Raw genomic sequence first — 123,590 nt, forward strand, 5'->3', positions numbered from 1 at the left:
CCTTCTCTGCTCTGGGAGCGGCTGCCAATATTTTTGTCCCGCCCCCTGAGAGGCACAGACACAGCCCAGGAATGGCGCTCGCTTTTCCAGTCCCCAGGAAAGTGCCAAAGAGGGGGGGTCCATCAAAGGGCTGAATGCATTAACTGCCCACGGTCACCAACCAGGAAAACACTAAGGAGCTGGGTCATGGCTGGGAAGGCCACAGACATCACGGAGGGCTCCTAGCGAGCCAGGCTTGGCAGGCAACAAGATAGGAATAAGACGGGCAGATGCTGAAGCTTCCCCAGTGAGGCTGGGCCTAAAGACTGGCGAGTGTGGCCAGAAAAGCCAGCCCCGGGCACGCAATGGCAGGAAACCAGGCCCGTCGTGAGAGGCGTTCGATCAACCCTCAGAGGGAACCCTTCGGAGCCCACTCCTCCCCTCACCCACAGAGGTCGTGGTCCTCGAGGAGTGAAGAGATGACCCTCAGAACTCGTGCAAGAGTCATTGGAGACAGAGAAACAATTCCAGGCCTAGGGGATAACAGGAACCGTGCCCGGAGTCAGCAGATGGAGCGTTTGGTATCCCACGATGAGGAGTGAGTAGGAGTGGGGAAAGGAGTCTGAGGCACAAAACCTGAAAGGCCGAGGGGCCTTGAATGTCAGACAGAAGGTTTTGTTTGGGGTCTTAGTGACGATTGGGAGCTTCCAGCTCTCGAGTAGAGAGACGGTTGATGTTGTCAGGGCTGGATTAATCTTGGGGCTTTGGCAGCTGAGCATCAGATGGACCGCAGTGTCAGGGAGACCAGTCACCAGGTTATCGCGATGCTCCAGGTGCGTGAGATGATGAGGTCCTATAACAGGATGTTGCAGAGTCAGAGACCACCTGGATATGGGCCCAGTGAGGGGAGCCCGTGATTGGTTAGGAGCCTGGGTGAGTGGAGGAGGGTGGTACCCTGGACAGCGACAGGAAAGTTTGTGATGGGGAGGAACTGGAAAGAGTGGGTTTCATCTGGGCATTGGTGAGTTTCCGATGTCTACAGGACATCAAGTTCAAGATTTCTGATGGATTTGAGGTTGAAGGTCAGCAGAAGTGAGCACTGGAGAAGGAGATCTGAGAATCCTGGGCAGAGGGACGATCGTTGAATCCATGAGAACTGATGAGATCACCCAGTGAAATAACAGGAAAGAAGAAATCCTGAGACAAAGCCTTGTGGGGATGTCCCTACATAAAAAATCAGCAAAGGAGACTAAGAAAGAATGGTCAGTCAGGTGGAAGGAGAACCAGGAGAGGGCAAGGTCATGAACAACCAGAAACAAGAGAGTATTGGGGAGAAGACGTGACCAAATGTGTCTGCAGAGAAATCAAAGACGAGGAGAGAAGACTCTCCCTTAGATTTTGTCATTGAGGGAGTCGCCAGCGAGAGCAGGGGTAGGATGACAAGATCTGGAACCAGATTGGGGAGTTCAGAAGAGGGTGGGAGAAGGAAGTGGGGACCTTTGCAAGATGGCCACAAAGATGAGGAGAGACATGGAGGGTGGCCAGTGGGAGCACATGGATCAGGTAAGGTTTTCTTGTTGATGGGGGGATGTGGCCATGTTTGCAACCATAGGGAAGCACCCAGGAGACTAGAGGAGACTAGAAGGAGAGTGGGGAGGGGCAATCTTCTGGAGAAAAGAAGATGGAATGGGATCACTGTGCCTGAGAAAAGTTTGTCCTCAGAAACTCTTCATGGGACACAGGAGAGAAGATGGAGAAAGTGATGAAACTTATCTGGGAGATGTGAGAGAAGGGAGAAGGAGAGCATGCAATGAATGGCCACATTTTTCAGTGAGAGCGAGTAAGGTTCTCAGGTGAAGGAGAAGTGGTGACCCTCAGTATCCACAAGAATGGAATCCCTCTACTCCTTGGACCGACTTCCCAGGCTAGTGCAGGAGCAGGAGCACATCCCTAGGTGTCAGGGAGAGACTCGGGCAAGTCACCCACAACAGCCCTGTGGATGAGATGATCAAGCTCCTGCTGGAACTACAGTGAGCTGACTGACTCAGATCTGATCCAAGGGCAGAACCATCAGTGTTCCGAGTAAAGGGTGGTTGTCCACCTCATTCCTCCTGGCCAGGTATCCTTCCAGGGAAGATGATTCCCTATGTTCAGTGCCCGGGGTTCAGAGAGAAAACTGCCCTGGCTTCTGGGATGTGTGTTCTGTGGCCTCTGGGGAATGTCCTGGAGCTTTGCCGTGGGACTGGTTCTGATGACCAAGATGGAGGAAGTCATCTTCATGGTAATGAAGGTGGGAGGAACAGCTGAGCAGTGGGCTTAGGCTTGTTCTGCTTGGACAGAAGGAGGAGCCTTGTTTGGGCAACTTTCTGCTCAATATGAGAGTAAACTTCCTAACTATTAGAGCTTGGCCAACTTGAAAAGCAATGTGCTCCCCGTCTCTGGGGGTCTTAGAGCCAAGACTAGATGGCAACTTGTAAGTTATTGTTGTTGTATGTTGGGGTGCGGGCCCCGGACATGGTAAGGGTTGAACCGATCAATCGCTGGGATTGCTTCTTCCCCTTTGGGCTTTCTAGGATTCCAGGAGTTTGCCAGCAAATCAGGAGCATTTCCGGGTGGTACAGATACATGAGTCCCATCTCTGAAGCAGTCTATTCCTCCTTATACTCTGCCTCCAGTAGGCTGCCTTCCCTTTTGGTGTCCTAAACTTTAGATTATAAGCTTTAGAACTTTGTTTAATTTTTTTTCTGTGCCCGGGGCTCTGCTTGAGTGAACCTGCTAATTTCCAGGAAAAAGCCAGAAAAGAGCAGGATTTGTTCCATTTGTCGCTTCCTCTCATAGCAAGGACAGGCTTTGGGAGCAGAGAATGTCAAGATGGCCACTGTCCAAATGCCTCGGCAGCCCTGAAGCCAAACAAAAGAGCTCAGATTCTGCACTATGGGTTTTGAGGGGTTGTGCAGACTTTCACTGGTCCAAGCCTCTCCCTTCACTGAAGGGACTCACAGCTTTCATGATGCTCATTCCATTGATTTTTGTCATTTCTGCTTTACTTCTCTCCTTCCCAATGAGCTCCAAGCTCCATGTGAAAAGTTAATAGTAAGTTGAGATTAAAGCAATTTCCATCAATAATTATACATTTTTGGGAACACAATTTTTTTGGTGATAAGGAGGAAAAGCCGCCAGCCTACATTGCTTGATGGTCTAATAATTACCTTCTTGGGGAGGTGTCTAAGCAATCCCATGAAATGGCAGTTGTCAGTCAGACAAGCAGAAAATAACTCATTGTGACACCCACTTGTACCTTAAAGCTGTCAGAAGTCGAGTTAAAAAAAATTAGGAGCTGAGACGAGTTGTCAGGGATTGATAGTGGCTTATCCCCTCCTACATGTGGCCCATGAGGTCTCTCCCTCCCCACCTGCTGTGGTTAAGGAGAGGCCTGGCCCCCTGGCATGAGATGACAGAGCCCAAAGGGGGCCCCTGCCACACGTGCGCGTGCTGGAGCTCCCTCCTGGCCTGCCACGGAGTCTCGGGACGGGCTTGGCGACGCCGTAGAGCAGGTCACCAGCCACCCCTTCTCCAGGGTAGACGAGAAGGTGTCACGCGAGCCTCCAAGCTCGTCCGTCAGCGGGTACATCCCATCAGCTTCTCCGTTCTGTTGGTGGCCATAACACAGCAGCAGCGGGAAGCTCGCCCTTGGAGCCTCTGCCCGCTCTGGGGATCATCCTCTGCTCCAGCCGGCCCCATCAAGGGCTCAGGGCAAGTCCCTGGAGATTGGACTTTCTCAGGCTTTCTTCTCACACCTCTGGGCCCTGTGAGCCCAATTCACGGCTGAGAGGTCGGTGTGGGCTGAGAAGTCGGTATGGGCTGAGAGGTCAGTGTGGGTGAGAGGTCAGTATGGACTGAGAGGTCAGTGTGGGTGAGAGGTCAGTATGAGCTCAGAGGTTGGTGTGGGGTGAGAGGTCAGTGTGGGTAAGAGGTTGGTATGGGCTCAGAGGTCGGTGTGGGCTGAGAGGTCAGTGTGGACTGACGGACAGCCTCTTTTACCATCCACGGAAAGCAGCTGAACCCCAGCTGTGACTGCACCTTTCCCACTCTATGCGCTGTGGCAGTGACCAAGCAGGACAGGCCAAAGGGTCCCCTAGGTGATGGGAAGCTGGGCAGAGGTCCCTGAGGCACTGCAGTGACCACCACGAACTTTCACGGCCAGTGACCACCCAGGCTTTCTGCAGCAGCAGCCCCAGTCCCGGATGGGGCCCCACGGAGGCACCGGTGTCTGTGCTGCACACAGGCTTCCGATACTGTGAGGGAGAAGCAGAGGGCTCCCTTCTCCCCTCTCCCGGAGCACCAGGGACGCCCGGGGCCTGTCTCCCCACGGTGGCCCCAGGAGCCAGGCTCAAGAAGTCTCGGGGCCGAGGGCCCCGGAGGAAGCCACTGGCTCAGCTCTAGAAGGGGGATTGTTGCCAGAGTAGCTGCCGTAGGGAATCCCAGCCCAGCAGGAAGCTTGCTGACATTTACCAAGTGCTTGAACTTGGAGGTTACTGGAGACTTAATTACAGGCTGGGTCTTCCTTATCTTTCATTAACAAAGCCATTATCCCAAAGAAATTATCAGTCAGCCATCTGGACTGCACACCTAGCCGCTTCTCTGCACAGGGCCGGGGAAAGCCGTCCGATTAAGGCCATTCCCACTCTCTATGGACCGGAGAGAGCATCTCCGGGTCAGGGTCGTGGAGGCAGGGATAGGAGGAGTAGCAGCCAAGAGAGAGTGCTCCCCTTGTGTGATCAGAGCCAGACCCGGGCGGGCTGGGGCAGAGTGTGGGACAGAGGAGCGGCGTCTGCCCGCCTGCCCCAGGCCAGCCCCGGCGCCAGCAGGACGCAGACAAGAGGTGCCACGGGTGAGAAGGAAGGGAGGCGTGACCTGTGCCCCTGGAGGGAGGACCCGCAATGATGTGATCCCAGACTCATAGAGGAAACAAGTTAAGCGAGTGTAGACCCATTTCCGTGGCAGTGGGCTTGTGACCGTGGCGGTAAAATGTAGGAGAAAGAGCCCTGCCTCAAGAAAAAAGCCCTCCCAGCGGCCTAACAGCCAGAGGCCATTTGCCGTCCCCCAGGGACAATCCGCTCCTGCCGCACTCGATTTGAGCTTTCCATTGGGGACAATGACATTTAAGGGAGTGGAAAGAGGCCTGTTATGGTGGAGAGCTGCTGCTCCTTGGTGGAGGACTCGGGGGTGCCATTCACGAAGAGACTTACTGCAAGAAGAGGAGGAAGGGGAGAAGGGCCAGAGGGGGTCCTCATTGGGCTGCTGGCCAGGGTGCTGAAGTCCAGCCACCCCCTGCTGCCCGAGCCCACAGTGAGAGCGGGATGCTTCTGGGTAAGGGTCCGGGCCCTGGAAGGAGGCTTTCAGTGCATCGAGGGGCAGATGGGACCCAGGATTCTTCAAGGAGTTCCCCGAGCATTCCTGACCTCTGAAGCCCAGGTGGGACGTTCTCCCTGGGGTCTTCCTGTCCCCCTAGTGGAATTTGATCTGCAAACAGCATCCACAGAGCTCAGCCATCTGAGTATAATAAACTCAGATATAATATAAATATAATATAAAAATAACTACTCAGATAATACAAAAATAGTCAGATAAAATATAAATATAATATAAAAATAAATACTCAGTTATATAAACACTCAGATATAATATAAATATAAAAATAAATACTCAGATAATATAAAAATACTCAGATAAAATATAAATATAACATAAAAATAAATACTCAGATAATATAAATAACCAGAAAATCCCTGAAGAAGGGATCGGGTGCAAGGAGCCATGTCACTCATTTTGTTTCGGCTTAGAAAACTGATGCAGATAAAAGGGCTAAAGGGGTGGCAGTGAGGAAGTCTATCTACAAGGAGGCAGGGACAGGGCTCAGCTCAGGACGCCGCCTGGCACAGGGCAGCATTTAAAGAACCCCAGGATGATGGAGAAGGTGGCAAGGGGGTCCACGTGGAAGAATCCCAGGGCCCGGAGTCCAGACCTGGACCCCTGCTCTGCTGCTAATTACCCATGTGGCCTGGGCAAGCCACTTCCTCTCACTGGGCTGGAACAAGGCAGCTGGGCAGGCTTAGTTCAGCTCTGACATTTCCCCCAAGGGTTAATGCAGGATCCGGCTTGCACAAGTGAAGGGTCTGACTCAACCTATCCTCTGGGTAAGCAGGAAAAGAAGCTCCTCTACAAGGGCTTCTCAGCACCTGTGCTCCCCCTGCGCTGGCAGCTCAATGTCTTAAATAATGAAAAAATGGAAATAAAATCGCTCTGCTCCCCCATCATCCTCCCCCTTGTCTGAAATCCTTTGAGCCTGTGGATTCTGGGCAGAGACAGAAGCAGATTCTGCCTCGAGGCTTCAATGAAGGTGTTTGACAAAAGGGGGATCACAAGGTAATCGAACCCCAGGGAGGGACTGAGTCAGCCCTTGTGGCCACAGCGACGTTGCCAGAATGAATGCTGGGCTGGGAATAAGGGAGACTGCCATCAGAGAGCCTTGCCAACCAGCCCAGCCTCTGACTAGAGACTTATCCCTTGGGCCCTGGCATTTAAATATGTGCATTAAGAAGAGATTTAATTAAAATTCACTGATTTTCCATAATATTTACTCTAGGCTACTGAAAATGGCTTCCCCATACATATTCATATGTTTGTGTTCATATTCCATCATGTATTATGAGACACGTGAATTTACTCCTCAGGGTGTAAGGGTGCCATCTGTGTGAACACCGCCTCCCGCCGTCTGGGAACCTAGCCCCCCCCCCCCAGACTCCCTGGAGCTCTTGGAGCCGTTCTCAGTCCTCCTCAAGGCCTCTGAGGCACCTGGGACTTCATCAGTACAGGAATCCACCCCACTAGCCCAAATCGCCACCTGCTCATCCTGTCACAGCTCTCATCCACACCCTTCTGGAGGGTCACTCTCGGAGGTCCCAGGCCAGAGACCTCTGGCCCTCCCCAGCCCTTGCCACATTGACCACTCAGCTCTTCTCCCCATCGGACAGTCCCTCCCCCCACTGCTCTTACTCCCCTCTTCTTAAAGTTCCTCCTTAGTTAAATGGTGCAATCCACTCCCCAACCGCATCCTCTCCTGTGACGACCGCACTAGCTCCCAGGATACCCCAGAATCAGCCGGAGTCAGGATAAGCAAAAGTCCTCAGTCTATTCTTGGTCTTAGACTCAGGATTGAACAGGATGGAAGCAGAATCTCAGCTACCACCTTCTTCCTTGTCTACCACCAGGAGTGTGACTCTGGCTTGTTTTACTCCGCCCCCCAGTCCCTCCTATAATCCTCTATACACCAATCATTGAGCCAGCACGGAAAGGACCATTTTCCAAGCATATGCCCATAGAGAATCGTCCAATTGGTAATTAGCCTCAAGTGCCCGGCAGTCCCGACCTCAGTGCATCAACCCAATGGTTTCAGCCCTCTACAAATGCTCAATTTTAGTTCATACAAGATAAATGTGCTTCCCATCCCATTGCCGTAGGACATGGGATAAAACGCCCACGCTGAAAGCGAGCTTTCATGGGAAACCTGGGGTCAGTAATCCAGCCCACTCTCCGCAACTCTGTGCCCAGCTCTGCCCAGCTGCCCGCCTGCCCCAGACACCCACGCTGTTGGGGGGACTCTAGGAGTGCGCAGCCAAATGCATCTTGAAATTCTTCATCCACTTGGTCTCTCCTGTGTGGATGGCCATGTGATTAACGATCTCTTCCAGGAATCTATGCAGCGTCTTAGGGCTTGATGCCATCAGGTGAGCCTGGGCTCCTTTCTGAGGCTCCTCCATCTCCCAGTTTTACACCTCCCCTGGTACTGCTCCTCAGAGAGTTCTCTCTGTTGTTGAGTCCACTGGGGATCCTATACTGCCCACCTCTCTGGGTGAGTTGTGGACGATAAAGATGGAGTCTGTGGTTAAATGTTTGTCTCTCACTAACCATCCCACGGACTCTTGATTCAGGGACCGATGGCCCCCATCCTGCTTTTCTAGGAGTGAAGAGCAAGTGGCGGGCGGATTTTCTGCCAATCTCTCTTCAGAATCGGTGAGGACATTTGGTGTTTTTCCTTCTCCAGACGCCTCAATTGCCTTGCCACAATTGCATCACCTCCAGGAAAATGACAAATTTTCACCATTCCTCCACAGAAAGTATCCTGACCCTTCACAGGTCGATAACCCCATTTGTTTACCTCTGAGAGGTTTCTTGGTCCTAAAAGAGATGACTGAAGGTTTTCCAGGCCTCAAACAAGTGGAGAACTCTCTTCCCAGTGTCCGAGGGACAAACATGGCTAAGATTTGTAGTTATCCTGTCTGAACCTGGACTTGGTGACCAGACACCTGGACACACAGGGCCACGAGAAGCCTGCATCTGGGCAAATTTTTGTGAGGCCTGAGGAAGCACAACCCAGGACAAAGGAGGAGAAGCTCCTGAGAGGAAGTCCTCAGTCAGCTGCTGTGCCACTGAATGGTGGGTGACTCAGGGCAGTGTGTCCTTCCCACCCCCTGAAATGCCCTCCCAGGGTAGCCAGCTGCCCTGCTCTTCACCTGTGCCCTCGGGGAATGAGACTCCCCACTATCTCTGGCTTCCCCTCCCCTTCACTGTGCAGCTTTCCCTGCATTTTTCCTCCAACAAAAGATACTGATTCACTTTGAGGGGATCAAGGGATTGAGGCCACAGAAAATAAATTTAGTTCTTTTCCTTCCCTTCTCCTGCTTCCTTAAATTCCTTTTAACTCTCTAGCCTCTCAGGGCATTTTTGTCCCATTTGCTCTGGCTTTGTTTTAAATATATTTTTCTATTTTTAAAAACAATAACCCAAATATGTAAGAGAATGGATTTCATCACTTAGCCTTTTCTTGCTAATTATATTTCTTTAGCTTTTTGTGTTCCTCATTTGGAGTGTTTACAAGGGAAAAAACCTGCTCCCTGCTGAGCCACACAGTGTCTCATGGGAAGAGGCTGCCCTTCTTGACAAGGCCAAACTCTTGACACCCACAAGTAGTCCCATCCTATTCCATCTTTTCCACCAAGTCGTTCCCTCTCCCATCCCCCCTCACTAATCTCCAACCTCTCCCTGTCTGCTGCCTGCAATCGTGTCTCTCCATCCTCAAACAATGCTCATGACACGCTTCCCTCCGAAATTAATTTAATTTCTCCTCCCTCCTCCTTTTAATGGTTAAATGCACCAACAAAGCCATGTCTTCCCACAGTTTCCATTTCCTTCCTCCCTCTCTTCTTCTGCTCTCATTGCAATGATCTCTTGATCAGTAGGTCTTCCTCCTTCTTGGCCTCTGTCTGCAGCCTTTGACAGTGCCAGTTGCTTCTTGGCCCCCGTACTCTCACCTTTCTAGGTTTCCACGACAATCCCCCCTCCTGGATTTTTACCTTCCTTCTTTCTCAGTCTCCTTAGCAGCATTTCATCAGGGTTACACTCCCTAAAACTAGTGGTCCTCTAACACTCCCTCTTGAGTCTTCTCTTTTTCTAGATTATTTTTCTTGGTGATCTCATCAACTGCATCCAATTATCATCTCTCTGCTGATGATTCTCGACTCCTTTTAGACAACCAGAATCTCTTTCACCTCCAGACTTCCCCTGCCATTTGACCTCTTGAATTGGAAGTCCCATAGACATCTTCAACATAGCATGTTCCAAACGCAATTAATTATCTTTCCTTCCAAACCTTTCCTCCTTCCCCCCCCCCCTTCCTATTACCCAGAGCTCTCTCTTCTTCCCAGACATTGGAGTTCACAGCTTTGCTGTTAGCCAACTCCTCAGCCTCTCGCAGACACTCCCACCCAAGTCCTATCAATTCTAGATTTCCTTCCCTTGTCAAGATTACTACCCCCAGGATGCCCTCGTCGCCTCACACCAGGACTAAGCTTCAGGGAAAGAGAGGGTCCCTGACTCAGCCTCCCCCCCTCAGGCCAGCCTCCACCCAGGTGCCAAAGGGGTCTTCCTGAATCACAGGTCTCCCCTTACTGAGGTCCAGTAACTCCTTATTACCTCCAGGATCAGGTAGAGCTCCCTTTGTTTGGTTTTAAAACCCTCTCTAACCTGCCTCTTTCTACCTTTCCAGTGTCAATTCCTTTCGGTGGCACTGGATTAATGAATCAAGAGTATAAAGTCTTAGCTTTGGGGGGTGAGGAGCTAGGGTCAAGGGTCACAGCCTTCAGCTGCAGAAATTCATCTCTAAGCTAGACAAGCTAAAGCAGGAAGATAAATGTATGGGAAAGTGGGGGGGGGGTCACGCCGTCTTCTAAAAGGATTCTCTCTTAATTGGCTGCATTTTCCTTCTGGGAATGTCACTTCCTGCCAAGGCTCTGCAGACCCAAAGAGAGCTTCAGGTTGGGCCCAACCAGCCCTTCCTCAGTCAGCAGACCCTCTATCCTCCCGCCAAAAGGCACCAGGTGGTCCGGCCACATGGAGTCTCCAGGTTCCACGGCCCTTAGCTGAGTGTCACTTCTGGTCTGGACTACTACCGGCCAAGAAGAGAACTGTCTTCCCAGCTTGGCCTTCTGACTCACGTGGGCACCTCGCCTCTTGCCCCTGTGCACACAGACCCAGCACAGCTTCCGCTCCTTCCTCATACCTCGCAGACCCCTTCCCTTTGGGCTCAGCTCACATGGCCTTTCCCTGATGGGCAAGGCCTATTCCCTCCCCCCTTACTTACTATTTGTGTTTATTTATTTAGCGGTGTTTGGGGTGAACCCTCCATTAGGGCAGAAGTTTGCTACCTCCCTTCCCCAGCCTTGCACCCAGTAGGTATTTAATTAATGTTTCCTGAATGGATAACAATTTAGTACAAATCCAGGGTGGCCGGGGAGGGGGGAAATAATGGGGGGCAGGGAGGGGGTGGAGTGGAAAGAAGATGACAAATTCTGACATCAGGGAGGGAGGAAAGGATTCAAAAAGTCCGTGTTCTTCTTCCCAGCCCTATGGATCATATAATGGGAAGAGAAGGCACAGTCCCACGTTCTGTGCCAGATTTCCTGCAGCCATATCAGTGACTGGTGTTTCTTAATCCTTCCAGGAGTCCCCCCAATCCAACTGACTATTCCCTTAGAGCCCCTGACTGTGAGCACTCCCCCCAGTTCCTGGCTGCAGGTGCCCTGGGGTGGGGGATAAGTCTCTGGGAACTGGACCTCCTGAGGCGATGCTGGCCCCCTGAGGACGCCAGCACAGACAAGTAGGGGCGTGGCTGTCCCAGGAAAAGCCCTTTCCATACCCAGAGCCTGTGGGTCGTCTCTCTGGATGCCTGGGTAGCATCCTATTGCCAGCAGAGCCTCCACTGGATGCTGTTGCCATGGCGACTGGCTAAGCATTGATGGCGGCTGCAAGTAGGATGGGGAGGAGGCACATGCTCAGGCTCCCCAGAAGAAGAAGGGGGGTTGGTTGGAGGAGGAAGCAAGTGCTAAAGCCCCACAGGCCGGTGTGGCTTGGGTTTCAGCCTGGGAACATGGAGAAGCAGCCAGGTTCTGGACCTGTGGCCACAAGGCAGGGCCAGGGCCGCAGGAACCACCCGCCTTCTGCCCCCAGCCCCCACACTCTCCTCATCACACAGCCTGGCAACAAATTGCTAGGTCCAGTCACCGTAATGAATTCAACAGGGGAAAAGGAAGTTAAGGAGTAAGTGGGCACTGCCTTTGAGCAGCATTCTTTGTCCCCCTTCCCAGTTCTCTGGAGCCTTCTTTCCGGGGCCCCGAGGGTCACTTGCTGCCCCATTCAATCAACTGACAATGATGCCGAAGCCCCAGACCGAGCCTGATCATGGCTGCGGGGGCTTGCAAGGAGCCCCGGGCTCCTTGGGGACTGAGAGAGCTTGAGAAGGGTGACGATCTCGCTGGGCTTGTGGGATCACTTGCCTGCAGAAGGACTGGCCCACGCCGGGAGAGCACTTGGACGACTTCGTCTGTAAAAACTCCTCCTAAAATGGCTCCCCCAGAAAGGAGGTGACTGCTCAGTCACCTGAGGATCGGACTCCAGCCCCGGCACTGATTTATCAGCTATTCCCACCTGGATGCCCCACAAGTATCCCTGACTGTCCAGCCCAGACTTGTCGACTTCTCCCTGACTCACCCTTTTGTTGTGATCCCCCCCGGGGATTTTCTGTGCAGACACTGGAGGGGCCTGCCATGTCCTCCCCCAGATCTTTATATAGATGAGAAACTGAGGCGAACAGGACTTGCCCAGGATCACAGAGCTGGGAAGTGTCTGAGGCCAAATGTGATGAGTCTCCCCACTCCAGGTCCGGGCTCTAACCACTAGCCTCCCTGGCTGCTCTATTACCCACATGGACAGAGGGAGAGTCTCCCACCTTGGCTCCCCTGTCCCTCAGCCCTTTCCTCTCCCCGGGGGATAATGGGCAGCCTCTCCTTGGCCTGGCAGGTGCTTCCTGAGAGAGGTCCCTTGGACGGACCAGGACGGAGCAGAGGCTCCGTAGCCACGTGGCCACCAGGGAACGTCGGGAGCCCTTCCGACCACGGCCAGCCCTGGACAGGTCACTTGGCCGGTCACCTTTCCCGTCCAGTTTTGGGCTGAAGGACAGACAGACGATCAGAGGTCCCAGGGGATCCGGGAGAACTTGCAGGGGCTGACCTGAGCCAGGGGAAGGAGCAGAGGCAGAAGCGCCATGGGGAAGGTTGAGGGGAAATGCAGAAGAAGGCGCTCATGACCGGTGACTCCCATTTTCCAGGGAGCTCTGGGGCCAGATCCTCTGCTGAAAGGAAGGAGGGGTGTGGGTTGGAGGTTGTAGGGGATGGGGGCCACGGTGGGGAGGGTGGAAAGTCCCCAGGGAAGGACTGGAAGCAGCAGAGGGGCCCGTTGGGAAGAGGATTCCCAGCTGTCACTCCCAGATCTGCTCAGCGGGAGGTGTCGGGGCCAGAGGCCGGCGGCTGGAGCCCTCTGAGGCTGGCTCCTGGCAGTCCTGAGCAATGGCAGGGCAAGGGGGAGGACAGCGTGGCTGGCAGCTTCATCTCTGGGGCCCCTGCAAACCGCTGGGCCTCCAGGCCACATACAGTCCCAGCCCAGCTGACCCGGGGCTGCAGAGCTCCTTTCCTGAGCAAGCCCTGGTGCCCCTTGGCGAGAGCTCAGAGTGACGTCCCAATCTCACTGCACAACTCCACGGTCCCCAAAAGTGCAGCATGGGGCAGGGGCCAGGAAGCGTTTTTGTACCCCTGTCTCGCCCTGTCTGGCCCTCACAGGGCGGCCCGCGTGCCCCGATTCTGAGGCTGATCGCTCACCCATCCCAACACTGTTTGGGAGCTCTCGAGGGTTTAGTGGAATTGGGCCGCCCAGGAAAGCGTTCTGGGCCGTGGCTGGGACACCAAGAGGCAGCGGGCGCTGTCAGACCCTGTTCCTGTAAATCCTAACGAGAATCTGGCCTTTTCCTGGAAGTTTTCCCCATGTCTGGATGGCAGTGCCCGCCTCCGCTCATTATTTCCTATTTATCCACTAGTATCCCATTTGTCCATAGTGTTTGCTTGGTCTCTTTCCCATGAGATCATAAGGTGCTTAATAAATGTGGATTAATTGGTGAGTTGCTGGAAATCAATTAAACAAGTAGAGACAAAGCGGGAGGCAGGGGGAGGAGAGACAGGCAGGCAGCCGCTCAGACCAAGGGTGTGGAGAGAGGAAGCGTTGTGTACGGCGGGCCAGCTTAGCCAGAACAGGGAGCCACAGAGGCGGTGGAGAGTGACTTTTACCCTGAAGATTTGCCCTAAAGATTTCTGAGCAGGGAGCACAGGTCTCACCTGTGATTTAGCAATATATATATATATATATATATATTTTTTTTTTAATTAGAGCTGTTTATTTTTGAAACACATGGGTAGATAATTTTCAGCGTCCACCTTTGCAAAACCTTGTGCTCCAAACTTTTTTCCTTCCCTCTCCTACCCCTCCCCTAGATGGCAAATAATCCAATGTTAAATATGTGCAATTCCTTTCTATATGTCCACAATTATCGTGGAGCACAAGAAAAAGCAGATCAAAAAGGGAAAAAAATGAGAGAAAACAAAATGCAAGTGAACAGCAGCAAAAAGTGTGAAAGCGCTATGTTGGGATCCACGCTCAGGTGCCAGAGGACTCTGGTGCACACGGCTCTCTCCATCACCAGTCTACTGGGAATGTCCTGAATCATCTCAGTGTTGGAAAGAGCCCCGTCCTTCAGAACTGATCTTCATATAGTCTTGTTGCTGCCGTGTACAATGATCCTGCTCATTTCCCTCAGTACCAGTTCCCATAAGTCTCTCCAGGCCTCTCTGAAATCCTCCTGCTGGTCGTGTCTTACCAAACAATAATATTCTACAACATTCATGAACCACAATTTACTTAGCCGTTCTACCACTGATGCACAGCCACCCAGTTTCCAATTTCTGGCCACTACACAAAGGGCTGCCACAGACATCTGTGCACACCTGGGTCCCTTTCCCTTCTTTATCCCTCTCTGGAATATGGAACCAGTAGAGCGGCCGGACCAAAGGGGATGCAGAGTTTGCTGGCTCTGTGGGCAGAGCTCCCAGTAATCTCCCCAGCGGGTGGATCCGTTGTGACTTAGAGCACTCGGGCCAGGGAGGATCACGGGGAGTCTCCGTCCCAGAGGAGCGGGAAGAGTCGGCTCCCATGCGATGTGGGAGGCCTTCTTCTTCCCAGGTACGTTTCCCAAGGACAGCTCACCCAAAGAGCACCCGCAATGAAGCTGTTCCTGTAAAGCCTCTGATTGCACTGGATTACCTGGAGAATATCCAGAGAATGGCCCCCAGAAGGAGGGGGAGCTCCCCGGATGGACATTGGTGAGGGAAGCTAGAGATGGAGGAGGGTTCGGGGGCTCTCTCCAAGCACCTAAGGGCTGTTTGGGGGGGGGGAGGGAGCAGGCTGGCAGACCCAGAGGCCAGAACCAAGAGCTGTGGGGCAGATGTGGCCAGTGACAGGAGCGCCTCTGCCCTGGGAGACAGGGCTCCCTCCCCTTGGCGGCCTCCAAGCAGACGGGCCCCCAGTGGAGGGGTGGAGGAAAGGGTTTTGTGTAGCTCCGAGCTGGACCCTGCGAGCCCGAGCTGTCCTTTGCACGAGACTCAGAAGAGCAGCAGGGGCTGCAATCCCTCTGGCAGGTCCCTGAAGCCCAGAGAGAGCCAGTGACAACAGCTCCAACGGCTCAGAAAGGACCCTTTGCCCTCCGTCCCTGCCCCCCTCAGCAGAGCATCCAAACACTGGATGTTGGAGGCCGAGACCCGCCACCCTGTGGGAGCCCCGCCCCCTGACTCCACAGGCTAAACACGGAGAAGCACATCTGAGCAGGAGCCCGAGGCCACAGCTCTGGGAGGGGGGGCAGCTGCCTGACCGCGGCTGCTCCAAGGCTGTAGAGGGCCCGGCCCCCTCTGCCCGGGGTGGGACAGAGCAATCACAGGGCCAGCCCCCAGACGCGCAGGACCCAAGGTGTGCGGCTCCAGGTGTGCTACCCACCTGTGAGGGCCTCGTCCCACAGAACAGTCCACCCCTGGGTGACACGACCAGGGCCCAAGCCCTGCCTGGCTTTGTGACTGGCCCATGACTCCCTTGGCGGCGCCTCAGAGTCGGGTGGTCCCCAGGCCTCGTTCTCCATGGCAGTCCCAGCTTTTTTCCTGGTTCCCTCAGGAGAGAGCTCTGCAGAGCTCCATGTCAGAAATATTCCCAGGTCCTTGGGCCAGATCATTCGGGCTGTCCTTCCGGTGCACTTAAGCTTGCCATTGTCCTTGAGCCTCATCCCTGATTCCTGGGCACAGTGCTCCCTCGAGGTGTGGTCTGACCCGGCAGAAGATGGAGGGCATCGTGAGCCCTTCAGGCAGGGACTGCTGGGGCTCTGATCAGGCTCACCCTTGAGGAGACAGCACAGCGCAGAGGGCACCGGGCTTGGAGCGAGGGAAACCCGGATTCAAGTCTTGCCACAGACAGTTAGCATCTGGCTGGCCCTTCCACGCACGGTGCCCCAATTCCTTCTTCTATAAAAGGGAGCTGATTCAGTGACCAGCACCCCTCACACCCCAAGATCCACCTGTGATCCTAGGACCCGCCTCCTTGTCTCGATGTCCACCACTCATCTCTTAAATGACCCATTTTGGAATCTTGGTCGGAATCTGCTCCCCTTTGGTCCAACCCAACAGAGCCTGGTTGTGCCCGTCCTGTGTGTTCTGCATGGGGCTAATTAGGTATTGGAGTTTTTAAAGGAAAAGAAACCTTGACCTCAAGGAGCTTGCAGTGCAGTGGGGGAATATGCAGAGTGAGCCAATGGTATATCCTGGGGGTGATGGAGATGCTGAACGGTGCAGTCTGCCTGGGACAGGAGACTTGTACACAGTCTCTCCCTACATTTGGGGATTCACCTCCTTGTTATCTATCCCACTTTCTAGGCCAAACAGCATTCCCCCTGGCATTAAGAACAGAATTAAAAATAGGAGCTGAGCACCTCTGACTCCTCTCTGCCATCTGTTATTATCCCATCAGCCATGAGCAATTCATCCTGCCCTTGTTCAATATTCTTTTCCATGGTAAAGCTTTCCTTTCTTAAGCAGCCCTTTTGTGGTCCTGGTTTCCTCGTCCCTGACTCAATCCCCTTGAGATTTCAGTCCTCCTGACGCTCCTCCTCCGAGATTGTGAGGTTTTAGAATTCATCCATTCTTTAGATGTGCTTTGGTTAAGCCTGAGTAGTTGGTGAGTTCCCCATCTATGGATCCACTCACACTGACAGCTTTCATCAAAGTCGTTTACACCTTCAGAAAATCATTGCTGGGATTTTCCCTTCCCTTTGGGCCAACTTCGATAGAATTGTAGCCTGTGAAATTCCCCCTGACTCCCTGGGAAACCAACAGAATTGCTCCCCAAAGCTTAGGGCATTTCTTCCACCATGCCTAGACTTCTTCAGCTCGGCTATTAGTGCTGAGATTGCATTAGGGTCACTTTCCCGAAATATGCCTATAATTTCTACTTCAGCAGCCAGCTGCCCTTTGCTGGTCAGAATTAAATTCAATCTAGAAATTCCTCCCACTGTTTCCTCCATCGTTTAAAGAACAGGTTCCTCTCCCAGGGTCGTGAACTTGGTTTTGTAATATTTTCTTGACTGTATTACAATATAATAGGTTTCCTTTCTAATCCTACATATTTTAAGGACTTAAAAACATGATTCAGAGAAGTGATTATAGACTTCGCCACATTATTAAGAGTGAATGTTCATCAATACTATACGATGACCAATTCTAATGGACCTGGCCATCCTCAGCAAGGAGATCAACCAAATCATTTCCAATGGAGCAGGAATAAACTGAACCAGCTACGCCCAGAGAAAGAACTCTGGGAGATGACTAAAAACCATTACATTGAACTCCCAGTCCCTATATTTATGCCCACCTGCATTTTTGTACAGGCTAATTGTACAATATTTCAGAGTCTGATTCTTTTTGTGCAGCGAAATAACGGTTTGATCATGTAAACTTATTGTGTATCTAATTTATATTTTAATATATTTAACATCTACTGGTCATCCTGCCATCTGGGGGGAGGGGGTGGAGGGTAAGAGGTGAAAAATTGGAACAAGAGGTTTGGCAATTGTCAAGGCTGTAAAGTTACCCATACATATAACCTGTAAATAAAAGGCTATTAAATAAAATTTTTAAAAAAGAGTGAATGTTCATGACAGAAAAAAAAGATTAAGGACCACATTTTAAAGGATGAAATTTAAGGAAAATCACAGATGTCATACTTGTTCGGCTTTTAACAGAAAACTCTGGTAGATAGTTGAAAAACTAAAGTTTCTGATAACTACTATACCATGCCTCTGTATTGTGTCTGTCAAGTTTTCTAAAGACCTAACTATTCTTCCTTCTGCCCAAGTGGTCTACAGCGAACTCTCATGACAATGGTGTTTCTGTTTGCCCCTTGATCGTTATCCAAATACACTTTTATTTCTCCTCATGAACAATGCTACTTACTCTAACCCACTTCAGAATTACTGCTTTTATTCTTTAAAAAAAAGTTTTATAATTGCATTTGTCCATTACCATAATTTCTCTCAGTGTCCTTCTCCCTCCCAGAGAGCCATCCTATAGAATAACAGTATTATGAAAGATCAAAAAGGAAAAAAGAGGAAAGATCACTATAACTGATCAATATATTGAAAAAGTCTGAAAATATGTGTGTGAACTTGTGGACTTTCCAACCCTGCAAAGGGGTGGTTCTCATATCCCTTTTTTCAATCCATGCTCACTCTGTAGTTTTACAACATTAATTTATTATTATTTTGGTAGTTCTGATTTACATTGTAGCACTCATTGTGCACATTGTAGCACATTGTGCACATAACATTGGCTGTTATGGGCCAGAGCTCTGAACTTGAAACGAAGGATTCTTACAAGGTGCTAAATCAGTAGAATTGATAGAGACAATAGCTATTTTGTTTAGCCTGGTTCACTAGGACTGATCTGATACTACAAGGAGACATTATGGGCCAGAACTTGAAACAAGGTACTAAGCGGAATTGAGGAGACAATGGTTAAATCTAGTTTAGCATTGATTTAATCCTACAACAAATAATGGTTTCCTGGTGATATAATGATTGCTGAATACTCAGTGTGGGGCATATAAGCAAGAAGCCTCAGCCAGGGAGATTCAGAGACAAGCAAAGAGAAGGCTGGAGGCTGGAGGCTGAAAGCTGGAGCACAAGCCCCTGGACTCAGACAAATTCATGCCATCTCACATCACCTTGGTGGCAGCTCTCCTCCTTCACTTTCAGGCCTCCAGAAAACTAGCCGAGCCCCAAGTAAAGGAGACAAGACTTTGAAAGAGACAATAAAGGATTTGGACTTTAACCCCGGCTGCATTTGTGATGATTCCTGAACCAAAACAAAGGCTGCCTCCAGAGTCCCCAAGAAAACCCCACAAGAGAACATGACATTTTAGAGAGAACATGACACTTAGCTTTGATTACTCTGCTTTGCTTCACATAATGCAGAGCTTCCAGACTTTTCTGCATTCATCACAATCCACTTTTCTTACAGCACAGATTCCATATACTTGGGGAGCACCATTGTGTGGCCAGTCCCTAGTGAATGGGCCTCGTTGCCATTTTTTTTGACTATCACAAAAAGTGCTATGAATATTTTTATATATTTAGGCACTTTCTTCTTATCAGTTGCCTCTTTGGTATATAAGCCCAGTAACAGAATCTATGAATTTAACGGCATGGATTTTTAGTTACTTTATTTGCATAATTCTAAATTCCCTTTCAAAACAATCATGTGAATTCACAGCTCCACCAACAATGCAGTAGTGTATCTATCTTCCCACCACTTCTCCAACATTAACTATTTCAATCTTTGTCACCTTTACCAATTTTGCAGGATGGAAGCTAAGATTTTGAGGGTTTATTTCACAGCCTGCAATTTTGTTGAAGCTATTAACTGTTTTCTTCAGCTAGGTAGAACGTCAGACCTGAGGTCAGGAAGACTCATCATCATGAGTTCAAATCCAGTCTCAGACACTAGCTATTTGACTCTGGACAAGTCATTTAATTCGGTTTGCCTCCATTTCCTCATCTGTAAAATAAGTTGGAGAAGGAAATGGCAAACCACTCCAGTATCTTTCCCAAGAAAATCCTAAATAAGGTCATGTAGAGTCGGACACAAATGAAATGATACGACCACATTGTTTCAGTATTTTTGCTAATTCTTCACAATTTTCTAAGGCAACTTTCATTGCCAGCAAATAGGAATAGTTTTCTGTTCTCATGACCTATCTTTGCACTTTTAATTTCTTTCTTTTGTCTCATTATATTGCTAGGGTCTCCAGAACCATATGAAATAATAATGGAGAAAGTAAGCATCTTTGCTTTTCTTCTGAATTTATTAGAAAAAATTCTAATGTATCTCTATCACAGATGACACTTGATTTTAATTATATATATATATATATAAATATATATAATATGCATATGTTTTAAGGGTCTCTTTGAAATCCCTCTATATCTACACTTGTAGGGATGTTAGTATAAATGACCATTGTACTTTGTCAAAGGTTTTTCCCACATATTGAGATAATCATGGGATTTTTTTGTTTTTGCTTTTGATATAATTATGCTGATTGTTTTCCAACGCTTGTGTCCTTGGTATACATCTGACTTAGTCATGATGAATGATTTCTTGGAGGAATCATTAGTCTGTGTGATAGAGTTTTATTTAAAATTTTTGAATCTATATTCATTGATAATATTGGTCTATATATTGGTCCATTTTTTCTTTTCATGCTTTAGATCTATATTTGTCCCATAAAAGAAATCTGGTAGGATTCTTTCTTTCTCACTTTTTGAGAATAATTTGTATAATGCAGGTACTAAATGTTCTTTGAAAGTTTGAAACTATTCTATGCTTCTGTCAGGACCAGGAATTTTAATTGGTGACAGGAATGGTAGTGGTGATAATTCCTTTACAGTTAGTTAAATTTCCTTTTATTGGACTGGATCGCTTATTATCTCTTTGTCTTCTATTGGGTTGAGAATTGTATATTTTCGAAGGTGTTTTATTTCTTTTGTGTTCTGTTTTGTTAGCATATCACTGTGCATAATAGATTTTTTTTCTCTGTGGGAGCCTATGTCTCAAATAATTATAATCGTTAATTAATTGATTGATTAATAATTAAAAATAATTATATTTCATTTTTCTCCAATTAAAAGTTTTAGCATTAATTTTTTAAGTTTACGTAGTAGACTCTAATTCTTTTTCATTGCTTTTGGTTTTGTTGTATTTCACTCTTTAAATCTGTCATAATGTTGACTTTATTTTTCTAGTCTTTTTAAAATCAGACTGGCTAAAGACTTATAGATTGCTGTTGTTGTTGTGTGTTCTCAAAAAGAACCGTGACATCAGGGAGGTGATACCATGGCATTCAAATGAATTGGTTTTGGGGGGGAGGGGGAAGAACTGTGCGAGATCACCAGCCTCACTTTCTCCTCCAGAACCATCTGGGTCTAGTAATTATATTTGTCTTTTTAAAGAATAGGCCTTTAGATTAACTTATTTTGCCACAACTTTTCAATTCCAATTTATCTTTTTCTCTTTTAATCTTTAATACCTTCTTTTTTTGAGTTCACTTTAGTTTGCGTATTTGTTGGCTTTAAAAGTTGCTAATGTATCAGTTCATTATTCCTCTCTTTCTATTTCATTAATGCATGTTCATAAGGATATGATTTTTTCCCTCTGACAACAACTTTAGCTACACCACAGAAATTTTACTTTGTGTTTCTTCATGATCATTTTCTTTCATGTCATTCTTCATTATATCTCTAGTTGTTCTTTGACCACTGTATCCATTTGGGTCTGTACTCCCTTAAACAGATTATTGTATCTGTAGTATTATGACCAATAAATGATGTGTTTGTTATTTCTGCCTTTTTATAATTGTTTTTTATTATCTTTATGCCCTAATTCATAGACTATCTTTGTAAAAATTTCACGTGCTAAATGACTAATATGGAAACGTTTGACATAATTGCACATGGATGACCTACATCCGATTACTTAGCATCTGGGGTGAGAAAAGAGAGAATTTGGAACCCAAAACTTTAAATTTAAAATTTGGAAAAAAATAAAGTTTTGGTTTCCAAATTCTCTTTCTCCTTCTCCTCCCCCTGCAAGATGGTAAGCAATCAGATACAGGTTACGCACAATCATGTCAAACATTTTCACATTCATCACTTTGTACAAGATGACTTGAATAAAAGAAAAAAGTGAGGAAAAGTGAAAAGCGCGTGCGTCAGTTATATTCAGCCAACACTAGTTCTTTCTCTGGGGGCAGATGGTACTCTTCATCACGAGTCCTTTGGGATCGTCTCGGATCATTATATTGCAAAGAAGAGCTACGTCATTCCCAGTTCTTCACTGTACAAAATGCTGTCACTATGTATGCCGTTCTCCTGGTTCTGTTCCTTCACTAGGGACTGGGACTCAAAACTTGAAATAAAAGCTCCATGCACTGCTGAGAATCCTCCCCCTCCCCCCATGAGTGCTCTCTAGTCTCAATGTGAGTTCACAGGCCTCCCAGAGAAGCTGAGGCGACCTTGGGCCCTGGGAGGGGACAGAATGCAGATGCAGACTGCACCCAGCCCCAGTCAGTCTGAAGCGATCGGGGTTAAGTGACTTGGCCAGGGTCACAGAGCCAGGACGGTCAAGTAATAAAATGGATTTTTAAAAACAAAAGAAAACAGAGCGGGGGGTCCCCCCAAACACGACCGGGAGCCCGGAATCGCACACAGAAAGATGGCCACCTACACTCAAAGCAAACCAGCCACTGCTTTTATGAGTCAATGTCTCATTATTTCGGAAGGAACTAAGCTGTGACTTACCGGAGTGATGTAACATGGGAAACGTCATCCCATGTCAGGAGCCTTCACAGAGAGTGTTGGGAGTAGGGGCCGTCCCTCCGCGGCACCTTCTGCTCCATCCAGGGGGCTGCCCAGGGCTCCTGCCCCCATGAATCGCCGGCCCTCTTCCCTGGCTTAAGGGGAATGCCGCAGTCTCCGTGCCCACCATGTGCAATCTGCTTCTCATCTAGACGGGATTGGACCGTTGAGCAATAAATAAGTCACCTAAAAAAAAAAATGCATCATTGACTCAGGCTTGGCCCCTTCCTCACTGGCAGCCCCTCAAGCTTGGTCCTTTCCTTGGCCCCCTTTCCTCGCCAGCCGCCCCTCAAGCTTGGTCCTTTCCCCGGGCCAGCCTTGGGGCTCTCGATACTTCAATCCCTTGGTGCCTGGTGGTTGTCACAGTGAAGGGAAGGAAGCTTTGACCAGCCGGGAGCCAGACTGTGACAGGGTCTGGGGGGGGGGCTGTGTCTGAGGACTGTCTGGGCGACAGGGAGGACTGTGTCCCCTCCGGTAGGAAGAAGGGCAGCTTTGAGGGACGTCCCCTTAGGAACGGGCAGCATCCAAATGGTGGTGAGTCTGGGGAAGGCCTACGGCTGGGAATGGGGAGTGGGGGTCTTTGGAGGAGCTGATAGTTAAACCAATGGGGGTGATGAGGGTACCAAGTGGGGTACAGAGAGAGAAGCAAGAAGAGAATCCTGGACACAATTATGGGGGCCCCGACCCTGTGAGCCCCTGCCCCAGGGCCATCGGGGTTGCCCCCTTGGGTCATTTGTCACAGACACCTCCCAGCCGCCTCCCCGACTCCCATCTCTGTCAGGGCCGTCGCCGGGTCCTGCTGCAAGTTCGAAAGGCAGAATTTGGCTCTAGCCAGTTCTCAGAAAGGCGGAGCGGGAGCAGTTGAGGACACTGGCAGAGGAAGGCCGGGAGGCTGGGAACGTCTGACTCCGGCTAATTCTGAATAATGAGGGGGAAATTGCTAGTGTCAGTAAATACAAGGAGCCTGGAAACGCTTGGTGGCCGGGAGGTCACTGGCGGGAGCCCTGGGAAGCAGGGGTCGGGGCCGGACGGGCATTGGCAGGGGCTCGGGGGACTCAAATCTGCCTGTTCTGTTAAAGCGAGGCTTTCCCAGGAGGCCGGGGAAGTATTTCCTGCCCTGGAGCCGGCTGGCGCTTCCTGGGAAAGCCCGGCTGTCTTGTCCGAGTCCTGGCTGTGGGGAGGCTCCGGCCGTCAGCGCGCTCAGAGGGCCTGAAACAATGGCTCCTCCTCTGCCTGCAAGGGGACGCGTGGCCATGGCCGCCCCTGTGGGGGCGCCAGGGGCACGGCGGGGTAGGGGGCTGGCCAAAGTCGGCCCTCGTAGTTTGGGGGGCACAGGCCATGGGCCACGCTCTAAGGGATAAGCTTTCTCTGGAGAGTTGGGGCGCGCCTGCCCTGGATCCCAGAGCAGGAATTGGCGTTTGTGTGCCGGGCGCTGGGCCAGGCCCGCTGCTGATCCCTTGCTGTGCAGCCCAGTCCCCAGAAGGGCCCCCAGCCTCCCTGGGGCCCCGGGGCTCCCCTCTGTTCCCCAGAGCCCACCTGGGAGCAGCCTCGGGGCCCCTGCCTTCCTTCCCCGGGGGCCCTGGTAACAAACGACCAGAAGGGATGGGTGCGAACCTCGGCCGAGAGCCGGCGCCCTGGGGTGAGAGACAGAAACGGGAAAACCTGGCTCGCTGTGCCCCCCTCCCAGATGCTGCAGGCCCCCCCCCCGGAGCAATGAGCCCTCAGCGGTTCTGCTGGACCAGGGCCCCCAAATCTCTGCCGCCGCCGGGCCAGGGTCCCAGTGAGGGGCCTCTCCCTAAGGGAGCCCCAGGGGCAGAAACGTCCCCAGTCAGCACAACGGGCTCCCCCTGGGTCCCTCCCGGCCTCGGATTGGAGGAGATTCTGAAGCTGGGGACGTCTGTAGGGCAGGGCCCGGAGGCAAGCAGGCCATCTCCCTGCGCTGGCCAAGGCCCGGCCTTCCAGGAAAGGAGAGTGTGGGGCCAGTGGCCCCTGGCACGAAGCTAGGCCTGGAGCCAAGGAGCTCTGCCCTGGGGCTAGGAAGGGGGCAGCATCCTCCTGGGCACTGGACCCAAGGCTGGGCTCCAAGCGGCCGCTCCATCCCTCGGACACTCCACGTTGTCCACGGCAACCTCTGCCACAGCAGGAGGGTGGGAGGCAGCCTGTCCCCCAGACAAGGAGCAGAAATCCCGCTGGGGAGGGGAGAGGCGGAGGCTGGAGACCCGGGCCGGGCCATCCATGGCCCAGGGGCCCGCGAGCCCCCCACCCGACAACCTTTAGTCTGTCTCTGACTCCTGGCATGGAGCATGGTATGGCCCGAGGGCCCCAGCTCCAGCTCACTCTCTGCCTCAGCTGCCCCAAGCTCCTCCCCTCCTGCCTTAACTCTAGGTGACGGCCCCAGGGCCTTCCTCTCCCTGGGGGCACCAGGTGGCCATTCTCGGGGCCAACAGGGTAAGTGGGATCAGAGAACCTCACGCCCCACTCCCAGACACCCCGCTCCCTGGCTCCCAGATGCCCCACTCCCGGCGCCCGGCTCCCTGCTCCCCGGCACCCACTCCCCACTCTGTCCCCGGCGCAGATGGGAACCCCGGGAAGCCCACCTCAGGTGGCGGAGGAGCGCTGAGCGCCGGGTCAGGGCATCTCCAAGCCAGGGGGACCCAGGAGAGCTCGGTGACGGTAGCCGGGGGCTGGGCGGGCTGGAGCCTTGCGGTCGGTACCCCAAGGGCGCCATCAGAACCAGGCTCAACTCCGTCCTGTCCCGCAGCATCTATTAAGTACCAAGTGTATGCTGGGAGACACGGAAAGATGGTGCTGCCCAGAGCAGTAACGGCACAAGGGGGGGGGCACTGCTGCCTTGGAGGTCCCAGACCGGAGCAGGCACCCCCCTCCCTCCCCACCGCGGCCCAGATCTGGCCTGCGGTCCCGCGGGGGCAGCGTGTCAGGCGGAGCTCGAAGCACCTGCGCTAGAGCACCTGCTCTCCAGAGGGAGGGGGCGGCAGGGAGGGGCGAAAGCTGGGCCGCAAGTGACCCTGGGAAGCCAGCTTTGCTCGGGCTTGGAAAATGAGAAGGCTGGAAGGACAAAGGAACATCTGGGGGGGGGGCTCTGCCCCCTTTAATTTAAGCACCTACTGTGCACGTGGGACCGAGGTGGGGGGCAGGGCTCACAAACCCAGGAGATTCGGTCTCTCCTCCCCCCCCCCCCATTTGAGAACTGAGAAGACCAAGTGTATTATAGCGTGCTCTCATCATGGGGGGGGGGATACGGGGGGGTCATCCGGGAGGGCTTCCTGCAGGAGGTGGCCTCCAGGGATGGGAAATCAAGAGAGAGGGCAGGGAGGGAGGCCCGGGCCAAAGAGATGGGGGTGGGCTTGAAGGGGAGAGTGAGGGAGGAGACCCCAAGGGGTCAGAGGAGCAGGTGGCCCTGAATGACACACCAAGGAAGCTGTGTTTTAACCTAGAACACAGGCTGACCCTCAAGGCCCTCCCCACGCTGACCCCAGCCCACCTTTCTTGTCTTATTGTTCTGACTCCCCCTCACACCTTCCAGGCTTCAGCAAGCCGAACTGCAGGTTGCACCCTCCCCATAGGGCACCCCCTCTCCCCCCAGAGTCTCTCCTTTCTCCATGGGTCTCTCTCTGTCTCTGTCTCTCTCTCTGTCTCTCTGTCTCTCTGTCTCTCTCTGTCTCTCTGTCTCTCTCTCTCTCTGTCTCTCTCTGTCTCTCTGTCTCTCTCTCTCTCTCTCTCTCTCTCTCTCTCTCTCTCACACACACACACACACACACACACACACACACACACACACACGTCTCCCCCCCCACCCCGTGGTCACTGACAAGGAGGGGCCCCAAGGGGTCGCTGCCCGCAGCTTGGTCTCCCTTTCTGAGGAGGGCGGGAAGGAGGAAGCTGACTGATGGGGGGCCGGCTGCTGCTAACTGGGGGGAACAAGTACTTCCTGCTGCCAGAGCTGGGTGTCCCAGCCAAGGAGGATTTTCCTTTTCCTTGTGAATACCAAGAAAGGCTGGCTGGAGCTGAGGGGCGTTCACCAGCGGGGCCTGCCCACCCCCTCCCCCCCCCCGGGGTGCGCTGCCCTGGCCCCTGCGGCCCCCGGGCCCAGCTCCCTCCCCCCTCCCTTCTGCTCCTGCGGGCCCCAGAAGCCCTTGGAGGGCCACACTCACTTCCCTTTTCCCGATCCCGAGCCTCAGGGACAGAACATTTGGTCTATTTTTGTCTCCAGGCCTGGGAGGAAAGAGTGAATGCTCAGGGACCCAGAGAGGAAAGGGGAAGCGCTCACAGAAACCCCAAACGGGGGGGGGGGGCTGCCTCCCCAATCAGGCCTCGGAATCAGCGCCCCCGGAGGTGGGGGCCCATTCTCCCGGAAGCCTCCCAGCCCCACAGATCCCCCTCTCCTGGCCGGGCGGGGTCCTCCGCACCCGGGCCTGAGAGCTGCACGGGACAGAGGCCGCCTCCTATCTCCATGTTGGCTCCGTGCACAGGGACCCCGAACACGAGCCCCAGGGGCATCCTGGGATCCCCAGATCTCTGCTCCCCCCGGCTGAGGGCCCCAAGGCTGTGGCATCCGCCCTGCAGGGTACCTGAATCTGCCCCTTCTCTGCATTTGCCCCCCGGACTCCTGGCTCCGCCTCACGGGCCTGATTCCCCCCCATCCCTAAGTCTCACACGCATCCCCCTCTGGCTCCAGGTGCTCTTCCTATCACTGCATCCCCCAGTGTGACTCCAACACACGAACAAGACTCCTGGTGCTGGACAGGGGCCACCCGGTGCCTTCTTCCCGGAAACCGGCCCCAGACCAAAGCAGCCCAAGGCCCACACCACAGAGCTTCAGCAGAGCTTGCCCTCCCAAGACCCCCTGATCTTCCTCACATAGCCATTGAGGGGATACACTCGCCCAGGAACACGCAAAGACCTTCCTGTGATTGTAAGAACCTTGTGACTCGACAGCTTTCAGGGAGATGAGGGGGGACGGTCGCCGAGGTTCTTCCCTAAGGTCACCACCTGCTGCAGGAGGGACAGGCTTTCGCCTGTGCGTTCTCCTAGTCTGCAAACTTCAAAGTCCAAGAGAACCCTCGTGTCTGAGCCCCAGAAGCGGCCCCTGTGGGGGCCAAAATCTGGGTCCCAGACAAAGGGGACTTCATCAAGCTTGGGCTGGGAGCCCTCCCTGGGACGGACTCAAAGCCCCCAAGTCTCTGGAGGCCTCTTGGACTGAAGCTGGCTCCTCAAGGTGCACTCAAATGGCTGAAAAGTGATTAAAATGCCCCAGTTAAGACTGGATGCAGAGCAGTGCTGGGGTGTGGGGGTGCTTTAAAAACTACTTGGGGGGCTCAGCAGCCCGGAAAACAAGGGCGCACCTAATTGGGGGCTTAGTTTCAAGAGCAAACGAATGGCGATCTTGTCCTGAGACAGTTGCCACGGGGATGTCACAACCTGGCAAAGTCATTGTCCCGGCGTTCGGATCTGGACCAGGGCTGATCTTGGGGCCCACGTGGACTCCTCGGAACCGGCCTTGCCCCCTGGAAGGCTCCACTCTAGGCTGCAGGTCCCCTGAGCCCTGGCTTGCTAATACATATGACCAGGGGTCAGCCACTGACGTTCTGCTCCCGTGGAGATCCGTGTATCCCCTCCTGTAGACAAGTGCTTGTTTAACTTCCAAAAGAGAGGAGGAAATGGTGTGAATCAAGGAGCGGGAGGGACAAAACAGTCAGAGGTCTACTCTGACCCCAGGCTGGTCGACAGGCTAAAAGCTAGAGATTCCCGGCCAATGCACATGTTCTTCCGTGCTGGCCGTTTCCCTTTCCTCGGTATTCCTGAGTGTTGAGCTAACATGCCGGGAATCTGGTCCTTCTCTGGGAGTGGGATCTACCAGCAGGAGTGGGGAAGCATGGAAGCATTTCAAGCATGGGGAGGCAAACTATGTGAAGGGATAGAGATGGCAAATGGAGTTCTGAAGAGAAGCAATAATCCTAAAAACACAAGGGGAGAAGGGATCAATAATCCTAAAAATACGCAGGGAGAAGGGGGGAGGGATTTCCGTGCTCCTGAAGCATGTTAGGTGCCTCCTGAGTGGGCACCAAGCCAGGCAGAAGAAGCCCAGGTGTTATGCCAAAACCCCTCGGGAACCACCGAAGATCTGGGGCCCAGGGAGTGCCAGCTTCAGAGCGGGACATTCCCGTGGTTTCCAGGAATGCTCTGGATCAAAAGAGAAGATCACCAATACTTGTCACAAAATTAATCTCAAAACAGAAGCACATTGATGTTTTCTTTGGGCAAAGCCGATGAAGAAGGAAATTAAAATCCCTTTTTTTCTGAATGTGTTTCCTCTCCACTAAAGCCCTGTCCCACTGTCTCATCAAGGGCGCAGGAGACCCAAGGTCTCGAAGACTGACCGATCCCGTAAGCTGGCCAGGGACCGGGTCCAAAGCCCACGAGCAGCACTGGGACTGAGGACCGAGAAGCAGCCTAGCTGGGGATTGCAAGCAGGGGATATCTTAGCCCCGGCACAAAAAGAGAAGGTCCTCGGGAGGCACAGAGGGAGCCCTGCGAGCAGAGGTCAGGACCCGCACCCGGGTTGGACCTGGACATTTTGGCTGTGCCCCCCGGGCCCAGATATGCAACTGCAAACTCTGGGAGGAAAGAAGGCAGGTCTTGGAGCAGAGGCAGGAACAGCTGCTGAGAGGTCGGGAGGAACCAAGCTGGCAGTGAGAGCCGAGGTGTGCACACTGCAGGCTTGTGGGAGAGTCTGCAAAAGCTGGAAGTGAGAGAGATGTTCAAGTTCAGAAAGCGATACTGGAGAGGCGGGCCGGAACATGGTGTGGAGGAGCTAAGTCCGGAATCAGAGCAAAGTTGTAAGGAAGCTTAAAGCCCGAGGCAAGCCGTCTGGACTCAGCCTCGAGTTTCCTGAGTGGGAGAGCGACCTGTAGATGAAGATGATCCCTTTGGATGCAGAGCAAAAGCAGATGGAGGTGGGCCTGGATGTGAGAGCAGCAGAATATCGAAGACCCAAGAAAAATAACAGTTGAACAAATGGAGAAGACACTGCAGCTCTTGCTGAGTGAGAGCCAAGGATAACCCGGAGCCTCGATGGCTGAGGCATAATGGTGCCCCCTGACAGAGGCTGGTAAGGAGGGGGAGATGGGGAGTTCCTGAGGGTTGGACCCTACCAGCCCCAACTGTTCCCCGGGGGCCAGCTGTCATCTCAGTGGCCTTCATCCCGGGTCTCAGCAGCCAGGTGCCTCAGAGAGAGGGCTGGGTCTAAAGTCAAGGAGTCCTGACTTCCAATCTAGCCTCAAACACTTATTGGCTGAGTGACCCTGGGCAAGCTACTTCTTTGTCTTCCTCGGTTTCCTTAAATGTAAAATGGAAGTGAGGAGATAGCATCTGTGAAGCCCTTGGCCCAGTGCCTGGTGCAAATCGGCATTACTCAAGTCCAGTCCCCACACTTCCCTTGGGCCTCGTGGCCTGATCTTATGTCCATTGTTCACACTCTGCTTTGCTCGGCCCATCATTTCCTCCCACTGGAGAGCATTTCTACTGTATACAGTACTTAGTACACAGTAGGTGCTGGTTAAATGCTCGTTCTCTTCCTTTCCTCTCTTCTCCATCCTCATCAAAGACCTGACCTGCTAACCCGCATCCCCCTCACTGTCCCAGGAGACCTTGAACACTAAAGGAAGAGAGTCGCCGGGACGAGGTCCTCCAGCACGGAGCCTGACAGAATGAGGAAGGACATTAGCATCAGTCAAACCCTCCTTCAGAGGGGACGTGTCCAGACCCGGAGACTTGCCATCTGTCACTCAGCTGGCCGACAGACCTGAGACCCCGGGGTCTGCCTCCCACCCCCGGCCCGCCTGCCCTTCACACACCCCTTCAGGGGGAGGAACATGCTCCTCCAGAAAGAACTGCTCAGAGGGTCAGAACCCAGGCTCGAGTCTCCGGCTGGACCCCCTCCATCCTCCTGTGTCCTCCGCCTGAGGAAGGAAATGAGCAGAACAAGGTGGGCGGGGACACGAGCAGGTCGTCTCCTTCCAAGCACCTCCCTAGGTGGGACAAGGGGGCGGCCCTGCAGCCCCGCCTATTCTGAACCTCTTGGCCCGGCCCAAGTCATCCCCTAGCAGCATGAGGGAACACCAGGATGTGCACCCAAGTGCTCCTTCAGCCCCAACTTAATAACTCAGGCCGCTGCTCGGAGGCCCTCAGGCTAGGAAAAATATGAGGATTACCATGAAAAAGTCCCTCCTTACATCCCTCTCAGATCTCAGGTCCTCTCCCTCCCCATCAGTCAGGGTCAGAAGTGAGTGCCTTCCTGTCACACCTGCGTCATCACATGTCCTTAAGGAAGGTTATGGCCCCGGGATATGTCCAGGGATGTGGAGACCCATCAGCCCCCGCCTCCCACAGACCGAGATCATCCTGAGTGGGCTAAAGCCAGACTGTGCTTGCTGGAGAGGCTCCCTACTCGCTCATTCAATCTTTCATCCCAGAGAACCCCAATGAAGGGCCGAGTGGGGATGCAGGCTGATGCATGAGGGTTCTGGGCTGCAAGAGCTGGGGCTTTCGTCCCAGAGAACCCCAATAAAGGGCCAAGTTGGGATGCAGGCTGATGCTCAAGAACAGACTCCCAGGGAGCCGCCAGATCGCTGCTCCCATTTGAGGAGCCCGGGCTGGCAAGAGCCGCGAACAGACAAGGAGATGTTGAGAACTGGTCAGTCTGGTACCATTATCCCAGATTTCTGTTCCCCCTCACTACCTTCATCTCTCCATTTGCCTGTCTTGATGGGCACCCACTTCAGGACAAGGACCTCCAGGAGGAAACAGGAAGGTAAAATATGCCTACTTCCTCTCAGTCCTCCACTGACATCACTCTCTTACAGAGCCCTAATCCGACAGCATGAGGAATTCCCCCAGCTCTGCCCCTCAATGGCAGCACAGCTCAGTAGAGGCAGTGTGGTTTAGTGGCAAGGGCACTGGACACGGAGCCAGGACACTTGAGTTCCAGTCCCACCTCAGACAGTCTTGTCACCTTGAGCAAGTCCCTTGGTACCTCAGTTTCCTGATCTGCAAAATGGAGGCAAGAGAAACCCAACAGCCTCTAAGATCCCTTCCATCCCATTGGGGCAGCCCACCTTGTGGAAGAATGTCTACAAGTGCCCTGTGGAAGACTTTGTCTGAGGCCGTTCTAGTGCCCGCTGTTAACAGCTAGAGGAGAAAAACATGCTCCGAGTCGCCAGTTGTGAGGGATTAGTCTTATGGCAACTGTAAAGTTCCACGGGCACTCACACAATTGGCAAAGATGACAGAAAAAAGAAATTGTGAAGAGAGGCTGTAGGAGGTCAGACGGAGGACGCAATGTGATTCGGTGGTTTGAACGATGGCCCTAAATCACCCAACTGCAGCTGCCTTTGATTCAGCAATTTTACTATGGGGCCAGAGGGCAATCAAGGACGGGAAAGGAACCATGTAGACAAACATTCAGAGCAGCCCCCATTGTCATGGCCAAGAACTGGTCTGCTAATCGGTCTCCAGATCTGTACCCCAAAAGATCATTAAAATCACGGACCAAAAGGTTCATAGCAGCGCTTTCTGGGGTGGCAAAGAACTGGAAATTGAGGGGATAGCCGTTGGTCAGGGAATGGCTGAACAAGTTGTGAGACATGGTTGTGACGGAGCACTTCCGTGCTATAAGAAATGGTGAGTGGGCAGACAGCAGAAGATCCCAGGAAGCCTCGGGGGAGCTGCTGCTGAGAGAAGTGAGCAGAACCAGGAGAAGGCTGCACACGGTAACAGCGCATGGCACAGTGATCAGCTGTGATCAACTTTGCTCTTCTCAGAAATACAATGATCCAAGATGGTCCCAGATGGAAAATGCAATCCACCTCCCCAGAAAGAGCTATGAATGCAGACCAGAACATACCAGTTTTACTTGGGGATGGGGATTATTCTTGTTTTCTTATGTTGTTTCCTTTTTTGTTCTGATTTTTCTTTCACAACTTGACTAATGTAGAAATCTGTTTAACGTGATTGCACGTGGATAGTCCACATCAGACTGATGGCCATCTTGGAGAAGGGGGAAGGAAGAGGGAGAAAATTGAAACTCAACATATCATAAAAATGAATGTTAAAACCATCTTTACATGTAATTGTAATAGTTAAAATAGTACAAAATAAGATAATAAATAGCAAGCAAAAGCAAATAATAAATAGCAAAAAAATTAGAACTAAGCTAGGTTGCCATCAACTGGGAATAGGCTGAACAAGTACCTAACTGGGATGGAATTTATTGCACAATAATAAATGAGGAACATCGTGCACTTGGGGAAACAAAGCAAGACCCACACGGATTTGTGCAGAGCGATGTCTCGGGACCAAGAGAAGCAGCTGTAGGATTCTGATAATCAAAAGGGGGAGAAGAGAGCCCCCCAAAGCCTTGGGACGCAACCAAGCACAGGCAGTGATGTCCAAAACCTGGGGAGGGGAGACTGACCTGCCTGGCAGGCAGGAGACAGTTCTCAGACAGGACCAAGGGCCTTTGCTGTGACTGGGGCTGTCTGTCATGGTGGAGGATTTCTCCTAGGATTCAAGGGGACAGCCTGTGGCTGTTCTCGAACTGGGGGAGGGAGTGTTATGGCATTTCACCCATTGACTAACTCTGAACAGTCACCAGGCCGGGGTGGTCGCATTGATGCCCATTTGTAAGAACAAAGACGGCAGGACTCTCTGCTTGGCCCAAGTCTGCTGTGGCCCAGGGGCCGTTCTGGACCAGGCCAGAGAATATAACCAGGCCAGCAAGGGGAGTGGGGGGAGGCCAGACTGCTTCTTTCCTTGGGTCACACAGAAGCAGCAGTGCTGCAACTAGGCCCCCCTCCACACGTGCACACATGCCCTGACACACAGAAGCACCAGCCCCCCCTGTACACATGCATACAGCACCAGCCCCCCCCTGCACACATGCATACAGCACCAGCCCCCCTACACACATGCATGCAGCACTGGCCCCCCCCCACACATGCATACAGCACCACCACCCCCTGCACACATGCATACAGCACCAGCCCCCCCTGCACACATGCATACAGCACCAGCCCCCCTACACACATGCATGCAGCACTGGCCCCCCACACACATGCATACAGCACCACCCCCCCCTGCACACATGCATACAGCACCAGCCCCCCCCTGTACACATGCATACAGCACCAGCCCCCCCTGCACACATGCATGCAGCACCAGCCCCCACACACATATGCATACAGCACTGGCCCCCCTTGCACACATGTATACAGCACTCCCTGCACACATACATATAGCATTGCCCCCCCTGCACACATGTATACATCACCGGCCCCCCCTGCACACGTGCATACAGCACCAGCCCCCCTACATACATACATATAGCATTGCCCCCCCGCACACATGTATACAGCACCGGCCCCCCCCTGCACACATACATATAGCATTGCCCCCCTGCACACATGCATACAGCACCGCCCCCCCATACACATGCATACAGCACCAGCCCCCCACTACACATGCATACAGCACTGCCCCCCCACACATACATGAATACAGCACCGGCCCCCCCCTGCACATATGCAAACAGCACTCTCCCCCTCCTCCTCCCCCCTCCCCTGAACACTCTCCACTCTGTCTCCTCCTCCTTTACTTGGACAGGAGACAGGATGGGAAGTCCCACAAGGGCTGCACCGTGTCACCCATGACAGTGGGCACTGTCCCCAAGGGAGACCCCCCGGGCCCCCAGGCGCTCCCAGACCCTCCCCCTCCCCATCTGAGGGACAGAGGGGGGCCAGCCCGCCCAGAGGGTGAGATGCAGGCCCTCTGGACTATTTCGGCCAAAGGGCTCCGAGCAGAAAGGTCCCCACGCCATTTGGCTCCTGGGCCACATAAATAACCAGGCGAATGCGGGGTCAAGCAGGAAGGGTGGCTGAGCTTGTCCAGCTGCCCGAGCCCAATGTGATTAGCCAGAGATGCGACCCGTGTGTCCGCTTCCCGCTCCTCGACGAACCGGCCCTCAATTAGGGCTCTGATTCCCCTGATGGATCTCACTGACCGGGCCGGAATGAAGCCCTTGCTGGGTGCTCCCGGCAGTTTGCAGCCCCCCAAGGGAGGCTGAATTCCCCATCTTTGTTCCCCCAGGAGCCCCCGTGTTTGGCTGCTCACGTCTCACTGGGCGAGGGGCCAGCTGGGCCGGGGGGTCAGGGTGTCGCGGTGGGAATGCTGCTGGCTTGGGGAAGGGGATGGCCAGTGTAGGCGGCCGGCTCCTCGGGCAGACGGGTCAGCAGCAAGGAGAGGCAGGCCGGGCTAGAGGGTCAGAGGAGGCCAAAGAGAAGCGCGTTCAATTAGGTCCAGGACAAGACCGAGGGGGACAAGAGGGCTGGGGTAATGAGGGCTTCCATCAGACCGGGAGATCTCTCAGGGTGGGACCCAGGCCCCCCAAAAACGCCTTGGCCAAAGGGCACCATGCTCACGACCCCCTGGACAGGCGGGAGCTGGAGGCCAGCCCAGGTGTGGATTTGTGCAAATGCGGATGAAGACGTAATGGCCCCCAGCCCCCTGGGCCCCGCGCTGGCCGCTGGAGCTGGCCAAAATCCTCACAGGGATGTCTGTAATGGGCGGCGGGGGGGGGGTGCAGCTTCCCAAGGGCAGCTGCAGACCCTTCTGTGGAGCTGGGCCTCCCAGGGGCTGCCTTCTGCAGGCACTGTGAGGTCCTCCTCCCTGCCAAGGGAGATGCGAGGGCTTGACCCAGCCCCTGGGCTGCCCCTCAGAGAGGGGCCGGGGCAGACGTCCCTCCGGACGGTGGCCAGCCATGCCCCCTGGACCAGGTGGGCACAGGTCGGGCCTTGTGGTCACCGTGGGCCTCCATCGGACTTGTGGAAGCCTTTCCCTGGGGCCTGGCCCTCCCCTTGAACCTTATTCTTTCTCAGGTATTCAGGGGTTCACTTAGGCTGTAGAGACTGGAGCTAGCCAGGAAGGGCCCCTCCACAGAGGGGGGTGTGGGGCTCTGAGGGGGTGCAGGGGCTCTGGGGGGTGCAGGGGCTCTGGGGGGGTTCAGGGGCTCTGAGGGGGTGCAGGGGTTGGAGGGTGCAAGGTGGGGGGGTATGGGGGCTCTGGGCGGGGACACCGCCTTCAGTTCCATCACTGGCTCACTGCCTTCAGAAGCCATGCTTGTTACCCAGAGTCCCCGATGAGGGTGAGTGGCCAGGATGGACGGGGGCAGTGGGCAAGAGCCGTTCCCAGCTGGGCGCAAGACAGAGCGCTGCCCTCTAGGGCGGTCTAGTGCGTTTCGGTGGCATGGAGGGCCGGGCTCAATGGGAAGCGCAAAAGCCTCTCCTAGCCGCTGGGCTCGGGTGCCTTCCTGGGGGGGGGGGGCAGAAACCACCAGAGGGATATCCATCCCAGTGTCCAGAGGGGAGGGGCAGCTGGCCAGGGGCCAAGCCCTTGAGTCAGTCACAAAGGGCGGGGGGTGGTTCCCACCTTCCCTCTTCTCGGTCTCATCAGTGGCCCTGGCCCCCAGGCCCAGCCAGACCTGGGCAAACAGACAGAGGCTTCAGGCTGTAACATCCTTCCATAGGGGCTGGCCCAGGAGGGAGGGGCCCTCCTCCCTTCCCCACCCGATACCCAGCACCCACGGGCATGACACGGCTAGAGGTGGGCATGCCCAGCCTAGCACAGGAGTGGGCCGGTGTCCTCGCCAACGTGCCCCCTGCCCTGGGCGTTCTCATCTGCTGGGGGAAAGGGAGGCACCCTTGGAGGAGCCCCACCGGCTCAGGATCACTCTGGCATCTCCCCGTGGCACTGCCAAGACCCCCAAGGCTTGCCTCCCAGGCCCCGACTCCCATAAAGCAAACGAGACAGGCGGGCGGACGTGGGGAGAGCAGGGTTTCCCTCGGCTTCCCAGGGAGCCGGGCTCCCAGCGTCAAACCCGGCCCCAGCCCAGCCCCGACAAGCTGGGCACTGCCTGGGAGCTCTCTGGGAAGGCCCGGGGCTGGGAACCCATCTGTGCCATGGCACCTCCCTGTTCTGCCTTAATTGCTGGCACTCACAACCGCCAGCTTCTCTCCGTCCCAAATGTGATTAAGAGCGCGCATCCTCCTCCCAGCATCCTCCGAGGGTTCGGGCCGCGGGTCCGGGAAGCCGGAGACCGTCCGGCCGTCGATCCAGTCGTCTGTACCCAGGCCCCGTGGTCGTACTTCTGGGAGGGGGCCCTGCTCTCGTTGGGGGGAGGCAGAGGGGGCTCGGGGGCCGGTCACTGGGACGAGCTCTTTTGGATCAGGAACCCAGAGGGGAGATGCTGCTGCCCACTCCCTCGCCCATTCGCCTCGCTGCCATGGCTCCGGGGGAGTCCCTCTCACGTGTGGAGGGCAGCTGAGTCCACCCGTCCCTTTGTGATCCACCTGGTGCTGCCCGTGGGCCAGAGGTAGGCAAGGGGGAGCAGCGGCCGGGGGGGAGTAGTGGGGGAGGGTAGCAGCGGCCTGTGGAGGAGCAGCCCGTAGGGAGGAGTGGTCTGTGGGGGAACCGTGGCCTGAGGAAGCCAGGCCGGCCTTCATGGGCAGCTCCTGCAGTCCAGCTGGGTCCGGTCTCCTCTAGGAAGGTGGGAGGGGAGTAATGGGCCCAGTCCTGGGGATGGGGCCTCCTGGTCTGCAGAGAGATGAGGAAGGGGGGGAGAAAGGAAGCTGGCAAGGACCTGAGGGGCTTCTGGCCACAGCCCTCATTACCCCAAAGGCAGATGGCCCTGGAGAGGGAGAGCCCCGGGCAGAAAGGCAGCAGGAGCAGGGCTGTGGCCTCTGGCCGACTGACTGTGGGCCGACCTCGGATGTTCCCGGGGCAAAATTGTCCACCTCTATAGGGATATATGGTCCCAGCAGGCGTGAACCTGGAAAACCTTAGTGCCTCTGGGGGCTGCCGCCAAGGGAGTCCGGGCCACGGGTCAGGGGCAGCCGCCGAGGGGGTCTGGCCTGCATGTTGGGGGCAGCTCAGACCCCGGCTGATCCTGGGGAGCAGACGCTGGCCAGGGCTGGGGGGCCAGACCCTTTGGAGGAGCCAGGGGCGGGAGCGAAGCTTTCTTGGCCTGGGCTGCGCAGGCTCCCACGCCCAACCCTGCGGGCATGAGGGGACCCGCCCCTGGGCCCTGGGACATTTCAGGGTTTCCAACATGCGTCACATGGGGGGAATTTTAGGCCCCCTGACCCCGGGGCTTCCTGGGGAGCGTTTGTCTGAAGAAGCTGAACGTGTCTTCTCCTGCCCTGGAAGGGACTTGGGCTTGGGGGGCACTCAGTGACCTGGTGGAGTGCACCCTGACCCCACCCCCGCCAGGCTCCCTGTGACCCGCCCAGGCTGAAACCGGGTTCAAGTTCTGTCCCTGGCCCCTGCCCCACCCCATGGACCCGCGGCCATTGAGATCAGGGGTCACAACGAAAACCACAGAGTTGTGGCCCAAGTGTGGGAATGACCAGGATTGCTGGGAGTCTGGGGGAGGGGGCAGCAGGGGGCTGGGAGCCCCCAGGGCCCACCACAACTTGTCCCTGCAGCCAGACGACCCGCCTGCTGCCCAGGGAGCTTTGCAGTGAGGGGAACGGGAGCTGTCCCGGGCATCCATTTGTCCCGGTGTCTGTCTGTCCCAATGTCCGTCTGTCCTGGTGTCTGTCTGTCCCGATGTCCGTCTGTCCCCGTGTCTGTCTGTCCCGGGCGTTCAGGGGCCAGACCCTCGCCAGCTGTGCCTGGCTCACATCTGCAGGGGCTGAAGGCTCTGGGGGCTCTGAGTCGGGCTTGCAGCCATGTTGCCCCCCCCCTGCAGCCTGCCTCCTGTGGGGGCTGGGGTCCCCGAGTCCTGCCAGTGTGGCCCATAAGCCCGCTGGGGGCCGCCTGGGGTGCCCGGGCCTCCGGAAGCCAGATTGGCAGCGACGTGCACGGGAGGCCCTGCCAAGTTCCGCCTGGAAAGAGCAGCCCTGATGAGAAAGCACAGCTGTGTCCCCCTCCCCCAGCCGGGCCGTGAGAAAGAGCGGGTCCCACCCACCGGAGCCAAGGGCTGGAGCCCGGGGTGTCCGTGGGGAAACTGAGGCCGAGGGGATCTGGGACCGTTCTCAGCTCTCCGTCGAGGCCCTGGGGGGAAGATGACCCCACCACAGGCCTGCCCCCAAAATCCTGAGGAGGAGGCTGCCTGACCCCACCTGGACCCCCAAAGCCCTGTCTTTCCCTCCATCCTGAGAGAAAAGCCCCGGGACCCGAGGTTTGGGGGGCGCTTGATGCACCTCCCTTTAATCCTCACGCAGCCGGGCAAGGAGAGCACTGCAGCCCTGGAGAGCCCCGTTTTACAGTTGCAGAAACTGAGTCACGGCACCTGCCCAGGCCATACATGCAGCCAGGGTCCCATCCCCGGGTCAGTTCTCCCTGAAAGTCTGGCCCCAAGCCTCCCTCAGCCCAGCAGGGGGACCCCGGGGCCCTTCACAGCGGGGCCCCCGCCGGCTCATCCCAGAACGGCAGGGCCACAGCAGCGGGGTCCTGCCCCATGGCCCTCCCAAAGGGCCCCTGCCCCTGAGCCCCTCCCCGCGGCCCCTCCCCATGGCCCCTCCCTGTGGCCCCTCCCCGCGGCCCCTCCCCATGGCCCGGCCCCGAGGTCCCTCGGAATCCCCCCCCCCCCCTCCTTGCCCCAGGACAGTGCTCCCTGCTCCGAGAAGCCCTTCCTGGACCCCAGATGCCACGGTCCTCCTCCTTACCTCACTGAGGTCCCTGTGGTGTGGCGCCTGGCCCTTAGGGCCCCCTTTCCCCGGGGCTCTGGAGGCGGGGGCTGTGGTGCTCCCGGATGACCCCCCTGCCCGAGCTCGGTGCTGAGAACTGGGTCCGAGGGCATGGTTTGCAGCAAAATCTTGCTGTGCCCCTCCCCCAGCCGCTCAGCGGCCATCTGTGGGGGGCAGAGCCCCAGGCCCTGCAGGGGAGCAGCCCCCCCCACTCGGGCCCAGGCCGACTGCTGCCCTGTGCGCCTGGGACTCCGGTCCCGCCACAGAGAGCCCCCAAAAAGCCCGCGCCCCCACGGGCTGGAAAGAAGGGAGCCCTCCGCACCCAGAGCCACACGCAGGCTCCCATCCTTGCCCCACGGAGTGGGATGGCCCCGGGGCAGAGCTGGCCCAGCCGGGGAGAGCGCTCTTGGTTCTGCCAGGGCGAGAAAAAGCCCCGGGCGGCAGTCGGCCAAGCCCGGTTCCGAGAGGAGGGGCCTTTGTCCAAGCCCAGCTCGAGGAAGGGACGCACCTGCAGTCCCAGCCCCGCAGGACCCCCCTCCCCCGGGGGAAGCTCCGTAGAGATGGCGCCGGCCGCTTGTCGGGGACCACTCAGCCCCCCCCATGGGGCCAGGGTCGGTCTCCTGACTCGGGCACCTTTCTCCTGAGCCCTGCCAGGCGGGAGAGGGAGGCAGGGCCCTGAGAGGGACCCAAGGCTGTGGGAGCAGAGCCTCCCCCAGCCCCTTCGCAGTCACCAGGTGCAGACACCCCTGGGCTCTCACGGCCAGAGCAGGGGGAGCCCGGCTCCGGAAGCTGGAAAGTCCCCAGGATGTCACCGGCCCGGCCCGGCTCACGTGGCAGCCCGCGGGGCAGGGGCTTAGGCGGGGGCGACCCCGGACTCGGAAAGGTGCAGCCCCTGGCACCCTTCTCTGGGAGGCCGGAAAGGGGCAGGAAAAGATGCGGCCCTTGGGAGGTCGGGACTGCGCGCCAGGCCCTCCCTGCCCCAGGGCCCGCCTTGCCCCCCTCCCAGAAGTCAGCGCTGTTAACCCCAGAGAACGTCTGCGGCGCAGGGACCCTGGGGCCGAGTCCGAAGCGGACGGGGTCTGGGGGGCCCCCGCTGCCAACGCTAGTGCAGAAGCTCTCCTCCCCACCTGAAGCGTCCGGCCCTTGGGCAGGGACCCGGCCTCCTTCCCGCCCGGCTGAGCCCTCCAAGGGGGAGGCCGCTGTGGCCTCCCCGGCCCTGGGAGGGCCCCGCAATGTCGGGGGTGTCAGAGAGAGAGGCCTCTGAAGGGGGGGCAGAGCCGGCCAGGAGGGGGCGGCCGTCGCAGCTCAGGGAGATCCCAGAGCTGCCCAAGATGCTGACGCTGGGCAGGACCCGGCCACCTTCCGGCGGGGGTGGGGGCCGCTACCTGCTCTCCCTCCTCCACCAGGAGCTTCCAGATAACAGACAAAGGGAGAGCTGGTCGGAGGGCGGGGCTCCCCTTCTGGGGCCCCAGAGGCTCCCCGGGGGGCTGGGAGGCAGCCCTGGAGCCCAGAGGTTTCAGGGACCAAAAGAACAGAAGGAAAAGGTGGGGGACGGAGCCCTTGCTCACAGCTGCCTGTCTCTTTGTCCTTCCAGGAGAATCGGCGACCTTGGGAGACTCACCATGGAGAAGTTCTTGGGCGCTGTCCTTCTCACCGTAAGTGCAAAAAAAATGGGGGGTCCCAGCCCCGCCTCTGCCCACCCCCATCATCAATTAACCCGTGAGGTCATTGGCAAGGCGGCCGGGGTCTGCCCAAGACCCCCAAGCTGGATGGGAGGCAGCAGCCACTCAGGCCCACCCACCCCTGAGGGGGCCCCCAGACCGTGCCCAGCGGGTGGTCTGCCAAAGGCTGCTTGGGGGCTTCTGGGAGGGCGCACCCTGCTGAGGTGCCCCAGGGCAATGCAGGCTTCTCCACTAAGGGCCTCCACACTTAGTGCCCAGAGTCCGGGCCTCTGGGCCAAGCGGGATGAGTCACTCGTGTGAATGAAGGAAGGAACAAACACATGAACAAATGAATGAATGAATGAACCAATGAACAAACAGATGAATGAACGAACAAACAAATGAAGAAGTATATTAAGGGCTATCACACAGTCTGGACATGAACAGAAGCAGATGCGGCCCCTGCCCTTGAGGAACTCACAATCCAATGGGGGGACACGGGACATACCCACCAAGTGTAGGGGAGCGTGGCTAGGACCGATTCAGGAAGGGGCCCGGAAGCGGCCACCTCCCTGTTACCTCTGGAAAGTTCAGAACTGAGCCCAGCAGGACAGATACTTTGGGGCCCGCCCCCAGGCTGAAGCCCAGTGAAGGCCGCCTCTTCTTTAGAGCTGCTCCCTCAGGATGCTTCTCAAGCTTACGCTGGTGACAGTGACGTTTGGATCCCAAGGCAAGACTTTCCATTGGCTCCTCTGACCTTCTCAGACTCAGCCCCTCCTTTCCATCCGTCCCTCCGTCCATCCCTCTGTCCGTCCGTCCTCCGTCCAGCAGCAGAACTGGCTCGGTGCCGAACAGTGGAGTTACCCAAAAAGGGCCAAGGCCACCAGGTCCTCAAGGAGCTCCCCAGCCACTGGGGAGAGACAAGGGGCAACCAGAGGGGAGGTCCTGGGGGAGGGGGAGGGACTCAGAGTCTTGAAGGGAGCCACGAGACGATTGGGGGGAGAGGGGCTGGGGAGGGGGTGGCGAGGGAGGAGGGGAGCACAGTGGGAGGAAGGGGAGGGCCAGGGGAGGAGGACTGGACAAAGGATTTTGTTGATGGGCGCCGACCTGCAGGAAGGTCCAGTTGGCCACTAACTAGAGGATGAGCCAAACCCACCGGCAGCTCCAGCATCGGGCCAGGTGTGAAAGGAAGGGGCCGCATGGGGCTTGGGCTGGGTTTGTTCTGAAGGGACCATTTCATGAGAAAGATGGCTGTCCTTTGACCGTGGTGGGAAAGGTGGGCAGAGAGGGTCTGGATTAAGGCCCCAGGAGGAGCCCCCGACCCTGGTCCTAGAACCACATGAGCCTGGCCCAGAAGGAACCTGGGAACCCAGCCGAGAACCACATGGCCCCAGAAGGAAGGGGCTGGTCTAGTCTCCAGAGGGGCCCCTGAGCCTGGCCCCAGAACCACAGAAACCTGGCCCTGAAGGACGGGGCTAGCCTGGCCCCGCATACCTTGCTCCTCACCCCAGGGTGTTTCTCGGGAAAGCTTCTCCCGGGCTTTCTGAGCCTTTTTGTTCCCAGACTCCCCTCTGCCCATCCGGCTGCATTCAGGGAATAGGATTTTCCAGAGCGGGTGCTGAGGTCATTTGACCCGCTCCAGGCCCTCGCAGCCCTGCTCTTCCCACGCCCGCTGGCCAGCTGGATGATTTAGTGCCCGCAGCAGTTGTCCTGGCCTGGGCAGAGCAGCCTGGCCTAGTGTGGGCTTGGGCCGCTGGCCAGCGGGGCAAGACTTCCCACGGAGTCTCTTTGGGCACCCGTGTCCAAGTACCACAGTGTGGGCAGGGGAGACTCCAGGCTCTTACCCAAACGGACATGGGAAAACAGGGCGCAGACCACTCTGCACTGAGCCGTGCTGGGCTTACCCAAGGAAGCAGGCTCAGCCCAACCACGATCAGGGCCTAGATGGTCCGGCAGGCCCCTAGGGAAAATTCTCCAAAAGGGAATGGGAAAGTGTGGAGGGCAACTGAAAGCAGCTCACCTACGGGCCAGCCTCCCCACAGGGGGCGAGGCTCCCCATAAAGTGGTGAAGCTCCCCATAAAGGGGTGAGGCTCCCCACCAGGAGATGAGGCTCCCCACAAGGAGGTGAGGCTCCCCATAAAGGGGTGAGGCTCCCCACCAGGAGATGAGGCTCCCTGTAAGGCCCTGTTTCTCAACTACTGTTTCCCAGGGGGGTCTCTGAGGAGTTTTCAGCAAGGCAGACCGTGCACTTTTGACCCCCAAGATTTAGGCCCCTCATCTGGGAGTTAAATGAGTTCTCCGACCTGCTCCAGGCAAGTCTGATTTGCTCTAAACATTGCTAAGAACTGAGATAATTCCACGGCTCCCTGAGCACCACAAAGGACTTTGGGGGTCTGGGGGGGTCGCCTTCCTGCTGCTCCCGGCATCTTGGATTCAGCTTCTGTTCCTTGCCCTTGGGGACACCCAGCCTGGAACTCGAGCCCGGGGACCTCAGGCTTGTGGGACGTGACCCGGGCTAAGGTAGTGTCTGTGCCCAGTGGGCGAGTTGGGGGCGTCCCCCTCCCTGGTCCATGCCATCGGCGTTGTCGCAGTGGGAGTTCATTTATGAATTTTAGCCACCTTGGACCAAACGTTTTCCACGAGTCTGTTTGGTTGACGAGATCACATTGGTCTGATGTTCTTCTGTCACATCCTTCTGGGGCTTGAACAGACACAGGGACAACTTGGGGGGGGGGTTGTCACAGAGGCAGAGGCAGAGTGGGAGGCGGCAGAATTCCCACCCCTGAGGCTCTCCCAGACTGGAGCCCGCCCCAGAAGGGCCCCTCCCCACCCCCACTCTCTGGAGGAAGGTCCACCACCTTCCCAAGGGGCCTGAAGTGAACTCCCCGAGGCTCCCCTGGGTCCGGTGCCCACCCTTCCAGCTCTGGGATTCTGGGAGCCTGATGGTCTCCACGTCCAGGAAAATGCGGTTCTGAGACTGGGACCAGGATCCTTGAGGCAGAATCCCCAGTGCCCGGGGGACTCCCTGCCAGCCCTAGGCTCCCAGGCCCCAGGATTGGACGGACCTTGGGCACTGACCAGCTCTGGCTCTGCCCTCGTCACACGCTGGGAACCCGCCAAGCGATGGCTCCCGCGTCCCCTGCACGGCAGCCAGGCAGTGGCTTGGCGGTCATAGGCGTGATATCATTGGCTGGAGCTCTGGGGAATGACATCATGCGTATGGCTGCTAAACTGCCACATGGGACACTGCAGAGGGGCCCCCCGGGCAGGCCACGGAGCAGCGTCTGTCCCCACCCCCAGCCATGGGATCAGGGGCAGCCACGGGGAGCTGGGCCAACCTTGTCTTTGTCCCTCCCTGGAAACGGCCCTTGTGCTTTAAAGGAGCCTTTAGCAAAGCAGACTAAAGGGAGAACATCCCAGGAAAGCCAGAAAGAAACAGCTGCCTGTCCTATCGGGGGGTGGCTATCCAGCTGGAAAGGCCAGAGGGGCCAGAAGAAGCCCCTTCTCCAGGAAGAGGAGCAGAGGCTCCCAGTGACCCAGGGGGCTCTCAGCAGGGGTCCAGAAGACCGTCACGCCCACTCAGGCCTGTTTCCTCAAGGGGAGAAAGGGCCTATGCTGCAGGGGAGATGCTTTTCCCACCGGGGTCGCTTGCATCTGTTCCTTCCTAAAGCCGGCTGGAGGCCAGGGAGGGGTGGCCAGCATGGCCACAGTCCCTTAGAGATCATGCTCATTTGCCCTGTAAAGTGCTATCATCGCACTCAACTACCACTAATGGATCCTGGTTCCTGGGCCTAATCAGAGAAACGCTAGTAAATCTTCCCTCTGTTCTGTGGCCTCCAGGATCCCACGCCACTCTCATATGGACACAGTTTGAGCACAACAGGCTCCCGAGACTTCATTCTCGAGGTTTACACCTCGCTCCACAACCTCTGCACTACCTCGGTATCGCTCCCCAGGGCCAAGTTCCAGGGGAAAAAGGGAGGTCAAGTCCCTCCTTCTCTGGGCTTATGTAGGGTCCACAGGCACAAGCCAATCGATGATGATCACACCCAGAACTTGACGCGATGTCAGAGTAACTAGGATCCCCGCTGCAGCTGGAGGTCCCACCCACGAAGGAAGTCCCTATGTACTCATCCCCAGTCACATCCAGGGACCTCGAGACCATTACTTACATCCCAATTGCGCTTGCCTGACCTTTCTCATGGACCCTTACAACCTTCCACAGCTGACCCCGTTATCTCCTCGTCCCCTCCCCCGCAGCTTCCTCTGATCCCCAGGATGAAAGACAAAGTCCTTTGGGACGTCGCAGACCTTCACAACCTCAGCTGTCCCTCAGCTCCTTGCATAGCAAGCACTATCCCTCGGGCCACCCAGCCTGACCAGCCTTCCTCTTCCTCACTATTCCATCCCCTGCCTTTATTTTCCCCTGGGGGCGGGGGGGCAGGGACACCTCCACTGAGCTGTCCCAAGGGCAAGACTGTCATAGACCAAGCAGCCCCCTCCCGGCCGGGCAAGAGTGGGGGCGACAGCGGGTTACCCCTCCACAGGTTACCCCTCCGTGGGTTACCCCTCCTTGGGCGACCATGTGCCCTCTGCCAGGGTAGACCAGCGGCTTCTGTCCCAGGACAGGGCTCCTTCCTTGGCTAGGGACGCCTTAGAGATCCTGGAGGGAAGGCGGGGAGTCTCCTAGGCCCGTTCTGCTCCCACCCTCCGCCAACTACCGCCCTCCCCTTGTATCCAGGTGCTGTCCACCGGCCTGGCCTCCTCTCTCAATGACTCCGAGCCCACCCTAGAGCCTGAGGTCATCACAGATGTCTCGCCGGAGCGTCAGAAGATCGTGGATGCTCAGTTCAAGTGCTTCGAGCAAATGAACAGCAAGCCCCCCTACCAAAAGACAGGTAACCTTGGGAGGCAAATGGGCCAAGGGTCTGGGCCAGGGCCTGTCACTCCTCCATCTGGCCTCCCTCCCACCCCACCCCCCACGTTCTCAGAGATCAGGCCTGGAACATCTGGCTGAGCTCCCAGGATATCCTTCCCTTGCCCCAGATCCCCCCCACCAAGATTCAGAAGCCAGAAGCCTCCTTCCAGCCCCCCACGGCTCCTGGGACATAGTGGCTACAATCCTTTGCCCATTGTGCCTTTGGGCAGGGTGGGGGTGGGGGGTTGGGGCAGGTCCAGGAGGCACTGGGGACAGGGGGTGTGTCCAGGCTTCCTCCGCCCAAGTCCTTCTGCTCCTTAGCCCAAAGGACACAAGGAGGGCAGCCTTGCAAAGAGGAGTCCAGTCAGGAGGAAACAGGAGGACATGTCTCCTCTCTTGTCCAGGAAGCTGTGGTTGGACCCTTGCACAAAGCACATGTTCCAGGCAGACCCATGGGTTGGGGCAGCATCTTTCCTTATTTGTAACTCCAAGTTATCTCCCTTTGTTTTTCTTTTTTCACTCATCTTTTACTGATATATTTTTGTTTCCAATTACATGTAGAGATGGTTTTCAACATGCATCTTATTAGGATTTTGAGTTCCAGATTTTCCCCTTCCCTACAATCTCCTTTTGTTTTTCAACATAATTCAGCTTGACAGCTTCTTGCAAATCTGAATCAAGCCTGGCATTTTTTTTTTGGGGGGGGGGAAGGAATCACAAAGAGAGAGACAGACAGATGGGCAGATGGAAAGCCATCCAGGGTCACCAAACTCCCCTCCATCTTCAGTTCCCTCCTGGGTAAAAGGGGGTGATGGGGCCTGGAGTATCTCCCTGCCAGGGTCACTTAGCAGAGATCTTGACTGCACCAACAGAAAGAACACGGCTCCTCTGGGGCAGAGGCTTGTGGGACAGGGAGCCCCCTGCAAATCTGGGAAGGGTTGTCATGAGCCTTGCTCTTCCTGGTCCCAAATTGTAGAACTGGAAAAATGAAGAGACATCACCCAGAAGAAGAAGTCCCCTCAAGAAGAGGTCCCCTGTGTCATAGTGGGGTCTCTTGGGGGTATTTAGAGCTGAAATAGAGGCTACTGGATCCGTGCCCATTCATCCTCAAAGCCATCCTGACCTCAAGCCTGAATTCCCAGAGGAAGGGGCAGGTCAGAGTGGAAGGAGCCATGGCTATCCCCATGGTTGGGCCTCCAGGGAACTTGGGCCCCAGTGCATCCCTGGGTACAATAAGGAGCTGCTGGAAGTCTGCTGGAGACACGGTGTCTCCAGATAAACATGACTCCATCCTACCATTTAGCCACTGCATTTGTCTTCCTTGAGGGCAGCAGGATTTCTGGAGGGGCCGGGACCAACCTTGCTCTTTTTCCCCTGCTAGGTCTGTTTTGTAACCGCACATGGGATGGATGGCTCTGCTGGGACGACACACCTGCTGGGAAGGTCTCTGTGCAGAACTGTCCCGACTACTTCCCCGACTTTGATCCAACAGGTAAAGGAAGGTAAAGGAAGCAGACTTAGGCTAGAGACCTGGGCAGGCGTCCCCCAGAGGAGAGCTATCCCCATACTGAAGGAGATAATTCAGGGGGCTCCTGCCACTGGAGCAGAGAGTGGGGACACTAGGCAAGCACCTTATGGAGAAGACACTGATTTCGGTCGGGTTCAGATAGGTGCCATGAGTTCCCTGCCAAGTCTGGGCTGAGGAGATTCAGATGGTCTGGGGAGTGATTGAGACACAGAAGGGGGAAAGCTGCTGGGCCTTCTGTCCCCCAGAACACCCCAGGGTGCCAGCAGAAGCATGGGATGCTGTGACCTTCCCTTGCTGAAAGACAAGGAGCTGGTGGCTGCTTGCTTTGGTTTCCCCTCTGAAAGCCATCCCGATAGCACGGGGGCTGCCCCCTCCCCAAGCTCGCTCTGTGCCCTTTCCATCATCTGTGAGTGGGCACAGCTGCTTCCCCATCCCAGACACTGCTTGAGCCTGCATCTCGTTGTCACGGCAACCTCACCCCGGCCTCCTGTCAGCGCCTCGGCCTGGAGAACCGGCTTCCCTTTTCTGAGAGGGCAGATGTTGGTCTGACAGGGCAGGGTCCGAGCAGGTGGCTGGCCTTTCTGACGGTCTCGAAGGCAGGGTCCCCACGATGACCCCCAGGGAACCCCAAGTCCAACCAGCAGCACTGAGTGGCAGTTTTTGCTCTGAGTTTCATTCCAGAGTTCTTTCCAGGAAGAAGGGGAATGATTACAGGTTCAGAGAAGGGAGAGGCCAGGGGAACAAGCTCTTACATCCTCGGGATCCCTGTCTTTGTCCCGAGAAGGGGCAGTCCCAAAGAAGGTCCCAACCAGGGTGCTGCTGTCCCTGGTGCTGACCCCCAGTCTCTGGTTCAGGAGCACAGGATGGTGTCTCCCCGGTCCAGTGGGAAGCAGCGTGTGTTCCAAACGCCCTTGGAGCGGACCAGCTTCCTCCTCCTGGGTTCCTGGTACTTACAGTTCCTATTGGGTTCCATTTTTGCAGAACAGGCCTCCAAGTACTGCGATGAGCATGGGAACTGGTTCCAGCATCCCGAGAGTAACCGGACATGGTCCAACTACACCCTGTGCAACTCCTTCACGTCAGAGAAGCTGAAGGTGAGCTCAGCTCCAGCCCCTAACAGGTGGAAAGGTGGGACTTGAGCCCTCAGTGGGAAGGATGGGCAGTGACCAAGGGGCCGGAGGGACTGAGCCTCCCAGGGCTCTAAGGAAGCTCCCGGGCCACTGCCTGCCCTCCAGCTGAGGGTCAGAAGAGACGGAAGTCCCCTCCCCCTGCCCACTAAGCCAGATCTGCCTTAGAGATGCCCAAAGCGGTGGAGGGAAGCACCAAATTCCTGGACTGCACAGCCCTCTCCCCCTCCCTCCACAACCTCTCCTGGGAAGCCTGAGCCACGCGCATCAGCAAGTTTGCCCGGGAGAGGAACAAGCCCACGTGAGCCCTGGGAACAGCAGAGGGGCTCCTGGCCTTCTGAGATCTGGGAAGAGTGGGGGACATACTTTGCCTATGGAGAGAAAAATTGGTGGGGGTCATTCCCGGCATCCAAGCCCCTTGGCGGCTCCTGGGGACGGCAGCAGGACTTCAGTCCCGTCCTACCCAGTATCCCAAGCCCTGAGTCTGGCCTGGAAACACTGTGGGCTTTCTGGGCTGTCCAGAGTTGGGGGAAGGAGGAGGGAGTTTTGTTTTTATTCAGAAGAAATCCTTGGCTGAGGTAGTGGAGGTCCTGAGTGCCTCCCGGCCCGGACTGCACAGGGGTCTGGGCTGCGGGGTCCAGAGCCCACAGTCTCCCGGCACATGGTCTGTGGTCCTCCTCTGAATAGAGCCGTGTCGGGCCAGTCTGCTCTGGCTGGATGCTTGTCACCTACTGAGTAACCTGCCACAAGCGACCGGGCGCCTTGGTCGAGTGCACCACCTTCCCCACAACGGGCTTCAGGCCACCTCGAATGGCAGCTCCCCACATGCCGGCCTGAGACTGCTGTGGTAGGAACCGACGGAACGAACCCAAGAGAGCCAGCCCCTTGGCAGGACACCTCCCCGTGCCTGCTTCCCCGGTGCCTCCTGGCAGGAGCGGCACCTCCCCGTGCCCGCTTCCCCGGTGCCTCCTGGCAGGAGCGGCACCTCCCCGTGCCCGCTTCCCTGGTGCCTCCTGGCAGGAGCATGAGGGATCAGCTGCCCACAAAGCCCAGCAAGGACTCTCCTCACAGGAGCCCTTTAAAGAAATCCGGATGCGAAGAAGGCTAAGACTCGCCACAGATTTAGCACGTTCCATGTAGCAACAATGGGTCGCCCAAGAGATCTTTGACCACGGGCCCCACGGGCAGGGTCTTCCTGGGAGAACTGGGCGTTCTCGGGCCAGAAGAGGTGGAAAGCTGCTGCAGCCGCCGCTGGGGGAGGGACAGGAGGGCGGGATCCCCTCAGGGTGGGAAAGTGCAAGAAGCCTCACATTTGGTGGCTCCCTTGGCAGGAACGAGGGGGCTGCGGCCCCGCTGCAGAGGGGACAGAAGCCAGGGCACCCTTGGCGAGCCCCCCAAACCAAGCTCCCCCCTCCCCTGCTTGGGCCTTCCATGCCAAAGCGAGCGTACACAGGGTCTGATGCCCCGTGGGCTGGAGGACGGGGTTTGGAATAAAGGAATTAAAGAAGCCATGGGCCGGGGCTGACTCGGAAGCCTGGTGTTTGTAACGTCACAAAAGGAGGCTTCTGAGGAGATCTGGACAGGTTGTGGGAGCCATCGAGGGCCGTCCGGGCTGAGCGGAGGGGGCCAAGGACTGAGGGGGGAACAGTCGGAGGAGGCACGGGCCTGACTCAGCCCTCACAGCTTAGAGCAAAAGTCAGGGCCGGCACCATCTCGGGGGGACGAGGGCGAATTGGGCAGCTCGTCTCTGAGCCCACCCCCGTCCAACCTGGACTCCTGGGAGGCAGCGCTGAAGTGAGATCCCAGCCATGAGAATCCCCAGCCACAGACACCGTCACGGCGATCACGGCCCGGGACCGGACACCTTCCCTCTAGTGGGGATGTTTTTAAACACGAGTCTATTGTCATCATGTTGTGAAAGAAAAGTCAGAACCAAAGGGGAAACGAGAAGGAAAAAGCCTGTGCCAAAGGTGAAGATGCCGCATTCTGACCCCCATTCGGCCTCCGTACGTCGGGGAGGGGGGGGCTTTTTCCATCCCAAGCCTGCTGGAATCTCTCGGGTCACTTCTTGCTGAGAAGAGCTCAGCCTCCTAGTGCTTCTGGGGAGAGCCGTGGACAGTGACTGTGGACACACGCCCTGGGGGTTCGGCCGCTTCTTGGGGCTGCTTGGGATTCAGGCGCAGCGGCTGTAGGCCTGAGGTCTCGGGGAGGAGCAGCGGCCACTCCTCGACGGCTTCCACCAAGAATGATGAGAGAAATGCATCATTAGAGGAAACATACTATTCACTCGGACACTTGTTACCTTCAGACAAAGCAATGATTCCGTGGCAGCGGATCCCCCCCAAGAGCCATTCCCCGAGTGGCGACTGGCCACGTGTCCCTGAGCAGGGCCGGAGCCCCGTCCTCTGGCCCCCTGACCGGCCTGTGCAGAGCTGTGACTCCGGGCACCGGAACCCCCAGCGTGAGGGCGACAGCGGTTGTGCCGGCCAGGCACAACTCCCCGGGAGGAGCCGATTACGGAGGAGAGGGAGGGCTGAGGGGGGGAGCCGGGTCCTGAGGGGGGGAGCTGGGTCCTGAGGGGGGAAGGGCCTTAATCCTTTTTAGAAAGATGAGCTTCCTCCCAGGACGTTGGGGTCCGGTCTGTGCTGAGCCAGCGCCGGCCTTAAGGGAGCCTCGGAAGCCAAAGGCAGACCGGGGAGCCCCAGGAGGGCGGGCCTCCTTCTCCTCCCCCCGTGAGGTGCTGGTATAAGGCCAGCTGGGCCAGGCGCAGCTCCCCCAGCAGCTATGACCCCAGAGACTGCCATGGAGGGGGCCCCGGGGAGGAAAGAACAAGCTGGTCCTAAGCCTGGGAGGCCCAGGTGCAGGAAGAAATGGACAGGCCCTGGGGAGGAGGGAGGCTCACTGAGGAGCACCCACCTCACCCAGCCCTCGCCCTCCCATTCAGGGCTCTGCCCAGGGCCCAGCGGCCCGTGCCCGCCGCCAAGGCTCCCCCGGGGCCACCACCAGGGCCGTGGGCGTGCTCCAAGCATGTCCCGCCCGCACAATAACGCACCAGTCTCGGGTGTGCGAACCTCAGAGGGGCGTCCCGGGCCAGGGCTGGGGTCGGGGTCGGCCCCGAAGGGCAAGGCCTGGCTGGGGCGGGCGGGGCGGGCAGACCTTGGCCACGGCTCCCTTCTCTTGCAGGTGGCGTACATCCTCTACTACATGGCGCTGGTGGGCCACGCCCTGTCCATCACCTCCCTCCTCGGCTCCCTTGGGATCTTGTTCTATTTCAAGTGAGTGCTTTCCAGGGTTGGGGGCACAGGGTGGGGGGGGCGCGTGCAGGGCCGCCTGCCCTTCCCCCCTCTGTCTCATCGCTTCCCCTTGGTGTGACCACAAGGGCAGGGAGGACCCTGGCACAGGGGGGATCCGTGGGGTTTGCCCTGATGCCCATAAAGTCTGAGGGGACAATTGGGGGGGGCTGTCAGCTGCCATCTCCAGCGATGCTGTGGGGGAGGGGTTAGGTCTGTCCTGCCTGACCCCAAAGGGCAGAATCTGGTGGGGGGGAAGCAGATTTAGGCTCAGGGTGGGAAGAAACACCCCAGTCAGGGTGAAACACGCCAGTGGTGAGAGCTGTGCCCATGGGAGGGGTTGGGGGGGGTCAATCAAAAGCTCCCTGAGGGTAGGGGAGACCTGTAGCTCCGGGGCCTTGAGGGAGCACTTGGTCAACCCAGGGTGTGCTGGAATTGTCTGAGCTGGGGGAGGGCAGGCAGCTTGGGGGGGGGGGCCTGAGCTGGGAGCTGCCCAAGTCCTTTCCAAGGAATCCTGGGAAAAGGATTTGCCACAGACTTGGGAGAATCCTGTCACTCTGTGTGAGCCCCCAAGTTTTTAGCTAACTGGGGCCACCGTGGATTTCCTGATTCCGGATCTTAGTGAATGTGAAATGCTGGACAGCCCTGGGGCTGCACGTGGCGTGGTAGTCCGCCCGAGGCCAGCTGGGTTTCAGGTGCCTCCGCCCCCCTCCCTGAGAGTGCCAGGCATGGGGGCAAGAGAGCGAGGGAAGCATCCCCAGCCTCGGCGGCTGGAAGCATTACCCCCTCCCCGCCACTGGCCACGGAGTGAAGCCATTCTCACTTATCAAGAGCTCTGGGTCCCACCGAAGCCACCAGGGAGGCAGCTCTGCGAGCTTCCGGGCCAAATAAATGCACAAAGAGGCATAACTGGCGGAGAGGCATAACTTAGCTTGGGAAAGCCAGAAGCTCATAAAGCAGACGACCCGGGGGCTTCTTGCTCAACCTGCAGTGAAAGTGTTTTCTATAATCGGCCAGTCTGGAGTAAAGGGCACAAGGAAGGGATCCGCTAGGGACTCTGCCAACGGGGCTGATGGGTCACCTGTGCACTGCAGCAATCATAGATCACTGTGGCTTTCCCACACTTCCTATTAAAAACCTGTCCCTGGAGTCTATTCCTGGGCTTTTATGATGGTTGTGAGAGGGGGTGCAGAAGTGGGCTCTTTGCCCACCAGAGCTGGGGAATCCCATTCAGGATTCAGGAGCAAAGGAGGGAAGGGGCTTCTCTGAAAGCCTGTCACTGGGAAGGGCTCCTCTTGTATGTAAAGGAGGAATGGGGTGTGGAGTGCCTGGGACAGCGAGGGAAAGGGCTTGGCTGTTTCTCCCATACCTCGGGATGAGTGGGAACAAGTCACACACTCACTCAGGTCACCCAGCCTACCCACTGGCAACTGGAAACTTCAGAGCCTCCCCTGGGGGAGAGATGGAGCCTCTGGGGGAGAAATGGAGCCTCTAGGGGAGAGATGGACCTCCTGGAGGAGAGATGGAGCCTCTGGGAGAGAGATGGAGCCTCTGGGGGAGAGATAGAGCCTCTGGGGGAGAGATAGAGCCTCTGGGGGAGATATGGACCCCCTCGGGGAGATATGGACCCCCTGGGGGAGAGATGGAGCCTCTAGAGGAGAGATGGAGCCTCTGGGGGGGGAGAATGGAGCCTCTGAGATGAGCCTCTGGGGAGAGATGAGCCTCTGGGGGAGAATGACCCTGGGAGATATGGACCCCCTTGGGGAGAGATGGAGCCTCTGGGGGAGAGATGGAACCTCTGGGGGAACCTCTAGAGAAGAGATGGAGCCTCTAGAGGAGAGATGGACCCCCTGGAGGAGAGATGGAGCCTCTGGGGGAGAAATGGAGCCTCTGAGGAGGGACAGTGCTCCAACCACACTTCTTTCCATCCCAGTCTCTATGACCCCAAAGGGCAGAGGAGACAAGGAACTTTTCAGCCTCAAGGATGTAGGAAAATGCCTCTCCCACCCACCCTCCAACCCTGGGGACACAGAATCCAGTGGGCTTCCCCAGGTGACATGGCGGCCAGAACAGTGCAGTTCAAGCCTAGACTTTGGGGAAGCAGCCCCGCGCTCCACAAGAGATCAAGGCCAGAGGGGAAGCGTGGTGAGGGGACCCAAAAGCAAGTCTTGCAGGCAAGGCTGAAGGCGGAAGGGACTGATTGCTCAGGGATACACGACAGCCACCTTCGGGCTCCCGGGAGGACCAGGTCTGAGACCTTCTGGCAAATTCCCAGAGAGGGGACATGGAAGCCGAGAGGAAAATTTGGGCTTTACCCAAGCAAAAACTCCAAACGAGGCACAATCCTGGGGCGGGCTTCCTTGGAAGCTTGGAACCATTTGGAACCACTGGGTTCTTCGGGAGGAAGAAGAATTCTTAAGTCATTTGTTAGGATAATAAGGGGGTCCCAACTCCTTCCCTTTGCAGTCCTGGGGCCCCTGAGTCTGGGACCTGTTCTTGTTGGTCAACATCAGAAGCGCGTCTTACAAGCGCTTAGAAAGGAAGAGATCTGTCTGTCTAAATAAATATAGAAATATGAAGTGAAAAATCCTTTTAAGTGGAGAGGTCTGAGATGCTTGAGGAAGCTTTCCAGACTCCTACCTGGGAGGACGATGCCGTTAGAACTGAAAGGGACCTCCGAGGCTGTCTGGTCCGACTGCCGGCACAGGCGGCACCGCAAGAAGCCTCATCGGGACTCCTCCTCGGGACCGGCCCCAGACTCTCGGCTCCACTCACCTTCCAAAGGATCTGCGCTAGGCTGGAAAAAAATGGTGGAGACACTTCCCTCCTCCACAGCCGGGAAAGTTTTCAGTCACAGGACTCATTTCCATTCTTAAAAGTGATGGGGGAAAAAAGTGATGGAGCTTCGGTTCAGGGCGGCTGCATCCTGATCATCCCCTGGAAACTGAGCCCTGGTAGGGTTGCGATGGGGATGGCTCAGGGCGGGCGGCCTCTGACGGGGTCTCCCCGGCTGTGTCTCTCACCGTCACCTCCCAGCCCACATTCCATCTCTGCCGGAGTGATCTCTGAGGCGACTGGGGTCAGGGAGAGAGTCTCGGCAGCACTGACTTGCCACCCTTGGGGAAAGCCCTTTTGTCCGTCCCAGACTAGGAGACTTCAAGGAGGAGGGGCCGGGGTGAGCCCCAGCTCTACCTTCTCTGGAATCCCTGGGTTTGTCCGGGGCTGGATGCGGCTGGGACCGGTGGCCCCTCAAAGCTTGCTTATGGCTGCCGTGGGAGGTTTGCTGGTCTATCGATTATGCGATGGGAGAGAAGCGGGGCAAGACCCGCCCTTGGCAGGAGGCGAATTTAGGGTTAGGGTTAGGGCCCGGACCAGACTCCGGGTGAGATAAGGGGAGGGGGCGGGTGAGCCCCAGGGACTGCCCCGTTAGGGGAGATTCCCAGCGCCCCCGGCTGCGTGCATCCCCCAGGGCAGAGCCACGGAAGGTCCCCTCGCTGCCCCGCGGCCCCGCGCAATGAAGGTTCCGATTGAGCCTAAGTCTCCGGTTCTGTCACTCAGAGACGGGGACGCCAGTCCCAGGCCGCGGCTCCCAAAGGGAGAAGGCGCATCTCGTGCGAGGCGTCTCGGGAGTCGCAGCGGAGTCGTCCAAAGTCGGGGCCTTGGGACCCGGCCAGCCACAGCTCCCAGCTTCCAGGAGGGGCGCCCTCAGAGCCCCTGCTGACGTCCTTCGGGAAGGGGAAAGCCAAAAACAAGCAAAGGGAAAATCTCCCAGGAGCCCGACCCGAAGTCATTTGGGGACAGGGTCAGATTGGGCCCTGGGGAGGCCAAAAGGAGGGTCCAGATTTGAGTGGGAGAAAGGTTTTTGAAAGAAATGGTAAAAAAATAATTTTACTTAAAAATATAAAATAAAATAATTTACATTTAAAATTAATTTTTAAATAATATAAATTCATTTTAAATACAACCTACATTTTAAATACCATAAGATTAAATTTAAAAACATTAAATAAAAATAATAACAAAAAATCCCTAAAAAATAATAAAATAAAAAATATAATACTTTAAATAAACTAATTAAATAAAAAAAAACCAATTTTAAATCATTTCACAAAGATTTCCACTCATGAAATTACTTAAATAAAAAATCATACACAAAAAACACACACTCACTCACACAGACACAGACTGTATGTGAACACAGGGCTCTGCATCAGGGGGCAACTAAAACCGGGCTCAGGGACGATTCGATGAGAGTGAAAGGGGAGGAGTTCAAAGCCCCCCGCGGCCCAGTGTATATGGAGCTGAGTGGATTTGAACGGGGCCTGAGACGGGAGAAGGTGCCGGTGACGTGGACGAGGCCCTGGCCGACAAGGCGGCCGTTGGTCCGTGTTTGTGTCTCGCTTAGACGGAAGGAGACCGGCACTTGACGCCTTCTCTGTCTGGAGGAGAAGGAAAAGGGTTCTCTGGGGGCGGGTCAGGCCTCCCACCGGCCCCGCCCCCACGTGTCCTTGGGGCACTGGTTGCTCCCGCAGAGATCCAGAATAGGCCCCAGCCCCGGCCCCCTTGGGGAGGCCTCCCTTTGTTCCCTTTCCTCCGCTTCTCTTCTGGCTCCCGAGTCACTGTAATTATCCCAGCTCTGTAGGAGGGAGCAGCGGTGCTCCCAGCCTAGGAGACAGCACTGATTCCTTCTGTAATTAAAGCTTCTTAGTTTTCAAAACACATGCACAGATGATTCTGCACCATCAGCCCTTGCAAAACCTCGGGGTCGCCCCCTCTCCCCCCCTCCCAGATAGCCCGTCGTCCAATAAGCCCCAGGTGTGCACACAGATTTTCACAGTGATCGCGCTGCACAAGAAAAATCAAATCAAACCAGAACGAAAATGAAGAAAACAAAAGGCCGGCAAAGGACAGCAGGGAGAGCGAGGACACGTGGTGTCTCACCGGCCCCCAGCTCTCCCGGGTGCGGGCGGCTCCCTCCGTGGGACGGCCCCGAAGCACCTCCTTGCCGAGAGGAGCCGCATCCGTCAGAACTGATCTCCCTATAACCTTATTGTTGCCCCGCACAGCCATCTCCTGGCTCCGCTCCCTTCCCCCAGCATCAGTCCCTGTCGGTCTCCCCAGGCCTCTCTGAAACCCTCCTGCCGGTTGTTTCTTGCAGAACAATAATGTTCCACAACACTCATGGGCCATCACTTATCAGCCCCCCCCCCCCCCCCACGCTCTCAGCTGAACCAGCGCATCAGAGCCCTGGATTCTGGGCCGCCCTCTGGGGCTCCCACGGCCCCGCCCCCGCTGCCCCCCAGAAATGGGTGTGAGCTCTGGGGCCCCGAGCTAGCGGGTGGCACAAGCCTTGTCCTCAGGGAGTCGTGGCCGCCTGGCCCCAGGCATCCCCAGGACGTTCCATGGCTCTTGACCCCCGTTTCTGTGACAGCGCCACAAGGAGCTCACCAAGCCTCCCTTTGGGCCGGGAGCCAGGGCACCGAGGCACTGAGGCTCAGGCTGGCGGGGGGCTGTAAGCTGCAGCCGGGAGTCCGACCTTCCCTTAGAACTGGCTGAGGCCAAACGAGTATCGGCCCAAACGAGGGAGGAATTGAGAGCCGGGAGAGCCATTAGCTGCTCCAAGTGCCCATTTCCCAAAGGAGAACAATGAGCTTCAGAGACCCCAGGCCACTTGGCAACTGAGTTCCTGGCTTCCAGGGGCAGCTCTCCTGCTCTGAAGTGAAATGGAAAAAAGAAATTGCCTCTTTGCAGCCAGGAACCGTCTCAGAGAACCGGGAGCAGAGCAGGGGCTGCCCAGGGGTTCTGGGGGGAGAAAAGACAAAGACCTGAGCCTGCCTTAGTACACCCATGCAAGCAGGTCAGGCTGCCTGGACCCTGTCTCAGGAGGGCTTAGCTTTTCCCTGGGGACACGCTCGGCCCCCAACAAGCACAGATCGAGTACCTACCACGTGCTGAGGACTGGTCTGAACGCTGGGAATACAAAAAAAGTGGAGCTGGTCTCTGCTCATGTCGGGGAAAGGAAGTGACCCCGTTGCAAATCAGACCTCAGACCCTTCAGCTGGGTGAGTTTGCCTCAGTTCCCTCATCTGTCAAATGGGAATAGCACTAGCACAAGTTGCATCAGGATCGAGTGAGAGAATATCTGCAAAGCCCTGAGCACAGCACCTGGCACACGGTACGTGCTTGCAACGAGGTACACACATGATGCAAACGGGGTAACTTGGAAATGAGGCAGAGAAAGGCCTTGGCAATATTCAGGGAGAGCAGTGCCGGCAGCGGGGTTGGAGCTGGAAGTACCCACTGGCCTGGCCGGGCAGGGGCTGCCAGGCTGAATCCCCCAGCTGGCCCTGCCCAGCACCGGCCTATTTCAAGACGTTCTCCCCCAGGAGTTCTTTGTCTGGAGGAGCCGGCCTCCTGGGGGACTTCCAAGAGTCTTTCCCCCACTTGGGTCTTTACTTCACTACACAGAGCTCATCGGGCACTTTCTTCTAAGTTCTGACAAGAAAGGATTTCTGAAGACATTGTCAGCCTGCTGTGGGAGGCAGGACACGCGGAAGGGGAAGGATCCCTGCAAGGGCTGCTGGGACAAAAGCATGGCCCCACTGGCTCAGAACGTCTGCACAGAGGAAGCTCAAGAGGACCTGAGGTGGCCACAGAAAGGCGGGAGAGAGCACCCCCTGGGACAGAGGACTGGCTCCAATGGGACTGGATGGGAGCAGAAGGCGCCTTGGGCTCAAAGATGGTGGAGGCTTCATTGTCTTTGGCCCGGGTCTGAGAGTGGGACGGGGTGGGGAGTATTCTCTCTCCTCTTCTCTCTTCTTGCTTCTCTTCTCTGTTCTCTCTTCCCTTCTGCTGCTGCTTCTCCTGCCTATTCCATTCTCCAGGATCCTGACGGTGACTCCCTTTGTTGAGTTTCATACTAAGCCTTATTTAAGCTGTGGTTTTCTCCCAGTTTTATGAGACAAAACTGTTGGAATACACAGGAGCCGCCTGCCAGTGGCTGCTGGAGATCCAACCCAGACTGGATCTCCTCTTGCAAAGGGATGATACAAGGAGACTGATACGGTTGCTGTTCTCCAACCTCTCTCTGAGAGGCCATTGCCTTGTCTCACCTCCCTCCTCTCCCCTCATCTCCAACTTATCCCACTCCCAGTCCACAACCCCCTCCTTCAGATGCTGTGATCCACAGCTGGGGAGGCTCTTGGGGAACTGACCCGTCCCCTAACACAATGCCGCCGTTCTCCATCTAAGTTTGCGAGCGAGCCCAATTCTAACCCTCGGGTTGCCAGCCTGCTTGTCAAATCCCAAGTGTTGGCCAAGCTACTTTTTTTCAGCATCTTCCGGGGTCTGTTAAAACTGATTTGCATCATGGAGTTAACATTTTGCTGTCTGGTTGTATCTGACTCTTCATGACCTTGCAGGGGGTTTTCTTGGCAAAGATCCGGGAGTGGTTGGGTTGCCTCCTTCTCCAGCTCATTTTACAATTAATGTAGTTTGTGCTTATGTCCATTTTTATATCCATATCCATTTTTCTTCATCAAAACATTGTTTAGGACAGCTAAGGGGCGCAGTGGATAGCTCTATCCTGAACCAGCCCTGAAAATAGGAGGACATGAGTTCAAATCTAGCCTCAGTTCTTAAGACTTCCTGGCTCTGTGACCCTGGGCAAGTCGCTTAGCCCCAATTGCCTCAAGGGGAAAAAACCCCTTGTTGAAAGAGACTGGAATGGAGTTTGGGGGATGGGGAGCCACCCTTCCATTTTTATCCTTTCCCTGCTTCGTACTGATGTGGGGTTATGCTGACTTTTTCAGTCAGTCGGGGGTTGCCCCCACAAGTAACAAGTCCTTCTCATCTGTTAAACTAAAAGGACGCCCGATTTCCCAGGCAGCGCGTGCGCCCCGTTCTCTGCTCCTGCCTGCGGGGCATGTCCCGCCATCAGGGCTGACTTGTCACTGGCCCGTCGGGTTCTGAGCCTCTCGATCCTGCGCTGACACCCTCCCAGAAGCAAGAGGGGCCCCGGGCTGAGGCTCCCGGGAGTTTTTGGCACTGCCCCCAGTTCTCCCTGTGAGGCCGGGCTGCGGCCAATGAGCTTTCCCCATCCCGCCGGGCCGGGCCTCCCACTGCGCTGGAGGCTTCCCTGAGCCGAGCAGAGAGTGAGCCCCCCCGCCCCCCCCCCGCCGCCCCCAACTCCCCGCCCCCACACGGAGGCAGCAGCCTGGCACGCGGAGGCCCCAGACCCAACGAGATGAAGGCTGGGGGGACACAGTGGAAGGACCAGGCAACACTGGGGGCCTGGAGGAGGGGGCCTCCCTGCTCTGGAGCCCTTCAGGCGGAGGCTGGCGGCACTGGTGGGGGGAGGGGGGGAGCAGGGGGGGAGCAGGAGGTGCTCTGCGAGTCAGGATGTCTCTGACCCAGATCCCTTCCAATCCCACAACTCTATGCCCCCCACCCCGGCTGCCCCCCCTTCCCCTCCCGATGTTTTGAAAAGCCTGGGATTTGGACGAGGGGCTCCCGGTCCCGGAGAGCGGGCTGCGCTCACGGGGTCTGAGCGGCCCGAGGCCGGGATCCTGGAGGGAGGAAGGCTCCCAGGGACGCCCGGGGTGGGGGTGGGGGGCTGCCAGCTGGAGCCGGCCTGGAGCGCTCCAGAAAGGGCTCCCGGTGGCTCCCGAGCCGGTGACTCTACAAGAGGCAGCGCGGCCCTTCCTGCGAGCTGATGGGAGGGGGAGCAGCGCGGCCCCTCCCGTGATGGGGGGGAGAGGGGGAGACTTTGCGGCCCCTCCCGTGATGGGGGGGGAGGAGAGGGGAGCAGCTGCCCCTCCCGTGATGGGGGAGAGGGGAGACTTTGGTCGGCCCTCCCGTGATGGGGAGGAGAGGGGAGCAGCGGCCCCTCCCGTGATGGGTGGGAGGGGGAGCAGCGCGGCCCCTCCCGTGATGGGGGGGGGGAGAGGGGGAGCAGCGCGGCCCCTCCCGTGATGGGTGGGAGAGGGGGAGACTTTGCGGCCCCTCCCGTGATGGGGAGGAGAGGGGGAGCAGCGCGGCCCCTCCCGTGATGGGGGGGAGAGGGGGAGACTTTGCGGCCCCTCCCGTGATGGGGGGGGAGGAGAGGGGGAGCAGCGCGGCCCCTCCCGTGACCCGGTGGGAGGGGGAGCAGCGCGGCCCTCTGCGTGCTACATTGTAGACCCCGGAGGTAACAAAGCTGCCCCGCTGGTCCTGTTCCAACGCTCCCGCACGCTACTTCTCAGGGGGCCTCGCCGCACCAGGTCCGGAATGGGAGCCTGCGAAGTCACTCACCGGTTTGCCTCAGTTTGCTCATCTGTAAAATGAGAAGGCGGTGACAAAGAACCCCCTGCGATCCTTTGGGGGGAGGGGAGCTGGCTGAGAACCCGAGCCTGATGGACGGGGGCGGGGAGAGGCTCGCAAGGGGCATCCAGATGCTGGCGATTTGAGCCGGTCCGGCCGGGCTGGCTCCCAGGGTGAGGTCATGGGAGTGGGCTTCCCAGGGCGGCCAGCTGCCCGCCTTTGGCTCCAGGACCGAGGGGCCTGGCCAGGGCCCAGCGCGGGGCCGTCCCCTGCCTGGAACAATGAGGAAGAGCACACTGGAGCCCTCATTCCAGGCCGGGCTAAACCTGGCACTTAGTATCCCGTGGGATCCTGCCCCAACCCTGGGAGGCTGGGAGGGAGGGGGGCGTTTGCAGCCTCTCGGCCCCCCCCCTCCAGGGCTCCCCCTCCCCACCTCTCCTTGGGCACCATGGGAGCCGTAGCCCTCACCTGTGTCTCCCACTCCCATGCCCGGGGTTGCACTGACTCCCAAGTCTGGGCTGGGAAGGCTCCCAAGGGAGAAGTGCACCGACCTGGGCGCCCTGACTGGGGACAAGCCGGCCCCCAGTGCCCGGCAGATCTGCGCAGCAGGACACAAGCTTTTCCGTTCCCTTCTCACTGCCTCGGCCCCATGAAAATAATGGGGGAGGGGGGGAGGACAGGTGTCCTGGCCGAGGTTACAATGAGCAATCAGGTCCAAAGGACTCTCTCCCATGTGGGGAGCACACCTGGGTCCACAGGGCAGCCTTGCCCCTGACTACCTGTGCACAAGTGGGCCCGAGGGCCCGTCCTTCAAAGAAGAGGGGGCTCCTCCCAAGTCAGGAGCTGTGGACCTGTCCAGGTCCCCGGACCCCTTCTGTCCTAAGAGAAACTGCTCTTCCCCTGCAGAAGCAGGATGCGGCCTTCAGGCTTCCTCATTGCCTGGGCTTAGATCTTGGGCCCCTGGTGGGGGTGTCCGCCTCCCCTGCTTCCTGCTCCTGTCACACTTGCAATTGGGGCTGCCACAAGAAAGGAGGCAGGAGGAACTCAGCCAACTCCCTAAATGGGCGAGTCTAACAATGGAGGGCTCCTCTCAGAATCCCTCACCGGCCCGGCTCCGGTCCCACTGGGCGCCCCCTCCTGGCCCCAAACCCGCTGCCTCTGCCCCGGCTGGGCTGGAGGCCAGGTCCAGTCCGAGGCTGCCTGTGGCGGCCGGGCTTGGGGGCAAGGCTCCCAGGAGCTTCCGGAGCACTCCCAGCCTGGCTCCGGGGGTGGCAGAGCCCAGACTGAAGCAGGTGCTCCTCACTCTAGGAGAGCTGCATGACCAGAGTGGTTAGTTCTGGGTTTGGGATCAAGGTCTGAATCTGAACCCAGCCTCAGACCCTAATGCTACCAGCCAAGGGAACTGTCATAATCCCACGCAGACTCAGTTTCCCTATTTGTAAAGTTGACATCCTAACAGTGAGATGTCCTAGAAACTCTGGGGTGGCGCTGCTCCCTCCAAATGGCCCATCCAGAGGAGGAAGCGCCTCTGGTCTGTAGGCAGATGGACTCCTCCACTTGAGACTTCCCTCCCTGTGGTACCCGGCCCTCTTCCAGCCCAGCCTCTGAAGAGATGCTCAGGAGCAATTTGAAGATCAAATGGGGGGCTGAGGTTTTATCTGTGTATGTCCAGGTGTGGAAGCTCCCTCCATTGATGTAGTTCAGCCTTGGGAAGAGGTCCTGGGGCACTGACAGTGACTTCCTCAGGGTCCCTTAGTCAGAGGGTTCAGTTCAAGAACAACTTCCTATCTACTCCAAGTGCCACCATGTGGGGATCGAAGATGTGTGTCTTTGTGCGTGTGAGTGTGTGTGTGTGTGCATGTGTGTGCCTGTGTCACAGACCCTGTGAATCACACACACACTCACTCACACACAGACACTCACACACACTCACACATACACATACTCACACACTCATTCACACACAGACATACACTCTCACACACTCACACTCACACCTTCTCAAGAGGGGAGGGCTGGCTGCCAAAAAAGAATTGCCCTCATGCTCTGGGGACGGCTTTCCCCGACTTACCTTCCTGATTCCTTTCATGGACATTTATCTCATTGAGTTTTGGTTTTTTACCTTTGGTTTCTGAAGGAAGTGAAGGGGGGGGCGGGGGGAGGTTCCGAGCCTGGGCTGTTCCTGTGGCCCCGTGAACGCCATCAGAGCTTTGTGCTGAACAGCAGGATGGGGTCAATCCTCAGTCTCTCTGGACTCTCACCACAGACCTGGGAAAAGCACAGGGCAGGTTTAGTCCCCATTCTCCCCCCGGGACTTCCCCAGGCCTTGCTTCGCATCCGGTTGGTGCTGGACTTATTCCCTTCCCAGCACCCCAGGTGCTCATGGAGAACCCTAGTCCCAGACACGAGGTCCGCAGTTAGGCGGGAGGCTGCCGACTTCTGTGCCCAGGCCCTAACCCAGCGCCATGTTCCTGCCTTTCAGGAGCCTCAGCTGCCAGAGGATCACGCTACACAAGAACCTCTTCTTCTCCTACGTGTTGAACTCCCTGTTCACCATCGTCCACCTCATTGCGGTGGTGCCCAATCCCGACCTGGTCAAGAGAGACCCCGTAAGCACTGCATGCTCCGGGCTCCCTTTGTGAGATGTTTCTGTGAACGGTTCTCAGACCCGGGCTCAGGGAGGGGGAGGGCTCCCACAAAGAGAAGCTGCCAGCTTTTAAACCTTCCAAGACTTCCCCCACGGGCCTTCTGGGGGGGGGGGGGCCTGAAAAGCCACCGCGGATCCAAGCAATTCTGGGAGACCAGTCACTCAAAACCACTGTTGAGAGGCCCGACCTTCCCTACCTGTATTATCTGTCAGTCCAAGGATACAGTTAGTTCGAAGCAAAGACATTTAATGAACTGTCACAGAGGGAAATTATCAAAAGAGCATTTCCTCTTAATCCAGAACAGTCTCCCCTGTGGGGATACGCCATATGTGAGAGGAGGGGAAGGCCCTAGGGAACACATGTCGAGAGACAGCCATTCAGAGATCACGTAGAGCTGGGGCATTATGGGGAGGGAAGGTCATGGGTTCTGCATTGGAGAGTTGGGCAACTTCCCGTGATGTCCCCCAGTCCACTCTAGGCGTTGTCTGCTAGATGATCATCTGCTGGTCTGTAATCCCTCCTCTCATTCACATTTTTGCACCTTTGGTCTTTTCTTGCCATTACTAACTTCCTCGGAAAATAATCTCTAGTTCAAAGGATGTGAATAATTTAATAACTTTTTTTTTACATAACTACATATTATTCACCAGAATGACTAGATTGATTCAAAGTTCCTCGAAGAAGTGAATTAATCTATTTGTCTTCCCGCAGCTCCTCCAAGGTTGGATTTATACAATCTCTTCCATCTCTGTTGTTTTGATATATGTGAGTCAATACATCCAAGTTGTTTTAATTTATTTAACGTCTCTGGGAAGATACTGGATAATTTTCACATGGTTGTTGATAGTTTTATTGTTGATATTTGATTTTTCTTCTTTTAAAAACTCCCTATTTTGGGATCATTACTATTGAAGGAAGGCTTTTGTTCTTAGAGATTTGCCTCAATCCCCTACAGCGTTTTTCATTTTAGACTTTTATCAGAGAAACTCTGTGCAATTTTCCCATTCTACAGAGTTTTTTTTTTTCCATTAAGTTTACTTATGGTGATTTAATTTGTGCAAATGCTTATAAATTAGATAGATTACTTCTTATAATTACTTCTACTCTATATCATTAAAAAAAATCTTCCCCATTTATAGGCAATAATAAAATCTGCCATTCTCCTACAAGAATTTTGTTATGGCAATATTTTAGAGATCGTTTATGCCTCTGAAGGTTACTCTGTTGTATGCAGCAAGACAGTGGCGACGCCTGCAGGCCACATATTGACTTGGTTTTAAATTGTGATATTTTATTGTACTTTATATTTTTTATTAAATAAACATTTTCATCTGATTTCGGGGCACTTGGGGGAGTGCTGTGGGTCGAAAATACCTTTGGGGGCCCCTCTGATATAAGAAGCTCTTCTCAGATTCTTTCCTATTCAAGTACTCTTTTCCAGAAGCTCATCAAATGGGATTCTTCCTAGGAGTTTGCGTCCTTGGACTTTTCAAACCCTCGCTTGTGGTGTCCCAGTCTAGATTTTGTCACCTAATCCAGATCAGTAATTTTTTCAGCTGTGGTTTCTCCAGTACAAGAAAATATGGGTAATTACTGATTTGGAATCTGCCATGTCAAATTCCATTCCATTTCATTATTTCACTAGATATTCTTGACCTTTTATACCTCCACCCCTTGGGGGTGATTTATGGTTGTATTTACAACCACCTGGTTCAGTACCAAGGACAGGGGATGCAGATACAAGCAGAAAGAAAGACGGCCCCTATCCTCAATTGCTAATGAGGAAAGAGAGCACCCAAAAGGAGAGGGAGGAAGGTAGGGAAAGGAGCAGGGAATAAGGGCAGCCAGCACCCAGTTTTGGCAATGGTAGAAAAAGTCTGGAGAGCAGCCTGGAGGGGAATGATGTCAGTCTCTTCTGTCTGATGTTGGGTGAATATTGTTGATTTAAAGGGAATTTCTCTTTCTATCTTTTCTTTTTTCTGTTGGCAATGTACAGAAAATTGATTGTGTTGTAGTCTTCTTGTATCATAGTCTCAGGAGGGGGAGGGGTTAATGATTCTCTAGAAGTCTCTGAACGAATTTCACCATAGCATCTGCAAATATGTAGAGAGAACTTTGCATCTTCTGGGCCTTAATTTCCTTTGCTCATCTTATTGGTCTGGATGACCTTGCTATCACTGTGTCCAAAAATAATGGAGAAAAGGGAATTTTTTTTTGCTTCCTCCTGATATTATTGAGAGGCTTCTGCTGTTTCTTCATTGCAAACGTCAGCATTAGATAAATGTGATCATATTAAAGGTCCTTTGCCCTTTTTTCAGTTAATCAACAACCATTCATTAAGCACTTTCTATTTCACAGACTGTAATGAATGCTAGGAATACAAAGAGAGCCAAAAATAAATAGCTTTTGCCCCCCAAGGAGTTCCCTAGTGTTTCTAATTCTCAGCAGATATTAATCTTCAGAATCTGAAAATGAAGAATCAAAACTCCTGGCAGTTCCCCAAATCATATTATTTATATTTTTCATCATATTTTATTTACATGTCTTAAATAATAATGAGCGCTCAAATAATGAATCATTTTTCAGTGATAGTATTATAAAAATTTCAGAGAGTCTCTGAAACCAATATTTAATAATAAATGCATGACTGATTATTATGAGTCACTACACTATGACAATAATTTAGAACATATCTGGCAATGAGCTCACTGATTTCCTTTGTTATTTCCAATATTATTCATACTCTTTCCTCATTATTATGGATATCTAAACATGTTAGTCATATTTATAAAGAATTATAGCCTATAACAAATAATCAAATGGTAGAAAATGCCAGCAAAGAATACTAAGTAGAATAAGTATGTTTGTGGCCTTCTTTGCTGGTGAGTCATCTTTGCAAATAAAATAAATATTAATAAGTATATATACAGAGCATATTTTATACATCTCCTATGAATAGTGTTGTAAGACATGACAAGTTTTGGAAGCAAAATAATTTTTTAAATCAGCCATTTTAACTTGAGATTCCACGTAACATTGCTCACCTTGCTGGGAGATGTGAATGCTGGGTTATACAAATGCTCTGTATGTCACCATTTCCTGCTTTTGCTTTTGACTTAGCATCAGTGAATTCCTTCAGACCAGCAATGTTTATCGTTAACTTTCAATTCTCACAGGAGAATGATCCAATTTCCTGACTGAATTTTTTTCAATGGTATTTGGGAGTTAGAAAAACATATAAATTTCCCAAGAAATACCAGGAAGAAATTCCTTCATGGAAACACTAAAGCTCACATAAGATCATAAGATGGGGGAGATGACTTGCAAACTACGTGCACACAAGATATATATGAATTGGCAGGGCCTCTCACAGGGAAAGTATTTGTGGGGTGTGGAGAGTGAGGAAAGACTTCCTGGAGAAGATGGGACTTGACCTGAATCTTGAAGTAATTTAGAGAAGCTCAAAGGCAGAAGCAAAAAGGGAAAGGATTTCAGCCAAGAAAGGCAGACAGGCAGAAGATGGGATATCACATGCAAGGATGTGCAGGGCAGCAAAGTAGAAGAAAACTGGAAAGGAGGAACAAAGTTCTGCTAGGTCCTAGCAGTACTAGGAGCTTTTGAGGAGCATCGTGACATTCTTGATTACTTAATTATAAATGTAATGTGGTTATAATGATTTTTTAAAAATGTAGCCATGCCCTTTTGCTAATGACTTATTCACTACTTTAGTATCAATATTCATTAGTAATATTAATCCAAAGTTTTCTTTCAGTGGTCTATCACTGCCAGTTTTGTGTATCTAGTCATAGTTGTCTCAGAGAGGGAGTTTGATAAAGCACTTCTTTCTCTATTTCTGTGAATAGTTTATATTACATAAAGATTAGTTGTTCTGAAGGTGTTTAATTACACTCATTTCTAAGTGCATCTGGACCAGATGAGATGGGATCATTTAGATTCTTTTTCCTCTTTTTGTTAATGAAGTTTTGTGCTTTTTTCTTTCGTTCAACAAAGCTTCTTAGTTTAAAAACACCTAATATATATATATATATATATATGTGTGTGTGTGTGTGTGTGTGTGTGTGTGTGTATTATATATAGGGATAAAAATGCCCCTACCCCAGGGGAGTATACAGTGCAACTCGTGCTCAAGTAAGAAATACAAAGTACATACCAAGTAATACAAAGCAATTATTTGAGGGCAAAAACATTCATAACAGGACCAAGAAAAGCCTTATACAGATATGACACCTGAGCTGGAGATTTAATGAAGGTGAGGCAGGCCTATGCTTCAGGAGGGAAGAAAGACACTGGAAATTCATGAACTAGCAGAGAGTGATGGAAGGAAAGTTGTTTGAAATGAGACTAGAAGGGAAGATGGAATGAGACTGTGGAGGATTTATAATTCATCCTAGGGGCAATAGGAGCCACCAAGGAATTCTGAGCAGCATCAGGTCTCTGTAAGATCAGTTTAGCATCTGAATGATGAATGCATGAAGGCAGTACTAGACAGAATGAAAATGACCTAAGCGGCTATCCAGATGGTCAAGGTAAGAGATGACATGAACAAGGGTGAAAGGTATTGGAGAGAAGGAGGTGGCGAGGAGCAATATTGTGGAGAAAGGCTCAGCAAGACTTGGTAACTGCAAGAATAAAGGGAGTCAGGGGAAGGAAGAGTCAAGGCTGAGACCTGGTTTTCAGGAAGAATGGAGGTGTCACAAACAGAAATGGAGAAGTCCAGAAAAAGAGATCTATTAGAGGGAAATGTATCATTCTGGCTTCCCCCCCCCCCCAAATTACAATGCAATTCATTCAAGTTTTCAGATCGTTATAGTTTAATAGAATTGCCATAGTCCTATGTAATTTTATCTAGTTCCTGTCTATTTGCTCTGAGGATTACTTTTTTATCATTGAGAAATTTATCATTTAGTTTTCCTCCTCCTTTTATCAAATTAGCTAATGGTTTGCTTATTTTCTAGATGTTCAAAAATAACAAAGAGATCTTTCTTATCCATCCAATAGAGTTTTTGTTTTCAATGTTTTATTTTTCCTTTGATTTCTCAGAAGCTCTACCTTTATGCATATTTGGTATTAGTGATGTGAGAGAGGGGGAGGAGGGAGAGAGAGAGAGAGCATCTATACATTTACTAAGTGTTTACTGTGTGCCAGGCACTGTGCTAAGAACTGGAGATAATATAAGATTCTCTGATCTCATGGAGATTACATATGAGAAAACAAAACATAAAGGCAAGCTGTAAGGATGAGAGTGAAGGGGAAAGCAAAGGGCATTAGCTAGAGATTCTAGATATGTAGTAAAGAAGTGAGGGAGTCTGCTCGATGAGATGAGCTGGGAGTGAAGGGAGCAGCAATTCAGAGGCTCCTCATGAAATGGTGACTTCAGCCAGGGATTCATTTACTAAGAGAGAAAACCCCAGGGCACAGTCATCTGGAAGGAGACAAAGTCATACATTTATTAAATTGTCTGTTAAATTGACTATATCTCTTCTCCCTGCCCCGCCCCCCATGTTCATATGTATTAGAAATATATAGTTTCCTCCAAGAATTGCTTTGGTTGCGTTCCATAAATTTTAGTCTGTAATTTCATTTTTTTCATTCTCTTTAAAACAGTAAGTTGTTTCTAGAATGTGTTTCTTAACTCATTCATTTGCATGATGGCATTATTTAATTACCATTGTAGCATGCTCCGCTGTGTTCATATCACTCAGGAGGATCACAATTTGGGGTTTTGACATATAAAGGATATCTTTAATATATCTTCCTTTCTGCCATGATTTATGAATTATCTATGAAATGTGAAAATAAGTACATCTTAGTGTTCAAGAATCACCAGCATTCATCCACATCTAGTTTTCCCAACATTCTATTCTCATCCATTGTTTTCTTCTTTTTTTGTATATTTTTGAATACACAATAATTCTTGGAAAGTTTTCCAGACATCAGCTAAGCCAATCTCTCTACAATTGTTGTCTATTGCTCTTGCTTCTCTCTCTTAGACTGAACAAAATTAGCCCCCTCTCTCTTCCAGGTGACTGCCCCTCAAAAACTTGACTACCGTTAAAGCTCCCTATTGCCTTCAACCAGCGAATTTATGTAATATCAATTTGAGCCCCTACACCATTTCAGCTGCTCTTTTCTGGTGCTTTATAGCTTTTCCATATGCTTCTTTACTGGCATCTCCAGAACTGAAACCGGGATTAAAGGACCAAAGACAAGGGGGTATCGCCCCCCCAAGTCTTCAGCCACTCTGCACCTCTTGCCCCAGATCGCTTCATTTCCTACTATTTGCTTCTCATTGAATTTCCAGGCTCTTTCCCAGGTGACCAGCACCCTCTCCATGTTCTACTTAGAAAGCCGGCATTTTGGAACATGAATAATGACAATGACTGGTATCTATGCAGCAAATACGGTGCTGCAAGTTTTATCTCACTGAAGTCATGAAGCGTCCATACGTAGGACGGCTAAGGGGAGCCAGAGAGGAGTCAGACTCCTCTTCCTCAGTTCCAATCCACTTGCAGACACTCACTTGTATGAGGCAAGTCATTGCACCTTGTTTGCCTCAGTTTCTTGATCTGTAAAATGACCTGAAGGAAGAAATGGCAAACCATTCCAGGATCTGCCGAGAAAACCCCAAATGGGTCATCGAGAAGGAGACGCGCCTGAAAGGTTTCCATCCATTGGCCATGTATGAGCCTTTAGCCTCTCTCGTTTCTTGCTCCTGGACAGCCTTTCCCACCACTTTTACCCTCCTTTTGTCCCCACCTCTGACTTGACATCCCAGCGTTGAAATGTGTGTTTATCTGATTATTAGTGGATTTCCCCACTTCCTTCTTCTCCATTAGCACATTAGAGACGGGTCTTTTATGGCACATGCTGAGCATGGCTACTGCCGACCCACGTCTTGTCGTCTGGGGGACGCCCCGCGGCCCTTTCTGCCAGCCCAGCCTTTGCCAGCCTTCTCCGGAGAGCCTTGAGGTCAGCACTGTTTGGCCCTTCTGGCAACAAGTACACTCGAGGTCCCTGAAGGGGAGCTCCCGTTTAAGGCACCCACAGTCGAGTCACGTTCGGCTCAATGTCATGTGGCTGCTTAGGGGCTGCTTTCTACCACGAGACCACCAGGGCTGAAGAATCAGAGGGGGCCCCAGGGGCAGAGTGGCCTCCTGCATTCCACCCCATGGGCTGTGGGGACCAAGAATTCCCCCAAGGGGGCCGGTCGGCTGCTGGCCACTGTCGGGTGCTGAGCAGGCCGATCCTGGGAGCTAGAGCCATTGGGGGGGGGGGAGGGGGCTCTCTGGGAGCCTGGTCAGTGGACAGCCCCATCTGGGGCTCGGCTGGCTGGCAGAGCCCAGGAATTCAAGTACCAAGCCTGTGGGCATTGAAGGCAGAGTTCTGGGGCAGGGAGCGACTGACCACAGAGAGCTGGGGGGGAGGCCGATCCAAACCCTGTGCCCAACTCTGAAGAAATGCGGAGCAGGGGCCGGGAGCCCTCCCACGGTGGAAGTCACAGCCTTCCTGAGGAAGGTGCCCACCTGCTTGAGCCCCTGCCAGAGGATGGGACCCAGGCCCAGTTCGGTTCCTTCCTCCAAAAGGAGCGTCCCCTCCACCGTCCCCGCCATGAGCAAGGGTTCTGGGCAAGCCGGCCTTTGGGGTTTCAGGTTCCTAACCCGAGCACGGGCGGGAGAGTCCCGGAGGGCTGGCTCTGGACAGGCCGACCCGTGGTTGCCCAGCCCGAGCCCTCTGCTTCTCCCAGCCTGGCTCCGGGTTCCGGCCGGGCCGCCAGCTGAAGGCTCTGCTTTTCCCGCCCCCAGGTGAGCTGCAAGGTCCTTCAGTTCTTCCACCAGTACCTGATGGGCTGCAACTACTTCTGGATGCTGTGTGAGGGCATCTACCTGCACACGCTCATCGTGGTGGCCGTGTTCGCCGAGGAGCACCGGCTGCACTGGTACTACCTGCTGGGCTGGGGTACGTATCCCGCCGCCCCCGCCCCCCAGAGCGGCTCCTGAGCTTGGGCAGGTATACCTGTGGGGGGCGGGCAGCTGAGGAGGCGAGGGAGGCGAGGGAGGCGTGGGGGCGTGGCCAAACTCCACCAAAGGCTCCTCCCCCGGTGTCCTCGGGGACCCGGACAAACTCCGGGTGTGGGCCCAGTTACCTGCGCCCCCCCGCTACTGCGTCCCTACAAGCCCGGCCTGCCCGGCGCCTCGCAGCTCCACCCTCGGCAGGGAATCCCTGGGGACCCTTCCAGGCGCTCCTGCCCTCCCCTCAGTTATCTCACTTTGCTCTTGGAAGGAGGGGGAAAGAGCCAAAGACATAAAAAGAAACGGAGGGAGAGAAAGAGACGAGACAGGAGGGAGGATCCAGAGAGAGAAGGAAAGGGGGATAGACAAAGCGGGGGGAGGAGGGGAGGAGGGAAAGGAGAAGCAGGGCAGGGGAGAAGAGGAGATGGGGAGAGGAAATGAGGGGGAGGGTGGGGAAGGGAGAGGAGACAAGGGGGAAGAGGGGAAGGAGGAAGGGAAGGAGAGGAAAAAAGAAGAGGTGAAAGGTGAAGGACAGAAGGGTAAGTGGAGGAGGGGAGAAAGAGGAGGAGGGGAGGACAGAAGGGAATAAAATGGAGAGGAGAAAAGGAAGGGGGTGGGGGAGGGAAAAAAGGAAGGTGAGGGAGGAGGAAAAGGGGACGTGGGGAGGAGGAGGAGGCAAGAGGGAAAGGGGAAGGAGGGAGAAGAGAGAAGGGGAGGAAGAATTTTCAGTGAGCTAGAGCTCAGCCAGGAAGGCCTGGCTCCTCGTCTTGTCTCTGACCTGCACCGACTGTGTGACCCTCAATAAGGCACTGACTTCTGGCTCTCTAAGAGCCCAATTTTCAGAGAAGGCACAAACCCACATTAATGGGAGTTTCTTTATCTGGGAGCTCCCAAAGCAGAGACACCGGAGGTCCAGCTCACACACTCACACACTCACACACTCACACTCACTCACATATGCACACACAAGCACCTTATGTACACACATTAGATCTAATAACTATTATCCCCATCCTACAGATGAGGAAATTGGGGCCACCAAAGCTTGGATGGCTTCCTCAGGGTCACAGGGCCGAAGGGTCTGCAGCCATTAAGAGCTCCCCAGGGACAGCCCAGGCAGGGCTCTTTCCCCTGCTCTCGCTGCCAGACTCTCTCCTCTAGTGGAACAGAAACTCTCCTGAGCGCAGGAGGGGTCCCCAGTTGTTAGCCCCGCCTCCAGGACTGCCTGACTAACTCCACAATGTGCCCGGCCCGGCTTCCATTGGCTGCTGGCCATGGGCGAACAGTCTCCTGAGTGGGGAATGTGAGGATCCCCACCGGGGGGGGGGGGGGTGAGGAGGGGGGGGTGAGGATCCCCCCAGTGGGGAATGTGAGGACCCCCAGTGGGGGGGGTGAGGACTCCCCAGAGGAAGATCCGCCTTGGGTGCCACGTGGGCGTGGCCGGGGGGCATCCACCGCAGCACTTCCCCGCCCCCCCTCGGCCCTCCGGCCATCGCCCCGCCAGCTCCTCTCCTTTGCAGGGTTCCCGCTGCTCCCGGCCGCCATCCACGCAGTCTCCAGAACCAAGTTCTTCAATGACAAGTAAGAGCCCGTTGACCTTGACCTTGTTCCCGCCCCCGCCCCAGCCCAGGACTGACTCTGTGCTTCCCTTGCAGCTGCTGGATGAGCGTGGACACGCACCTGCTGTACATCATCCACGCGCCCATCATGGCGGCGCTGCTGGTGAGTCCGGGACTGACCCGGGCAGCGCCCCCTGCACAGGCCCTTCCCCGGGCCGGCAGCCAGAGGCCGCTAGACTCGAACTTGAGGGGGAGGCAGGCGGGGGCTCCCCTTCGCGGGGGCTCCCCTTCCCGGGGGCCGGGGGAGGGATCCCGGGGACACCCGCTGTCCGCCAAAACCGGTCCCCGAGCCCTGCTGGAGCTCAGCCGCGGTGGCCAGAGCCGGCCCCTCTAACCGGAGAAGGGAGGCACAAAGGGTGGGTGCTCCGGGGCCAGCACGGACATCAGCCAGCCCCGAACGCTGCCTCCGGGCTGGGGCCTGGCCCTGGGGGACGCCCAGGCTCGGGCTCCGCCGCGGTTCTCTTGCTCCGGCTTCCAGGGTCTGGACTAGGGCGTGGGATTTGGGTTCCTCGTCCCCTCCACACCAGGCTGCTGACCCGCCGCTCCTCGTCCAGCCCCGGCCTGTGTCCTGGGCCATCCCCCGGGCCATCCCTCAGGCCATCCCCCGGGTCATTTCCCCGGGCCACCCCCCCCCCCGGTCACCCCCCGGGCCATCCCTCAGGACCGCCTGTCCGGGCTGTGGCCCCGGGGTTGTTCGGAAGGAGCCGCCCTGACTAGCGGCTCCTTCCCGGGTTCACTCCTGGTGGTCGCTGCCCCCGGTCACGTTACAGCCGGGCTTCCCTCTGGGGCCTGGGGGGAGGGGGATAAATCTGAGAGAAATAACAAGAGGGACCGGGAGCCGGGAGCCGATGTTGGGATCTGGCCTCAGACACCGGCGGGGCCCCGGACCAGCCCCTGACCCCGGTTCCTGTTTCCTCATCTGCAAACGAAGCCCCCAAAGGGGTCGCAAAGCGTCAGAGGCGCCTGCACGGCGGGGGGAGGGGGCGCCAGTGCAGAGCGCTTCGGGCTGGCGTCCGGTCCCCTCAGCGGCCGGAGCTAGTCCCCCCTTCTCCGTCCCACAGAGGCCGGCACCCAGGGAGCGAGGGCTGCTGCTGCCCTGTCCGCTCGGCCCTGGGGCAAGACCTGGGGGGGAGAGGGGAGGGGGGTGCGGGGGGGGGGGTCCAGGGGGGAGCCGGGCGGAGGGGGGTCCCGGACTCAGGCGGCTGCTGCTGGCCTGTCCGCTCTGCCCTGGGGTCAGACCTGGGGGGGGCCAGACCTGGGTGGGGGGCGGGGGCGGGGGGGGGAGGGGGGGGGGCCTAGCGGAGGGGGCGGCCCCGCCCCCCACTGACCCCACCCGCTCCCGCCAGGTGAACTTCTTCTTCCTGCTCAACATCGTACGCGTGCTGGTGACCAAGCTGCGGGACACGCACCGCGCCGAGTCCACCATGTACATGAAGGCCGTGCGCGCCACGCTGATCCTCGTGCCCCTGCTGGGCATCCAGTTTGTGGTCATCCCCTGGCGGCCCGAGGGCAAGCTGGCCGGAGAAACGATTGCTGCACGTGCTCTGACCAGGCCCCCGGGGGGCGGAGGGGCGGGGGGAGGGGGTGGTGGGGTGGGTGAAAAGAGATGGACGCAGGGTGCCGGGGGGGGGGGGGGAGAACGCGGCCGCTCGGGGTCAGCCCCAATGAGGCTGGGGGAGTGGGCCCGGAGAGGGCAGGAAGAAAGGCCCGGGGGGGGGGGGCTATGGGAGGGCCCTGGGGGCCGAGTCCCGGCTCAGAGGGAAGAACTGGTGAGGAGGAAGAGGAGAAGGAGGGAGGAGGGAGGGAAAGGAAAAAAGAGGAGGAGGAGGAGGAGGAGGAGCAGCAGGAGGAGGAGGAGGAGGAAGCTGGCTGTGCCCTTTAGTCTCCCATGCACTGGGTTGCTATCTTACTAGATCCTTGATCCAAGCCGTTGAGACTGACAGCAAGTCACCAAATCTTTACCAACCCCCACATTCAGCTCTGAATCCCGTTTGGCCCTGCTCCGCCCACCCGGAATGGAGCCCAAATCACAGGATCCGAGAGGGGGGTGATGGTGGAGGGGTCTGGTCCCAGCCCAGGCTGAGCAAGAATCGGGGCGCGGCGAGCGCACACAGACACACACACACACACACACACTGTGACCAGCAATCAGGGGTCCTCACACTACGGCCCGCGGGCCAGAAGCGGCAGCTGAGGTCCATTATCCCCCCTCCCCCCAGGGCCAGGAAGTTTCGTTATTTAAAGGCCCACAAAACAAAGGTCTTGTTTTTACTCTAGTCCAGCCTCCAGCCGTCTGAGGGACAGGGAACTGGCCCCTATTTAAAAAAAGTGTGAGGACCTTCTAACCTTTGCTCCCCCCCCCCAGATCCAAGGCCTCCCGCAGCGTTTGGGGTAGAGGAGCTTTTCTGGGCCCTGAGCCCCAGTTCCTCCGGCTGCGCACACCCCTCCCCCCCTCCTGGGGCCACCCTTCGGCCAATTCCTGCTTCCTTCATGTCCGCCGGCGCCTCCTCTTGTCCAGCGCCGGCGCCATCTCCGTCCTCCTCCCGATGGCCCCGTGCGGCCTTCAGGGGGCATAGATGGAGCTTCTCCGACTTCAAAGCTGGGGAAGCTGAGAGTGTGAGAGGTCACGTGGCTGCGGCCAAAGGCCGGGGTCCCTGGGAGCCCCTTTAATTCCTTAGAAATCTCACAGCCACCCAGCGATCCCTGACACCCATTTCTCGCCTTTTTTCTTCTTTCCCCTTGTTTTCGTGTCTAGGGCCTGCTTGTGGCGACCATTTTCTGCTTCTTCAATGGAGAGGTGAGCATTTCCTACTGTCCGGGGGCTCCGGGAGCCTCCCCTGCCCTCCAGGGGCTCTAAACCCCCTCCCTGGGGGCTCCGACCCCCCCCACCCGCTGACTCCATGAACCTCCCCTCCCTTCTGGGGGCTCCATGAACCTCCCCTCCCTTCTGGGGGCTCCCGGACCTCCCTTTCCCCCAGGGCTCCGAACCCTCCCCTCCCTTCCCAAACCCTCCCTCCCTCTCCATACCTCCCTCCTCTTCCAACCCCACCCCCAAAGCCCCCAACCCCTTTTACCCACCCCACCCCCCCTACAGTACCCACCCTTCCCCCTCCCACACCCCCAGCAAAAAGAAATTTCAACCCCCATTGAACCGACCACAGAAATACTTTAACAACCAACCGCAAATTTACCTCAAATTACAAAAACCCCGGGGATGGAGGGGATCTGGCCTCGGACCCTTCCCGGCTGTGACCCTGGGCTTGTCACTTCACTGTCTGCCTCAATTTCCTCATCTGCAAAATGACCCGGGGCCATTCTGCCCGGGGCTGCTCGGAGGGCACAGGGAGGCTCGGGCTGACAGCATCAGCATCCCAAGGGTCCAGCAGGTTTCCCTTGTCGGGCAAATCTTGGTGAGATGAAACGGCATCGGGACAAACAAAAAGCTTCCCACTTGTGCTCCTGAATCCAAGAAAGGGCCGCGGGATTATGGGAAACCGGCTGGAGATCTCAGTGGACCACAAGCTTACACGAGTCCACAGTGGGGTGCGGAGGACAAAGAAGGTCTAGCAACGAGGCGGGACAGTCCTCCTGGGCCCCATCGGAGGGTCCCTGACCGAAGGGGCCTCGTGAGCGGAGGCCCTGACTGTAGGTCTGCAGGACAGCCGGGTGAGGGCCAGCTGAAGGAGCTGCCCAGAGCACAGGAGGCCCAGGAGGAGCAGGCTGGCCAACAGGCTGCCCCGGGGGCAGAACCTGCTTGGGGGGGGGTGGGGCAGATCCGAAGTCCTGGGCGGAGTCGCCTTCTGGTTCTTCCTCCGCCTCACTTTCCCCTCCCGAGCCCTCCGGGTCCAGTGGCTAGGGAGAGGCCCAAGCTCGGCCTCGCAAGGAAACGCCCTGGGCTTTTAACCACTGGGGCGCTGGAGGCGCGGCCGGAGCCCGGGATGCAGGAGGGGGAGCCCGGGGCTGCTGCCCGCGCCCCCAGGCCGGACTTCCCCGGCTGCGCAGCCTCGGTTGGGCCGCTTGGTGCTCAGTGACTCCCAGGGTGCTTGGGAGGCGTGGGGAGAGCTTGCTGTGCCGGGGGGGATGGGGGAAAGTGGGGGGAAATGCCGCCGCTATCCCCCCCTCCCCCCGCAGTGCCGTGTCCGGAGCCCGTGCCGGACTTAATCATGTCTAACCCGCAGGCGCCGCCGGGTCAGCCGTGACTCCCGGTCCTGGGGGAGGAGGGGAGCGGGCAGCTCAGCGCCCGCTCAGGGGGAAGGCTGAGCCCCCACCCCCTGCAGCCTCGGCAGGTTCCCGCGGAACCCCTCCCCGGGGCGCCCAGGGCGCGCATCCATCCGCGGGCGGGCCTCGGGCCTCGGGTCCGAGCGCCCGGGATTCTCCTCCCCAGGGGCGGTGCGAGGGGGAGTGGCTGGGGGCTCCCGGCTGCACTAACCCCCCCCCCCCTCCCGCCTCTGCAGGTGCAAGGCGCCCTGAAGCGGCAGTGGGCCCAGTACAAGACCCAGTGGGGCCAGCGGCGCCGGGATCGCTGCTCCACCCGCTCGGCCTCCTACACCGCCACCTCGCTCACCGAGGTCCCCGCTTACCTCTACTCCCCCGATGCCCACAACGAGCAGCTCAACGGCAAGTTCGCCCCCGCGGAGGACTCGGAGGTCACGGCCCTGAGGTCCGGAGAGTCGTCCGCTTGATTGGCCGGCAGAGGAGGCCCGGCGGCCGCCCCGGCGCCTGCGCCCCCGCCCCATCCTCTCCCCGGGTGACTCGGGGTCTCTGTCCCGGGAGCGCGTTCTGGCCACGCGGAGAACCTTACAAAGGACCCCCCCCCTCCCCACCCGGACGGGACTGAGGCGCGTCCCCAGCGCCCCCCCGGGAACAGGCCTTGGTGGGAGAGCTCCCAGCAACCACCGCTCCCGCCGTTTGCCCGGACCCAGAAATGCTCCCGTCAGAGCCACGGGGACGAGCCCGCAGGACCGCGGGGGCCCGGAGACCGGAGAGGTCTCCAGCTCGTGCCCCACCCGGGCCCCAGCCCTGACCAGCGTCTCTGTTTTCATGGCTCCCAGCTTGAGCCTTCGGACCCCAAACTTCTGTCCAGGGAGCCCATCTCCCCTAAGACGTCCGGTGTTCTGGGCGCCTGGTGCCCGCCTGGTCCCATCCTACCCCTGCCCTCTAATGCCAGGCAGCATCTCCTGGGCTGGCGGTGCCTGGGCTGCACAAAGAGCAAGGAACCGAAGGCCTTTCTGGCAAATAAATGCCAGTCTGGCGCGGGTGGGGAGGACTTGCCTCACATCACTGCACTGGCACTTTGAAGCCCTCAAAGTGCCACCTTCCAGGAAAGGTTGGGCCTTCAGGACCCGTGTCCCCCCGTGCCAGCTCCCCGGGCATGATGGGGGCCTGTGCCCATGCCCACAGCTCCATCTTGTGGCCAGCTCCCCGGGCATGATGGGGGCCTGTGCCCATGCCCACAGCTCCACCTTGTGGCCAGCTCCCCGGGCATGATGGGGGCCTGTGCCCATGCCCACAGCTCCACCTTGTGGCCAGCTCCCCGGGCATGATAGGGGCCTGTGCCCATGACCACAGCTTTCTACAAATGGACGGGCCTCCACACCCACCTTGTGGACGCCTCCCAAGGGGACGGGAGGACCTTGCCCAGAGCTGTCTTCCATCAAGGACGGCCCGGGTTTATCTGGCGGTCGGTAGCGGTCAGAGCCGACATCTTCCGTACGTGAGCGGCCCGGGCACTGTCTGCCCTGCAGCAGCTCCTGGAGTCTGCTGGGGCCCTGAGCCCACAACGGCACCTCCACAAATGAACAGCTTCCCAGGAGAGAGCTGCCACGTCCTGGGCCGCCGGGCTCCACGCCTGCCCTGCCTGTGGGCCTGGGCCCGGAGCCGCCTCCCTGGGACTCGCCTAAGACTGACAGAGCATGGGGCCAGTGGGCCTTGGCGGGGCTTAAGGCCAGGGGCCGGTGTCTTTTCTGGGGAGATTCAGCACCGGACAGCTCCCGGGGCCCACACTGAGGCAGCCTGGGAATCTTAGTCCAGCGTGGGCTGCAGGGCTATTCACACAAACTGGGATGAGCCCCCTCCCCACCCCCACCCCACTCCTCCAAGCTCAAGGCCTGCTGGCCCCCGGAGCTTGGGGGAAATCTGGAGTTTGCCAGCTCTCCTGTGTTTCAAGGTTAAAACTCACAGGTTTCCTCCAGTCCTTCACCCACCAGCAGGGGCCGGAGGAAGCCGGCCGGGGTCCTGCAGGGCCTGGGGCAGGACCACCTCATATCCTGAAAGAACTGGGCCAGGACCACCTCATGTCCTGCAGGAGCTGGGGCAGCAATAGGCCTGGGCAGGGAGTAGCAGCCTGTGACCGCACCTGTGGAATGGGTGTGCTGAAGGGCAGCCAGGCCGCAGGGACCCCCCCTCGCTGTCTCCCCCACTCCATCTCGAGGAGAGAGTGAGCCGAGAGGGCGCTGCCACAACCAGACCCCCTGCCCAGGCCCCCTCACGGCCGCAGGGCAGTGCAAGCAGATCCTCTGGGGCCCCGGGCCCTTGGTAAAAGCTTTGGGAGTCGGGGTCCAAGTTGGCCTCAGTGCAGGCTGATGCTGTGCCACGTGCCTGAGCTCCGGGTGGTCCCGGTGCTTTTAGCAGGACGGAGAAGCCGGCCCCGCGGCCCCTGGGAGACGTGGCTGGCACAAGAGGGCCGGCGAGTGCCCCCTCCCTGCCCAGACATACGGCCGGGCCTCTGTGTCCGCAAGGAGAGGCCCCACCCTCTTTTCCCTTTCTCTCCTTCCTTTGGTCATCTGTCTTGGGGGGAGGGGGGGAGGAGTTGTCCTGTGTGGGGCAAAGGGGGAGCGCCCATCATCCCTTAGGGTCCACATCCCCAGCCCCCGTTACTGCTCGTGTCCAGAAGCTGTTTTTGTTCCTGTGGTCGCGTCTAGCACGTGCTGTATGTGCGGCAGATAAAGCAAACACAGCACACGCCGTCCTTGGTTTGTGGACTTTGTGGCCAGAGCCGCGCCGAGGGACGCCCGTGACTCAGAGGCTGCACACAAATACTCGCTCGCACACACGGAGGTGCATTACGTGCACACAGGTGCACACACAGGTGCATTGTATGCACTCATGTACACACAGGTGCATTGTATGTGCTCACATGTACACGGGCGCATTGTACGCGCTCTCATGTACACACAGGCGCTTGCACACAGGTGCACACAGATGTGGCGTGGGTACACACATATGCACTGATGCACACACACGCCTGCATGTGCACACGCTTGCTCACAGGGCTGTCGTGCTCCCTTTCCATTCTTCACTCACTGATCACGACCATTGGACAGATCATTTCTCAGAGGTTCCCTTTACTCATCTGCAAATTGAGACCATGATCCCTGTGCAGAGGCCTGGGCCACAGTGAGCGTCGAGGGGAGTGTGGGAGGGTCTCAGAGCCCACAGCGTCACTAAGGAGGGGAGGAGGAGCCACGTGGCCCCGCAGACTGGAGCCATCCCGGAGCCGCCCAAATTGGGCTGGCCAGCCTTGCCCCTTGCATCTCCAGCCCCCTCCACAGGTCCCCTCGTGGACACTCGCTCCCGAGGCCCTTCCCTACCCTTCCCGCCTTCTTCTAGGTGCTCCCCAGATTATCAGCGCAGGGTAGAGGACAGAGCGAGGGAGCCTCGCGCACCGGAACATCTGGAGGGAGGAGGGAGGGAGGGAACTCTCACGTGCCCGAACATCTGGAGGGAAGAGAGAGGGAGGGAGCAGGGAGGGAGGGAGCCTCGCGCTCCCTAGCATCCGGATCCCTGCAGCCCGAGCCGTGGGGAGCGCGCAGTCCCCGCTGCGGGCGCAGGGACAGATCCGTCCGCGGTAGAGCGCGTGCTAATCCCAGTAGCCGTTGGCCAGGACAAAAAGCGAGGCGCTCGGGTTCCTAACTGGAGGAAAGTTCGGGAACGTGGGGGGGGGGGGGTACGAGTCCTGGAACTCCTCTCTCCCCAAGCACTGGAGTCGGTCAGAGGAGCTCGGAAGCGGACCCGCGGGCCAGGGTTCGGAGAAGACGGGCTTCGGGGCGTGTGACCATGAGAACGCCCAGTCCTTGGATCTGACCGGCTGTCGGGTCACGGGCCGGGGAAGGGTCTTGAAGCCTCAGGGAGGGCCGGGCCAGGCTCGCAAAGGAGGCAGCGAGGTTTTCCCACAATCCCCTTAAACCTTAGGACGTTGCTCTCGACTCCAAAGGCAGAGCCCGTCCTCTTCCCATCACCTCTGGATTTTCCACCCCCAAAGTCTCCATTTCCTCAAGTCCCTCCTGGCTGGTCACAAAAGGGCTGACAGCAGAGGACCCCCAGCCCGGGCCGCCTGGGACCCCCAGTCCCCGCCTGCGTCGGCCCCTGACCCCCGAGGTTAATATGACGCACAAACGGGTCCTGGGCACGTGATTGTCTCGGGCCGCGAGCTCGGCCCCGGGGCGTGAGGAGCCGCCTCCAGCCGGGCCGTCCTGGACTTGGGGGCGCCCGCGGGGGCTGCCTGCTCTCACTCCGGGGCGTCACACACCCCCCCCCCGACGGTCCCAGGGTCCCCAGGGCTCGGCCACAGAGCGGACCGCCAGCCTTTCCTCCTTTCGTCTCAAAGTTCCTTCGGTTTCCAAAATCCAGCCACTGGACGGGCCCCAAGGAGCCGGGGCTGGGGCAGATTGTGATGGAGGGGCCCCCTCCTGGCCAAGCCCTCTGCGGGCCCGGCCCCCTCCCTCCGGTGCTCCCCTCATCTGCACAGTGCTCCCGCCGTCTTCCCCTCGCTTCCAGCCATTCCCCGGAAACTGCTCCCCAAAGTCAGGGGGGCCTCTGTTTCTGGCGGCCTTTCCCGGCTCCTTTGGGCAGCTGGGCCTTGGCCACCCGCCCCCCCTGCCCCCCCGGAGTCCTAGCCCGGGAAGAAGCTGCCAAAGCAGCCGCGTCTGCGGGCCCAGAACCCGTGATGGTTCCGACCACGAGCAGCCCAGGGGGCCGGGCCGGCGCCTCCCGGACTGGCTGCTCTCCTCCTCGCCAACCCGGCCCGCTCGGTCCCCGGGATTGGAGCGCCCTCTTGTGGCGCACGCAGGGTGGGGCCTGCGAAGGTAGCCAGTGCTTCCTTGCCTGGGCTTTGGGCCGCAGGAGGTGGAGGCGGAGGCTCCACCCGAGACAGATGCGGGCAAACGGGGGCTGGGGCCGTCGGCAGGAGCGGGAGCACAACGCGGCACGGCCTCCGGGCCAGCTTGGGAAGCCATGGGGCGGAGGCCGCCCGGAGCCCTGGCCCAGCCCGGGACCCTTCGGAACTCGTTAGGGGCTTCGTCCATGGGCACGATGGTCTAAAAGAAACTCGTCCGGTCCAACCCACGCAGGAGAAGGAGCAGTGCCCAGAGACAGGGAGAGGGTCCGTCCCAGAGTTAAAGAGGCCCAGGAGTTTCCCGGTTACCTGAGAAGCTAAGGAGCAGGAGCTGGAAAAGGAGCCGAGACCCCGCGGATGGCAGCAGGTAGAACAAGAGCGACAGAGGGCAGCAGGGGCATCCACCACAGAGCAAAAGAATGGGGTGGGGAGAGAAAAGAAAAAGAGGGAAAGGAGGGAGGGAGGGAGGGAGAGGGAGACAGAAAGGAGAGACAGAGACACACAGTCTTGTGATAGGGAGCCACCTGCCCGTGGCTGCTGGAGAGCCAACCCAGACCTGCACAATGGATCTCCTCACGTGAGAGGAGGATGATACAAGGAGCCTGAGAGGCCCTTGCGTTGTCTGACCTCCCTCCTCTTCCCTCTGCCTCCAATTTATTTCATTCCCGTCCATAAGCAACTCCTGTGTCAGCAAAGGCTGCCCTGCAGCTCCCTGGGATGCTGTGGTCCACAGCTGTGGAGGCTCTTGCGGAATTGACCTGCCCCTTCACCCCGGCGTGATCCTTACGACAGAGACAAGAGAAAGAGAGAGGAAGGCAGGGAAGGAGAGGGAGGCGGCTGTAAAGAAACACCCACCAAAGAGCAGTGCCTCCTAGAGAAGCCAGGACTTTAGCTCAGGTACAGTGACCACCGGAACATACTGACTGGGCTGGAGCATTAGTGCTGTGAATTGCCTCGGGAACATGAAAACTGTTTCCATCATCTCTTCACCCTTGCTTCTAACCAATCCTCCTCTTCCTAGAACATATGGGTCTAATCCCACTACTCCCCCAAACAAGAATTTTGGTATCGACAGCCTGTTGTTCCAGGACAAAATGTAGGCTCCCCAACTTGGTCTCTCAAACTCTTCACCATCTGCAGCAGCTTTCTAGCTTTCTGATACAGAGCCATTCTTTACACACAAGATGTTTCCATCAAATTGGCCTACTGGATGTTGCCTGAACTTGGTCTCCCGTCTGTGCTCTTCGTGCCTCTGCATAGGTCCTTACCCCCAACACAAGTAACTAGAATAAAAGGACTGGAGAGGCAAGAAGAGCTTGAAGGCTAAATAGAAGATTTTGTATTGTCTTCTAGAGGCAGGGAGCTCTGGAGTTTATGGGGGGGGGGCTGGGGTTTGACAGGAGCAGCTTTAGGAAGATCACTTTGATGACTGATTGAAGGATGGAGTGGAGTGTGGGATATGAGGGAAAACCTAAGGCTGGCAGACACCCCCTCCCCAGCAGCAGCTACTACCATAGTCCAGATTGAGATGAGAGGATGCACCAGAGTGGGGGTAGTGTCAGAGGAGAGCAGGGGATGTATTGGAGACAGATGCTGAGGTGAAATCGACCAGAGAAACAACAGAGTGAAATCTACAATAGATGCTCTATAGAAGATAATGACCAGAGAAACTGCAGGGGGTGAAATCTACAAGAGATGCTCTATAGAAGATATTGACCAGAGACACTACAGGGGTGAAATTTACAAGAGATGCTCTATAAAAGATATTGGCCAGATACCAGAGAGGTGAAATCTACAAGGGATGCCCTAGAGGAGCATGGGACTCTGCAGAAGTGAAAGTAATACACTTTGGTACCATATTGTATATGGGGGTGAGAAATAGTGAGGAATCCAGGATGATCCCTAAGGATCAGGGAACCTGAAGGACAGGGGTGATGGTATCTTCAGGAGTGACAAAGAAAGGTAGGAGAGGGATATTTATTTAGGAGGAAAGATAATGAGTTCTGTTTTAGACATGTTAAGTTTGTCTACTGAATACCTGATGTAAAATGTCTCAAAGGCAGCTAGAGATGTTCAATTGGAGGTTGGTGGAAAGCTTAACAGAGGAGTGAAAGATTGCCTATAAAGGAAGGGAGAAGAGAAGGGAAGGGAGGGAGAGACAAGAGGAAGGGAGAGATTGAGGCAAAGAAAGCAGGAGAAAGGGAGGAAAAAGGAGAGAATTTAACTGAAATATTATTCCTTAGACAAAGAGCAGATTTATGAGTCAGCTTGAGTTTATCAAGGTCCTTATAGTCTTAAAGTCTGTGAGCATCTCCTTTAAAACAGGAGTCAGTATCAAACTTTGATCCAGAACTGTTTCTACTGGGTCTGTGTCCCAGAAAGATCATAAAAGAGGGAAAAGGACCCACATGTGCAAAAATGTTTGTGGCAACTTTTTTGTAATGTCAAGGAAATGGAAACTGAGTGGATGCCCAGCAGTTGGGGAATGGCTGAATAAGTTATGGTAAGTGAATGCTATGGGATACTATTGTTCTGTAAGAAACAACCAGCAGGATGGTTTCAGAGAGGCTTGGGGAGACTCACATGAACTGATGCTAAGTGAAGTGAGCAGAACCAAGAAAACACTGTACACAATAACAAGATTAAGTGATGATCAACTCTGATGGACATGGTTCTTTTTAACGACAAGGTGATTCAGGCCAGTTCCAATGGATTTGGGATGGAAAGTTGCCTTCTGCATTTTGAGAGAGAACTAGGAGGCTGAATGGGGATCAAAGCACAGTGTTTTCACCTTTTTGTGATTGTCTTTTTTCTTTCTTGTCTGTGTGTGTGTGTGTTTTTACCCCATTGATCTGATTTTTTTGTGCATGACTTTTGGAAATGTTTAAAAGTGCACATGTTTAGCCAATATCAGACTGCTTGCTATCTCGGGGAAGGGGAAGGAGAAATACTTTTGCAAAAGTGAATATTGATGGGAAACTAAAATGACTGGCAGGAAGGAGAGGAACGTGTGTTGAAATGGAGATAGTTTTAGCCCCAGAGCAAACACAGTGAGCCCAAAGGGTTGGGTTCCAAACTCCAGCATCACCCAAAAGTTGGACAGATATCAACATCTGGAGTGGAGGCAACCCCCTCCCCCAGCACGGAAAGGGAGAGCTCAGCGGAGGGATCTCTGCCTTTCCTGGGGAGCCGGCCCCTCGGCCTTACAGTCCCGAGCCCGGGCTGTGTTGTGGCAACTTTCCAAGGCTTACGGATCAGCGCCTGGCGAAACCTCGATCCTCAACAAGCCGCTCCGCCCAGGCTCCCACAGCGCGAGCTCCGAGCCCCTGACTCCCGCCGGCGGGGCGGTTCCTTGGCCACGCGGCTCTGGGAAAACTTCCCCCAGATTCCCAAAGCCCTTCCCCAAAGCAAAAGGCAGAATCCGATGGGACACAGGCCGGGTGGGAGCCACCCCCCCGACTCAGGGAAACCGGCTTCGGCCTGGCGGGGCCCCTCGAGGAGGCCTCCTGTGAGAGACGTCCGCGGGGAGGCCCGGGGTCTCTGGGCCCTCCCAGAACCCGCCGATCCGCCCCAGAAGGGCTTCCCGGCCCGGGCGGCTGAAGCAGGGCGCCCAGTCCCCTCGGGCCCAGGGTCCGTGGGGTCTGACTGGGCATCACTTTTATTAGGGTTTGTTTTTCCCCCTTCGCTTCTGAGTCCTTCCCTCCCTGGGCAGGGGCTCCGGTGTTTTCTGGGGGGGTTCTCCACCCGCCTCCCCCCCGGGAAAGGGGCCCCCTCCTTCTCCACAATTACACGGAAGGTAAAATCACCCGGCCTGGTTTTGGTCCCGAGTTTCCAGGGCCTGGGGAGGGGGGGTGAAAGGGGGGGGGGGAAGGAGACAGAAACAGAGAAAGGGGCGGGGGAGGGAAGGAAGGAGGGGGACAGGAAACAGGAAAGGAGGGGAGGGGGGGAGCCTTTGAACGGCCGAGGGCCCCCCAGAAAGGGCCGGGGCCCAGGTAAACCTGGTCCCCAAAACCGGAAGCTCCCGGGCCTTCCCCCCCCCGGGCTCCCCCCAAGGGGGGGAGGGGGCAGGGGCCTCAGGCCCGGCCTCCCGGCCGGCCCTGGGGGGGGGCCGGGAGGGGGGTCACCAAGGGGGGCCCCCCGGCTGGGGGGGGCCCGAACTGGGGGGCAGGTCGGAACCCTTTGGGAAAGGTCAGGTTTGGGCCCCGGGGAGCCCCCCCCCGGGGGAACCCCGCGGGCCCGGAGGGGGCAGGCCCTGCCCGGGCGCCCGCCCTCCCCAGGGGGTCCGGCCCGGGGGGGCCCCAGAAGGAAGGAAGCGGGCGGGGGGGGTTTTACCCACCGGGCCCAGCCCACAGGGCGCCCCGGGTGGGGCGGAGGGCCGGTGGAAGGTGCGGGCCCTATTTCCTTGGGCGGGGGAAATTGAAACGGGAGCAGGGCCCGGGAGCCCTGGGGGAAAGGGTGCCCGGGGCGGCCCAGAGGGGTTCCGGGGCTGGGGGCCCCGGCCCTGGCAGGGGGGAGGGGGGGGGGCCCGGGGCGGCCCCGGGCCGGTCTCCCCAGCCCCCCTTCAGGGGCCCCGGTTCCCGGGGGCCCCCTCCCCAAGGGGGAGCCCGGGGCTCCCCAAGCCCCCTGGTCTCCCCCGCCCCCAGGGCCCCTGGTCCCCCAGCCCCTCAGGAGCCCCGATCTCCCCAGCCCCCCAGGAACCCCGTCTCCCCAGCCCCCCAGGGCCCGGTCTCCCAGCGCCCCCAGGGCCCCGTTCCCCACCCCCCAGGAACCCCCTGGCCCCCAGGGCCCCGGCCTCCCCCCAGGGCCTGGTCTCCCAAAGCCCCCAGGAACCCCTGGTCTTTGGGAGGGCCCCTGGGGCCCCAGGGGTTACCCCTACCCCGGGCCCCCAGCCCCCAGGAACCCCTTCTCCCCAAGCCCCCGGGAACCCCTGGCTCCCCCCCTCAGGGCCCCCTGGTCCCCAGCCCCAGGAACCCCTGGTCTCCCCAGCCCCCAGGAACCCCTGGTCCCCAGCCCCCCTCAGGAGCCCCCCTGGTCTCCCCAGCCCCCCAGGAACCCCTGGGGTTCCCCGCCCCCTCAGGAGCCCGGTCTCCCCGTGCCCAGGGCCCCTTCCCCCAGCCCCGGGGCCCCTCTCAGAAGGTGGCTGTCCCCTGAGGCCTGACCCCGGGATGCTGGGGGGCCCCCGGGGGCCCGGAGAACCAGGTGCCCCAAAGGGGGGCCGCAGCCAAACATCCGCCGTCCCTCCCTCCATCCGCCCCCACAGCGGCCACCCAAAAGCAGGCGGGGCCAGAACCCCCAGAAAGGTGCCCCCCAACCCGCCTCCTTCCTGGTCACCCGCAGGCCCAGCTCGCCCCGATCTCCGACCTGCTCTGGGGCTTCCCTGACCCCGGCCCTCGGGCAGGAAACCACAACTTGCGGGTGTCGGCCCCTCCCCCCCGTCCCAGCAGCAAAAAAGGGGGGTGGCCCCACGCCGGGACGCCCCCAGGGAAGGTCTCCCGAGCCCTTGCCACACCAGCCTCCCAGGCGGGGGCCCGTGAAGGGCCCAGGTCTGGGGGGCGGGGCCCGCCCCAGAGGGAGGGGAAATGGGAAGCCGCTCCCCCAAATCTGTCCTGGACACGCCAAAGCGCTCCAAAGGAAAAGTCCGGGGGTCTTGGTCGTGGGCTCCCCGGGGGGAATGCGGGGCTCCGGGCAGGCTGGTGCCGCCACGGGATGGGGGCCGGAAAGACCCTCACTCAGGCCCTGCCTAGCTGGCGGGATGCCTGCTGCCCCACGTTTGTCTTTTGAAATGGGGTAAAACGGCCCGGGCCGGGAGGAGGGGTGGCAGAAACTAGGGAACCTTGGGGCGCCGGGAAATCCGGCGCACCCCTTGCCCGGGTCCTCCCACCCATTCCCCTCAAAATCTTCCACTCTTGGGGGGCCAGTTGACCCTGGACTCACAGTTGTCCCCGTGGCCCCCCACCAGGCCATACCAAGCCCCTTGGGCCGGGGTCGGGGGCCCGGCGGGCCCCTTCGGGAGGCCCCCGGGGCCCGGGAGGGTTGGAATGGTCTCCGATCCACGCCCAGGGGTTTAGGTGAGCTTGAGATCTCAGAACTCCTTGTCCGGGATGGGCCGGATGTCCGTCAGCTTCTCCAGCTTCATGAGGAACTGCTGGAAGTCCAGCTGCATCAAGGCCCCCCTGGGTTGCCCACTTCTTCACGTTGGCCCTGGGGGGGCTGGGCAGCTGGAAAGGGGGGGCGGGAGGGCTGGGGCCCCAAAGCTCCCCCTGCCCTCCCTCCCGGCTGGCCCCCTCCCCCCTCCACAATGGTCCTGTTGGCCAGCCGGATGCAGTGCTCCCAGAGGATATTGGACACAGGCAAGGGGATTCGGACCCTCTTGGACACCTCGCCCAGCCGCCGGTTAAACTGCTCAAACTCCTAGAGACAGAGAGGGCTGCCCTGGGACCGAGCCGAGCCCTGGGACCCACCAGCCGCTAGCCCTGGGACTGAGAGGAGATGAAGGGGCCTCCGGCCGGCCTCAGGCTCCAGCACTTCGGCCCTTCTAGCTCGGGGGTCTGCCCCCCCCCACCCGCCCCGTTCTGCGCCACCTATGTTACCCAGACCAGAAAGCTGCTTAAGCCCCACATCCCTCCCCTCTGGCCCTTCCTCCCACGTCCTGGGGCTCAGGGCCCTTCCGGGTACTAGGAGCGCATAGGGCCCAGAGTAGCCCAAGGGGCAACAGCAGAACCTCCGCTGGGGCCCAAGCACCAGGAGGTGCTGGGTCTCCCCCAGGCTTTGCCCCCCCCCCCCCCCCAGCCACTGGGCCCACCCCGGGCTCCTCCCCCTCGTCCTGGCTCTGGGACTCCAGGCCCACCTTCAGCAAAGTGTCCACGTAGACGTTGTGCTGGGACATAATCTCCTTCACATCCCACTTGACGCTGGCCATCAGCAGCAGCATCTGCTCGTAGTCGATGGCCTTGCCCGCCACGATCCAGTAGATGGGTTTGCGCAGCTCGCTGGCGGTCGAGACCGTCTGAAACCAGGTGCCCAGAAATGAGAAAAGTCCAGCAAGCTCCCTGCCCCCAGACATCCAAGGTCATCGCAGGGGTTCGAGGCAAGCCCTTCCTCTGGGCCGGAGAAGCACCTGAGCAAAAGGAGGGCGGCCGGCCGTGTGGGCCAGGGAGGGCTGGGGATCTGCAGCAGCCCCTTCTGGCAGGGATGGCCACTGGCACCGGCAGGGTGCGGCAGACCCACCACACCAGAGCCAGCGGGAGCCACTGAGGCCAAGGCCGGAGCCCCACCGCTGCTGCTCTCGGACCATCCTCGGGGCACCATCTGGCCTGCCAGGGCTCCCGCGTATTTATACTGGGGAAAAGGGGGAGCTGCCTTTCTCACAAGCCCAGAACCTCCTGAGGGCCCCCCGCACTCCCCCCTTGGAACCCTGACGCCCCTTTGCAAGACAAAGCACAGGGGGCATGCTCCCTCTGCCACCCACAGGCCAATCTGCAAAGCCAAAGGGGAGCCCTTCACCTGAGAATAAAACTGCTGCAGGAAGGGCTTCTTAGCCGCCGGCATCACGGCATCCAGGTGGGGCTGCAGGAACTCAAACTGCTCAGCCAGGAAGACCCTGGGAAGAGGGAAGCAGGGAAAGGGAGGAGGGCAGAGCAGGAGGAAGGTGAGAGGAGGAGCGGGGTGGGGGGCAGACACCAAAAAAAGAACAAGAGAGGAAGGCCACAGGCTCTAAATGGGCCGCAATAGGCCAAATTTCAAAGCAGAGAGCCCCGAGCCTGGCCCCGGGAGCCCCAAGCCTGGCACCAGGAGCCCATCTTCTCCCTGCAGACTTTGCCCTGGCACTCCTCAGGCCGGGAGGCTTCCCTCCCCAGGGCACTTCTCACAATCCAGCACACAGTGGGACCACTCCTGGCCTTGCCCACTCCTTTTGGATTACCTGGTGTCTGAAAAACCGAACCAGGCCTGGCCGTTTGGCCGGGCTTTCTGCCACGCCCATGGCCCCAGTTCCAGGGCAGCCAGAGGAAGTGGCTGCAAGTCTGCCCACCGGACTGTCTGAGCCCCACTTTCAGACTGTCTGAAACACCTGTGTCATGCCCTGGGCGGCCTCGCAGATCCCTGCCCTCAAAAAATTTTCAGTCTATTGAGGGAAACGCAAATCTGAAAGGGCTCCTGAGAAAGCAGGTGACAGCCATTCCTGTCATGAGAATGGGCACAAGAGTGCCCTCCAGAGCAGAGGCCGAGGTCTCTCCGTCTGAGGCCGGTGCTTTGCGGAGGGAGGATGCATGTGACGTCTCCAAAGGGGCAACTTTAGTTCCATTTAAGGAAGCCCCTAACATGGAGAGACCCTCCCTCCCTTCAGCAGGAAGGAGGCCACGCTCCCGTTCGGGGGGAAGCCAAAGAACACTCACAGAGAAGCAGGAAGAGTGGGTCAGGCTGGAAGCATCAAGGCAAGGAGGCCCGGCAATCCATCCACTGGCTGCACCCAAGTGGACCCCGGGGGCAGATAGGTGAGCCAAGACCATTCCCACAATGGCCTATGCAAGGAGGGCAGACACTTACAAAGACTCTGTGGCGACAACTCTCTCTGCCAGCCCATACAGCGTGTCCCCGGACGTCAGGACCACGAGGTGACTGAGGTGTGGACTCGGCACCTTCTCCTTCCTCTCCTCACCTGCCGTGAGGGCACCCGTGGAGTCCGTGCAAACCTCCTGAGAGAAGACAAGAATTCATGGGGGGACTGGGAAACAAGCTGGCAAAAGGGACCCGGCCTCAGGATAAAGGTCACAGCCTATCAAAAAGGGAAGTCAAGGCCACAAGCATCTATTAACCTTCTAGGGTGTGCTGGGCACCATGCAAAGCCCTAGGGATACAAGAAAGACAGAAGGCCATCCCTGCCCTTCAGGGGCTGTCCCTCTAGCAGAAGAGAAGCCATGCAAACATCTGCAGACAAACAGGCTACAGAACTGGGGGGGTCTCAGAGGGAAGGCACCCGGATTGAGGACCAGGAAGGGCTTTTTGCACAGGGGAGGATGACTTTTAGTTGGGGATTGAAGGGAAGCCGGGAAGATGAGGAAGACCATTCCAGGTAGCCAGGGAATGTGCTTAGAGTTGGGAGATGGAGGACAAGCCAGAAGGCCACGGTCATTGGATGAAAGAGTGTATGTCAGGGAGAAAGAAGTAAGGAGACTGGAAAAGTAGGAGAGGGCCGAGTTAAAAAGGGCTTTGAATGACAACAACTTAGGGTGTATTTGGCCTTAGAAGTGACAGGGAGTCCTGGAGCTGATTGAGTAGTGATGTGTCAGACCTGATCTTTAGGAAAACCAATATTTTGATGAATGGATAGACTGGAGCAGGGAGACTCAGCTCTTGCACTAGTGCAAGTGTGAAGTGATGAAGGCCCGCCCCAGTGGAATGACAGGATATGAGAAAAGGCAAAAGGTTGCAAAAGTCAAATCAGCAAGAAATGCTACACAGCTGAAATGGACAAGAGATGCTGCAGAGGTGAAATCAGCAAGAAAGGTGAAATCGACAAAGAGATGCTGCAGAAGTGAAATAGCTAGCAAGAAAAGTGAAATGGACAAGAGATGCCGAGGATGTGAAATTGACTACAGGCACTATAGAAGTGAAATCGACAGGCCTTGGCACCAAGTTGGATCTGGGAAAGTGAGAGACAGTGAGGAGTCCAGGATGACTCCTGGTTGTGAGCCTGGGGGACTGGGAGGATGGGGATGTTTGTGACAATAATAGGGGCCCTGGAAGGACAGGGCTGGGCACAGAGGTTCCTGGGCCACATTCACTGGGGACTGGCCCAGGGATCGATGCCAAGGCTGGGCGTAGAAGCTGATACCCGCGGTGTCAGGGGAGCTGGGGGACTCGAGCACATAGCTCACTCGATCTAGAGGTGAAAGGCTTTCAACGGCCTTGACTGGCTCTGGGTTCCTCCCTTTCACCAGGTGCGTACAGATGCAGCCCTAAGACTGCCGACTGGCACCCATTACTGCCGGCCCTAAAGCTACATCCTGCTCAGACAGATAAGGAGACCGAGGCCTGGGAGTGAGGCTTCCATCTCCTCTCGGCTCCAATCCACGTGAAAGAAGACAGCCATCCAGACGAGGTCCAGCCGTCTATTCTAGCCATAGCCTACGAAGGGCACTGCGGCCTTGAAGCCCACGATCCTGGGGGGACGGTGCTGCCCTGGGCCTCAGCTGCCTCACCTACGAAATGGGGACACCCCCCCCCCCGACACCCCTTGCTGCCCTTTTCTGCAGGCTCTGGAAACAGAAGGAATCGCTGTGCCGAGCTGCCCCAAGACAGCTCGGGTTCAGCCGATGCCCCTAAAGTCCAAGCCCAGAAGCACAAGACCCTCCAGGCAGATGCAAAGGGTCGTTCAGAAAGTCTGTGGGACCCCCAATCCGTGGAGGCGGAGGGATCGGCAGCCCCTTCCTCACCAGGTCAATCAAGCTTTCTTGGATCCGGTTCAGGGTGGTCCGCAGGCGGCTGCTGCTCAGGCCCAGGCCCGTTGACTCCAGCTGGAAAAGGAAGCAGGGTTCTCTGGTCACATGGGGAGGGGGGCCCATGTGTATAGACATGCCCACACACACTCACATATACATACATGCACATATACATGACATCCACTCCCCCCAGTGGCTCAGTGTGCACCACAAGGGCCCAGGCCATGCGAGACTTCTCACCCAGACCTTCCCTTCGGGGCCTCCAGAGTCCCAGGGGAGGGACGGGCCCCCGGGGGCGCCACCCCTCTCGCTCTCCTGCCCCCCAAGGCCCACCGGCCCAGACTCACCGAGTCGTTGCGGCCGAAGAAGGTGTAGACGGCGTAGAGGTAGTAGTCAAAGAGCTGAGACAGGAAGTGGACCACGTCGAAGGCGATGGGCTTGAGCATGCTCATCATCTGCATGTATTTCCCTGCAAGGAAGGCCGGGCTGGCTTGGGGACCCAGGGGCTGGTCCTTGAGCCCAGACCGATAAGGAAACCGAGGCCTGCCGGTCACTGCCCTGGTGAAGGGAGGAGCCAGCGGCCGCCATCTTCCTGAGCCCCTCCCCACGCCCCCAGAGCAGGCCAGAAGCACCTCGGTGTGTGAGGAGGCACGGAGGCCAAGCTCCCAAGACAGCGGGCCTGCCTGTGAGGTTTGAACCCCTGCAGGCAGCAGACTCCTGGGCCCCTGCCCACCCCCGACGCCTCCTGCCGCTCTATAAAACGAGGGGGCCGGCGTCCGGGCAGGCCTCGGCGGTGGGAGAACTCAAGTCATGACCACCATGGATGTTGGGCTCCTAGAGCCCCATTTTACAAATGGGGCAACAGAGGCCTGTGGGGAGTAGCTCTCTGTGTGATGAGGAAGAGACGCCTGGCGGGTGGCAGGAGGGATTGAGGCCTTCCAAGGGTCCGGGAAGACCCGCCTGGCCGAGCAAACTCATGGACTTTGGGCACGTGCTAAAGAAGGAACGGAATCGAAGGTCCGAGCAATGGTGGCCCCAGCCCAGTGGCCAGGACCACGCGGCCCACCTCCGGCCAGAGGGAAAAAGCCTTGATGGCCGAGCGAGACACACAGCTATGGCCAAAGGGGGCCCGGGCTTGCCCCTCTGCCCACCCGCCCCAGGAACTGGACTTTTCTTCTTTTAGTGGGGGCAGAGGGCGCAGCCAGGACAGAAAATGATTTCTGCTCATTGAAAACTTTGAAATAAATCTTATTTGTTCAAGGATAAAACTGAGCGGGTGCCACTTAATTGGCCCGAGCGCCCCCAGACTTCCCAGGAGTGAAGCTCCTTCACGGGTCGAGCCCAATTCTCACAGAGGATGGGGGCCCCTGACCCTCTTCCACCAGGAACCGAGAAGGGGGATTGGGGTCCGCCCACCAGATTGGACACCCCCGGCAGGAGCTCTCTGAGCCGGGCAGGGGCCCCAAAGGCTCAGGGGCAGCCCCCAAACCTGCCTGGGGTCAGAGGGGCTGAGGACAGGGCTTCACCCCTCGACGATGGGACACTCGTACAACAGGGACCCCCGGAACGGGCTCCCCTCCCTCGGCCCGCTGTGATGGGGCGGAAAGCGGGGGGCCACCGGAGGGGCTCGCTGCCCCGAGGTCAGGCCCGGCTCCCCGGTGCGGCCCCTGACTCACCGACCAGCCGGATGACGTTCAGCGTGGTGTTGGTCAGGATGGGGGCGTTGACCTTGTTCAGGCTGTAGTCCGACTTCTTCCGGCTCCTTAAGGTTTCTCGGGAAACGCTGAGATGGGGGAGGGGAGAGAGTCGGGGGGGGGAGGGGCTCCACCCCAGCCCCCCATGGCTGTAGAGAGCCAGGCCCAACCCCTCCACCTTGGCCCTGGGACCAGAGCCCCGGGAGCCAGTGCTGAGCGCCGAGCCTATGGCAGACGGAACACCCGGGTCTCTTGGTGCCGGGACCCTGGCGTGTGCCCCCCCCCCAACTGCCAGCCCTGTCCGACCGAGGGAGGGTCCAGAGGCCTTTCAAGAAGGGGAGGGCGGGCAGAATCCACCCTTGCCCGGGCGTCCCTCTTCACGGGTCGCCTGCTGCCCGTAGTCTCGCTCAGCTCGGAGCGTGCGTCGCGTCGGTAAGCGGCGTCTCGGCTGATGCATAAGGGCGGGGGCGCCTGGGCCGGCCGTCGCCGCGCCTGTGCTCAAACCCGGATCCCCGGTCAGGTCCGAGAGGGGGAGGAGGGGGAGGAGGGGAGAGAGAGAGGAGGAGGAAGAGGAGGGAGGAGGGAGGGAGGGGAGGGAAAAGGGGAGGGAAAGGGAAGGAGGGGAGAGGGAGGAGGAGGGGGAAGAAAGGAGGAGGGGGGGAAGAGAGAGGGAAGGAGGAGGAGGGAGGAGGGGGGAAGGGGTGGAGAGAGGGAGAGAGGGTGAAAGAAGGGGAAGAGGAAGAGGAGGGAAGAGCTGCAGCTGCCCCAGGATTTCCAGGGTCGCCGGGGCCCCGCCGACCCCTCACCGTGGTCCATCCTCCCTCACCAACGGCACGTCAACTCCCATTCTAATGAGAAACTTCCAGGTCCCGACCACCCGGACCCGGTGGTGCGGGGCCCGGACAGGTCCGAGGTCCGGACTGGCCCCCCGGACCCGAAGTGCCCGGCACCCAATTATAAGGCCCCCCCTGCCCGGAAATTTCCCCACTCCGAACGGGGCCCACGCCGACCGCAGGGGGACCGGGGGGCCGCCAGACGACCCCGACAGGATGGGCCCAACCTCTCCGGACAGGGGCCCACACCCCGGACAAGGGTCCCCAGAGCACCCCGGGACAAGGGACCCCCCCAGAGCACCCCGGGGACAAGGGCCCCCAGAGCACCCCTGTGGGACAAGGGGGCCCCCCCGGGACATGGGGCCCCCAGAGCACCCCGGGGACAAGGGGCCCCCAGAGGACCCCGGGAACCCCAAGGACCCCCGGGAGGGGCCCCGACACCCGGACAAGGCCCCAGAGCAACCCCGACGGACCCAGAGGCCCCGGACAAGGGCCCCAGAGCACCCCGGACAAGGGAGCCCCGGAAGGGGCCCCCCACCCGGGCAAGGGGGCCCCCAGAGCACCCTGGGACAAGGACCCGGCCCCGGGACAAACCCCCAGAGCACCCCCAGGCAGGCCCCGGGACAGGCCCCAGAGCACCCCGGGAAAGGCCCCAGAGGGACCCCCCAGAGGCCCCACCCTGGACAGGCCCCCCAGAGGACCCCGGGGACAAGGGCCCCCAGAGCACCCCCCCGGGACAAGGGGCCCCCAGAGCACCCCGGGACAAGGGACCCCCCCCAGAGGACCCTGGGGACAAGGGGCTCCCAGAGCACCCCTGGGACAAGGGGCCCCCAGAGCACCCCCGGGACAAGGGCCCCAGGCAGGGGGCGGGGCCAGGCCGCCCAGGGGCCAGGACGGCTGGGACCCCCGAGGGCCCCAGGGGCGGCCCAGAGACACCTCCGCGGGCCAGGCCCCTGGGAGGGAGGCCCCGGCACCGGGAGGGGCGGGGCGCAGGAGCCAGGCCGCGGTGCCTGGTGGGCCCAGGGCCGCCCCAGGCTGCTCCCAGAACTCCCGGGCCCCAAGGGGAGGGGGCCCGTCACCCCGGGAAGCCGGGGCGCGAGCCAAAGCTCGGGCCGGGGGGCCCGAGGCCCCGGGCCTGGGCAGCTCGGGGGCCCAGGTCCCGGGGAAGGCCCAGGCCGGGGGGGACCCGCCCCCCGCCACTCCCTTTTCTTAGGAGCCCCCCGCCAGGCTCTGGGACCGGGACCCGAGGGAACCTGGCAACCGCCGGAGGGGCCCGCCCAAAAACCCGCCCCCCCGCCCCTCCCTACCTTACTTAAGGGGTTGCTTGGGGGAATACCAGGCTCCCCAGGCAAGAACTCCCTGGAAGGAAGCCTGGGAGCGGAGGGACGAAGGGGGGGGCGGAAGGTGCGGCCCAGACCAACCGCCTAACATGGGGCCTCCGGGATGTCAGGAGCGGCAACCCACTAGGACAGTGGGCCGGGGAGGGAACCGGAGGACGAGGGGAGAGGGAGCCTGGGTCCATCGTGGATGGAGGCCGAGAGCTGAGCGGCCCAGGACGGCTCTTAGGTCAGGAGCTCGGGGGTCCGGGGAGTAGGGGAAGGGAGGGACACAGTGAGATCTTTTCTGTATAAGATGCCCTCGGACGCCTGCCCCAAGACCCTGGAAAGACCATGGAGGCAGAGGTGGGCCAGAGAGTCCGGCAGAGGTGCCCTGGCATCGGTGCCCGAGAAAACAGAGAACAAGAAGGGCACCGAGGCAGAGATGGGCACAGGCTCCCCTCGGCATCCCTCGGAATCCATCGCTGCTGCCTCTTGGGCCTCCAGCACCTCCAGAAATCGTCTCGCTGCCATCTGAGCCCTGCCCCAGGCACTTCTCTCTCCCCTGGTCCCCGTCCCCTTCCGTCCTCCAGACCCACAGTTCTCGTGGAGAAGGGACGGCTCCAGAGACCCCTGGAAGCCCCGCAGGACGCACGCCCGGCGGGCAGACACAACCAGACTTCTGCCACCCGATTCCTTTTCTCTTCTTTTTCAATTTAAAAAACAACCAGAATGGAAAACAAAGCACCAGAAGCCGCCGTGGGCTGGCAGGACATCAGGGAGGAGTCAGAGCAGCGTAAGGAGAAGCGTCCCACCCGCAAAAGGCTGGACTGGCCCGGGAACCGTCCTCCCGGCACACAGCTCGGCTTCCTCTTCGGTTCTTACCGCATGTTTGTTTTACTTTGTTCTTTTTCTTCCCTCCCACTTCCCCCCGGCAGACGGCATTCAGCACAGATGCGTCTGTATAGACATGCACACCACACACACTCATACACACACACACACACACACGTAAATGTGCACACGCTTTCACCCCACCTACATATGTGTGCACAGACAGCAGCATATGTGGCCCCATGCACACCCACACGCACTCGCCCACATGGAAACCCGCGCTGCCGAGCAATGATCTCTCTCCCGTGACCGGACCCTCACACGGGACGTGCTCCAAGCCCCACAACTGCTCGCCACGCTCTTTTTCCTAACAAATTCTACTCCGGACCCTCATCATGACGTTTGTCTCCTTTCCCGTCCCTGCTGATTCTGCTCCAAATGTCCGCATTAACTTCCTTGAAATTGATTTCTGATACTGGCTTTTATCCTTGAGTTCAGGTTTGGCTCAAAGTCCTAAAAACACACAAGTTTGTTGGATGTCCATTTTTTTCATCTGATATTAGGGATAATTTTGTTAGGTTCGGTATTTTTGGCCACAGGCCTTGGCTTCTGATTGTATGCGATTCCAGCACCCGGGGTTTTTTCTTGCGGCTGCTGAGAAGTCTTGTACAATGCTGTCGCTCCATGTCTCTGAATTATGTTCTTGTTTCTTGCAGGATTTTCTCTTGGATCTGGGGGTTCTGGAGTTTGGCGATGATATTCCTATGTGTTCTCTACAAAGGATCACTTTGAAGATGGTGGATGTTTTCTATTTCTACCATCCCCCCGTCACTCCAGGACAATTTGGGGGGATTATTGCCTCAAGGTTCTTTTTTGGTCACAGGTTTCAGGCGCTCCAATTCTTATATTTTCTCTTCTTGATCTGTTCTCCAGATCCATTCTTAGGTTTCACATTTAGCTCTTCTTTTTCATCCTTTATATTCTGTCATTTCTTGGTCATTGGCTTCCCCTTGCCCAATTCTAATCCCCCCCAGATCCCACCCACGAGCATCCATCCAACAAGGAAGGTCAGGTCTTGCCTGAGTCTCCTTTCCCCAGTGACCCGGAAGGTTGTGAGGCTGCCAAGATGATGCCAGTCTTGCTGTCCCTCGGCAACAGCTCAGAGACCAACTCTGGTCATTTCCTGGAGCACTGGGACATTCCCCTCTCCTGCCCCGCTCCCCCCTCCCAAGCCCACAGCTTGGCCAGCCCCTCAGAGGGTCTTGCCTCCACAAAGAGGGCTGATCCCTGGGGATCTGATCCCTGGGAGTCTGATCCCTGGGGGTCCTTCTCCTCTCGCAGAGCCAAAGGGGCAGGCGGAGGGAGGGGTGCCTGTTTAACCTCCTCTCTGTTTGGGTAACACCATGTTCCATGTGGGTGGGCGCCCATGTGGGTGTGTGCCCATGTGGGTGTGTATGTCACTGCAGACCCAACCAGCCTCTAAAGGACCAGCGTGGGAAGCACGGCACAGAAGGACCCTGTGAGCCCAAGCAGCCTGAGACCCCAGGCCCCAAACCCAGCCACTGGTGGCCACATCCCTGTGCCTCCGCACCCCCTCCGGGCCCCAGCTCTACCTGCTGATTATGTCCAGGACAAAGATGAAGTCGTCGTACTTGAAGGTCGACATGTCCGTCCCAAACAAGTAGGTTTTCACTTTGAGTTGGACGTCCTGGAACAGAAGGCGGCTCCCAGTTAGCCGGGCTGGCCCTCGAGGTCGCAGGCAAGCCTCCAACGGGGCAATGGGGAGGGCTAAGGGGAGGGGCGCCTCTGGAAGGGGTCTGGGGAGCAGACCCACGTGCTCGTGTGTGCTGTGTGTGTACATGTGTGTGCTGTGTGTACATGTGTGTGTGCATGTGTGTGCTGTGCATGTACACGTGTGTGTGCGTGCGTGTGCACAAGTGCTCCGGGGGGGGGGGGGGGGGGGGGGGGGGGGGGGGGGGGGGGGGGGGGAGCTGGGAGACAGGTCAGGGAACAGAAGAAAAGTCTGTGAGTCAGGGCGGCCTCTGCAGGCTCGGTGGGGGAGGGGCCGTCAGACCCCAGCCCGAGAGCTCCCACAGACCGCCCAGACCCCAGCCTGGATGGAGCGCCCCGAGGTCTCTGCCACAAAGTCATGGTCAACACTGACCCCTCCCCATCCCGAAAAACCCACCTGCCATATCCGCGACAGTCCGTGTTCCAGCTTCTTCTTCACATAACTGCGGTCAAAATTGCTCTCGTCAGGTTCGGCCGCGCCACCTCCCTCTGTAACGAGGAGACCAAGGGGTCGGCCGCGCGCCGGCGGGAGCCGAGAGCGACCCTCACCCAGCTTTGGACACCGAGCGTCCAGGAGGAGAGCAGGGGTCCCGTCCATGCCCACTCCTGCGCGACCGCCTCCCCTGCCCAGAATCTGCCCTGTTCTCCCTCTCCTCTCATCCCTACAGCTCCTACTGCAGCGCACCCGAGAGGCCCTTGAAGAATGCCCGCTGAAGGGTGGGGAGACGGAGAGATGGACGGGCAGGTGGATGGATGGAGGGATGGATGGATAGACAGACAGATGGATGGCTGGATGGGCAGAGGGAGAGACTGTGAACTGGACCGTGTGTGCCTTTTGACCAGAGAGAAAGGAATGGCCAATTAAAGCCCGGCAAACAAGCGTGCTGTGAGACCCGAGGCGGGGGCCGTTTCAGAGAAGCTGGGGGGGGGGGGGGAGAGGAGGAACACCGATGCAAAGTGTCTGAGTGAGAACTAGCGCGTGGGAAAAATTGCACAACTCCAACCCCCGATCCTGAGACCAGGGAGCCTAACCGGGCCAGGAAAGGCCCCTTTCGGGCCCCAGCAACAGGACAACTGGCTGCCCGACTGGGCGTCTGTACTGGGAAGGGTTTAGCATTCGTTTTTTTCTATAAAACAGGGAATGGGGAAAAAATACAAATAATTAACTAAATAAAATTGGGGGTTGGGGAGAGAGGTAAAATAAGCAGCTTTTGCTGGAAGAGCAGAAGGCCATGGAACCCGAGCATAGCACTGACCGAGGGGCTGCTAGGCCCCGGCAGGGGCTCCCAGAAGCAAGGGGAGGGGAAGCTGAGCAGGAAGACAGAGGCCCGAAGGTCCTGGCCCGGGGCCAAGGGACATCATGGTGCAAGAGCAACCTGGGGCCCTGTGGTGGAGGGCCTTGAATGCCGAGCTCCCGAGCTCAGAGTCTCCAGGGAAGGTTCACGCAGATGGGTCTGAGATGGACTACAGGCGAGAAAGAGGAGGGGGCAGGCTGGGAGGTGACTGAGGCGGAGTGTGGGGAGGGGGCCGGGGGCTCGCTCTGATCTCCGCGTCTGGGGGAGGACGCTCGCGGTGGCCTCGGGCAGACCGAGCTCAGGGGCCAGGAGGGAGAAGGGGAACAGAGCCGGGCACGGGGCCGAGGGGGCAGGAGCGAGCGCAGAGGGAGAGGGCGGGGGGTTCAGGCCGGGGCCAAGGTGGCCACGAGGGCCACAAAGCGGCGAAAGCGCCGGACAAGGGAGGCCTAGAGAGAGGGTCTGACACCCCGGAACCACCCCTGGGCCAGATCACCAGGGAACCAGGGCTCCAGAGGGAAGAATGAGACAGAAACAAGCAAAAGGAAGCTTCCCGAGAAACAGAATCCCTGGGAACCAGCAGAGGCCGAACAGAACCAAGAGCCTCCAGGAGGCAACAAGTGAACAAACTCCCGGAGGCTGCGTCCCAATCAATCACAAGGGAAAACTACCCAAAGCTACCAGAGGTCAAAGATCAGAGGTCAAAGTAGGACAGGAAGAAGCCCCGGACTCCCCAGAGAGGAGCCCAAAAGGGAAACGTTCTAGGAATCTCCTGGCTTAGATCTACGGCCCCCAAATCAAGTGGGAAAATTGCAAACATTCAGATTGTGTGCGACCAGGGAGCTCCAACCACTCGGGAGAGGAGAGCTCGGAACCCAGGCTGGCAAACGGCACGAGGCGTGGGGCAAGGAGAGTCAGTCTGCCGAGCGCTGCAGGAGCAAAAGGAAGAGAAGCCAAAAAGCCGCAGGCGGGCTGGGGAGGACAATGGAGGGCTGACATTTAGTAAGAAAAAGGAAACAAGGGCCTGGGGTTAAAGAAGCAGAGTCGAAATCTTGGGGTGCGGGGCCAGGAGAGATGTAGGAACACAGGGAGGAGGCCAGGCCGGGCCCCGGGGGCCTCCCTCATCGCCCCCCCACACGGCCCCCGCCCCACAGCCATGGAACCCTGCAATTTAGCAGGAAACAAGCGGAGATGGGGGAAGAAGCCGCAGAGCCTCCAGACCCGAGGCCCCTGAAGACCAAAGGGGAAAAAGGAATGAGACAAGGGTGGACCCAAGCTGAGTGGGCGGCAGGAAGTGCCAGCCGGCCCACACCCAGGCCGGGGCCCCAGCCGCCCCACCCACGGGGGCCAGTAACCCTGCATCCAGCCCAGCCCCGCCGGGGGGCCCCAGCCACCCCGCACCCAGCCCCGCCGGGGGGCCCCAGCCGCCTCGCACCCAGCCCCGTAGGGGGAGCCAGCCTGCCCACACCCAGCCCCGCCGGGGGGCCCCAGCCACCCCGCACCCAGCCCCGCCGGGGGGCCCCAGCCGCCTCGCACCCAGCCCCGTAGGGGGAGCCAGCCTGCCCACACCCAGCCCCGCCCAGGGGGCCCCAGCCGCCCCGCACCCAGTCCCACCGGGGGGCGCCAGCAGCCCTGCACCTAGCCCTGCTGGAGGGCGCCAGCCCCAGGAGGAGCTGGGGGGGGGGGGGGGGGGGGTCCTACCGGCCTTGGTCACGCCCTCATTGTCATGCGCCTCGTGCCACTCCATGGTCCTGTAGTAGCTGAGCATGACTTCCCACAAGGCTTTGCAGAGGTCGGCCAGGCACGGGATGTAGCTGTCGGCCGTCACGTGCTGCAGAGAGAAAGAGAAGCCGTGAGAAGTCTGTGAGAGGCGCCAGAGTGGAGCCAAGCGCCCCATGGGGCCGCCCCCTTCCGCCACAAGCCGCCCCTCGAGGGGCCCGGCAGGGGCTGCCCAGGACCCCCAGGCACGGCACACACTCCCTGGTACAGAGCACCTTGAAGCTAAGGCTCGGGCACCCACCAGGGGCACAGACCTTCTCAAGCCCATTCCATGGTGGGGCCTGGGAGAGACTGAATAAATATGGGGAGGGGGGTCGCAAAGGGCACAGCAAGAATGGGATGTTCCTTAAGGGGCGAAGGCGGTGGGCGCGAGGATGGGAGGAGGCCCTGCCAGGGGTGAACACTGGGCTGGAAGGAGGGGGAGAGGTGGGCAGGGAAGGCCATGAAGGCTGCCCTGAGGGCCCTCTGATGAGGGGCCAGACAGAGGCAGACAGCTGGAAGGAGGAGGAAAGAGGAGGCAGAGAGGGTCAGCTCCTCAGCCATTCTGAGCCACCTAAAGCCAAGGCTGGGCCCAGCACCAGCTCCCCGGGAAGTGTGGCCTGACAGGGCGTTCCTCCTGATCCTGGCTACAAATGGGCTCAGGGTCATCCGGCGAGCTTCCTGTTTCTCAGACTCGGAGATTCCTGATGGTCAGTCTCCTCCTCAGGCTTCTCAAACAGCCCAGACTCTGGGGGTGGGATCACCTGGAGGACCAGGGTGGGCTGCCCAAGGGGCCCTGCAGCGACTACGGGCACTGGAACCCCAGGCTAAGCCATGGGCTGAAGGGCGCCACCTCAGCCCTCCGGCACCGTGATGGGCGACGAGGAAACTGTCCATCGAGAAGTCGTGGCACAAATCCTCCACGTCAGGGACCAGCTCAGAGCCGGGCTGGGAACCAGGCCAGGAGCAGAATCAGAACAATGAGGATGAGCCAAACACAAGAACACACAAACACGCCTGCAAACGTTTTGAGCTCAACTGGGCCGAGCCCATCCTCCACTAATGGCCGGGGAAATGTTGCTGCAGACTCTGTCCTGAGAGTGCTCCAGACGGTCATCCATGTCTGAAGGCCCACACAGGGCAAGCAAGGGGCAGTGCCCAGGTCCTCCTGCTGCAGGGCAGGCTCCTCGGGGGTCCTGAGGCCAGCCTTCCCAGAACAGAAATCCCACAAGGGGAGAGCACAAAGAGTCATCTGGAGGCCTGAGAGTCCACTAGTGTAATGAACGAATCCTGCCAAGGTCATCCGGAGGTCTGCGTGTCTATTATTGCAGTGAACGAATCCCGCAAAGGTCATCCAGAGGTCTGCGTGTCTATTATTGCAGTGAACGAATCCTGCCAAGGTCATCCAGAGGTCTGCGTGCCTATTATTGCAGTGAACGAATCCTGCCAAGGTCATCCGGAGGTCTGCGTGTCTATTATTGCAGTGAACGAATCCCGCAAAGGTCATCCAGAGGTCTGCGTGTCTATTATTGCAATGAACGAATCCTACCAAGGTCATCCGGAGGTCTGCCTGTCCACTGCTGCTCCTGATGGCAGGAACTGGGGCAGACACCAGAATGGAGGGGAAGGGCAGGGAAGCAGGGATTCAACAAGAGCCTCCGCCGACAGCCAGAGCCCTTCAGGAACCCCCTCAGCGCGCACCTCCTGGAGGAGTTTTCCCTGAAGCACATAGTCTAAAAAACACGTCACTTAATCCCCAACTGTTGTGACCTCCTTGGGGCCACCGACCCGGACACACACAAAAGCCGATCAGCAGGAGCCGGCCTGAGACCGGCTAATCCGGAGCTGCGTTTTGGGGAAATCGAGGCCGGTGGAGGCCCCGGGGAGCCTGAGCCCAGCCCTCCTGCACTCAGACACTCAGAAGCCGCCGGCTCAGCCAGAAGCAAAGTCGGGCAGGTCTGGATTCAGTCAAATTGATGCTCGTCCTTCCAACTTCCTGAAGAGTCAGTCACAGGAGAGGGCAGAGACCACCGCGTCGGAGCCAGCGAGCTCTCCTCCCCTTGTCATGGAGTCACAGGCCGGGCCCCGCTGCCCCCTTGGGGCCCCCCAGCGCTCCCGGCCTCGGGACTGACCGGCTCCCAGTCCCCACAGTCCTTCACCTGTCTGATATGAGGTGATGACGAGTCTCCCCAGGAGAAGCACAGAGAGGGCTCTGGGTTTTTTTTTAATAAACTTTTGTTTTGTTAAATATGTCCCACTTATACAAGAAAAAAAATTAAGATTCACTTTTTTGGGTTCCAGACTCTGCCCCTCCCTGCCACGCCCTCCCACCCTTCCAGAGAAACCGTATATAGATGATACGTGTGACGTCATGTAAGACAGGCTTCCAGATCAGCCATGTCTCAGAAGGAAACATGCACATCCAAAAAAAACCAAAAAACAAAACAAATGACCCGCGTTCCCTCCCCTCTGCGGCCAGTGCTCCCTGGCGCCGGGCAGTGGTGCTCGTGGCAGGGATCGGCTGGAGTCACTGCCGCCGTAGCCACGTTCTCCAGGCTTTACGCACTTTGTGGAAGTCCCAGGTTTTTCTGCAAGCGGCCGGACCCCATCCCCTGTCTCCACTTCTCCAATGGGGGCTCCCCAGGAGGGCTTGGCTTAGGGAACACGAGCTCACCCTAAATCCTGCACTTGTGGCCTCGAGGAGGAAGGCGGAGCACTTAAGGAAAGGACCGTGGAAGGCTCGGACCCTGCGGAGCAGAGGCTCCATCTCCAATCTCCAAAACAAGCTCTTGTCATAATGTTTTATTAAATATCAAACATTTAAAAACTGATACTGGCTATCAAGGTTCAGGTCCAGAGCTCAAAGGGCCGCGTGGCCACGTCACCAGGTCTGAAGGGAAAGGAAGGGAGATCTGGGAGAGACACCCCCAGAGGAACCTGGGACCCGAGCCCACGGGTAGCTCCCCAAGCCTCGCAGGACCCCGGCTGCCAGCGCCGCGCTCAGGGCCCCACGAGAAGCTTGCGCAGAATGAGCCGTACAAGAAAAGGCCAGACTATGGGGAGATGGCGGGCTGGGCGGCGAGAGCTCCCCACGTGTCCCACAAACAGAACAAGTTCCTGCTCAGAGCAAATGCGAATGGGGGAAAAATCAAGAGGAGTCGGGGCAGGACGGGGGTCATGCCGGCACAACCTGAAGAGAGCCCCCAAGTCGGCTGGCTCCCCAGAAACACCCAGGGGGCCCCGGGGTGAGCAAGACTTCCAGACTGTTTGTGGAGATCTGAGGCCCTGGGCAGGAAGGAGCCAGCACACCGGGAGGGTGGGGGCAAGGAGAAGGGTTCTTGGTTTGAGTTCCAGGTCAGAGGCAGAGCTGAGGTGAAGCCCAAGGCATCATCCCCACCCCACAATCAGAGGTTAATACTTCACATCATGTTAATACTTCTCATTAAAGGAAAATGAATGGGCAAAGAAGAAAGAACTCCATCAAAACTTGGAGGAACTGGAAAAGCCAGGGTTCATCTTCAGAGGAGGGCACTGAAGCAAAAAAAGCTTCTACCCTAAAGGGGAACCTGGAGTAGCCCCTTGCCCAGAGAGAACTTAGAGAAGAATAAAGAAACTTTAAAAACCAAATGAGTGACATTGAGGAAAAACAAAAAAAACAAGACAAAAAAAGGGAATTAAAAACCATCCAAGAAAACCAAGAAGATTATGAAAAAAAAAAGTTAGCCAACTAGAAAAGGAGAGACAGAGTCTCAGAGGAAAAGAACTGAAAATTAGGACTGGGGAAGGAGAAGCCAGTGAAGCTGGGAGAGACTGAGAAACAATAATTATAAAGAATGACAAAAATAGAACAAAATGTGAAAGATCTCATAAGCTGAAGCAAGTCAAAGTCATCCAGGACTTAACAGTGGCCACGATAAAAGGCGCGGGTCCGGGAATCAAATCGGATCCAAAGAACCAGACCTGCCAGCAAAATTGTCGGGTCCGGTAAGATGAGCTACGATACTGAACGAGAAAAACGGCCTTCAATGAACTCGCAGGTTTTCAGGCCTTTCTTTCAACCACGGCTAAACTCAAAAGAACATTGAACATCTCAGAGCCAAGATCAAAGATCAGATTCAAGGAGCTTCATGTGAATGAATCACTTACGTTTTTCACTTAGGAAATTGTGCCAGATGTTTAAGACTGACATCAGCAGTGAGCTGAAAAGAAAGATAGGGGCAGGGTAAGGACAAAAGAGTCATTATGTCACACAAATGAGGTGACGAGGAAGAACAGGCCCAGAGGCATTGGAGGGGGGAGATTACTTAAACGACCCCATCTTAGAGAAAGAACTCCCTAAGAACAAATCTCCAGAAAAAATAAAGAAAAAAAACAAACAAAAAAAAGAACAAATCCTCAGGACCAGAAGGGCTCAAAGGAGGATTCTACCAAACATCAAAACATCAGCTAATTCCAATATTCTATCAACTACCTGGAAAAGTAGCCAAAGGAGCCCTTGCAAATCCCTTGAGTGACACCAACAGTGTTGACACACAAACCGGGAAGAGAGAAAAGAGAGGAAGAAAAGCACGAACCCATTTGAGGCCCAAATCTCCCATGAAGCACTAGCAAGACGGCAGCAGCGGGTCCCTGGGATCAGCGCCTCCACCAGGAGGCATCTGTGCCAGGAGCCTGGCCCCCGAGGCAAGCCCAGGAGCTCTCCGGGCACCATCACCAAGCACTTTTCACCACAACTAAACAACTGGAGACCCGGTGACTGCTCGTGGGTAAGCCAAGCCAGGCGGTGAAGGCGATCTCATCCAGATGGCTCATTCGGCGCCATGCCAATCAAACCACCCAAAGGTTATTTTCTGGAGGTAAGAAAAATCACAGCAAATTCCATCTGGAAGAACAAAGCTCAGAACGTCTGAGGAATTAATAAAATAAAAAAAAAAAAAAACACAAAGGGAGGAGGCTCAGCCAAGCCAGATCTCACAGTAAAGTGTAATTGCCAAAACTATGCAGTCAGTCCTGACTAAGAAGGGGGGGAGGGGGGTCAACGGGCATCCAAGACACGGCGATGAAAGGCCACAGGAAACCAAAGGCTCCAGCTTCCGAGTCAAGAACTCACCAGAACTGCCGGGGAAACCGGAGAATAGCGTGGCAAACTGAGGTCCAAATGGGGCCCATGACTTAGGCAGGAAGGGTGATACCACGAGCAGGGCAGAAGAGCAAGGAACAGTTTACCAGGAAGGGAAGATGGGTCATCGGGATCCCATCATGGAGGATTTACACAAAACGAATGCACTTGAGTGAGAAGGGAGGCAGAAGACGGCGTCTGACCAGTCTCATTTCTCCAACCAAATGACAGGTGGTCCGAGCCTGGGAATGGGTCCCTGGCCAGAGAAAGCAAAACCTTCTCCAGGCAAGTGAACACGGGCTCTGGATCCCCCACGATCAGACACGCAAATCAGAACAACTCTGAGCGACCCCTTGCACCCACCAGAGGGGCTCAGAGACAGAAAGAGTCCGACAAGTGGGGGAGGCCTGAGAATCCTGGGGTTGGGGGCCAGACAGGTCCGACCATCCGGAACTCTGCCCAAAGGGCCTTCGACCTGGCCAGGGCAATGTCGGCCTCCTGCCGGAAGGGAGGAGACCCGAGTGCGCATCTCTGGAGAAGGTGGGGAAGGGGACACCCCCCCAAGGAGCCCCCGACTCCCCCCAGCCTCTGGCCTTTTGTTTCCAGACTCCCTGTAGGAGACGGCTCCTTCCTAGTCTCCCCTCACTCCCTTCTTAACCCCCAGCTCCCCCTCCCACCCAAACTGTCCAAAGTGGCCGGCGACCCTTTGTTACTGAGCCCTATGGCCGTCTCGGTGGGTCCTTCTCTGGTCCACAACCCCGCCCCCCATTTTTCTCTCTCCTGGCTCCCCTCCTCCCTCTGACTGCCCCTTCTCTGTCTCCTCTGCTGGACTCTCACTCGGGTCTCCCCTCAAGGTCCCCCTCGCTCCCCTTCCCCTGCTGCTCTCCATCAGCCCCCAAGGATCAAACAATCACCTTTCTGCAAACGGTGTCAGAGCGCAGAGACACGGGGGAGGCAGGAAGCCTGGACTAGAACCTGGCCCCGGAGGCTCCCCAGATGGGAGACCCTGGCCCAGTCATTTACCCCCAGTCCCAGGCTCCACTTCCTGCAGGAAGACCATTTGTCCTGCGTCACATGGCCCAGAGCAGCCGGACACCCGGGCGACACGGGCCTCCCCGGGTCGGCAGCGGGCTTGGACAAGGGGAGACCCCGGCTGGGCCCTGGGCCCCTGCCTGTGCCTCCACCAGCCTCGGGGAACAAAGGCCCCTCCTCCCCCTGCCAAGACCTGGTGTGGCGGCGATCCCGAGGGTCCGTGTGGGGCCGAGCTGTGGGTCCCGGCCGCCGGGATCTCCTCTGCTCCCCAGGGAGGTCCCTGCCTCCCCCCACACACCCCACCCCTCAGCCCCAGCAACGGGCCTCTGGGCCACCCACCGTGCAGAGGTCCTTGTACTGGAGCTTCTGGAACTTGGTGTCCGTGTTGCCGGCACAAAGCTCCACGTAGCCCAGGACCACCTGGAACACGGTGTTGTGGATGGCCTGGGTGAAGTGCATGTGCAGCTGGTCCATGGCGGTCTGTGGGACAGGGGGCCATGGGGGCCACGTCACTCAGCGGGCTCCGGCCCTGCTGGACCCCGGCCCGCTGGACACAGAGACAGAGAGAGAGAGACACAGAGAGAGACACAGAGATAGACACTCACACTCAATCATACACACACACAATCACACTCACATACACACACACTCACATGCACAACCACCCATACACAATCACACAATCACACATTCACAATCACATACATAATCACACACATTCACACATGCACAATCACACACAAAATCACACACGCACAATCACACATTCACAATCACATACATAATCACACACATTCACATGCACAATCACACACAAAATCACACACGCACAATCACACATTCACAATCACATACATAATCACACACATTCACACATGCACAATCACACACAAAATCACACACACACAATCACACATTCACAATTACATACATAATCACACACATTCACACATGCACAATCACACACAAAATCACACATTCACAATTACAATCACACACGCACAATTATACACAACCACATACACAATCACACACAATCACACACACACAATCACCCACCAATCACCCACCTGCGTCTTCCCCAGCAGCCGGTAGGCCTGCTGCACCTTGGTGTAATGCGCCACATCAAAGTTCTTGCAGATTTTGGACAGCGCCACATCCAGCTGCTCCTGAAAGGAGGGAGGCCACAGGACGGGGGGGAGTCAAGAGGAGAGAGCCCCGGTCTGGGTTCGAGTCCTGGGCTCTGCTACGGAGCTGGGAGAGCGCTCCAGGAGCCCGAGAGCCCAGCCGCGCTGCAGGCCCTGCTGTCAAGGTGGGGCGACACGGGAGCTTCCCAGGGTGCCCTGGGCACGGGCTGGCCCTGCCCTCCTCGGCCCCACGTGCCCATGAGCTCTCATTTAATGTGGTAGAAAAAGGGGCGGAGCTCCTCGGCAGCGCGCAGCGAACACGGCGCTTCCTTTACAGGGGCTCTGGCCACTGCGGGACCTCCCCCTGTGCAGGGAACGGCTCTGGGCCAGGGTCCCAAACAGGTCCCTGGAAGGTGGGTCTCGGCTTCCGGAGACGAGCCCTCCGCTGCCAAGGCCTTGCTGGGAAGGTTCCCGGGAAGGCGCCTGGGCCCCTGAGGGCGCGCTGCGCCGGCTGTCCCAGCCCTAGACTGTGCCGGGTGGCCATGGGCTGGGCTGGCTGTGCTCGCTGTGCCTCGTGGGCCACGTCAGGCCACATTGGGCTGTGCCGCGGCGCCGTGTGATGCTGCTGGGCTGCCCCCCCCCCCCAGCCAAGGTGAGCTGCCCCCTCCCCACCCCTAGGATGCCCGGGAGCCCAGCCCGAGGTCACCGCACTTCCCATCAGCACGAACCAAAGCCGGGACATGGAGGCCCAGAGAGCTCAGCAGCGCGCGGCCCCTCAACCTCCCTGGCCCCCCCCAGGATGTTTTGTACACACCAGCCCCACCCCCACCCATGCCCCACCCCCACCCCATCTCACCTCGATCTGCTCCAGGGTGTCCTGCAGCTTGGAGTCCAGCTCACTGTGGACCAAGGAGAGGAGCTGAGGAGAGTCGGCAGTCTGGGCCTGGACCCCGTGACCCCGCAACCCCCCTCCCCTTGTGAGTGGGGACCTCCTGGCAAGGCCCTTTCCAGGGAGTCGGAAGCAGAAGGGGGTGAAAGCTGGGGCTGAGATCGGAGGCAGGGCCCACAGGGGGCGCTGCCACAGCCCCCGGCCTGCTGTCGGACACTTCCGCCCCCCCCCATTAAGTCCGGATAGAGGGGGCGACTGCGGAGGGGGGCGACGAAGGAAGTGAGCTGCGGTCTGGTCTCCAGGAGTGGGGCCCCTCCCTTCTCAGAGCAAAGACCCGAGGTGCTGGGTGGGTGTCGAGTCCCTGCCCAGCCAAGGGGCTTTCGCTCACTAAGAGGGAGGGGGACTCTCCCCTCTCCTGCCCTGACCACTGACCTCCCCAGCCCCCTCCCCCAGGAAGCTTCCCCTAAGCTCTGGGTCCTTCTTCCCTTCACGACTCCCAGTCAGCCGGGAGCCGTCGTTCCCTCCGCACGTCCCGGAGACCAGGGCTAACTCATACCTCTTGTGCCCCCAGCGCTCAGCACTGGCATACAGGGGGCGCCTAATAAATGCTCACAAAGTGACCGATTAACTGAGGAGGGGGAGAAGTGCCCCAGAGTGTGCCCCGGATGCCCCCCGGCCAGTCGCTGGAACTTGGGCTGGACCCTGGGCCGGGCGCCCCGAGGCAGAAGGAAGGCCGCCACAAGCTGGCGCAACGCCACGGCCTGGCAGTCCCCTCCATCGCTCCCCAAAGAGTGCAGGGGCGCTTGTTCCCCAGATCCCAGGAGAGCCCTCCAAGAAATCAGGGTGATGACCTGCCCTGACCAGTCTCTGCTCGGCAGACGAGCCATTGACAGCTACACTCCATGTGCTCCATCGCCTCCCCCAGACCGCAGCTCACAGCTCAGAAAGCTGTGTCTCGCCCCCCCCCCCCCACTTCTGGACAAACGGCCCCCTGGGCGGCACCAATGAAGAGGAAACCCACTCCCCACTTCCCAGCCTTCAGACCCAGGGCCGGGACGAGCCGCTGTGCTGGGCCGGGCGCCCTTCCAGGGCGTCGCTGCGAAATCTGACCACGCGCGCCGCCGGCCGCTAACCGTCTCTCACGGGAGAGACACAAGCAGTCAGCCGCGGCCAGAGAACGGGCCCGGGTCCCGACCCTGCTTCTGCCCTGGCCTCTGGGCCCATCTCGGCTCCCTCACCCAGGCGGCGCCGAGCTCCTCCCCCCGAGGTTCAGCCGCCACATCCTGGGCCAAAGAAGGGCCCCAAGGGAGGAGGGGCACGGAGCCCCAAGAACGTTCCCAGCAGGACTTTCTGGGGCGGTGCTGCCCAGGGCAGGGACGGCCGGCAAAGGCCAGGGATCGTTGGGCTATAAGATGAGAAACCCGCAAGGGCTCACAGGAACTGGGGCAAAGAAAGGGCAGCGAGCGGAACCAGAACCGGCCACGGACCGGGCGCCCCTTACCTGATGCAGCTGTAGTGCCGGAAGGTGCTGGCCGCCTGCTGACACTCCAGGCAAAGCTGGATGGCCCCGGGGTAATCTTCCTCCTTGGGGAAAACAAGGACTGAGGGGGAAGGGCATCCCCCCAGGAGGTGGGGGGCTGGGGCAGGGAGGCCAGGGAGGGAGGCAGCCGAGAGCAGGGCCTGGCGGCTGGGGGCCTTACACCAGAGCACTCTCTGCCTCCATTTCCCCAGGCATTAACCCCGCCATGGGGGCCAGGCTGGGACGGGGGAAGCCCCGACCCACCCGGGGGGGTGGGGGGCAGAGAGGCGACCCCTCCAAGCCCGGCCGTCCCCCTCACCTACCTCCAGCATCTCGCTCAAGCGCACATCCGTCCTTTGCTGCAAAGACAGACAGCAGCAGTGAGAAGGCTGCCCCCAGCAGCCAGGGGTCCGCCCCCCACGCCCCCCGACCCACCAGCGTCTTGATGGTCCTCAGGGACTTCAGCAGGCCCACCAGCAGCTGCCGCTTCCTCTGGTTGGCCAGGAGGCCCAGGCTGGCCTGAGTAAAACCCTCCTTGGCGACGTTCAGGTGCCTGAAAGAAAGAGGGACAGCCATCGGACGGCCGGGCTGGACGGTGCCCGCAGGCTCCGGGAGGGCCCAAAGCAGAGACAGCCCCAAGGGGCTCAGAGGGGCGACGGCCTCAAGGGGAGGCCGAGAGCTGGGGGAGGGTGGCCAAGGCAGGCCAGGGGTTGGGCCAAGAGGTCTCATGCCAAGGCCTGTGGACCATTCCCCAGGGCAGCTGTGGGGGATGGACCAGGGCCCGAGGAGGCCCTAAAACAGGAACCCTGAGAGCTGCTCCCAGACTCCAGGCGGAGCAGGCGCCCGAGGCGCTCCCAGAGTCCGGGCCGTGCTCCCCAAAGGGGGACAAAGCAGGCACCCATGCACTCTCCCGGGCAGCGGGCACACCCTACCTTCTTCCGTTGGTGCAGATGACGGTCGCCAGCTGGAGGCCGGTCTGCAGCGAGGTCACTCTCTCGAGCTCCTACAGGGAGACACAAGCGGCTCTCCACTTTGCCTCCCGCTCCTCCGGCCAAGAGCTGCTGCTGCCCCAAGCCCGCTGAGACCCCGAGCCCGTCGCGGGGCTGCCCGGTGGCCGAGCACAGGCTGCGCAGTGAGGAAGGCCAGCAGCTCCCACCACTCCCAACGCCTCCCTGATGGACCCAGCCCAGGCCGGCCTAGCCGGGAGCCCCACCGGTCCCTGACCCACCCACCAAGGGGGTTTGGGGCCTCAAGGGGCAGACGGTGCAAGCCTGAGGTGGGGGCTGGAGGAGCAGCCAGAAACTGCCTCCAAAGTTCTGAGAAAAAGCAGCCCAGCCGACCACCAGCAGCGGTGAATTAGGATCAGCACGTTCCCCCCCCACCCCACCCCCCTCCACCCTGTGAGACAGGTGGGGAGGATCCTGCCCTGCCCATACCTGGGGGAAGCCCTGCCAGCCTTGCCCCCCAGGTCCCCTCTCCCACCTTCTCCAGGGATCTCCTACCTTGACATAAGCAGGCTGCTTTTCAAGGATCAAATCTGCAACTTTTTTGGAGACCTCCATGAGGCAGGGAGGGAGGGAGAGTCCACATCAAGGCCAGCCCTGGCTGAGCCCAACACAAGCCCACACTCCCCTCCCCGCCACCTGACTGCCCCCTCGCCTCCGAAGCCAGACCTCCCCCTGAGGCTGGGCCCCACACCTGGGGCCCGGGGGCTGCTGCTGAGGGGAGACCAGTGTTAGGAGAGGGAGCCTCCCCCTGCCCTAGGCCTTGCTGCCCCATGGCCACAGGCGGAGGCTTTGGGGGCCAACAAAATGAAGCGTCTGCCTCCATGGGGGGCGGGGCGAGCTAGGGCACCCTGGAGGCTGCGGGCTCAGAGGCCTGGCCGGGCCCCAACGTCCCACCGCACTCCCAGGCCTCGCTTTCCTCATCTGTAAATCGGAGGCCTGGGCTCAATGCCAGGAAGCTGATAAGTGAGCGATCCTGGGTCCCCGGGGGCCTCAGTCTGTGCTGGTCCATCAGCGGAGACACGCAGTGTGAGAGGCCCCCCCAAGCCCAAGTCCTGCCCCTCCCACACCCACAGGGTCCAGGCTCGGCCCCACATAGGGACTCCCCCCAGAAGGCATCAGTCCCGCTCCCGTACTCACGGCGGCCTGCTGCTGTTTCAGCTTGTCTCTGTACGCCTCCAATTCTTGCAGATTGAGAACAGGAGGAAGCTTCTGCAGGCAAAACCAGTGGTGGGGATGAAGGGTGGCTGGTTTGGGGCGCCGTGCTCAGCAGGGCCACGCACCCTCCCAATGTGCACCCCCGCCGGGCTCCCCTGCCCCCTCCGCCCTGGCCCCCCCCCCCGGCCCTCGTCACCATGCTCCATCTGCGTCAATGTTCCCTTTGACCCTGAGAGGCTGATCCCCCAGCAGCCCCAGTGTCCTTCATCCTCTCCCTAAAGAACACAAGGCCATGCAGCAGACCACTGCAAGCACCGATGTCATTAAAACTGGACCTTGAAACTAGGGAGCCCGGGGTTCGAACCCCCCCGCAGGTTATCGCAGCTTCAGGGACAGAATGGACGGCTCTCTGAGGCTACCAAGTCCAGCCCCTCCACTTTACAGAGAAGAAAACAGAGACTGGCCCAGAATTCTGTGCTAGGAAGGCTCTCAGCCAAGGCCCGCCGCCCACTCTCCCTCAGCAGCTCTGCCCAATGGCTCTTACTCATACGGACGTCCGCAGACATCCCCGGAAGCCATCTTGGTCGTCAAGGCCGCCATCATCCCAGCTCCCGGTGAGAGAGCCAGGCCCCACGGGCCTCACACAGAGACTTGTAACTATGATCCCACCTGATCCTCACGGCCCCAACAACAAACTGCAGTGGCTCCGTCTGGCCACCAGGGCCAAGTGCAAAAAGCTCTGGCATTCAGAGCCCTTCGTTACCCATCTCCCCCCTCCCTTCCAGCGACCCTACCCCTATCGTACCAGCCGGCGCACTGACCCACTTCCTGCTCTCCTCCCTCCATGCCTGTCTCCCTGCCTTCAGCCTGGCTGTGGCCCACGCCTGGAGCACTTTCCCCTCCTTCAGCTCCACCCCCAGGCTCCCTTCACATCCCATTTTCTGTAGGAGCCCTTGTGCAGTTCTCCCCCCGCCGCTGCTGGTGCAGTCTCTCTGACTCTGTCCCTGCTCCCAAGGCTAATCCAAGCCCTCTCCTGTGCAACATCAGGGGGTGGGGTCCCCTCCCAGGGCCTCCTCCAAGTCCCCACCGGCCCAGAAAGCTCGGTTACGGCCGCTACCCCCCGCACCCCCGAAGCAGTGCCGGAGCCTCCCTCCCGCCAGCGCCCACAGCCAAGCCCCGGCCTGGCGCCCTCTTGCCCCTAAAGCCCCAGTGGTCAACAGCCGCTACTGTCCAGTGGGGCAGATGAACTCCCAGGGCTCCCAAATCGCCATGGCAACCAGGTTTTCTCCTGTAAGTGTGGCAGGTAGGTACCCAACATGAGGGCAAAGGCTCCTTCTGCTAGCTCAAAAGCTGGGGGGTCCTCGGGTAGAGGCTTTCCCTCCTCCAGATGCCAGCCCCCCCCAAGTCTTCCACATGCCCGAGGGCAGCCCGGGAGGCAGCTGAATGAGGCGGACCCAAGTCCTCAAGGGCCCCCTGGCCGCAGCCCAGCCCGCTCGCCAGCCCCGCAGAAGTCCCTGCCCTCACCTCCATCTCGTACTTCACGATGTCAAACGAGTCGGTCGAGAAGTACACGTCCTCGATGCTGTTGATGATTTCTTGTTGGGCTTGGGGGTCGATGGGCTGCTCCCGAAGCTCTCGCAGCTCCTCCTTAAAACAGCGCAAGGCCGGGGTGACCGCGACGGCCGAGCGACGAGCATGCCGGGGGCCAAGCCCCGCTCCCCACCCTACGGCAGATGCCGAGGCCTCCGGGGCCCGGCCAAGCCCGAGGCCCTGGAGCTGCAGCTCTCCCCCGGAGGCCGGCCCCACGTGCCTCCGTGTGTGTGTGAGTGCGCGTGTGTACAAGTGTGTATGTGCGTGTGCACATATGTGCGTGTGCACGTGCGTGCGTGTGTGTGCGCTGGGAGGTCAAGCAGAAAAGGTCTCCCACCTCACTGGTTCCAAGCCAGGGGCTAAGAGGAGAGGAGAGAGGGCCTTCCCAGAGGGACAAACACTGCGGGGGCAAAGGCACGCCGGGGCGGGGGGGGGGGCGGCACAAAGAAGGCCAGTGTGTCTGGGACCCAAGGCCACCTGCCTGCAGCAGGGGGAGCTCCACAGGAGTGGGGCTCCCTCAGGAAATAAGGCCTGAATGTACGTGCGCCCGCTCCTGTGCCTGGGAAGAGGGGTCTGCCAAGGGGCATAAACCCAGAGCACTTTGAAAAACTAATTTTAATGGAGCACAAGCTCACGAGGTTCGTTCGACACGGAGAAGGACGAGGGGAAGAGAAGCAGGAGCCGGGCCGCCCTCCCAACGAGGACGGGCGCAGAGCGGGCGAGGGGGCCGGCCGCCGGAGAAAAGCTCGGGGTCCGAGTTCTGAGCTTGGGGTGGCCCGGACGACGCAGGAGCAAAGGCAAACAGCCGGTGCCCGAGGGAGAAGGGGGCGGCTCCTCCGAGGAGCCCAAAATGCCGGCCACAGAGACGCTGGCTGCGCCCGGGCCCGTGTGACCCCACCAGGGAGCGAGAGCCCCAGAAGCCCCTGCTCGGCTCGGGCGGAGCAAGTCGGGGGGAGGCCGGCTGTGTGTCCCCATTTGTGTTTTCTTTATGGTGGGAAGGCTGGGAGACGAGCAGGGGTCACAAGACGCCTGAGCAGACTGGGGAGAGACCCCGGACACTCCCCTCCAAAGCAACCCACGGGAGAGAGAAACTGAGGCAATTAAACATTGGGGGGGGGGGGGAGGGACAGGGGGGCTGGGGGAGTGGGCGGAGCTGAGAGTGACAAGAGGGCAGGGTCTGCCCCTGGCTCAGACACTGGCCCCTCCACACTTTCCTGGGCTCTGGGGGCCCCCTGGTGGGGTGCCCGCGGCACTCATGCTGGAGGACCCCGGGCAGCCACCGGGGGCAGCAGAGGAGCCACGAGGTGCAGGTGGCCCCACAAGATGGAGATGAGTGCAGGGGGGACGGGGGTGGGGGGGGGGCTGTCTGCTGCCTGAGGAGGGTCCCCGGGGAGGGCCAAGGGCTCTAAGGGAAGGGAGCACCTGCCCATGGCGGCTGCGGACGAGCGGCCGGCCCAGAGCCAGAAGGAAGATGGCGCACATGCAGACATACACTGTGCACTCACATGTACAGGGGCCCACACGTGCACACACACTTACACACGCACAATGTACATGGGGACCCACGTGTGCACACATTGCACACATGCACACAAACATGTACAGGGGCCCACACGTGCACACACACTTACACACGTAAAATGTACATGGGGACCCACGTGCACATACATTGCACACAAACATGTGCAGGGGCCCACACTGCACACACACTTACACACATACAATGTACATGGGGACCCACATGCACACACGTGTATGTACATGTTCCAGAGGCACATGCTGCACACATGTAGAGAACAGTACGTTTACATACGCACGTGCACACAGATGTACTTACACACATTTACTCACACACGTGCACACACGTGTGCACGCACTCACACACACACAAACAAAAGTCAGCCCGGCCCTGGCGGCACGGTGTCAGGGCCCGGCGGGGGGAGGGGTGGCCCGGCCCCCCTCACTTTCTCCAGACCCCACGAGGCCAGGGGTCAGGGGCACCGCAGGGTGCAGACTGACCTGGGTTCAAAGCCAGGGGGCTCATCTGTAAAATGGGAAGGGGACGGCAAAGCGGGGCAGCATCTCCCCAAGGGGACCAAGACAAGGGTGGGCACCCCCGGCTCCGGCCACATGCTCAGCCTGCCACGGGCCGGCCCATTAGGGAGGGTGGGGCTGGTGGGGCTGGTGCTCCCCAAAGGAAAGGTCAGGGCACGTTCCCCCTCGGGGGGACCCTCCATGTGAGCCAGATGCTCCCCAAGGTGACCCCAGGGCTTCCTGACCCTGCTCAGTCCTCCTGGCCCCCACCCTCACCCGCTCTCTGAGCCCCTCCCACACACCGGCCGTTTCTAAAGCTCCTCCTATGTGTGAGGGGCCCGGGGAGTCAGGGAGGGTCATGGCAAGGAAGGAGGTGCCCGGGGGTGGAGGGGCCGGCTTCCCTCCCACTCCCGACCCCACTGCCCACACCCCGACGACATCGTCCCACGCTGGGGCCAGTGACCGCCTCGCCTCCCCCGAGAGGCTGCTGCGGCCCAGCACCACGGAAAGTGCCTCGAGGCCCCAACTGCAAAGGGATCCTTGAAAGGATCCAGCGGGGCCAGGGCGGTAAAGCGCCAAGCACAGCGCCTGCACACAGTAGGTACTTCCTTCTCTGGGCCAGAACGCAGGAAAGAATGGGAGAGAGGAGCGCGAGTGCGAGTGTGTACTTTGTAAGTGTGCATGTGTGTGTGTATATGGGCATGTGTCTGAGGCACTAGGTGCAGGGGCCCGGGTGCCCTGCATCGCGCGCACGCTCTCTGTGCCCTGTGCATCCGTGTGTTGCACGAGGGTGTGCCCTGTGTGCACATATGTGGGCACATGTTCATGTCTGTGGCGTGGTGTGCAGGGCCCATGGGCACCTAGGTGCGTGGCACTGCATGTGCGTTCATGCCCCGTGTGCACCCGTGTTACCTGGACGTGCTGCCCGCGTGTGCACAGGTGTGCGCTGCATGAGGGCACACACCCGCCGGGCTGCACCCGTGTTACCTGGACGTGCTGCCCGCGTGTGCACAGGTGTGCGCCGCGTGTGCGTTCATGCCCCGTGTGCACCCGTGTTACCTGGACGTGCTGCCCGCGTGTGCACAGGTGTGCGCCGCGTGTGCGTTCATGCCCCGTGTGCACCCGTGTTACCTGGACGTGCTGCCCGCGTGTGCACAGGTGTGCGCTGCATGAGGGCACACACCCGCCGGGCTGCACCCGTGTTACCTGGACGTGCTGCCCGCGTGTGCACAGGTGTGCACTGTGTGTGCGTACATGCCCCGTGTGCACCCGTGTTACCTGGACGTGCTGCCCGTGTGTGCACAGGTGTGCGCTGCATGAGGGCACACACCCGCCGGGCTGCACCCGTGTTACCTGGACGTGCTGCCCGCGTGTGCACAGGTGTGCGCCGCGTGTGCGTTCATGCCCCGTGTGCACCCGTGTTACCTGGACGTGCTGCCCGTGTGTGCACACATACCGGCCTCTGTGGGGGGAGGGGGCTCGCCGGCCCCGCCCCCGCCCCGCCCCCAGCCCGGGCGCCCCGCCCCCTCCCAGCCCCGTACCTTGCTGGGCAGCCGCAGGTTCTCGATGGGGCTCAGCTCGCCCACGCTGTCCTGGGGGCTCTTGAGACCCTGGAACGAGGATCACGGAAGGGTCGGTGCCTGTGCGAGGCTCGGCACTGATTAGGCGCCTGCTGCATGCCAGGTGCCCCCGGGGGAACTGAGGCGGGGGCGGCAGCATCGCGGGAAAGGCCCTCTGCCGGGGCGGCCAGAGCCGGAGGCCCGCACGGCCCGCGCGCCCTGGTCTCAAGGCCCTGGACAGCGCCCGGACCCCCGCGCCTCTGCCCAGACCGGCCCCTGGGGCCTGCGCCGCCCCGCCCTGACTCACCTGCCGGGCCATCAGGGACTTGATCTTCTGCATGGCGGGGGCGGGGGGCAGGAGGAGGACGCGGCTCCGCGGCTGGGGGGGGCACCTCCGGGCTCTCGGGTCAGGCCCCGCACCCGCCTGGGCCCGAGCCGCACCAGGAAGCCATGGTGCACGCTCACGTGACCCGCAGCGATCACGCGGGGCGCGCCGGAAGGGGTAGTTCTCGCTCGGCCACAGGAGACCGGACGGGAACCGCAGCTCCCCAGCGCGAACTACAACAACCGAGAGGCGCAGCCGGGGGAGGGCGGGGCCGGAGGCGGGGAGGGGCCGGGCCCGAAGGAGGGGGGCGGGGCCGAGGGGCCGGCGAGCCCGGAGAGTGGCGAGGACCGCGCCGGGGGCGGGGCGTAACCTCGGGCGCTCGCAGAATGGAGAGGAAGGGAAAGGAGGCGGGGCCAAAGCGCGGAAGTCCCGAAAGAGACGGGGAGGGGCCAGATCGCAGGGCCGGCCGTGGGCGGGGCCTAGGCGCGGACCGGGGTCTGGATTGGGTGAGACGTGGGCTGGGCTGGCGCAGGGCTCCGCCCCCCGGGCCGCCCGGGTGACCGGGAAGCTCTGACAGCCGGGAAGGACGGGGGGGGGGGGGGGGGGGGGGGGGGGGGGGGGCGGAGAACGGGGACGCTTCGCCCGGCGGTGGGATGTGCCCGTGCCCGCGCCCATGCCCGGCGGAGAGCGGCCCCAGGGGGAGCATCGCCGGGCGGGACGCGAGCCCCGAGCCCAGCGCGCTTCGCTGCCCGCGCAGCGCCTGCTCCAGGATCCGCCCTCCGGGCTCTCGGGCTTCACGGGCCCTCCCTGGTCTTCTGGGACCGCCCGGGAGGAACCTGCCCCTCCCCCTCTGTCTGACCCCACCCCTCACCCAACACGGACCCGCCCCCTCACGTGTCTGAGAGCCCCCTCCCGTACTCAGAGGGGTGACTGCCCCCGGGGGGGGGGAGGGGGGAGGGGGGAGGGCGGGCTGCACCTAGTCCCCGCGTGGCGCGTCCAACTCCTCCGGGGGGCGGCCGGGAGCAGCGCCCAGAGGGCACCAGCAGTGTCTCCCCCGCGGGCCTGTGTCCCTGAGAGAGCAGAGGAGAGAAAGGGCAGGAGGCGGCGCCCAGAGGGCACCAGCAGTGTCTCCCCCGCGGGCCTCTGTCCCTGAGAGAGCAGAGGAGAGAAAGGGCAGGAGGCGGGCACCGAGCGGCGCCCCTGGGCGGGGAGCGGCTGGACCAGTCCGGGATGTGAATCTCGGAATACTGTTGCTCTGTAAGAACCGACAGCAGGAGGCTTTCAGAGGGGCCGGAGAGCCTGGCAGGGCCCGATGCTGAGGGAAGCGGGCAGGGCCAGATCACTGTCCCCTTCACGGTATGAGGGTCAGTTCCGAAGGAGGCGGCTCTTCTCAAGCAGCGGTGGCTGAGGCCAGCTCCAAGGACCTTGTGACAGAGAGAGCGTCTGCGCCCAGAGGGAGGACGGTGGGAGCGCGTGGGGAGCGCCGCATTCCCGCTCTTGTTTGCTCGCATTTCATTTTCTTTCACATTTTTTCTTTATTTGCAGCAAGAAATTGTGTAAATATGTTTATACATATTGGATTTAACATCTACTTGGTGTAACATGTATTGGACTACCTGCCATCTAGGGGAGGGGGAAAATCTGAAAGACAAGGCTCTGCAACGGTCAGTGCTGAAAAATGATCCGTCCATAAGTTTTGAAAATAAAAAGTTTTTAATAAAAAAGAAAGCTTTAAAAAATTAAAAGAAAAACCTATCCCCCCAACTTTCAGGACCGGGGTCTGAGCGCGCCAGCCCACAGGGGCCTGGACGTGGGCACCTGCCGTCTGCCAGCTGCCTTTTGGAATCTGAGGCCCATGGAGACGCTCGCATGGTCAGCTCTGGGCCAAGACCTCCCCTGGGCTGGGACTTACCCCAGGTACGGCTCCCCTTGCGAAGTCCCAGGGGCCTCCGTCCACCCCAGTGCAGGAACCACCCCCAGCACCATCCGGCCTCATCGGGCATCAGCACAGATAGGGAGCAGTCCCATCAACCAAGACCCCCAGGCCCCGGGCAGAGCATGGGTACAAAAGGGTCCCTGGGCAGTCTCTGCCCCCAGGAGGGGGAGGGATGAACGCCGCCCCCCCCCCCCCAGAGTCCTTCCTCTGGCCAGCCTCCGATGCGGCCTCCACAGCCCCCCTCCCCCAGTCTCCTGCTGGGCCCTGGCACTCTTCTGGAGGCAGGATTCAGGCCCCCCCCCCCAGAAGCAATGGCACTGCTGGTGTCCGTGGTGGGCCCTGGGGCACCCACAGCGGAAGGGGCCTGACAGAGGAAGGGGCTGGCCAGACAATGGGGGGGGGGGGGTGGGCTCGCTACCTGCTGCACCGCCCGGCTTCCCTGGACAAGTAAGAAACGCTCCCAGGGAGGGCTGCTCCCCGTCCCCCCAGGCTCCTGATCCTGGCACGCTGCAGCCTGGGTGCGGGCGCCCTCCCCCTGACAGGTGTTCAGCCCTCTCCTCTGCCCTTTGTGTACACACACACACACACACACACACACACAGGTCATATTCAAATCACTGGGGGGAGAGGAGGAGGATGTCAGCGCTCATTTCCCTAGCAAACCGACCGGTGGCTGTCAGGCAGCGCACAGGGCCACAGGGAGCAGGGCCCGGCGCCCTGATGCTGGCATGGAGCCCACGGGCCGCCCCGGGGCCTGGAGGGGCTTCCTGCTCCACTGCCTGCTCTTAGGTAAGACCCCAGCCCGACTGCTCCTGGGCCGCTTGGGGCGGGGCAGCCCGTGACTGGCTCTGGGGGCCGGTGGCCGAGGGTCCAAGGTCAGTGTGGGAGCCGGGCCCGAGCCAGCGGGCAGCAGAGGCAGAAGGGGGCCCCACCCTGGGCCCTCCCAGTACAGGGGCTGTGGGGGGGCAGCCCCTGTGCTGGAGAGACCCCGTTCTTCCCGAGGAGCCCAGCAAGGTCCTTGTCACTTCCCCTTCTGCCATGGCAGCCAATGGCTTCTGCCCTTTCCTCCCTCTGCCCCAAAGCTCCCGGGTCTTTCAGGGTCCGAGTTCTGGAAACAAATTGGGCAAAGGTGTCATCCCTGAGCAAGGAGGGCCCTGCCCACTGAGGACTTCCTTCTCCCACGGCCGGCTGCGGAGCTCGTTCTCCACAAAGCAGGCCCCGGTCCCACAGTCCCCCTCCCAGAGGTGCCGGCCACGGGCCGCCGGCCAAGCTTCTCTTGAAGGGACACCCCTCTTGGGGTTTGCTTCCGGGAGTCAGGCCCTGGGGCTGTTCTAGAGCAAAAGTGGCTGCTCAGTTCAGGGAGGCCCTGGAGACCCGAGGCTCCCCCCCCCCCCCAGGGGCCACACTGCTCTGGGTCCAGGCAGGAGAGAAAACCAGGCCGGTGTGAGGGGATGGTGGGGGTGGTCCCACTTCCCCGGTCCTGGCCGCCCCCTGTAGCCTGGGCCAGCCAGCAGTGACCATCTGCTAGGGACCCAGCGCTGGGCCCGGCAAGGGGGGCAAAGCCAACCCCTGGCCCGAGGAGCCCCCAGCCTGATGGGAGAGAGAAGGGGCATCAGGAGGCACAGAAGGAGCCGTGTCCCGGATCAACGGGGCCGACAACAGAGGGGAGGCACTTGCCCTGAGCCTGCTCCCCATACACTTCCCCTAGGAGGGAGCCCCGGGAAGTGGCCTAGGAGAGGAGGGAGGGGGAGCACTGCAGACTGGGGGGGGGGGAGTTCCAGGACGGGGGGTAAGGGGGATGTTCCAGATTTGGGGAGTAAGGGAGATGTTCCAAGGCCTGGGGGGGGACGCTCCAGGTCCAGGGGACACCGAGGAGAATTCCCAGAGCCCAGAAAGGGAGGGTCTTGTTTGGGGGCAGCCAGGA

At 58.2% G+C, this 123,590-nt stretch overlaps 3 protein-coding genes across 3 annotated transcripts; 2 read left to right on the forward strand and 1 right to left on the reverse strand.

The window, feature by feature from the left end:
- Positions 1 to 40,782: 40,782 nt before the first annotated feature.
- CALCR (calcitonin receptor) lies at positions 40,783 to 80,217 on the forward strand. The gene is given in 12 exon segments (XM_031951288.1): positions 40,783 to 40,838; positions 45,587 to 45,743; positions 47,145 to 47,255; positions 48,273 to 48,385; positions 51,602 to 51,693; positions 63,491 to 63,617; positions 71,480 to 71,633; positions 73,207 to 73,267; positions 73,342 to 73,408; positions 74,652 to 74,832; positions 76,023 to 76,102; positions 77,760 to 80,217. Coding segments are annotated over 12 exon segments (1,404 nt in total). The 5' UTR covers positions 40,783 to 40,805; the 3' UTR covers positions 77,988 to 80,217.
- A 2,763-nt stretch (positions 80,218 to 82,980) lies between these two features.
- LOC116420915 (proline-rich protein 2-like) lies at positions 82,981 to 87,568 on the forward strand. Its single transcript, XM_031949158.1, has 3 exons — positions 82,981 to 82,994; positions 83,439 to 83,513; positions 87,061 to 87,568. The coding sequence occupies exons 1-3, from the start codon at positions 82,981 to 82,983 to the stop codon at positions 87,566 to 87,568; spliced, it is 597 nt and encodes a 198-aa protein (XP_031805018.1).
- A 931-nt stretch (positions 87,569 to 88,499) lies between these two features.
- Positions 88,500 to 119,761, reverse strand: VPS50 (VPS50 subunit of EARP/GARPII complex). Its single transcript, XM_031949159.1, is given in 26 exon segments — positions 88,500 to 88,587; positions 88,589 to 88,618; positions 88,695 to 88,828; positions 89,265 to 89,423; positions 89,921 to 90,017; positions 90,962 to 91,110; positions 92,851 to 92,931; positions 93,204 to 93,325; positions 94,533 to 94,847; positions 94,932 to 95,042; positions 95,561 to 95,712; positions 99,147 to 99,241; positions 99,722 to 99,813; positions 102,318 to 102,447; positions 108,865 to 109,005; positions 109,596 to 109,694; positions 110,509 to 110,551; positions 112,043 to 112,125; positions 112,384 to 112,419; positions 112,496 to 112,613; positions 112,993 to 113,063; positions 113,563 to 113,616; positions 114,205 to 114,276; positions 115,747 to 115,869; positions 119,388 to 119,456; positions 119,713 to 119,761. Coding segments are annotated over 26 exon segments (2,697 nt in total). The 5' UTR covers positions 119,746 to 119,761.
- Positions 119,762 to 123,590: the final 3,829 nt, after the last annotated feature.

Source organism: Sarcophilus harrisii, chromosome 1 (assembly GCF_902635505.1).
Source record: "Sarcophilus harrisii chromosome 1, mSarHar1.11, whole genome shotgun sequence".
In the NCBI taxonomy this organism is placed as follows: Eukaryota; Metazoa; Chordata; class Mammalia; order Dasyuromorphia; family Dasyuridae; genus Sarcophilus; species Sarcophilus harrisii.

What these genes read in the sequence shown, in the direction of transcription:
- LOC116420915 (XM_031949158.1), top strand. An exon ending in CTGTTGTTCCAGGACAAAAT is followed by an intron (nt 83,514 to 87,060) that starts GTAGGCTCCCCA and finishes CCCCGCCCCCAG; the next exon opens with GGCCCCTGGTCCCCCAGCCC.